Source organism: Anarhichas minor, unplaced genomic scaffold (assembly GCF_050575085.1).
Source record: "Anarhichas minor isolate MPS153535 unplaced genomic scaffold, ASM5057508v1 ptg000030l, whole genome shotgun sequence".
Classification (NCBI taxonomy): domain Eukaryota; kingdom Metazoa; phylum Chordata; class Actinopteri; order Perciformes; family Anarhichadidae; genus Anarhichas; species Anarhichas minor.
In genome coordinates, this window is record NW_027466476.1 from 7,277,186 (window position 1) to 7,379,489 (window position 102,304).

A 102,304-nucleotide genomic window follows, 5' to 3' on the forward strand; every position below is an offset into this window, starting at 1 on the left:
TAGTAACAACCAGTCTTTGTCACTCTCAACAGATGGGCTCTTGTTGGCTAATCAATGCATTACATCATAAAGTGTAATGTTATCAGTACTTTAAAAAGGTTTTAGCCTGATGATGCCATATCTGATAGCAAATGCAGTTCAATGGCACTTGTAAAGTCTGACTTTGACTATAAACGTGAAACAGCTAAAACAATTACTCCAAGTTTTTATTTCTCTTATGCTTTTCCCTATTTACCTTTTTAAGGTAAAGAAATATAAACTGAACCTTTCCCCAAGCTCCAGATCTACATTTGTTGCACCACCACTTAACTGTGATTTTTTTACAGCAGGATAAATGTCTCTTATCTTCTTCTGTTAGAGCGATTGTTATGTGTGAGCCAGGGATGTGACAATCGTGTGATTTTTATAGTGTCTGTAAGTTACTTCCCTGAAATGATGTATGACTCAGTTAAAGCAGAAGTCCCAAAAACACATGTCTGTAGTTTTATCTGACCATCCATCTGTTCATCCATTTACTTTATCTGTGCAATAAAATAAAAACAATAAAACCTCAACCTCTTGATACATTTGGAGTATTTGTAAGTGAAATTATATTTTATATAGGTATTTTTATGATTTACATGCCTATATGCCAGGACTTGGTGAGCTCTGCTTAGTGCTAACCAGTTAATAACAACAAAGCAGATCCTTTAGACATACTGAAGGATCAGGGATCTAAAGGATCTTTAAACAGAATTTCAGATGCGCGGGGTGTAGCTTTTTACCTGTGGCTGTCCAGCAGGGGAGTATGCAGCGTATGGCTGAACCACCTCAGGATCATCTTGGTCCGGTGTATAACTTTTCTCCTTTTCTCTCGCAGTGTACAGCACAGTATCAGAGGAGCTCACTGAAATGAAGAACTCATGGTGAATGCTCTGCCAGGACAGTAAGTGACACTCAGCGGGTCACTGGCAGAATGAAAACCTCCTCAATGTTAGACACCAAACAATGATTAGTTACGGTAAAGTTGGACTAGTTATGGAATGTAATGTTATTTTAAAAAATAAATATATATATATATATTTTTTTTTCCAGAAAATTTAAATTTCTCCACTCTGTGATGTCACACATTATATGCAGTGCAATACACACCCATTATAAACTCTGAAAATATCTGAAAACGGCATGTAAATGTAAACTGTGATAACGCAAATACTCTAGTTATCAAAAAGCTGACTAATATTTGAATAGTTCAAAGTCTTGTAACCCGTTTGAATAAAGTCTGTAGCTGAAAGTATGCACGAGGATTAACATTTCAAAATAGATTTGCATTGAAAAGCTTTTTAAAATAAGAGGAAGAAACTAATGAAGGTGAATGTTTTGATGTTTTAATGACTCACCTACAGTGACCTTGTTGGGGTTCTTGGGGTCAGGGAAAGACAGGTAGACCATGTACTCCTCTCTCCAGGCCTGGTCCAGACCCGTTTCGGGGTCCTGCCATCTCTTCAGCATAAACTGCACAGTCTGCTCGTCTCCAGCTGTGGTGGCCATATGGGGCACTTTGGTCAACTCCCTGTGGTGGTGGATGAACATAAAGAAAGGTTTGCTCCTGTAATGTTTTGGATAATTCACTGTCTAAAACCTAAAAGGACCATGAGAAACTTCAAGTTGTTCCTTGGGGAAACCACAAAGGGATCAAATGACCTGTTGTTCCTTAAGAAACCTTTTAGGAATATGCTAAAGCATTGTATAGGGAAAAACGTCCTGATGCTAAATCAATCCCAGGACCTCAAGAATGTCTGAGTCTTCAGGTTTTTTTTAGACTGAATTTCAACGTGAAAACCAAATAGCAAAAGCTGCTTGAATACAGGTTGAAATCGTTTTATAACCACCTCTTTTTCTTACCCTTTTGTTTTGACTTTCTGTTGACAAAATTTGTATCAATGGGATCATTCACCAACTCACCGGAGGTTTTCCTGAATCTGTTTGTTGTCCACCTCGGACAAAAACTTCTGAATGAGGCTCTCGTCCACATCCTTCGCCACATCATTCACCCAGGACGGTGTGGAGCCGTTGCTCTTCGTGATGCCATAGTGGCCGATTAGGACACCCGCGGTCAGCACGGCAGCACCACACAGAATCCCAATCAACACTTGCTTTATCATTCTCCCCCCTGGAATTAGGTCTCCCTTCTTTGAACCTGAATCTCGTGCCAGACAGTGAGCTTTCTCCAAAGTTCAAGAATATTGTGGTGTTGCTTATGTAAGAAAAAATCCTCGCATCTGACTTCCAAATGATCACTGCAACACCAGAGCAGCTGCTGAAGTGACCTCCCATAAGAAAGGTTGTAAAGTTTACTCATTAATGTTTGCAGATGGGATGGACTTTATCCCTTTGTGGATGTGTGTAAGTACTCTGAGTGTGCTATACATATTTAGATTTGAGTTGATATTCAGCAGTGCATCATTTGTGTTTGAAACTTTAAATCCTCACCAGCTTCTTAAATGAGATTGTGATTTGAAAAGTAACAGATCATATGTATGAAGTTAAATGGTGGAAAATGTATTTCATTTTATATTTTCTTTAAATGTTACAGCACTATGTAAAATGAGTAATGACAATCATCAGTAATCCCAGTTGACTACACATTTGTTAATGTAAGATGTTAGTTTTATTATGAAAGTAGGAAAAGAGTGTCTCACACTCTGGCTCCATATACTTTTGTTTTATTGTGGTGACGATTCGGGCCTCAGAGGTCTTCTTCGAGATCAACAATGATAAGACACAGGCACTGATTTGTTAAATAAGCCACACCCCAGTCACACCTCTGATGGTGATAAGACAATCCTGTCCCACCACGAGGGTGAGAAACAACAATCAAGACGCCTTCAGTGAGCTGCAGCCAAACAAACAAACTAGTGGTTACAGACGATGGATCCAATAGTGTTCCCTCCTGGAAAGTAAAACATCCAAATGACCTCCTCTTGGGGGGACTGATACCTTCTCAATCCTCCCAGTTTATACAGAGGAAATCAGATGATAAAATTCAACAATATAGGCTGTTACTGGATAGTTCATGGATCTATAGTGCTTCTATATTCAGCAATATAGGTTTTATAGCTTGCTATGTTGTCATGTATTAAAATTTAATTTTGACTGTTAACCTTTTTAACTTTTTAATTTATTGTAAAATTTAATTAAATAGTATTTGTTTTTCACTGTGTCATGATGGGCTTCACCATGTAAATGTAATTCTCAAACGATCCTCTTGTATCTATAATACAAGTTCCATATCCTATGACTTGGCTTTAGGGTTTGAGGAAAGAAAAGAGTCCTTTTAAAGCCGGGGGAGTTGTTTATTTAAAACTTTATCAGTCAGTAAATATGCTTTGGATACAGAGTAGTTAATGCATCATAGTGTGTGTTTCACTGATGTTCACTGACGATAAGTCAAAATGGGAGGGTTAAAGAAAGTATATCTGACAGTTCTGTCAATTCAGCTTAACTCAATTAATTTCAGTCAGTTCCATAAAATGTATTTATATTTGAGGGACGACTATCATCAGACATAAAATTACTGGAAGCCAAAAGAAACAGAAATGACCGTTCATCAAAGCAATGGCACCCTCTGGTGGTGAAAGTGATTATTGCAGACCACAACGACACGGAACTTCCTGTTCACAGAAGACGTTTCCTTCTATTTCCTACTGTAACATATGGTCACTCTTGTTTAGGCACCCTTTAATAACCACGATGGAGTGATACAGTAATGCTACTTTTGCTTGACCGTTGCTTGGTGGCTTACATGGTGAACAGCGGGCCTGTGTATTTTTGACTCGTACTTCCTGGACTGGAAGGAGAATAAGATGAAAAGACGCACTGAAATACAAACATCTCGAATTTAAGCTCGTGTCACCACAGCTGCAGGAAATGATATCGAACTGACAGAGTGGACGTTTCCTGTGGTTTCCTCCCAGAATGCAATTCCGCCACCTGTTTCACTTTCACTCTTGAATTACTTTATACATGCTCGGCTAATACTGCGTGCTGAAGAAGACACGGTAAGTAGACATTTAATGACATACTTTACACAAATAATTAATATTATAAAAGACGATAAAACAGCCCCCGTATTAGTAAAATAACAGGGTTTACTGCAATAGGGACTCGTGGCCTTAAATGAATGGAGGTGTTTGTGATATCGAAAGTATTGCACTTCCAGTCCAGTTAAGGTCGTGCGTACTCATTATTCACTGTTTGTTTGCGTAGTAGCAGTAATATTAACTATACAGCTATCACTGAGTTTTCAGAAAAGTCAGATAGATAATAAGAATGTATGTAATGCTAAATCTGTCAATGGACAGTTAAATCCTGGCCTATCAGTGTCCACAGGTCCTTAGAAAGTAAGATTTGTTATTTAAATGCAATTTGAAAATGCACATTAAAACTGGAGTACCTCTGAACACAACACTGTATACATTTTTATGATATTTGTATTACAGGTGAGAGGATTTCCTGGCCGTCACCATGTTAGCGGCACCTCTCCTGCTGCTGCTGCTGCTGTTCGTTCCCTTTCCTCCCTCCTCAGGAGCACAGCTACCCCATGCCCCCATGGCCACCAACGGCCAGCCATTCCCCTGGGACCGCATGAGGCTTCCTAAAACCATCTACCCCTTCCACTATGACCTGAGCATCCACCCCAACCTGACCACCCTCGACTTCACAGGAGTTGTTCGCATCCAGCTGGATGTGCAGGAGGACACCAGCACCATCGTTCTCCACGCCAAGCAGATGCAGATATCCAATGTGTGGCTCCTTGCACCTGAAGGCGCGAGGCCTCTCCAGGTGTTGGAGTGTCCTCACTTCCATCAGCTCGCCCTGCTGTCGGACTCAGTGCTGAGCAAAGGTAGGAGGTATGAAGTTCAGCTGGAGTTTGCTGCCAACTTTTCTGACAGCTTCCATGGTTTCTACAAGAGCAGCTACCGCACCAGCAGTGGGGAAGTCCGGTAAGAGCATGAATAACTTGTTTTTCTACGTCACTATTAAAGGAGCCGTACGTAGCATTTTAACATCGCTGAATCAGCAGCACATTCATTTGGGATATAAAAGTAAACACAACAAATCAAGACCATAAGTGACCGCACGATTGGCAGCGTTTACTGGATATTACGGGATACTGCTGATGGGATGAAGCAGTTTGTCCAGACAGATATGCAACTGGAAACACAAGGGTTGATGGGAAATGTAGTCTTTGAGAATTGAGAAATGGCACTAACAGTATCACTAGTATGAGACAGAGGTTATCAGTAATGTTACTGAAGGTAATTCTGCCAAAGTACAAACAAATGTGCCAATGATGAATTAATTGATTTAAGAAATGTTACATACAGCAGCTTTAATAATCTTTTAATCTTCTTAAAGCATGCAATAACATATGTTTATTTACATTATTAGGGTTGTGGCATCCACGCAATTTGAAGCCACCTTTGCTCGTGCAGCCTTCCCCTGTTTTGATGAGCCCGCCTTCAAAGCCAACTTCACCATACAGATTGTACGAGAGCCCCGCCACATAGCCATATCCAACATGCCCAAGGTACACATCAATCATTTAGATTTAAGAACAATGATTCCAAATAAGAACTGGTTGACAGAATTGAGTTGTAAAGAAGCATTACAATTTAGAAAAATATACGTATTCACTGTACTGTCTTCAATTGACCGCTTGACTTCTTCTTTCTCTTCTCCATTTCTATCTCTACAAACCGGTGTTTCTCAGGTAAAGACTGTGGAGTTGCCGGGCGGTTTGCTCGAGGATCACTTCGACACCACTGTAAAAATGAGTACTTACCTGGTGGCCTACATTGTGTCTGACTTCCTGTCTGTGAGCAAGACCACCCAGCATGGTGTCAAGGTGAGGCGGATGAAGGCCATCATTAGGTTCTCTCACTCAGAAAATTCATGTCGAAGTATTTGTAACCTTTTTAAATTTGCAGTATTTTGGAGAGACATGTTCATACACATTTTAAAATATCTTGTAACAAACGTTCTGTGACTACCATTAGATCTCTGTCTACGCTGTACCTGAGAAGATTGACCAGACGGCCTTTGCGCTGGATGCTGCTGTGAAGCTGTTGGACTTCTACGACGACTATTTTGATATTCCTTACCCACTTCCCAAACAGGGTCAGTATTTACTTTGTAAAAAAACAAGTTGCCTGTTTTGACTTTCTTTTTATGTTGTACTTATTTAGTAGAATCAGCTTAAATGACTCTCTGTTCACCATTGAAAACAGTAACAGTGTGTCAAAAGAAGATGTCTGTGTCTGTTTGTGATCTCTCATTTGTCCGTGGAAATCGGTTGTTTGCACAGTGGCACGGTTTGCCCTTTGTACAGACATCCAGATTCACATCTTATCTCATGTTTGGTGTGAGGTCCCTTTAACTAAACATCCCTTACATTTTGGCATTTAGCAGTTCAAGGGCTCTGCGCCCTGAGCAGATAAAACATGTGTCCGCTCTTGAATCAACTAAGAAGATGAAGGAAAGTACACATATTTCATTAGACTATACTGACTTTTTAGGAGGGGGGCTTAAAGAGACAGGCGCAAAATTGGAGCACTTCTGACAGAGAGTTAATGCAAGTATATTCAGACAGACAGTATGAGAAAAATGTGTTCTTTGAACATTTAAGCATATAAATACGTTCTTGTAGGAATCGCAAATACAAGTATGAATCTGAAAATGAGCATATGTCCCCTTTAAAACAGCGATATGTAAAAAAGAAGAGTTAATTCTAAAAAAATGATTTGTGTTCGTACATATTTCAGAAGATAATTGAAGAGAAACAGACATGTGACGTGAATGTACCATATGTAGTTGCTATTATGTGCTTGATGTTGTACCCTGCAGACCTGGCTGCTATCCCTGACTTCCAGTCAGGTGCGATGGAGAACTGGGGGCTGACCACCTACAGAGAGACGGGCCTCCTCTTTGACCCTGACAAGTCCTCCGCTTCAGATAAACTGGGTATCACCAAGGTCATCGCCCATGAGCTTGCCCACCAGGTAGCTGGCCTGCAGTAACTAACTGGTTCATCATTCACAGTTCATCATTCTGTACAAAGCTGCCAACGTTGGGAAGTTACACAGAAAAATTGCCTCGCTTTCCTAAGGGCGCGATTGCTGTTTGGAAGCCGCTGTGTCATGCTACGAGACTCGGCGTGTTCAGTAGTTACACGTCTAAAAGTAAAGATGCATTTGTCTGTTTTAATACCGGTGCTGCACATGAAATTGATACATGTTGTTCCTCCTGTCCAGTGGTTTGGTAACCTGGTGACGATGGAGTGGTGGAATGACCTGTGGCTCAATGAGGGTTTCGCCAAGTTCATGGAGTTTATTTCCCTCGACATCACCTACCCAGAGCTGCAAGTGGTGAGAGCCGAGGGAACTGACTCGTGTCTTACTTTTTAATTGTCCTGTCTGTTATGCAGTACAGTGTATCTTTCTTTTTCATATCGCTCTATTTCTGTCTCTTCAAGTTATATTCCTAAAGGAAGATATTGATTGAACAGTGTACTCTAAAAGTATAGTACTGTGCATTCGCTGAATAACTCTCATGTCATCAGATTTTTGATGGATATGGCTACGACATTCGTGGAGTGTTTTTAAGATTTTGTCCCAAGTCTGACCTGAACTTATTTTTAACTCCGATTAATCTCCTCCCTCCACTCTCACATTTTCTCTCTCCTCTCTTTCTTCCAGAGCGACGTCTTCTTAGGGAAATGTTTTGAGGCCATGGAGGTCGACTCCCTCAGCTCATCCCACCCAGTCTCCACCGACGTGGAAAACCCCACTCAGATCCAGGAGATGTTCGACGACGTTTCATATGACAAGGTCAGCCTCATTCGGTCAGAGGACCAACCATATTGGAACTGTGCAAACAATTATCCAGGCATACAATCATAACTTGCATAAATAAGTTATCCCCAAACTGTGCAGTCGAAACAAAAACATAAATATTCAGGTATAATAACATCTAAGTTATTAAGTTGGCACTAAGTTAAAAGTACTTAATCACACAATAGAAAGTATTTGAATTGTTAATTTGTAGCATGTATGTTTTTTTTTTTTTCTTTTCCAGGGAGCATGTATTCTGAATATGCTGCGGGACTTCCTGACTCCTGAGGCTTTTGAGGTTGGCATCATCCGATACCTCAAGCGCTACAGCTACCAAAACACAGTCAACAGCAACCTGTGGGAGAGCCTGACTAATGTGAGTGATGTGTGTGTGTGTGTGTGTGTATATATATATATATATATATATATATATATATATATATATATATATATATATATATGAGTATACTATGGGTAAGTAGTTGAGGGATGCATTTACATTAGAGCTTAAAATAAGTGTTGTTGCATGTCTTTCAGCTCTCCATACAAATATTTTTGGGGTACAAATTAGCCATCCGTTATTCCTGCTCATGTAACCCTGCAGTATCGGTAGTATTATTGTAGACGTGTCATTTGGGACCTGGTGTGTTTGGGATTGGATGCTGAATGTGTGTGCCCGTGTTGGCACTGTTATGACTCTCTGCTAAAGCTTTCTGCTCTTCCCCATCAGATCTGCAACTCAGACGTTCTGGACGAAGGCCGAATTAAACACAAAGAATTCTGCTCCAAGCGCGACCTCCAGTCTGGAGCTTCTGTAAGTTTTCATGCTTTGTAGCAAGAACCAGGTTCAACAAAGCACTCTTACTGAGCAAACAGATTCTGTAATTATAATTACATTAAGCTCAGCAAGCATTATTATTCAAAGTGGAATTTCACGCATACAATGTTTATGGTTCTCAGCAGAAATCTTTTTTTATATTCAACATACATGAGACTTTGCTACTGACTACACATATTTTTCTGTATTTCAAAAATGTTTCTATAGTACTCTTGTAGCTGTTCCATAAATCTGTCACTGTTTAAGATGTTCAGTCATTTATTGTGTATCTACATGTGTGTGTGTGCAGAAATGGTACTCCGGTGATGAGCTGGATGTCAAGGCCATCATGGACACCTGGACGCTGCAGGAGGGCTTCCCTCTGGTCACTGTGGAGGTCAGAGGACGGGAGGTCAGGCTCAGTCAGGAGCGCTACCTGAAGTCAGACGACCACTCCCTCACTGAAGGGTAAAATGTCCAACTAGTCAAAATTAAGATTAAGAGTGCTGTGGTAGATAACACCAGTGCACAGCATCAGTCAAGCTTCTCTTCCTGCGTTAATAGTATATTTTACAGCCACTGTGTCTTTCTCTATGCTACCACCAGATTGTGACGAAGAAAGGACTTTTCAAACAGTTCAAATGCAAAAATCCATCAATTTGTTGCCGAATTGCGATATCATGGAACTATTGACTTCCAAAAAAGCAAACTGTTTTTTGGAAAGAGCGATGTAGCATAATCGTGATGCAGTTTTCGAAGCGTGCAATGAAGTGAAGTGTGTCATCTTTACCCCTATATATTTTCAGTAATTGTTACATTTTATTCAAAATTGTTCTAAAATGATCATTGTGTGTTGCTAGATTCCTGTGGCAGATCCCACTGACCTACATGACCAGCGCCTCCAACACCATCCACCGCTTCCTGCTTAAGACAAAGGCCGGTGAGTCGTGTGTTGTGATGACCCTGATTTTCATATTGCTATATTTCTATCCAAATATTGTTCATAGCATGTTAATGCTACAAGTCCTCTTCACTTCAAAGCTTGTCTTTACTCCTCCTCCATGCAGATGTCCTGTACCTGCCGGAGGAGGTGGACTGGGTGAAGTTCAATGTGGACATGAGCGGCTACTACATGGTCCACTACGCAGGCGAAGGGTGGAACTCCCTTATCAAACTGCTGCTGCACAATCACACAGCCCTGAGCAGCAACGATCGCGCCAGCCTCATCCACAATGTCTTCCAGCTGGTCAGGTCTGTTTAAAGATCGGATAATAACCGCTGAACCTGCGGTTTATCCTTCATCGTGTGAATTTAGTCATAACCTAAAATTGAACGTTTTCCAAAATGGACAAAACTGAAGCCTTTCCTGTGTGTTTGCAGTATAGGGAAGGTGAGGCTGGACACGGCTCTGGAGCTGTCTCTGTACCTGTCCAATGAGACTGAGATCATGGCTGTGACTGAGGGCTTCAGAGAGCTCGTACCTCTCTACAAACTGATGGAGAAGAGGGACATGGCTGCCGTGGAGAACCAGATGAAGGTTAGTAAAGGCAGCAGTGATGAATCCAAAATGTCAATTAAAACTCCCCCTAGAGCAAGGCAGTAAGTAAGCCTCGAGGTCAGAAAGATCTAGACAAAGAAATGTCTTCCATTTAAAGATGGCCTGTGGAGTTTTCTTATAAACAAACAAAAGTTATGTTTACATTCGGTGTTACTCATTAAAACTCAGTGTGTGTGTCCTTGAGGTCTAACGAACATGTTGAATGTATTTCAGTCCTCATATAACTTGCAAAGCTAACTCTTTTTAGGTATTTTAAATACTGTATTGTTTGCAGTTTTCTTCTTTATTGCCTTTGCTGGTAAATTGCTGCGTTTCTTAGCGCATTACCGCTACCTGTGGAATAGTTTGAAAGCATTGGCAGGAATGTGCATGTGGGTCCTCATGCACGAGACAAACAAAAAAAGGGACCCACTCATGAACAAACTGCTCCATATTGCTACTAGAGGTCAAAAACTCCACAAGGAACCTTTTAAACTTCCAGTGCTTCTGTGTAGCTAGAAAATGATACACACTGAGTCATGGTTCCTTGCATAAGCACTAGAAAAGCCTGAAAAACAAAGGACTGTGCACAGAGTGCTCCTTGTAACTCCTGGGAGTTCAAACAAAGTGAATTTCCTCCCACAATGCAACACAAGTCCAAGAAACATACAGTTGAAACTGAAGTTATTTTCTCTTTAAGTTTTTATAGTTTGCCTTTTAATATAAAATGTTTAAGAACTGATGTAGGGCTGAATCTGACATTTGCTTCCATCATATCTTTGATTAATTCATCAATCATTTTGTTTGTAACATGTCCTAAATACAGTGCCCATCACGAGTTAACAGATCTTAAACTTATGTCCTCGTGGTACTTGATTGGTCTAGCCCACAGTCAAATACAACCAAATGTATCCAATTTGTGATTCATAAATGCCATAATCAATATTGAATATAGACAGATTTATATACTGACTGCATGTGTTTCTCAGGACTACATTATTGATCTGTTCCGGGGGCTGATTGATCGCCAGGAGTGGACTGACTCAGGAACAGTGTCTGAGCGAGTGCAGAGGAGCTACCTGCTGCTGTTTGCCTGCGTCAGGAACTACGCTCCTTGTGTGACAAAGGCAACCCAGCTCTTCAACAGGTGGAGGGACTCTAACGGCACCATGAGGTGAGTGGTCATGAAATAGCACATCAACTGTTTCCTTTAGATATTTGTTTACGATTCTTCCTAACAAATACTGACTCTGTTCCGAGCTGAGCTTTTAACATTTATAAGCACTTGTATGTAGAGATTGAAAGTTTTCGGTTTGTTGTTACTGAACTGGACGTCTTCCCTGTTTTAGCCTCCCTGTTGACATCACCATGGCTGTGTTTTTGATTGGAGCTCGAACACCAGAGGGGTGGGACTTCCTGTTTGAGCAGTACCGCCGTTCGCTGCAAGTGTCTGTAAAGAGCCGCATGAAGTCTGCAATGACCATCAGCTCACTGCAGGACAAGCTCAAGTGGTGCGTGCATTATATCACACTTTTGCGATTTTGTTTCCCTTTCTTTTTATACTCGGACCCTCTTCCTCTCTGCTCCCTCCCGCTGTTTCTATGTCTTACAGTTTGACCTTCCTTTACCCTTATTTCTGTCCACAGGATGATGGAGCAGAGCCTCCACGGTGAGGTGATGAAGACTCATGACCTCCCGGGCGTGGTCGTCTCTATCAGCAAGAACCCCCGTGGCTACAAACTGGCCTGGGACTTCCTCCGAGCCAACTGGCACACTTTGATCAAGAAGTCAGTCAGCCCATCATGCGTACACTATACATGCCTCTCTAAGCTCTGCAACTATGTGTAATCTAAGAATATTAGTCAAAGAATTCGTAAAGCTGCAGTTTAAAATTACTTGGTGTAGATATTTAAATTTAAATGTAAGTATTTTTGGCTGACGGTTTAGTGTTTTTGCTAGCCTGTCATTTTACATGCTATAAATAGAGTCAATACATTTTTTTTATTTTTTAAACTCCATATTTTGTCTTTTGTTAGTATTGTCGTTTAAATCTGTAGAGCCTTAGAATACATTGTTTTTGTTTGTCTTATAGTTGTGTTTTCTGAACTTTGAACTCTGTCTCTGTTTGCTTCGATGCCGTAGATTTGACTTGGGCTCTAGCACCATATCCCACATGGTGATTGAAGTGACCAACCAGTATTCTACCAGGGAGATGTTAGATGAGGTAAGGAAGGCTGTGATACTTATATCTGTCTAAAGAAAGTGTGTGCTGTTGCCCCAATAACCTGGCTTTTTTTCTTGGGTTCATGTCCCACATGCTTTCTTTGTCTTCTTCTTTTGTTTGCTGTAACTTTGTTCCTAATTTAACAAGAAATTAAAAGAAAGTCTTAGTAGCCATGAAAAGCACTTTGTAAGCTGACCTGTTCAGCAATGGTTGTAAGATAAAATTGTTTTGTATTTAACATTGTGGCTACTTTCAACAGTAAAGGAGCGTTATAATGTGATTACAGTCTGACTCGACTAACTTTGGTGCTCTAGGCTTCATTAGATGAATGCAGATTCTTCAAAGTGTTGTGTTTTTAAGTCTAGCTACTCTGTGCTCAGGTGAGAAGCTTCTTTGGCTCTCTGACTGAGGAGTCGGGCTCAGAGATGAGATGTATCCGGCAGGCCTACGAGACCATCGAGGAGAACATCCGCTGGATGGACACCAACCTTCCTGTGCTGCAGGCCTGGCTGAACAAACACAGCCACAGAGCCGTGCATGAAGATTTATAGCTCCAGAGGAAACAAAAAAAGTCTAGGCTGCACAATTATGTTGCTAAAGGCGGAAATAACAAGAAGTGTGGATGCAACTCGCGAGATTGAATCACAAATTTCAACGTTGATTTTAACACCAGTGACTCCAGACGTAGCCTCCCCAAATTTAAAGATAAAAAACAAACCGTTGGATGTTGTGTAATCTTAGTACATTTTCTAAATTACCCCAAACCTGACTAACCTGACTTGGCACTTATGTGTCAACAATTAGGACTTATTTGTGACTTGCAAAACAATTACATTCTGCCACCTCTGTAAACTACAACCTAAAAGTGTTGTTCAATGGGAGGGTGTTCCTCAGGTTAAAAAGATCTAAGTTATTGCAGATTTCCTTAAAGAAGCCCCATGTGGTAAAGGTTTTAGGGGGTGACATCACTTAGGGAGAAAGGCACAATGAATGCGCTCTGCAAGAGTCATGACACCTGAACATTTGTGTTCAGAGTTGTGTGTGTGTTTGTTTGTTGGGGGGGGGGGGGGGGGGGGGTTTGTATGCAGTGGGGAGGTGGGCAAGTTTTTACCTGAAATTCTAAGATGCTCAAAGATGAATTTAGTGTTTCCTGTGTAAAGTCTCGGTTTTTCCATTTCTGCTGCATTATCATTGCAGAAAGCAACAACTTAATATTGTTCAATGTTGTACAAAAAGTAAATGTTGCACAAAAGAAATGCACTGAACATTGGATTTTTTTCCCCTCAAATATTTAGGTACCACACCACTCCTTTTTATTTTATTGTTTTGCAACGCTTTTAACTTTTCAAAATTCTCAAACGACAAAAGAAAGTGCTTGATAAGGAATGTGTTGTTACAAAAAAGTTTCAAATTTGGTTTATTTAACATCATTTCATGCCTTATTTTGATAAAACTGTCAAATCTTCTGTAGAACAGGATTCATAGCTATTTTGTAAGGACGTGTTAATTAAATTAAATATTGTACAGATATTGTATTCCATTGTTTTTTTGTATCTTTATAATACTTGTATTACTTGCATGTTAAGAGTTATGTGGCTGTAACCTTTGCACCTCTGATCAGCAGGTCAAACACAAGATTACATTTCGAGGTTTGTTTTACACCCGTGTCTCTACTCAGTCACACAAACACTCACACAATACAAAACCTAACTTGAGCAGGTGGCTGAACAACTTGAGGAGTATTTGTCTTTCAAACGAAACTCCACTCATTTTAAAGCATCGACATCACTTAACTTGTCAAGGGGAGTAAGTACTCTTCGACCTGTGACAACTGTTGCATAATGTGCCTTGTTGCTCAGGAGAAGTCACTGAAAATATCTTCTGATGATGTCATCAGGGGTTATCTCGGTTTGGGTTGGAAGACTTCAATTTTTTTACAGAGTCTGTTTGACAAACGGGTGGAGTTTGTAAGACATGGGTGTGAAGTTGAATTAAGGTAAATGTATGAAAAAAAAGGGTTAACTCAGGATATCTTAGTTTTGTTAATACTTTTACGCCTCTGCCTCAGGCTTTAGCAAGTGTCCCAACTTCACGCACACACGGCTCAAACTCCTGTTTCTAAGGTAACTTACCTCTCAGCTGAGGCCTTGTGGCGAAAGGTAGCTGTTACTTTAAATCGTCTAATGCTGCCATAAATTCTTCTGATGGACCTTTAGCACAAACTAATAAAACACACCGTCAAACGAATGAAGTAAATGGAATATATTCATATATATGAGCATATATTCATACACATAACACTTGTGTATAAGCTTAAACATATTGTTGATATAACAAAGACTGCTTTAATTTCTGAGGGTGTTTCAGGGGCTGATATACTGTACATGCTGGGCTTTGCACTCACTCCAGTGCATGTACACACACACACACACACACACACACACACACACTCCGCCCCCTCATCAAACTGCACTCCGCTCCAGTGAGTTTTCCCTCCCAGTCGTACACCTGAGGAGAGCCTTCTCTGGACTGGAGGTAAGACTTTGTCTTTCTACTTCTGCTTCCCGTTTATGGAATCCACAGCTCAATGACTGAAAACGAATCAAATTGAGTCATTATTTTAAATGAAGATATTAGGAGCCGTTTTATTTGTTTAGCCAGTAGCCTATTTACAGACTTGGCCCCTGTTCCAGTGTGCTCACTGATCGTGTGTTGTGAATTTTGACCTCACCTACCTCTGGTGATTTTTGTGGTCTTTTGTTTGCTTGGTTTGGATTAATAATCTACTCGGCATATAAAAGTGGTAATGTTAGACCACCTGAATTATGTATGATTTTCGTTTCCCTATAAGTACAGATTCAACATCCTGTTGAGGACTTAATCCACATTAACAGTTTAGTTGAAAAAAGGTGAAAGTTCAGTCAATTTAGTTTAAAATGGGTCTCTTTCTCTGTGCTAATGGTAGCAAATATTATCAATAATAATGATAATATCAAAACCTGTGATAGACTTTAACCTGTGAGCCACACAGCTCCGTATTAGTTCCACTTCACTTGAGAGGAAATCTACAGAGTGCCAGTAGTTACAAGTTGTTATTAGTGACTTGGTTGAACTGTAGTGGTATCTGAGGCAGACCCGCTTAAATGTAGTGTCAGAGTCAGACTCATAGGGACACATACAAACTGTGTCTGGAACACGTTTTGAGGTGTGGGTCTGATAAATATCATGCACAGTGATTGACTGTGATTCATGGGTGTGCTAAGATCTGATGACTAATATGATGTGACAGCATAATGCCACTGATTGTCAGCCAGACATCAGTATAATTTCTTTGCTGTCCTTTGAAAACAATACATCTGTTTGACATCAACATTTCATGACCCAAGAACAGCCCTCTTTTCAGCTTGTGACAATACATTATACACCAATCCAATGGGGCTTTAAATGGTCTATGTAGCTAAAGGAGAGGAGAATCTTCTCAAGTCAGCTTATCTGAGGTTTTCTGCCAAATTAAAATGAGATCACATATTATACTTTGATACTGATGCCTCTGGCCTTCTCATACCTCAATATTCCTGTTGATCACCTGACAGGTTTCCAAGCAAATTGGAACAAATGTGATCATCTGATCTTTGCGTGATGATACCAACCAGCGCAGGGAGGACGATTGTAAACTGTATGCGGGGACTGCAGGTTCAAACTGTTTTCCAGTGAAAGATGCCCTTCTATCAATGTATTATCTCTCCACCTAGGCAAGGCAATAAAATAGCCGTGGCTCATGGTGTCGTAGACAAAACATTTATGGGTCTTAAGTTCAAAGTATATTTTTCTGTTGACCCAGCAAGAGAAAAACAAGACAAGCATGTTTAAAGTCTATAAAGTTAGGCAGCTACAGAAAGAATACATTTTATATAAACAAACGTGAATTCGTAATAGCTATGACCACGTTCGTGAGTGCTTCCACATGCGCATACATGGTCCATGAGTTGTGGAAGAGGACGTGGCTTAAGTAAAGAGGGCAGGGCTTACACACACCAATGACAGTTGGCAGTGGTGAATCCATTTAGAAGTTATGTGCCTTTATGTTATCGGCCACTCTCACTGCCAGACCCCCTTTTTGCCAATGGGCATGAACACAAACACACCTCCACACACACACACACACACACACACACACACACTTGACCTCCATGCCAAAACTCAGCGTCCTAGGGCGGAAATTGTAGCCACTAAAAGGTGGGGACGTTTTTGTAGACCAACCGAATGACTGACTGACTAACAAGTGTGTAATTGATGGCAAAATCAATATGCAATGTTTTGCCTGTCTCCTATTCAGGTTCGTAGTGTATTTTTCTGACTCCGTTTCCATTTTGGTCCATCAGGAGTTTATCCAGAGAGCTCTAATAATGCCATTTGACAGCATTCCCATTCTGGAGTAAGACACAATTCCTTTTCTCTATACGTTTCTTTGGTGATTAATTCAACCCTTATTTTGTTGACATTGGCTTTACTTCTTCATCTGATGGTCCCAAAGACCCCAAATCTGTAAGATATATATTTGAAAAATCTAAATAAAAATCTTGTCTTTTTTATCTTATCTTCTTACTTCTTTAAAACAGAAATGTAGTGTGCTAACTCTGCTCTTTATCACAAACTGAGCTTGCCCAATCGATGAAGATGAAAACATTTGGAAATGAGCATAAAGCCTTGTATTTAGCCTTGGGTCTCTGAGATCCCAATATATACCGTTTGTCTGTGTGACACTGGTACAAACAGACCCTTCATTTCCCTTTCTCTCCCCCTCCCTCTGTCCTGCACGCATCTCCCGGTTTTCATCCTCCTCTCACCCATCTCCTCCTCCTCCTCCTCTTCCTCTTCAAGGATCTTCCTGAGCATCCTGGGCTTCGGCCTCTCCATCATGTTCTGCACGACCTTCTGCAGGGCGTGCAGTCGCTTAAGAGAGGAGCAGATAGACAGGGAGGCGTGGAGACGCAGTGAGCAGGAAACGCGCCCTCCTCCGATATATTTCATCCCCTTCCATGGAAGCATGTCACAGCAGGACAGCGAAGACCACCCCAGGGTGCCTCGATACAGCCAGGAGCTCCACACACCACCACGATATAGCAATGCCGCCTTCTGTGGGCCCCCACCTTCCTATAATGAGGTGATTCTAAAACAAAAGCACTCAATGACAAAAAAAAGTGTGTCCCATTTTGATTGTGCCTTTAGCACTTCCTGTCTCCGAGACCCTAAATTCACTGCAAAAGTAATGCCTAACATCGACTTCAATGTGAATGTATTTAACTTTGCATTTCTTTCTGTGTATTTCAGGTGGGATTGAAGCCTGACGATCTCCCCCCTGCTTACACAGAGGACAACGCTCCGGTGTATCCCATCACACCTCCACCTCACACAGACATGGTTCAGCCAGGACCATCACACTGTGCCTCTACCGACTTTATGAACAGTCTCGATTATTGAACTGCCTCATGGACTTGAGTGAGCTGGCACTGGAGTAAACAATGTTTCAAAGATTATTTTTATTGTGAGCTTTTTTTTTTTGTGATAATGAATGTGATGATGGCACAGACGGGATACAAGCTGCAGAAATGGCACCAGGTTTAAAGCTACAATTCAATGAGGACAGCACATTCTCTGAGCCACTAGAACAGATTTTACTCCAGTGGTTGTTAAAATGAGATCGGTGTGCATCGTTTCCTTGTTTCCACTTGTTATCATCACCAACAAGGAGGTTATGCTTTTGGTCCTGCTTGTTTGCATGTCTGTCTGTTTCTTTTTAATCAGCAGGATCTCAAAAATCACTTTAAAAGTATTAATGAATAAGTGTAAATTCAGGTGTAAATGTGAATCCAATGGGGCCACTGTGTGGCCATTTATAAAAAACTTTGTTTTGGCTCATGTCTCCTGAATCATGAGGAGTGCCGTGTTTCCTCCTGGATTCCGTTTTCCAACATGTAATACTAACTGCACAGAGTTTCTAAAATGTTTCACTACTTCTACCACTTTTTCCAATCTTTACAAAGATTATTATATATTTGGATGCAATGCAAATGCAGAACCAGTTGTCGACATCCTGTTGTTGTGGCCTATTTGACAATTTAAAATGATATACATATAATATATATATATATATATATATATATATATGATTAATAAGTATTAATATCTTTCTGTGCAATCCTATGAAATCTGATAGCATTTTGACGACAGGTGGCCCAAAAACATGATCAAATTGAAATGGCCATAACTCAGTGTTCATGAGTCACTTGATTTTTTTGGCACAATTTGTACCAAACTCAAATATTCATAGAGAGAATTCATACATCATGAACACTATCATCTATTCAGGATTAATGTCTATTTCTATGTGTATTTTAATGCAGATCTTGATCCACATGTTGATTAAAAAAACATCTAAATATTTTCTTGCATCAAAATTACAACTTGAGAAGATTGTTCAGTCTTGGGGAGATGCTCTCCGAGTTCTTTGTAGTTTATATGTTGTGTGTTTACAATACTGAACTGAGAAGCAGCCTTGAGACAAAACCAGAGACCCTCTGGATGAATGAATTCTTTTTACATATAGCAATTCTTTTCAGTGACTGAATGAGGCATTCAAATCAAATAGGAACAACTTTCAGAACGACTTGATGGTCCAAAGCAACAGCTTGTTATGAGGTAATCAAAATTGACTTGAAGTTGGCTGTAGATATTAATATGATTATGTCATCAATGCATGTTAAAAGTTATGTTAAGGGTATTTACCTGAAAACTAAAAGCAGTATTTTTAGGTCAGAGGTATGCTGTATATCTTCAGTCTTTCCCAAATGACAGGTACTGATGAGAAACTACTGAGCTCTGAAAACAAGGGAGCTGCGCCTTTTGTGACATTTCTGGAGACTTTGCTCAAAGGCCCGAATTAATCAATGACTATACTGTAAATGAATTGTGCTAATCAGCAAATGGCAAATAAGAAATGTTTAAATCTCAGGACCACATGTGAATTATAGAAATATAGTAGCTGGTCTACCAACAGATCCTTGAATAAAATGACAAAACATTTGTGTCACTCCAAAGACATGTCTGTAATATCAAAGAAAAATGAATTAGATATATTGGCTGATTAAATCTACCTTTGTGTCTATATATTTAATGTTATACCATATGTAAATATAAACTGTTCATAATGATATTATCGTTTATGTTTTATGTCAACATCCTTACATCTATGTGCATTTTTTGTCTTCATTATGCACCCACAATCTTTATATACTGCTAAAAGTTACAAGGAAAAGCCTTTAAACTAGTAGTTGGGGATAATAAATCTGAGATATACTAGAACAGACATTTTTTCTTACTTACTGCATTCAAAGACATCATTAATGCCACTGAGATGGTTGGAACACTTTCCGTTTTGCAAACACACATTTATAGGTTTGCGATAACTCCAAACCTCATGTAGTTTCAAAGTTATGGCTCAAATGTATTCGCTAACTAATCTAGCTATCAAATTCTGGAAATCCACTCATAAACTTTCATATATTAAGAGTATTTTCTTTGACAGAGCCAACGTGCAGCAGTGGTTCAGTGAATCACACAGGATGGCCAGATGTCTACAATCACTGACACCAGTCTGGACAGGCTGACATACAGCCACACATGGCCCAATGTGTATCACAGACATGTCACAACTGTAATCCTATATATGTCAAGAGGGCTTAAACCATGGACTGTATATAGGCTTAAACGAGATCTTTTCTCTCTGTTTTACAGCAACTGGATGTGGTGTCGTATTCCAGCCTCCATAAGGGAAAACCCTCTCGTCTTAGATCTCCTTACTACGCTATGCTATCTCTCACCCGGCGCAGGGGGCATACATACATGCATGTGTAAGTCTGTGTGGATGCAGAAGCTTCAATCCCAGAATAGCATTCTTCCTGTTCTCATTTTAAAGTCAAGAGTGTCATTTTATGACAACAACTGCATAGCCATAGGCCTGCAAGAGTATAAGGTACCGTTGTATGGTGCAAATGAAACACTAGAGGGCAGTGCAACTGTGTAGTCTCGTGTCACTGTTTGTTGTTATATTAATTGTAGGTAGTTCTAGCCACACAATTCACAACCAAACTAAAGCTGATAGGTAAAAATAGAGCATTTTGCCAAACCACACTTCCTGGGCCAGTCTGTGATTACCGTCCGTCAAAAGCTCATCATGCTGTCTCATGTGTTGACGGAAACAATATTCCACTATGCATGTCTATATAACAGGAATGCTTATAGCCTCCACTATTCCATTCTTTGTATTTCACGGCTTCTAGAGTCATTTAACAGCTTGGTGATTTCAATACCAAAAGGTGTTTTTGGAAATATGTGAGAAGTTATCAGTGGGAAAATATGATTCAGAGAGTTAATGGTGCACGTAAGTAATATAAGCTTAATTGAGGGGAGGAAGCCCAAGGTTCAATTGAATCAGAATAAATAAGATGTTTATTGCCAAGTAGGTTTAAACTCATGCAAGGAATTTGTCTTCATGTTTGGTGCATAGAATACAAATTAACAATCAAAACATGATATATGAATATAAAATACTATACGAAGTATGTGCCAACTTTAACCTGTATGCTAGACCTCTTTTGATCATTTTTTTAATTAGCTGTTTTCCCCATTTTTTTGAATAAGTGTAATGTTTGTATTTTGAAATATCTGCAAGTTAAAGAGTACAAACCGAAGAGTCATCTCATGTTTCTAAAGCAACAAACAGGAGGGCAGCAGGTCGCCATCCTATTGGACAACGGCGTCATTCTCTGTAATCAAAGCTTTCATCTGTATCACCTGATGCTTCACCTGCGTACCCTCTCTCTCTCGTTGGTGGACCATCCTGTGGTCCTCTAAAGTACAACTTTAGAGTCTTTACAATCTCAAGTGTTTTACACCAGAAGTATTGTGGAATGCATGGACATGTCCTAAATCAAACGGGCTTAGTTCATAAGACAACATCTGAGCTCTTTGCTGATATGTGGTGATAATTGATCAAAAACAATAAATTCAGATTATTTTGTTCATGGCCATTTACTCTGTATATGCTTTGAAAGCCGACAGAATGCGTTGAACAGCTTTTATAGTTCCCAGCAAGATCTTGTCTTTTGAATTAGTAGCAGACAGATATGTGCATGAAGGGGGACATCTTTTGGTTTCTGCAACAAAAACTCTAGTGTTAAACCATGGCCTCCTCACCTCTCTCTCGTCCCCCTTCTCCATCTGGCTCCGTCTATTCTTATTTCCTCCACTCATTCTCACTCAGTACCCTCTTTCATGAGGTTTATTTTCTGGCTCCGTCTCATTTTCTCATCCTCTCTTTAATCTCTCTCCTGACACTTGCATCAATTCTTCCCCCATCTCCTCCGTCAGTCCCCCCTCCGTGTGCGCAGGTGAAGGAGCCAAATCGGTTAAATGTATAGAAGGAATCAAGTTACTATCCAGATTATTCTGTTCTCCTTAGACAGCATTTCACAGTCTGATGGTTAAAGCCAAAATGAAACAGCTGATATTCCTTAACTCCCCTCAAATGATCCCTAAAGTCATCTGCTTGCTCCGAAGGACCCTTTCAAAATTCTGGGTCATTCTGACAGTTTAGTTAACCACTCAAACAAAATGAATTACTTGGAATCACATTTGAACTTTTCTGTCATTTGGCAGGATTTGTTATGGTCTCTGATCTGGACTACAATTTTAAACGTTTTGATAATACATGGCCAGTTTGTACATTTGTATAAATGACCATGAACATGTGGGCAGTTTAAGCAGTCAGTCTGTCCACTAAACTACAAAAAAATAAAATCTGGTCATCAGTGTTTATTCAACTAAAAGTTTATTTTGGATGTGGCGATCTTGAGAAAAGTTATTGTCTGAGTAAGTGAGTCTGGATCGTGCTGCTCTGGAAGAGACAAGGGTGGATCCTGGAATAGATTTAGAGGAAGAAAACCCCCTGAGGGCAGCACATGCAGAGAGAAGCAGAGACAATATAAAAAGGAATGGATGGGATGTTTGTTTGTGTCTGTGCATGGGAGCATGTCGGTCAAAGAAAAGAGAGCTTGCTAAAGGTATGTGTTTGCATGTCTGTTGTCTGCGGAGTGATTAGCTGAGCACAGTTGCTTTTATTACCAGGATGACCCATCTCTCTGCCTACCTTCCTCCCATTCTCTTAATCCAACCCTCCCCCACCGCTCTGCGATATGAATACATACTGGTGAGCCCCTGGCATTCCTTTGTCCAATGACGTTCTCTCAGAGTCTTTCCCTGCACTGCTATCTTTGTCTGGCCTTCATCACCACTGGCCACGGGCTGTGAATCTTTATTAACAAACTCTAAAACATCTGTACACGCGTGGTCTTTCAGTATATCTGTTTGGCTAAACCACAAATGTGTCAGGGAAAAAATCACATGCGAATGTGACGGGGCCTTAGGATGGGGAAAATGAGGGAGAACCAACAACGCCACCTGGAGAATTACACCCCAGGAAATACAAGCTTAAGACCCAGAAGATATTGTTTTGAGAATTGTTAAGGCACACAGATTTTTTACTAATATGAAACATAAGTGTTCCGCGAAAAGGTTTTATCTGGAATCAAAGAAAATAATCCAATTTGCAGGGACGGGAAGGTCAGGGGAGGTAAGAATATGAATTGACAAATGAAAATGACTGGAACCAAGAAGGGATTTTAGATAAGTCTTTAACATGTCAACCTAAAAAGACTTTACTAAAAACTATATCACAACCTAATATTCTAAAATGTCTTATCCAACATAAACTAAGCAAAATGGTGGGATTTAAGTTGAAGCCACTGGAGAGGCTGACTACACTGAGGAGAGCCCAGGGGTGCTACCGGTAACTCACCTCAGGTGGAACACAGCAATCCTCGCAACAGAAAAGGTCTAGTCTACAGTCTTATCCCAGTGTTTGTGCATACTGTGTCGGGACCTCACCACGGATGCTTAGCCTCCCAACAATGGCACTCTACTTCACCTTAAGAAAAAGTGAACTAATACCAAAAAGAATCAAGACAAACAAAACAAACCCAGTTGGTTGAACAATGTAAATGAATCAAAAGATTGAGGCAAAACAGCAGCAGGTGAACCTACAAATAAAAAACAAGGGGTTAACAGCACTCACCATGCTGCAAAATAATAGAAATCAAGATTTACTTACCACCTCATATATGGGGTAGTAACATATCCAGTCACCCATCAAAGGCAGAACAATGATAGTGTTTCTAAAACAATTTCCAGATTTGTCAGTCCAGAGTTAATAAAGGCGGCCATATTTTCATAAGGGTTGGCATGCTAACTGATCACATTAAATAGATACAGGTATGTATTTAGTGTAAACTTTGTTTGTGTGTGTGTGGTGTTTTCCATGTTACAGGTCTGTAACATGGAAAACACCACGAGCCACCACAGAGGACAGGGGCCAAAAAGGAGTGAGGCCATGCAAACGTGTGCCTTCTTCTTCTTCTTCTTTTTTTTGAGGTTCATTGGCGGTTGGCACACAATTCATTGGCGCATTACCTCCACCAACTGGTATAGAGTGTGGCTCAAGAAAAAAACAACGGGAAAAAAACAACGGGCTCATATTCTCTTGATAATATTAGTTAGTCTAAGATATTGAAATAATACTTGATAACATTCACGTTTTGAGTTCTTTTGCAGAATATCCACTACATCAAAACAGACCTCCATCTTGCCGAGGTCTCTAATCAGCTGCCCTCTTTCTTGCTCATAATTCTGACATTGTACACTAACGTGTTCTATTGTTTCCTCTTGCCCACAATAATCACATTTTCATGTTTTTCTATTTTTTTTAAGCAACTGTTTAGGCCAGTGTGTCCAAATCTTCCTTCCTGCACATCTCATTTCTCCCACTTTCCTCTGAACTCGGTAAAAACATCGTCCTTTCCTGTCTTCTTCCCATTGCTTCTGCCACCTTTCCTTCAACCTCTGTTTAATAATACTTTTGGTTTCTGGTTTACTGAAGCTGACTTCATTAGTGCAGCTATTTTTTGTGGCCTCTTTTGCAGCTTTATCTGCCATTTCATTACCTTTGACCCCAATATGTGCTGGTACCCATAGGAATACCAACAGGTGCCTTGTTCAACCTGATAATTATCATTAACAGATGTTATGTGATGATAAAGTCTTGGCAGAGTCTTTGGTCTTTGGACTCTGCAGGGAGATTTGTAATCGAGGGGTTTATGCCCTGAGCAGCAGCAAGATAAATCTAATCATATTTAAAAGAGACAGCAGCAGGATGATAGGCTAACGATGTAATTGTTTTGTTGTGCTATTGGATAGAGGAGACCAGCTGATCTCAATCGCTGATATCATGATTGACAGCCTCGAGCAATAACAGCAAGGAAATTATGAGTGAGCATGCGTGAGAGGAGTGGATGGCAGATTTTTGAGAAATAAACTACAAGCATGCAAGAGTATAGTCTTCCTGACTGAACTTACGCTAGATTTACAGGAGGCTGTTTATGCTTTTACAGTTTATATAAATTGTTATATGGCTTTGCAGGAGGGAAAGGATTCAGGATTCAGGCAGGATTCAGGAATGTCAGGAGTCCCCAGGAGTTCCTCTGTCAGTAGGTCAGAGGTCAATCGATCTCATCTTACAAGGGTCTATAAAGCAGGGTCACAGATCTCAGAAGGGAAGTACCGTTATGTGAATTATTATCATTATAATAAGTTTGCTGAATTCCTTTTCCAAGTGAAACCCATCTTTACAGTGTAGACTGCTTCAAAAATATGCTCCTGATTGAGATATTTTCCTCAAACAGCAACAATGCTTACAGAATTATGCCTAGATATATTTGCAATGAACAATATATAACATATAATAATAACTTGAAGTATTAAACTTGAAGTAGTAGCCTTGAAGTAGTAAAGTTCATGTTATTTATTCTTCCTCAAGTACTCTCTATTCTAACTCCTGTTTCTAAAAGTTATACGTAAATTAGGTTTGCTTGCTGGCGTGTTAATGGTATTTGCTTACCTGCACAGCTAAACTTTGAGACAATATGTACTCCCCTCTGGCCTCAGCCAAAAAATACCAATTGAGAACAAAATAAATCCCCAAATTTATCATAAAAAGATTGAAAAATATCAGAAAGAACACCAAATAAAAGTGAGCATATTCATCCCCACTGACTGAAAACACATAAGAGCATCTTTTCTCTAGTGTGTACAAACTGTGTTAAAAGTATCTATAAACATGTAAATATGTATGTATTGATGTATAGTCTGCCTAGTAGTGGTTAAATGCATCTTTAAGGAAAATATGTCTGAAAACCCCAAACCGGAAAATAGTTATTAAGGTAGTATTTGTTTGACTGTGTGTGTGTGTGTTTGCACTGATGGGCCAGTGTTGGTAACCATGGAGCTGACCTGGGGAGGGGTGTTTGTTGACGAACAACATTCCTGTGTGTGTGTGTGTGTGTGTGTGTGTGTGTGTGTGTGTGTGTGTGTGTGTGTGTGTGTGTGTGTGTGTGAAAACCCAGTTCAGCACAGGTAAACATCATGCGTCCATTTAAAGTCGATGATTCTTCACTGACCAGCTGATGGACAAAGTTTCTGAGCGTTTGCTGTGTTGCCAGCAGTCTTCAGGAGAAGACTCCTCTTATTCTGCCTGGATACTACACAGAACGTCCCAGAGGACACATACATTTTTGAGTAACATCTTATGTCTGACGCTGGAACAAAAGGAGAGATATGTTCTTCTTTTCCTGCATATTTGAAAAAATAAAATAAAATTCAAATCAATTCACCAGGACCTGACCGTCTATACTGTTATTTGCAAGATATGTGCGGCCATTAAATAATGTAATCGCAAACAACGTAATTATGCATATCTATGCCGACTGGGTGTGCCTTGCCTGTTTTTTTTTACGTGAAACCAAAACAAGTTGAAAGCTGGGGGAGGGGAGGTTTGTCCATAGGAGCACATCTTCATCATCACCCAGAAGATGATATCAGATGGTTGACTGAGTTTAACTCCGGCACCGGTGGGGCATTCGTCCAAACACAATTAACTCAGTTTCACTTCTTCCCTCAGTGACAACACTGCTTTGTACTCAGAGTCACAGTCGATTGTGATGTGGCTCACCCTCTCTTAAACGTTAAAACACTAAAGCCTCCTGCGCGCTCCAAAGATCGGTAAACGTTGCTCAACTGAATGTGTTTGAATAAACAGCAAACCCTTCGGCTATGACCTGACAAACCAGCTTAGCCCACTCTGCTCAGCAGCAACACATTCTTACGTGACACATTTGCTTAAGGTGCAGAAACATATAGCCAATGTCTTGAAGTCGGACCTGAACTAAACACTGAAAACACACGGTTGGTATTTACAGATTTTAGCCACATTTCAACTCTTTCAATATTCAGAGATTTTACTTGATGAAACCTTTTGAAAACATACAGAATTATCTGAATATAAACTTAATTGTTTCTTCTCATTTCTTAACAGAACAGTTACAGTGATAATGTGCTGCAAACTTCTACCATCCGAACTCACAATAAATGATTTCATCTCGTTTTAGTATCGCAACTATTTCTGCATTGCCCCGGCTGATTAAATCGGAAGAATTACAGCCATTCAAGAAATACCACACTGGTGAGACATCAACGGTTGGAGAGGCGAAGCTGCCATGATATTACAGATAGTTAGAATACCTCTCTGATAGACCTATTTTTGGCCAATGAGTTCACTGATAATAGCTGATGACAGTGCTCTGTTGAAAATGTATCTAATTAGTAAAATGCATCCCACCACTTACCATCAACATTTGAAAGTAAAAAAAGACCAATATTTCCACTGTTTCTTGTTGGTTTTCTCTCAGGAAATTGAGTGGCAGTGTGGTGGCTTAACAGTATGTTCTGTATTTTACAAAGCTGAAACAAAAACAGAGAATAAAAGAATTTAAAAAAAGATGAATTGCCATGTGTTTCAAACGTCACAAATTCCAAATGGTCCAACACTTTTACTTAACATACCTCAAAAACTAATGACCACATTTCCATTAGCATGACAGCATGTGGAAATGCTATGTTAGCACTGAGCTCACAAAGTCCAGCCAAGACTGATTGTGCCCTAAAAAACCTCAACCCATATGATTTAGGTGAGATCACAGCTCATCCTTCGCCACAACCAGCAGGCCATTTTGTTGTTGCGACTAGTGGTATCCAAAAGGCAACTGAGATTGAACTCTCTCCATACAATATTAACTTTTCATCCACCCAACCGTTTTGTCGTTGCTTTACATGTGTGCTAAAATGGCAACAGACTTTTTAATCTTGTTATCAACAACCATAATGAAAAGACGAATCCCTAAAGCCATTAACCAACTCAAACCAACTGTACGACATCTCTAAATCCCCAATAAGCGACTGTAATGATCCCAGTAACACTTGATAAATCAACATTATTTCAAGATTCGCTGTCTGGTGACATAGTGGTCACAGTGACTGTAGGGTAGCTGAAAGGTCACACTGATACCATCCCTGCAGCAGCTGTAATCTGCTCAAGTTTTCCGGAGCTATAGTGACTATAATGGAAAGGTCAACGGTTCAACATGGAGGTGCTGTGACACTGTATGTATGTAATCCATCTGCACTCACAAACTGTCGAGGAGTAAATCAAGTTGCGAGCCTTCAGGCCGGACAGCCATGTTGTAGAGAATCAACTCTATTTATATCTCATCAGCTCCCTCCCTTACACCTTCCCTTCGCTACAATATATGCGATGCATAGAAACCTGTTACGTAAGTTCAATGTTTCCTTTACACTTTCAGAACAATAAATGTCACAATAAAGCACAAGTTATTCAGGGTACAGTTGCTCCCAGACAATTGGTGCTCACAGCTCGTGCAGTGCATGGGGGGGGGGGGGGGGGGGGGGGGGCGGTGGGCGTTAACGCGGTGGGCGTTAACGCATGTAGGCTTCATGCTTTCTTTCTCTTTATTCCCCAGAGAAGACACATACAATGAAAACTATTCTCTGGCTTCAGGGTTTTAATGAATTCAAAAAAAGTTGACAGAAGCATGTTGTTTTGTGTGGAAGAGTAGCTCTTTGTGTGTTTTCCTCTTTGTTTGTTTTCTCTCAAGAATATGATTTAAATGGACGTGTAGCATGCTTTATGACTTTTATGTTAACAAACTGACTCTGTGATACTCTCAGAGGGGACAAAAAGTAGATAGCAAACATGCATTTTAGAGCATGTGCGTCGTTGTTGCCATGTGCTCGAGGCAAAACGTAATTCTGGTCCAGGAAAGGGGGCGTGGCGCTCTGCAAGCCCACGGACCACTCTCTCCCTCTCTTTGCTGGAATGCTTTCATAACATCGAGCCAGTATAGCCCTACTCCGATTCAGTCATCTCACTGAGCTGTCGTGCACGTGCATGTGTGTGACGTGGGGGTGTGTATGCCTCGCTCTCTGTCTCTCCACGCCCCCCATCTTTCATCCCAGTCCTCCCATAGGTTCGATGCAAAGGTAACAGAGAGACCGGGGGCTCTATAAAGATCCACTTTGTCCTCGCGGTCTCTCTGCTTTTTACATTTTTTTCGGTCTCTCTTGTTTTCACCAGCACGCACCAAAATGCCCAGCAAGAGAAAGAAGAACCAGCGTCGCATGAGGAGGGTGGTAAGTGGTGGCAGGCGTACTTTCTTCACTAAGTTTTTATTCTCATCACGATAAAATCCAAAATTGTATTGATTGGAAAATTAACTCAAATCAGTTAGTGGCAGCGTTCCTCTAGAAAAATGTTGACAAAAATGGACTTTTGTAGACTAATGTTTCCGAATTTAGTAGTTATTTTAATTCTGCCTTCTTTATTATTATTGTTTCCTCCCAAAAGACCACTGAAGATATTGCTGGTACGTAGAAACGCGTGTTTTGGACCTGTGATCAAATTTAGTGTCTAACTTGCACATCGAAATATCAAGAGAAAAGTGACAGAAGTTTTCTTTTCACACGATGTAGTTGCGTTTCTGGAGACGCTCTGAACTCCGAGTGGCGCTCCCATCTTTGTGCGTAAAATCTGACTGAAGGCTGCGCCACAAATATAGAGAACAGATTTAATCGAAATCGCTTTCAGTAGCCCGACACCTCAGACGCTTCTGGCTCCGCAATAAGGTACTATGAAAAGGATAATTGTACACGTCTTGGCTTTACACTCGAGCGCCACGTGCGCTCCCAGTGCGCTCTGGATAGAATGGTAAATGATGGGATGGGTATTGCAGGTTAATATATTCCGGTGGGTTATTGTTATTAAACATGAATCGTTTTATATTATACGGTTATAACATATATTGTGTTAAAAAAAAAAAAATCTGTTTGCGAGCATAAAGAAGCCCCCGCCCCCCATCTCCCATGTACACAGTACACACTGTACAGTACATACAGTACTTCACCTGATGAAGATACACTGCTATACATAATATCAATAATGATAATTCACAATGTGCCAAAGCAGCAGGCCAATGGCATGACAAATGGCAAATCTGACTCCTAACCCCCTCCCCACTGCCATGGGAGACATTTTACTTCTGAACATCAAAGAGAAGGAGCACTGTTCTCTATCTTCTTTTCCAATGAAAATGATAGTTTGCATCTAATTTCACCTTTAGAAACTAAATGCTCACTTGAGGCCTAGTCCTCACACTGGGAAGACTTCTAGGTATGTGTGTATGAGTTTGTGGCCTTCATACTCAGCCCCTCCCCCCCTCCTTTAAAACCTCTCTCTGGCACAACTGTATTTGGTAGTGTGTTGACGAGAGGAATGTCTTGCATTAGTTTTGCCAGAATGGAGTCTGCACAATCTCCCTGATTCGCTGAGAGTCTGTCGGTGACACTCGGATCAAAGCCCCTGAAGTCACTTACAGCTCGACATTATCACCAACTCCAGAGATATCAGCGCACAGGAAGGGAAGTAGCAGCCTCAAGATGTACAGCTGAATGCTCCCCTCACAAACCTCTTTGTATGTAAGCAAGTGGCTGGGCCTCCTAGACAAAGCCTGAGAAACCCAATTAACAACCTTGATTGATTTAAAGCTATACATCACTCAGTTAGTGAGGTTTGGGGCAAGCGATTTGAGGGCGAAGATAAAGGAGGGGTTGTTTTGACGGTGGCTAGCTGGACAGTCACAGACCTAGGCACAAACTGGCTGCCACTCTAACAAAAGCATTTTCGGGGAGTGATTGTAACGTGATTATAACGTGATTATAATGTGATTAGGCCCACTGTCTGGCCTGCGGGGCACCCATCAGGGCTGCTGACTCGCACGGTTTTCATCCCCGCTTCACCAGACCTGTCAGGACGGCTCTGATTCAACTAATTAGCCCCCATTATCTAACTAGCTTTGCTGGGCCTACTCCCATTTACCCGGCCCCTCCCGCCAGCGGTGCGGACTCCTAAAATCTCTATTAAAGCCTGAGGGGGTTTTGTCCGGAGCCGAAAAAACATGTCGGATGGCATGCCTGGTATTCATGCAGACAGAATTGTGCTAGAATGGCCCGCTGACTGACTATAACACCAGTATCTGAACACGACGAGGGCCTCTGTAGCATTCAGACCCCTAAACTCCCATTTGCTTCAGTTTCTTAACCTTTTCGTAAATTTGGTATCACTTAAGTGTCAGTGTTCAACACTCTTTGACTTACAAATATCAAGTTACCCTAAACATATTAAATTGTATAAATATCATGTAAAATACCAATTGAATGCATGAAAACCTTTTCCCACTGTTATGACAAGACAATAATCATTAACCCAAATGTTTTTGTGTGTTTTCCCTCTTGCAGCAGGCCCAGAGGAGAGCCCTTGAAGAGGAGCATGCAAACGACCCGCCAGCCAAAGCGAGTCCTGGGATTGCAGTTAGTGCGCCCCCTGCAGCAATCTCAAAGAAAGCAGCCAAAACTCCAGCACCAGTAAAGATCCCAGTGGCAGTTCCGATTGTTGTTCCCACTGTGAAGATCCCCATCGTTAAACCAGAACCAGTTGTGAAAGAGCCGGTCTCGGTGCCTGTCGCAGAGCCTGTCCCGGTCCCGGTGCCTGTGGAGGAGCCGGTCTCGGTGCCTGTCACAGAGCCCATCGCAGTTGAGGTAGTGGTGCCAGAGACGGAAGCTGTGGTGTTGGAACAGACTCCAGCAGAGGTCGAGGTTGAAGTCCCAGCCCCGGTCACTGAAGAACCACCAGTTGTTGAGGCTACACCTGCAGAGCCCCCCATAGTTGAAGCCGCGATAGTGCAAGAGGCTGAACCTATCATTCCTGAATCAGAACCAGTGACGGAGGTAAGAACTGCTTTGTATCATACACATGCAGACATTTCACTATTTATTTATTTTTTCTTCCCATAGTCAGTAAAAATCTTTCTTTAACTTGTCGTAGCAGTAAAACTTCCAAACTAACTAACCAATAAGTACCTGAATCACCCTCATTACAAAACGTCTATATATTTGCTGTACGTTCAGGTTATGGAGCTACTTTTTCAGTGATTATTAAATGGATTTTTTCTTTGGATATCCTTTTGGATATTAAAATAGAAAGAGCTGTAAGCACATTAACGTCAGTCTGGCTTCTTCGTGCATTAACCTACGAATGTCCAGCCCCTGTAGTGTTGGGCAACAAAACCGCTTGGTTAGGTTTTAGTAAACGCAGCTCTCTGCGTGACTCTACAGCGCATGACAGCGTTAAAGGGAGCAATCCACCATCAACATGCAATATGTTGTTGTACATTACAATGAACAGAAATTTAGAATTTTGCATGCCATCTAAAATGACCAATATTCATACACTGTGGCTGTTTAGATGCTGTAAGCTCGCGTAGTATGTGCTGTGGCTTTGTTCTGTGAGAAGGGAGGGGGTGGGGGTTGGAAGACAGAGGGTACAACATGTTCCATTTAGCGAAGAGGTGGAAAGCGGAGCCAGTTCAGCAGTCATTATCACCTACATAAGAACATGACTGTATCATCAAGCATGCCTTTATTATTAGAAATGTGCCGGGGTTGTAAAATAGGCTGGTTGGATAAGATTGATGGGGAGTTTGTTCTCTAAAATCTAGTCATTTATAGTGACGTTCATTTTTATTATTGTGCTGCAAGAAAAGTGGTCCAAATTTGATCTGCTACATCTGATATGACCCGTTTTTTGTTCTGTTTGCGCTCAATGAAGTTGGTTTGAGATTTAAAGTCAAGGAAGTTACTGAGTAAGATGCAAAAGCTTGGCGTCTGTCTTCTGTATTTAAAGAAATGCATGGTGTTTGGCTATTTCTTTGCACAAACTCCATATCGTTACTGTACACATGACTTTGTAACATAAGTTATACAACTAAACAATTTCCCAACACCTTTTTTTTTTACCCTCAAAATCTATACATTTTCTTTTCGCAAGTTATGAAATTATAGACTGTTGCTTCATGCAGCCAACATGCACAGCTTTTTGGAACGGAATGTTCTGTTTCAGACTGCAGGCTATGTGAACACACAAGCTGCATACTGTACATGCGTGTGCCTAACCTCAGTGCACATGCACACACATACACACAAACTAAATTCATGGACTGTACTCCCAGTAGCTGAGCCATGACCACATATGGTGCATATGCGTGTGCTGACATGTGTGTCAGCATGCGAGATGTTGCACAGGTTTGGTGTAAGAGGAGACAGGAAGTGTCATTAGCCCTGGTGGCCATTTGCGCCAACTCGGTGTTACACTGTCCTCCAGTAATACTTGGGTCATCTCATTCGCTTTGCATATACATTATGGTTAGTTGTAGGTTTGGATTGTCTACCCACTCAGCAATAAAAGACCAATAAAGAGGTTTCTGTTGGAGGTGGACAGCCCATTTTATACTTAAGCTATGGCTGTATCCACCCCTCCTCCCCTTTATCCCTCCCTTCCTCCCTCCCTCCCCTCCCCTCCCACTTCACCACCCGTCCCCCCTTAGCTTCTCCTCTTGCCTCGCTTCTTCTCTGCTCCCTCACTGCTTGCAGATGTGCCAGATTCAGTTCAGATGCTCACAAACACTCGTGCACTTTTGCGAAACTGAACATTAGTCGATACTGGTGCTTTAATTACAAATGCATACAGCAGCAGTTTTGATGTATGGGGCAAGCAATGTTTTACTTGCTTTGTTTTAATGAGCTTTTTTCAATCTTGACTTCATGACACTTTGCTCACAGACACCTTATACACTTGTGGCCCCAGTACTGCAAGAAAGTGTTCACTCAGTGACACCGCGTGTCAGGCTAGAGTTGGTCACCGTTAGAAGAGTTGGGCAATAGTTGATAGAATCAGAGCGGGCATAAATGGGGCTTGTATTCAGCTGGCTTTGGGACCAAAGAGAGCCGGTCCCTCCGCTTCTGGCTGTCATTACGGAGACTCAGGTGAGTTTAAACCCACCAACAGAACCGAGTGCGTTGCATTTTTCTGTGACCTGAGGCGCCAGGTGCGGCTACTGCTGAGACTGAACATTTTGTACCAGTTGGCTCCCTTCGTGCTCCTGCGGCCCTACCCCCTTCAGTCCCTCACTGCCTCATCACTCTTCCTTCCCTCCCACCACTTGTTCCTCTCTTTCTCCCCTTTCAATACTCCCCCCCCCTCTCCTGGCCTCCCTCTTTCACTTCTTGTCTTTGCCACCCCACTTCCCTCCTATGTGGCCTATGGGCCCCTAATTAACTCGTCTCCCCAGCACTTGCGCACACACAGTTTTGTCCTAGTTTCTTATCATTTGGTCTTTGTTGGGAGGAGACGGGACGGGGAATTGGGACATTGATCACCTGTTGGTGTATGTGTAGTTGTGTGGTTGAGCCTTTTTGTATTTGGTATTTGTCTAGTGAAGGTTTCAGTTTGCTCACAATTATGTAAATTACAGCATGTTTTAAAAATGATTGGTGAGCATGTTTTTTATTTATCACATTTGAGAAAACTGTAGGTGACAAAGATGTGCGAAGTGATACTTTTGACATTTTCAGACATGGTTGAAAAAATGATCACCTTGGGGCAAAGCACGTGGGGACAGCCACCCCTCCTCCCACCAGTGTCCGCACATGGAGGAGCCCTCCCCTCATTTCCTTCCAACTTTTTATGTGTTTGTTTTCTGGGGCTCTATAGGGCTTTGTTAGCTTAACGGTACACTTTTGCAAAGAGAACAGTCAAAACGTTCCCTTTTTGGTTACATTTTTTTGTTTTGCATCTATTTGAGGACTCCTCTTATACTAAGTGTTTGACCATTTATTTTTTTCTATATTTGTAGTCCAGGTACACTATGTCCTCTGTGGTAAAATGATCTGTATGAAAGGTGGCTGTTTCTAGATCGGCTTTGGTTTGAGCTGGATTTGTTTCTTAGTAGGACCGTTGAGGCAGGATCTGTGTGTAGATCAGTTTGGTACAAAGTGTTCTGGGACTGGGGTAGACTGGGGGTGTGTGTGTGTTAGCTTTATATGTGTGATTTCCTGTTGAGCAAAGGAAGGTCTATAGTCCCCCTCTCTCCCTCCTCCTCTCCCCTATACCGCCCCTCCCAGGCTATAGCTGGAGTATATATTTACTCCTCTCAACTATGCGCACATTTTTGCCCACTTGGCTTTGGTTCAGAAGTTAATAAAATCCTGGAGAACATAATTTCTCACCTCCCAGTAGTGCAGAGAAAGAGGTGGAGATGGTCAAGTAACTTGAGCGTAACAACAAGCGTTTCAACTGTCTTCTGTGAGAGTTTTCACTCTGTTCTAACTACTGTAGATAAATGGACTTGGTGATGTTGGCCAATGGTTGACTTGCAGTAGCAGCCATCGTGCACCAGACCTGTCCTACATTGAAGACAGGCTGGTACAAGACAGTGTAAATAATTCACTGTTGGTCTATAAAGATTTGCATTATTCATGCACTGCTCCCTGTTCGTGCCACTATGGCTCAACACACTTGGGTGCACAGTGGGGGCCGCCAGTGGCCATTTAGGTTACTGCCAACTGTTCCAGAACAAATCGGTGGCAAGGATTGGAAAATCGCCCTGGCAGCGAAAAATTAGGAAGATATGGGTGCCTTCTGTCATTATCTGGACATGTGTGTATTTCTATAGAAGTAATAATAGTAATGTCGCATTTTTTGAAGTAAAAAAAGATAATAAAATATGTTGTAGTTATAGAGTTGTGTAGGTATTTTGAGGAAGGTAGTTTAATAAGGTGAATGTATATATTTATTTTTTCTTCTGAGCTGGGTTTTATAGAAGGGGCGAGAAATGGGCGTACTTTCTTCCCAATATGCAACTGGTTGTAACATTCCTGTAGGATGTATGCATGTTCCTCCCCCTAAACCCTAAACTCAAATTACACTCTCACTCAAGGCATTTCCTAAGAAGAGTGAAGTATAACTGTTCTGTTGACTTGTGAAGTAAGTTCTCTTTTTTTCCCCTTCCCTTTCATAGGCCATACCCCCAGCTGAGGCTCCAGTAGCAGCCCCTGTTGAGATCGAGGTAAAAACAGTCCCCCCCCCAAACACACACACACACTTCCAAGCCTTTAACTTGCTCAGGCTGTATATCTTTTCTGTTTAAGCCAGAGGCAGATTACACAAGCGTGAACGAGTATGAGTGGCGCACAACTCAACATGCTACATTTCTAGTGAGACCTGTGTTGGTTATTGGAAAAAACGTTTTACAGAGACGTGTTTCACACATAGGGTCGTGTTTCATTTTCCTGGACAGATAAGATTCGCTGTCTGCATGTTGAGGTGTCCTTTAGTGAGACACTGAACCCCAAGTTGCTTCTTGGTTGCTGCTTAGTAAGGGTTAAATGCAGAGTTGTACTTGAGCCTATGTTCAGAAGTTCTTTTTTATTTTTTAGGCCATTTAAGCTAAGCATGCAGCCCCTTCATACAACATAATACAGTGCATTCATCCAGTACAGAAAACACAACTGCCTTTAACACATTTCGGTGCATGTGGTAGCATGTGGTACCTGTGCATATGTCAAACAAAAACAGTTGTGCAGAAGACGCCATACATTAAACCAGAGTGACTCAGAGTTTCCACTCATGTTTTATAAGTTCCTAGGAGCAGTACCTGGACAGGAGACAACTCCTTCAATAGAAAAGTGTTTCTATGACTTAAGCTTCACATCTTATAAATAACAGCCACACTTTCCCCCTAGGGCTCATTCTCTTATATAACACAGCACTCTGATCGCAGTCAGGCTCGCCTTCTCCAGATGTTTTCAGGGAAAGAGAAAAACAAAAACCAACTTGTTTTCACTCATTAATAACATAAATGACTGTATTGATGCTAATCACTGGCCAAAAAAATAACGAAACAACCTAAAATTGCAGTTAATAAAGCTGTTGCAATTGCTGTGAAAGTTGCAATTAAGCAACCACTCCTCAGAAACCCAGCCGAGTATAATCGGTTAGATTTGACTGTTGAAGATTACTTAAGGCTGTAGGTTATATTCAGTGCAGAAAATCTCCATTGTTTGTTAAGTCTGTTAAACGGCCGTTGTCTTGTTGCTTTTATGTTCATGTGTCCATCCATCCATCCATCCATCGACCAATGCATCCATTTGCTTAAGTGTGTTTTTCTATTTCTCATTCTCCAGATTCAGACAAAGGAGAATATAATCGAAACCACAGAGACTGAACAGGTAATACTGATCTTCTTTATGACAGCAAGGCTTCAAATTCACTTGGGAGGTTATCATTTTGTCCAAATTATATTCTTGCCCAGGAGGAAAAACCTTGTTGATCAATTATATGGACGAAGTGTTGCCCATTTGATCCCCTGTTGCATGTTGCATGGTGTTTCAATGTGTGCCGTGTTGATTTTGCAGGTGCAGACGTATGATGTCTGCGAGCCAGAGACCGTCGAGACCGAGGTGGCTATCACAGAGGATATCGCCACACCAGAGCCCGTAACTGAAACAACTGAAGAACCAGCGGCTGAAGCACCTACATGTGACCAAGTTCCTGCTGAGGAAGTGGTTACAGAAACACTGGTGCAATCAGTGGAGGAGGTTGTTGCAGAGACACATGAGCCAGAACAGGAGACTGAAGCTGTCGCCAGTCCTGCAGCCCCAGCTGAGGATGAAGATGATGAAGCTGAAATAGAAGTCCTCGCTGAGCCTGTTGCTCTCACAGAGGTGCCACGTTGATACAAATTACTTTCCTCGTCTCTCAAACCTTTTTTCTTCTCTTTTATCTGCCAAGAACAAAATGCAGAAGTGCATTTTGACTTATGTCGTTTTTACATTTCTAGTGTGTGATGGTGTGTTACATGTGTGTAGCATGTGGTTCAAACAGTTGTGGTTGTGTGAAAGCTTATCATCCTTAATAATCTGTAGTACTGCTGTAAATCCTTTCCAAAAGATCTTTTCACTGGTTAGGTTTTCAAGCGGGTAGAACGGCTTCTTCAACGGCTACATCTGTTTTCTGGCTCGGTTCTTCATTAATATAATTTATTTTAAACTTAACACCAAAGACTAATGGCATATTGTGTCCTGCTATTTCTTATTACAGGATGCTCCTGCCCCATGTGTGGAAATCCCAGTGGTGAGTAGTTTTTCTAAGAGGCATTTCTTGCTAGAGGCTTTGTTTTGGAGTTTTTGATTAACAAGTTGTCTTTTGTGTAAATAGTAATACAGAAGTAGAAATTTGGAATTTCTGCTGAATATTGACATGGCGGTATCTGTTGTGTCCGCAGGTGCCAGACACCGTCCCCGAGGCTCCGATAGAAGAGGCTGAAGCCCTCGTAACTGAAGTCAAAGAGGTAAAAGCTAAACACTCAAACTATTTGATTCCACATGTTATATGACCACTTTTTGGTAGACTGCATTCATGGTGATCACCCTGAAGTCGGAAGTTTATGGGTTATGCTATAAAATAATGTGCAAACTGTAATGTGTCACAATTAGGATCTCTTATACGTATTTCATTGGATACTAATTCAACATCCCTATCTTAAATATGTGACATTGTTGCAAATACACTCTGCTTTAAGCAATTTAAAATAACTAGTTCAGAGGCTTCAGTTGCCTTTTTCTCCTGGGATGCTTGCTAATTAATTCCCCTCATTAAATTAAGTCTATGGCGTGTGTGTGTGTGTGTGCTGGTATGTTGAAAATCCTAAAATGATCTTATCTTGTTCTCTACATCTCTCCACACAGAGCTTTGCTGACACCATGGTTGATGACTTTGTTGTCACAGAATCTCTCTCAGCAGCGGATGTCGCCATTGCAGAGTCTGCTGCTGTCCAGCCGGTAAGATACCGCAGACAGGAATTAATCATTAGTTGCTGTAATTGTTACTAATATTAAGCAAACATCTTTCAAGAAAATTGACATTTCATATAAAACCTGCCTCTATGATCAGAGTAGTTTCCTGTTAAAACGGCAAAGCTAACATGAGCTGTTGCTCCAGATGTTATTGCCATGTTTATTGCATATTATCCATTTGTGAAACTTTTGTGTTTAGCTTTTTTAACAGGCACCTCTCTCTGCTTGCTATATCTAGGAAATTGTGGAAGTGAGTAACACCGAATCAGAATCTATGGATGTGATGCCCGCTGCTGAGCCTGTTGCTGAGCCTGTTGCAGAGCCTGTTGCAGAGGCTGTTGCAGAGCCTGTTGCAGAGCCTGTTGCTGAGCCTGTTGCAGAGCCTGTTGCTGAGCCTGTTGCAGAGCCTGTTGCAGAGCCTGTTGCTGAGCCTGTTGCAGAGCCTGTTGCTGAGGCTGTTGCAGAGCCTGTTGCTGAGGCTGTTGCTGCCCCTGCAGAGGAAATTGTGAGTTACTGTATACAGACAGCATTACTTAAAAATAAACAAACGCATGATATTAAACCATTATATGAAAATATTGTGAAAGTCTTCCTGTGTTACTTACTTAATTTATTCTGATTATCCAAAGAGTATGTGGGACGCTCTAACCACCTCTCTCTCCCCTCTTTTCCTTTCCAGGACACCGGTGCTGAGCAGATATGTTTGGAGGTGCTGTCAGAAGAGCCTAAGCTAGAAATCTGCCACCTACCATGTCAGATGCAGCTCGCTGTGGAGTCTGTGCAACTCAGCTCAATTGTAAGAGGCACGCTTAAATAGAAACGTCACTATTGCTGTCATACATCAGATGTTTGTTTATCAATGTTGGGAATTCCCAGCGCACTAACTTCATCTAATGTCTGTTTTGCTGCTCAGGAGATGTCAGTGGAGGCGTCGCTGAATGGACACATTGCTCCAGAGGTCTCCATTGAGGGCTAGATTCACATCATACAACTCGGAAGATCTTTTTTGTCTTTGTAAGTTTCTCACAATATTGAATCAGTCCATTATCCCATAGATTTGATTTGATTTCTTCTTTTTGTTTTTCTCTGACCTTCTGCCAACCCTTTTTTTTTTTTAAATACAGTTCAAACCACTTCCAGCAGCCAATAACCAGGCCTATGTCTTCTTCGTGTCTTTCAGATTCCCCTTTGGCCATTTGGAGGACTCAAAGCTTTACAGCTGATCTTGTTCATTTTTTAGGGCTTAAGCATGGAAATCTAAAAAGGACATCCACACTTTGAAGTGCCTTTCTGGTCCCGGTTCCTGTCTTAACACCAAACCAGATGCCAAAACCCAGCTGCATTCAAGGCAGCAGAACGGGCTGTTGTCACGTGTGCAGTAATGTTAACAAACACATTGTGGCTACTTTTTTTTAAAATCTGTATTCTTCCCCAAAAACGCTTACAGTGAATTTGCATTAAGAGTGGAAGCAGCCGTCCTTGAGAGATGGAGATTCCAAAAACAAGATAAATGGCAGCGCCTGATATCTCTCCAGTACTTCGGCTTCAACACTGCATACACTCAATACAGGTGAAAACTGTGGCGTCCATGAATGTGGCTATAGTTGTACTTGGGCCTATGTTCATATGGTGGGAGGGACTACTTGTTTTTGTTCACATTTTAAAGGCTCTTTTAACCCTCAAAGACACTCCCACAAACCTCTACATAGCCCCCATTTATGTCCCTTTCTCTGTCCCCCAGTTCTCCTCTCTGCCTCAACTAAGTGCCAATGCTAAGATTAGTGTGATGCTAGAGTTTTAGGTTTTATGGCCACTGGAACGTGGCAGTCTGAGGGGATGAGCTAAGGTTTTTTTTTTTTCTCCTACACTTTTTTAATTCATTTTGTATAGACCATATAATGTGCTACAGTCTTGTGTTCAAAATCTGTGCTCTGGAGGGGAAATGTAATGTGATCTGGTGAAAAGGATTACTATTAAACTGATGTTGGTCCAACTTTTAAATAAAGCTGTAACTCAATGTGATGCACGAGTCGACTACTTATTTTACTTACTATTTCACACACACACACACACACACACAAAATGAAATGCAGCAATCTTAAACTTACAGATATAAAATGCAACATCAACTCTATAAAAGACTATTGTTTGGATACGCAACAACTGCAATACTGTTTTCCATCACAAATGATTGGTAAAATAACATTTGCACAGGTAGCATAAGATTTAGGTATATTATTTCAAGCTTGGTTTTCGGGTGTGATGAATGGCGGGTATACTTGTGTTGAAATGTCTAATCACTAACGGGATGTGGACAATGAACTGGGCTTGCTACTAAATGACTCTTTACCATTAAGTACATTTTAATGTTTTTTTCACCGCTGATGGTAATCGCTAGTTGCACCTCCGCTTGGCTCAGTCTCCAAAAAAAGTTCAGTTATTTTTAAATACATTCTTAAGACAACCGTTGTCTAATTTATCTCAGTAGGTAATAAAGATGCGACTGTGAAGCCACTTTGAATCCTTGAAAAATAAAGACGACACTAAAATATCTGCCTCAAATCAAAAGGTTTTTAATCATTTGTTTTTTTCATTGAAATACATTCATATTAGTATGATGTAATTTGGTGCAGTAAACACTGCTGATGTGTGGTTTTGCAATCCTCCCTCTTTATACGATGATACTGTCAGAGGATTTCAAGCATCGGTTTATTTTTTTCTTACTTCGGTTTACTGGCCCCTCATGTTGGAATTTTAACAAAATGCAAAACAGAAGCAAGAGGAAAAAGAAACAAAAAGACAGATTGAAAAGACGAACAACGCCTAACAACCGAGAGGATATATATGTGTGTAAAAGCAAATCCGTAATAATAAATGCTTTGGAATGAAAACAGCAACAAAGAGGCTCACTGTGATCAACCAACAACTTGCACTCAAAACTTTCCTCTTATATATTATCTGAAGATTTTCACTTGTGCCATCAATATGCATGAATACATGTCATCATAACCCACAACACTCCCCCCAAAAACCATAATAAATAAGAAAACAGGTGATTTGATTGGTCCATGAGGTAAAATACAAAATAAAGGGAAATGCAAAAGTTGGAAAGATCAGTTATAAGTGTGGAAGAGTCTGAAAAGAATTAAATTAAGAAAGAAAAGATTGTGATTGCAGACAAGAAAGCATGATGTCCAACAAGGTTTCATTATCTTCGCCCAAAGAAACACACGTACACACACATTCACACAGTCAAGCATGAGGGTCGAGAACATCAATTGCCCAGGCAGTAATCTTAACAAAGCCACTTGATGGATGATAATATTGTATATTTACACTGAAGTGATGATTCACTGACAAAAGCGCAAAGTTCAGAATGAACCCCACAAAAAAAAACAACCACAAGAGTAAAACTAAGAGCAACCAGATTAATTCAACCATATTCTCTTTTCATTCCTTCACTTTGTGATCTCCTCCTATGCACTGACAAAAAAAAAAAAAAAAGTCCACTGAACTAGGTGCTGGCGGAGGGCGGGGCTTACAGAGACAAAGGGAAGGGGTTAATGACAGTGATACTCAAAAGCAACGAGCAGTGCGAGCGCTGCCACCCGGCGTAATCAGGCCGGTGGACTCTTTCTGCTTCTGCTACAAGGAAACAAAAAAAAAAAAAAAAAAAAGAGCACTTCAATAAAAGAGTCCCCCCCCCCCCCGGCTGTTCGGACTACCCTGGTTTGAAATCAGACACACCTACCTCCTGTTGTTTAGAGGTTTGGTGTGGGACAGCATGCAGTTAGCTACACAGTATAGCCTGAGTGGGTGGAATTAAAAGAGCACTTCAAAAACAACAGACTGCCCGCTTAGGTTTATATGGGGCTCCAAAACAAGTTCAGCTCCTTTGTCAGAAGCTCGGGATGCAGGTTTCAACATCAATCTGAGGAGTGTGTGTGTGTGTGTGTGTGTGTGTAGCAGGAACTGTAACGGTAGAAGCAGCAATAGTAGTGTTCAGCAGGCAATAGTCTTGTCTTTCCGAAGAGGAAATGGCTCAACAACAAACCCAACCGACTGTTGACCCCAAAAAGGTGCAGCAGTAGCACTTCAAAGAATGAATGGGTATCATCAACAGATCTATCTTCAAAATCATTGAGATTTTAATCCTGCTTCTGCATTAGCGGCAGGGTAGAAGTTTATTTCTTATTTTTTTTTGTCCATTGGTTGCTGTGGCTGGTTTGTTCTATGATTCATCTGCAACGTTCACTATTCTTCGAGGCAACAAAGCTTAAAAACAATACTTCCAGATCGTCTGGCATGCTGAAAAATGTACAGCCAATGTTCCGGTCAGCAAAATGACTGGTTGTTTGCAAAAGTGCCAGACACAAAATGACAAACTTACCAGCCACAGACTAAATTTACCAGCATTATATTAGTGTGGGGTCATTACATCTTCTTATCTGAATACCACTGTTAAGATAATCAGCTTGTGTTATCTGATTTATTTTCCATTCTGTCTTCTTCGTGTGATTGTCACCCATTCTTCCCTCCAGATGTTTGCAGCATCACCAACTCAGGCAGACGTACAGGTAGGCAGTGAGTTAAAGAACTATCACAATGTTTATTCTACTGGCTGTTTATGAACCAGTGAGGACATTTTCCCTACAGCCGGACATGAGGCAAAAAGGTCTTTTTCCTTGGCTGTAGAAACAGAAGAAAGTAAAGAAGGGAGTGAAGGGAATGGTAGAGAGGACACCTCTCAGAGGCTCTGCGCCCCCTAAGGCCCAATGTGGGCTCAGTCCTGTCCAATCTGGCTCAGTCTTGTTTGGTTAGGCCGAATCCAGTCCAGTCCAGTCTGGTCTAGCTGGGATCCAGACCAGGGTTTTAGAAGAGTGCTTTGGAACCCTGGTTCTCGAACTCTGACCAGGCGTCGTTCAATTCCATGAAGATCATCTTAGCGTAATGTTCATAAGGCTGGCCTGTTGCCTGCAGAGAGAGAGCGAGAGCGAGAGAGAGAGCGAGAGCGAGAAGAGTTTGCCAATGAATAAATAATAAAAGGACAGTTAAGATGAAGGGTTGCAATAACTGTAATTGTTATACTGTACCTTATCCGGGTGGACAATCAGCACAGCCTTCCTGTAGAACTTCTTCACCTGGTCAGGTGTCACCAAGTCAGCCATGCCCACAGGCCTCCAGCGGGTCTCACCTTCCCACAGCACAGTGTTTAGAGTTGACAGCAGCGCTCGGATGTTTCGCTCCTTCCCCTCAATCCAGTCCAAGATCTGCAGCACGACAATGAAATAAACCGTTACCACTTTCACCATGAAGAAAAGGCACAAACACTGATCAGCACTTGGAGGCTACAGTCAGCTCCGAGTATCACTGGCCAAAAGGTGCCATGTTGGTCTATCTAATCAGCTCTTTTGGCGAGAGACAGGACAGACGGATAAGGGGACTCAGTGGTGGTAATGCCAGACAGGCAAGGACTGCTTTCACTTTTCATATTTCATCCACTGAAGAATGTGTTTCTCAGCGTGTAAAATGTCCTTTGTATTATGCATTTGGTTTGTTACCTGTAATTTAAGTGGATCAATGTCTTTCGTGATCTCCTGTCTCCTCATTTCAGCGATGGTCCTTGGTCCCTTTCTATCAGGCCGAGAGGCAAAACCCTGAGTTGACAGCAGGTCCTCAAAATCGTCCTCCTTTACCTTCGGCTTGGCGCCTGCGTCACAACACGGCACACAGAAATTAAATCTTTATGGAGAACTTTGGCTCAATTCCCAAGAAGAGTTTGCACCAAAATACAGAACAAAGAATACAATACTGTACATAAATATGACAAACTAATCACATTTATTCATTTCTATAAGTTGTATTTCAGTGATCACTAGAAAATCAAACATAGATATGATCCCAACTCCTGAAACAAATCCTTCCCCCTCGACTCTATGTCGCTTACCGAAACTCGGCCCACGAACTCCTCTGTCCTCTCTCCCACCGATGACACTGGTGAAGTTGAGGTTGTAGTTGGGTTTGAGGGCCTGCGTGCCTGCAGACTGAGAGGCAGATGATGCTTTAGGTGCCGTCCCAGGTCCTGATCCGGACATCCAAGGCTTTTTCTGGGCTGAGGCGGGTCTTCCAGACTGCCAGGGCTGGGCTTGAGGTTTAGCAGAGGAGGATGTAGCTTTTGCGCTAAAAGAAGGCTCCGAAAAATTACTGCTGGAGGAACCTGCAAAAACATGGAGGATAGTTAACTTGAGATTCATTTATAGATTTACGAGTTCATCAGTTTATATGTTTCTATTTGTTTCGCCACAACAGGTGGTTGGATATGGGACCAGGCCTCTTACCTGGTAAACTGGAACCCAGGTTTCCCAGGTCGGCAAAAGGATCAAAGGTCTGAGACTTGGCCTTCGACATAGACGCAATGCCAGAAGCTACAGACACAGAAAAAAAAATATGCGAGTACAAAACTGACCACTCATATTTTCAGTCAGCCACAAACCCCTACATTTCAGTTCCTTCACTCACCTGTGTTGGTGTAGCTGGGTTTGCTGGTGGTGGCGCTCATGCCAGCGGTGGTGCCAGCTGCCCAGCTCTCCCACCCACCCAGCAGGTCTGGTTGGCTGGCTGATGATGTCATCTTGGGGGCATCCTTCACTACTTTATCTGTTAGGACAAAAACATCCAGAGTATCACCAAGTACATTTGGTTTGCATATTTCCATAGGAAGTGGAATGTGACACCTAAATTAAGTGTTTATTGAAAAGAGGAAAACGGTTTGTCCAACAAATCTGAGATGACTCGATGGTGCTGTAGGTTTGTTGCTGCTGAGTTGGAGTAAGGTGTGTGTTATCACTCATACCTCCTCAAAGCAGACCGAGACATAACGCGGAGTGGTGTCACAACAGCTGATGTACTTACTGAGGTTGAAGAGGCTTTTGTTTGGAGCAGGAGTAGGGTCACTGTGAGCTGAACCTTCAGAACTCAACAGGTCTCCAAACAGGTCCGGTCCAGGGGCCTGCCGAGATGAACCCACAGTGGCGCCAACGCCGGAGCCAGACCCCATCCCAAACGGATCAAACAGGTCGCCCATGGCTGCAGATAGAGGGAGAATTATGCATTATGGATAACTGGAAAGTATTTTTTTTGCAACAATGCAGTCAGCATGTATTGAGCCTCTGCGCTTACGTTTTGAGTCTGGTGTGGCCCCGGTGGCTGGCCCACTAAAGAACAAGTCTTCCTGCACTGCTCCTGCCTCACCAGCAGGGGGGGCAAACAGGTCGTTGAGAAGGTCGCTGTTGCTGGATGCAGCTTTCAGTCCTCCCTGGACTCCTTGATGAGGAGCAGAGGAGGAGGTTGAGGACATGGAAGGGTCCGAGTTTAACCCCAGGAGGTCAGCTGTGTCCCCGATAGGCAACTCCTGGGCTGCAGGAGGGGAGCTCTGAAGAGGGAAAGGGACACCAAAAATGAATAAAGTAATTCCTACGTCATAAAACTCAGGGCGCATTATAAAGGAAGTTATAATGTGTTTATATAATCAGCCATCCAAGACTATCCCCACCTGGAAGTCAGCATCAAACAGTGGTTCGCTGGGGTCACGTGACAGCGGCTCCCCACCGGGGGCAGAATAAGAGTAGGACTCTCCTTCTGATTGATCACTTAGGTCCTCCTGGTCATTCATGGATCCCCCTCCTTGACTGTCTGTCGCATCCTGAGGGCCACTCACATCTACAAATGCAAGAAGATGGTCAGTGGAACTTTTAAGGCTCTGGGAAAATGAACGCAGTGAACTAAATGAGTAGCACTGTCCCCTTCTTTAAAATAGAGGACAACAACTAGAACACTAAGGCTGTAACGGGGCAAAATCAATATGATTTTCACGAGTACCTTCCCAATCCAGGGTCTGGAAAAAGTTGTTGGCGTTGCTATCGGTGCTCACAGGAGATTCTGTTTCTGTTGCATTGGAGCCTTCTGGGGTCTGAGCCGGCTGGGGCGACTCCGAGTCGTAAAAAGCGGAGGAACCTGGCTGACGAGGCAGCTCGGGTTTACCTGTAGTGATTAAGGTTCTAAGTTTAGTTTATATGTGAATTAGAAAAAAAAAAAGAAGAAAAACACACATCCAGTGGGCTTGAAGGCAGAAAAGAAGAAAGATGTCTGATATATAAGTGAACTGAGAAGCGTAACACTCCTAACCCCAGAGCCGGGCTTCTATAAAGCAATGCCACCTACCAAATTTGCTGAGGATCTCCTGCTGCTCATCACGAGAGGAGAAAAGGATTTTGGGGTTGAGGCCCTTGGTTTGAAAGCCCTCCCAAGGCGGGGTCTTGGTGCTGGGTCTGTCTCTGGGTTCCACCTCGATGTCCAAGTTGACCTGGAACAAGTCTGGGTACTTCTCCTGGATGTCACAGGCATCCAAGTCATACCTGGCAGGAGAACAGATAGATTGGAAACAAGAACTTATGGAGAGAGTACATTTCAAGAGTTAATTAGAAAATAAAGAAATCTGATGTAGTTGATATTATTGTACAGGCGATAAGAAATTTGAAGCTTTGACAATGATCTTGTTCAGTTAAAACCATTGCATTTCCAAAAATGGTGTACATACTTGGCAAACTTGACCGTGGTCGCATTTCTGGGGACAAAGCCTGTGTGGAACTGGATCTGAAACATCTTCATGGATGCCATCTGGAACACAACATAGAGTTTAACATAAGCTTCTATTTCTAAAGAATGTGCCGACAGTTGATGCGTGTTGATATGTGTGTACCTTGGCCTGTAGACGTCCTCCCAGTGTAGATCTTGCGTGGTAGATCACCACCAGTACGTCTCCTTGGACCGTCACATTGAGGGGAATCTCCGCTCTTCCGTCCTCCAGCTTGAAATCCCTGGACGGAGCAAAAGAGCGAGACAAACGATGATGAACAGGAACATTGTTTTTACTTCTTCTATTGAGGGAAAGCTGAACTTCATTCTTGAGCATACATAAACGTACTTCATCTTGTCGTACTCCTGTGATGTGGTGAGGACTCGCTCGTCTCCAACATAAACCTCGCAGAACGGCCTGCACCCACTGCGCTGCTTGTTGAACAGCGGCACGGGGGTCATGGCGATGGAGTGAATCATTATGGGCTTGCTGTGGGGGACGATGGGCTCCTCTGCCATCATGTCGCACATATACTCTATATACCTGCAACGATCAAAAGCAAGATCAGGCTCCTGTATTCTCAGCTTTGTTTTTTTGGTAACCAGAGAAGTTTTGGGGTTGTTGAGGATCTCTTCCGTGATTCTACCTCTTGTGTGAGGGTGCGATGCCAGGCGGGCAGCGTTTCATTGAGAACATGTAGACAGCGGCCTCAGCTGTGGTGAAAAGGCGACAGAAACACAGGAAGGAGCAAACTGCCACCGCCGACGCTGCCCTGCCGTCCTACAGAGACGAAAAGATGGAGGTAACAGTTAAGGATATTGCACGTGTCGTCCTCCTTATTTTTATCCTCATCATCTACTTGAGTCACGACCTCTCCTCATCTGAGCATACATGAAGGCCTAAGTCCTACTTACCAGACAGTGTACTATACAGATGTTCCTCTGGTCTTGTTTGAGCCATAGATGCATGTTCTTACACACACTGTAGAGACTGCGGAGGTTGGGGGCACGGCGCACTTGCCAGTTACACTCTGAAACCTACAAACACAGACACACAATGACACACCCCTGAATACAACAGGAACCTTGTTCAGCTGCACACAAGTGAAAGGATAACCCTACTTTAACAAAAGCAATTACTGTGGCAATAATAAACCCATGTATCATAGTAAACAAACAATCCACTCACAGCAATGACTGCCATACCCAAGGGAGTTTGGTAATGTCACACAGATATGTATCTACCCACCATATAGGTGCTTGCACAAACACTCATGCACTCACACACACTTCATACCCTGTTGTGGAATCGAGAAGGCCTGTAGGATCGTTTGGAGAGGTTGTAGACAGCATAGTGGCCAGCGTGACGTGAATCCAGGAACAGACGGACGTCCTCAATGTTGTTCTTTATCGCTGACTCCACCCCCTCTGCTGGGAAGGACATGACTACACGCACACACACAAATACACACACACACACACACACACACACACACACAGAAACATGTGTAACTATTACATCAAAGGTTTATCCCTTTCTGAAAATGTTAATTTAAGACATTATATCACAGCACGTCACTTAAGCCATGTCTGAATGGAATCACGTTGTGAAGTAAGAGAGGGTTAAACATCAGGTATTATGCCTACCTGCTATTCTGGAGGTGATGTATGAAATATCTAGGTCCCCTTTGGCGTAGCTGTAAGAGGAAATTACAAGCGCACTTATGAAAGGAGTAGATACAGGGAGGAAAAACACAATTCACCACAAGAAATAAACAGTTTGACGATGTCTGGGAGACAAATATAGCCAATTAACAAAGCTTGATAACGCAAACTGGTTCGGAAACAAGAAAGCTTTGTATTATTTATGATGTACTGACTCTGTTGCAGGATGGAGATGTTCCTAACCGACGCCTGAATGGGGAAACTCTGCCAGGGTTACCACACAGATTTTCAACCTGTTTTAATGAAGGCTGTCCCACAATCATGCAAATTTGACTTAAGAAAGTTTTAAGTTTTCGTTATCTCAGTTTTTAAATGTAGCACATGCATCTGGCAGATGCTTGCTGTTGCATGGGAATACCTCTAGGAGGATCATTACTGCCAATAGCTCTTTGGTGGTAAATATTATTGGCAGTTAATTGATGTGGAAAGTAGGCGACATTGGATTTAACAGCAAAATTAATCATATTGGATAAAAACAACACAAAATGATTCCCAATAACTATTAAAATTGAGTACACACAAACAACCTGTAGGCCAAGCAATGAGATTAATCTATCTATGCTGATGACACATTTTATCTGTATGGTGTCAGGACAGACAGGCGATGCTGGTTTAGACACATATAGCGGAAAATGGTGATTTAGTTAGCAGTGGAGTCATATTAAATTGAACTACCACTCAATCATTCATTCAGTCATTCATATAGGAACGTGATTCTCAACCAGAGACACATCTGGAGTTGCTTGGAGGTACAAAAAAAGAATGATGAACAACAAATAACACAACGTTCAGGTGTTTAAACTTTAACATCCGACAGTCATGTGGTGCCAATGCATGAAAAGTTAGAAAGCGATCAGAGACGTGAAGAAATGGTTAAAATAGATACCTACAACTAGGATTCAAATTGTTAGCTCAAATGATTGGATACATGGTTAAAACAGGTAGTGCAGTTAGCTTAAAGTAACAGATTAATGTTGAATTTGACATGGCTCAAAGAAATGTATGAACAGTTGAAAATAGTTAGCTTACAGTAATGGAATGGCGGTATCGAGGATGTGCTTGAGTTTACCTGACAGGGCACGGGGTTACATCTTATATCCAAAAAGGTTGGGAACCATCAAATTAGGCTATGGATGATGCTGTCTGCTTCAAACAGCTAAAAGTGGCAAAAACACTTTTGTCGTTACAAATTATCTGATCGATATGACAAGGGCTACTAAAATAAGCTTTTTAACAGACCACAACACTTTGAGGGATGTTGCATTTGCACTGCTTTCTGCTATTTAACTTCATAAAGAATCGTCTCAAGCAGTTCGGTATAATGCACCTTTCAAACAAGGGTCATCATTGCTACACCAAAACCAGCTCTTTAATGTGCACCGTGTTACCGACGGGCCCATTCATTTCCTGTACCATGGATAGAGAATATGTTTCACTTGCTTCGTCATTGACCGATATCACTGTCCAATCATCTGGAGCCGTCATTCACTCTTAAAATGATACTCAACTGTCCCATTCACATCCCGCTCTGCATTCATTCAACTGAATTACTGAATGTGTGATGTTAGGATCAGCAAGCTGTGATGGCGGACACGGCACAGCAAAAAAGGCTTAGTAGGGTTTCTCTTCCTCTAAATCAAACACAGACTACAGGAGCACACAGAGCGACGCACGAGTTGACGCAGTTCACCGACCCATATTTACCTCGGGTTGCTAGGTGATGGACACATAGTGGGACCATGAGGGATTGGGACAGAGAAAAGAAACAACAAAAAAAAATAAACAAAACGACCAAACAAATGGAACAAACCGATGATAGAATAGCCAAATGAAACATCAAACTTTAAAGGATATGGATAGAGAGGCTGTTAAAGGAACACTTTGCTTATTCTCAACTCTTTTATACATATCGGTCACTAGAGGTGTCCCGTCTCTAACATCAACAATCATTCTCAATGATGATGATGATGAAGTGTACCTAGATTATTCCCACACTTCACTGACTTACTCATATGCCAGTGGTTGGTCAAAGACAGCTAAGAAGCAAAATGTTCCTTTTGAAAAGGTAAATCTGGGGGCAGGGTAGGTATGAGTATGATTGCTTACGTAGACAATTTGCAGGTGTACAATCATCTACATTTACTTCAGGTTAATGCAACTGTGATGCAACGTAATGACTGATAATTGGCCAACAGTAATGTTTAGAAAAATGTTATGCCATTTGGTGGATGTCGATATAATAATTCCAGACCATGAGTGCATATTTTAAATACGCGGTGGTGGGATTTCTTTTGGGTTAAATAAGTAACAAATATACGTATGTGACGTTAAAGTAGCCAGAGTAAAATGTGAAAAGTTTAACCGAGTGTTCGGTCAACTCCGAAGGTAACATAAACACAATGTGAACCATGAGATCAATTCAGCAACACATGTGAGGTTATGTGAAAAAAACAAACCCACAGTGAGTGCCAACTGATCTGTAATGACGATAAAGATTAAATGAAAGATTAAGACCGCAAACGGAAAAATACAACAATGATAATCACGATAACAAGGTTGGAGCACCTTACCTGGCTACTGACTGGATGACCTTAGAGGAAGTGTCCTTTATGTTGGTCAGGAACCGCTCCGTTCCTCCCCTTAAGATGTCCAAGATCCCGCTGCCCGACTGATCAGGATCGTATATGCCTAAAGGCATCGTGGGGGAAAAGAGAGAGAATGCTGAAATTATAGATGTCCAGATGTTGTCAGAACACGGACATTAGGAAATCAGGATCAAAGTTTAATAACCAACAATGACATCAAAAACATTCATGCAATCTTTGCATGAAACAGTGGGCAAAATGTGTATATTTGTATTTTTTATTTACCACCTAATGAATTGACCTGAAAACATCTGTTTATGAAGCTACAATAAATGACTGATTAGAAAAGCATAACCAAAAAGAAGTTATTAAAAAGTAAAATGCATATTCTATGATTTTAGATGTGGGTATATAGGCACATTCCCACACTCATGATAAACACAATCACTCACATACAGACACTTAATGGCATTAAGAAGTGGTTCAACAAATCCTCTTTAACTTTGAGGTCAATGGATGGGATTCAATCTTTTGCTTTCAGCTGTGGTGGAGCTGCCAGATGTTGAGATACAACGACAGGCAGATGACTCAACATTATGTATTGGCCAGATCTGATAAGTGTGGATGGACAGGAGGACTGGAGCCACTCCTCAAGGGAAAGAGCAAACATATTCTGCCCTTAAGACAGATGGTTGACTGGCCGTGCAGAAATCCTCTTAATGTGCAGTCACAGTACGCAGCCTGCATGTGTGTATGTAGAGTTGGTTGTGTATGTAGAAAATACCATTATGCTCATTTAGATAGAAGTAGAGATTTAAAAAGAACAGAAATATTATTATTATTTTCTCACCAGTTACCTTCAGCGTGTGCTCTTAATTTTTATTCAGATATCCAAATAACAGAAGAATTATCAATTTACAGAGCTTGCATACTTTGCTTTAGACATACTGTAGGGTTGGAAATCACCAACAGTCACCACAATTTGGAACATGTATGAGGATCATGACCTACTGACTGCTGGTCTTGATCCCCCTTGGTCTAAGGAGGAGGAGCTTCTTTGGTTTGGGTTGTTATAGGTGAACTAACCTGATTACTTATTACCACGTGTAACACTCATGAGATACGGGGGATATCTGGGGTGTGTGGATATGTGTGTGTTAGAATGTTTTCCAGCCCGATTAGAAATTTGGAGTTATAAAAAACAAAACAAAGAGCAGTTTAGTGAAATTAAGTGTTTTGCTCAGCCACACCTCAGAAGAACAATTTAAAAACCAGCTGCATGGCTGTTCCTAAGTAATAAAATGTAGTTATTTTTGCCAGTTTGTTAGATTGCAGCATGTGGATATGCCAAAGGGTCCTTATGGATTTATACAGCAAATCAATGAGTTGCTGAATTTCACTTTTAGAAACACTGATATAACACCACTGCTCTGTTTCATAGAGGTTTTAACTTCACTCTCCCCACACGAAACAATGAACACTCGAAACAAACACCGTCCCAAACCCAAAGAGAGCATGATTTTGTCATCCAAACAATCCTGTACCTGAATTGTTCTGGACGTTGTGGATCTGCATGGGCGGCTGGGCTCCGTTGTTGCCAAAACCTCCGTTCTGCTCCAGCAGCTGCAGACATTCATAGCCGTCATACACGGGGCGCCAACAGTGGTACGTGCTCAACATTGTAGCAGGTAAGTCAACACAATGAAGACTACGTTGACCAAAAGAAACAGCCAGCACTCGAAGATGTTCAAGACAAATCTTCCTTAGAAATGCAAAAAATTGCCATCTTAAAAAAAATGGGATAAAATACCAAAAATACAAAATTACATTCCAGCAAAGAACAGAAATAGATTCTAGTCAGAGGACGAATAGAGGAACAGAAAAAGAGCATCAATCAAATCCTGAGTGTGAAGCAACAGGTCCCAAAATGCAAAATCACCACTTCAAAAAAAGAATCCCATAAAGATATTTTTACATATAAAAAAAAAGAATTGTTAGTGTCAGAATGCTGCATAAAATAATTGTCAGATGTGAACGAGACTGCGTTAAAGCAGCCAGACGGACTCTGCGTCTCGCTTCCCCTCAGAAGTCTTCCGTATTTCCCTCTCAATATTTCACTTCCATGTCTGCTCCCTTCCTTCACACGTTTTCTGCTCTATCTTACAGTCTGCCTCTCCATATGTCTGTGCTGAGAAGCAGCAGAGAGGAGGAGGAGGAGGAGGAGAAGAAGAAGGTAGAGGATGATAATCTCCTTATGTCCGGCAGGGAAACCACTTCTTAACCCTAATCAGATCAGCGATCGCCAAATCTGCCTTCACTCTGCACACGTTTACCAACCTCATCAGGACTCAGTTTGGTAAGAAATGAGTTGGGATACAGAAGAACTCAGTTTGAACAAATATGTGTATGATTTCCAGAAAAGAATACCAAGTACTATAAGTATTCATAGTTTTACTATAGTATACACTTGCTCAGCTATATAATCAGTCATGTGTACACTACACACCAGAAAGCTGTTGGAATATAGGAGAATCACCGTAAACCTAGAGCTTTTTTGACACCGAAATCAGCTTTTAATACTGTTAAATCACAACTGTGGCTACGGATTTTGCGTTAAGTACCAGGATTTTGTGTTTAGGAATCATTAGAGGCTGTGGCTGCTTAGTCTGTGATGACCGGCCACCATGCTTTTCTATTGCAAAACCTTGGCTGTAATCTTAAATCTGATTATGCTGAATTAGCTACTGAGGGTGTTAGATGAAAAAAAAAAATTTTTTTGCCTTTACAGTCACTCTGCCACCCAAAATACTGCTATATTACTGAAGTGTTGGTATGACTTTATGCTTCTTTCTAATTTCAGTTACACCGATTTTCCGCCTCTATGTCTCTCTGTCTCGTTGGGCCATGCCAGCTGGGAAGAGAGGAGCCTGGGAAAGAGAATACAGACTCCTTTGAGCCCGCCACCGTGTGCGCGCGTTGGTCGCATGCGAGACTGAGCAAGAGCAGCCGCAACAGCACTTTCAGAGTGCATGAGTGTGCATGCATGTGCGCACACACACACTGCGGAAGAACCCGTGTGGTTCGGCCTGTCAATAGCCTCTTCACAAGCTGAGATTGTGTCTCAGCCAATCAACTTGTTTACTCTGAAATGCACTTGGTGAAAGTTGTCACCTCCTCAAGACTGATACCTGACGCTGAAGCCACTAGTAGACAGTTGGAGATTAGGATAGCACCTTCAAATGCATTCTCCCTCGTCTCCTGGCTGGGAGAACAGACTAATTCAGCAGCCACTGCCACAACTTTGCTCCATTTCAGTGGCGATCATTTCTGAAAATCTGCTCTCTGTTGGCTTTAACCTCAATCGAGAAACCAATGACCAATGTGCTAGTAATAGGATAACAACTTGAGATTTTACTGTAGTATCACTTCTTGAATCTAGTGCGCCGCAACAGCACCGGACACAATCATGAGCACACCTACCTCGGTAATGGGGGACTTGGGGTTGACGTTGCGTGCTGCTGCTATCTCCTGGAGCTGGTTGACCAACTCTGTAATGGACAGACGCTCCTCTGGGTTCACCTTCAACATGGAACCTGGACAGAAGGAAGAGGAGGAAGAGGAGGAGAAGGGTTCAGTGGAAAAAGAAGGAAATGTTAAAAATCTGAGGAGACAGTTAATGAGGATGACAATAACATGTAGATGCATAAAGGAAGACCACAGTTTAGTTTACTTAAATATATTGAGATCAAGGAGGTATATGACTAATTATTATTTTTTAAATGTCATTAATCACACACAGCAATCAATGTGAATAATGAAAATTGTAAAGACTCACTACTTTTGTGCCACTGTTTGCAGGAAATACACATATTTACCTTTTCCACCAGGTGGAGCTGTTTAGTCTACTTGGATTAGCTGTAACAAGTTACTGGTGGTGCTGCCAATATTCAACTTGACATGGCATTTCTCTCTACTGCGTCTATATGAACGTTACGTTTAACGGTGCAATCCCAAACTGTGACTTGTGGGCAAGACGAGCAGAGAGAAATAGAGGGATGGAAGAATAAAAAGGGACAGGCAGGCGGAAACTAGAAGACACAGACTGAAAGTACATACGTATGAGGTTGTGATACACAGTGTACTTGACATCGTTCTGAGGGATGGAGTATTTTCCGTTGACGATTTGCAGCTTGGCCCCCTCCTCGAATGGGTGCTGCTTAAAACACAACAGGTAGAGAATGCATCCCAGGGCCTGCATGGAAACGATACAGACAAAAACAAACTCTCAAGCCACCATTATGAATGAATGTCCGTAAAAGTCCCGACAAAATAAGTTAGCGTTGAGCTGTTTTTTTCAACCGAACAGAAAACGGTATGTTTTGATCTTTGATCGTCTTGGGTTAGCTGTGACATTGGGCGACACAAAATTAAAAAAAAGGTACAAGCTCTGACCCAGATGTCCTGTTTGTCATTGATGGGGAAGTTGGAGTAGAGATCGATCATCTCTGGCGTTCGGTACGCAGGAGTGGTGTTCCTCGTGATCTACACACAGACAGAAAAAACAACAACCATACTAAACACAGCTGTTGGACCACTGTGGAGTCTTTCAGGAGATAGAACCAGAGCCAAGTATCCAGCTATGCTCACATCTTGGTAAATCTAGCTTCTATCTCAGGCATCACTTTTTTGTCTGAGAAAAATCTGTAAAATCAAGAAAATGCTTTGGGAAAAACCTTCATCTGATTATTTTTTTTATGAAAAAGACAAACCGTCATGTGTTCCCACACAGACAGCTAAGCATGCTTTCTACAAACAAATTGTTCAAATCTAAACCAAAGATTGTGCCACTAGCCTGAAAACAGGTGCCGGATAGACACGCAGATTATTTCATTTAGAAACCGAGATCTCCGGGGTCCTGCATACTGAGGTCATCTGAGGCAAAGCTCCTGTGTGTGTGTGTGTGTGTGTGGTTATGGTATAAATATAATTAACCTGATTGATCGGTGCTTCCTGAACGTCGAGCTGTTAATTCAATCAAACGTTTCTGGTTTCTGTCAGTGTTGTCACTGATCCAATGTAAATAATGAATCAGTTTTTTCCCCTTTCAATTTAAGAACTGACGTTCACAGACAAATTAGAGCAAATATTATGCACTCCAACAAAACTGGCTTTGTTTTTGACAAATTTAAAACTACGAGTGTCTCAAATAAAATTGTTTGTGTTGTGTGAAATGCAATTAATAAACCTTTTGTCTGTGAAGCATATATATTCTCAAAACATGTATAAACAACACCTGGTATGACAAATAATCTACACAGAGAGTACAGGGGATGAAGAATATATTTCTTTTTGTGATAATGTAGTTCAAAACAACTTCAGAAATATGTTTGGTCGATGTATGTAAAAACTATACTAAAGATTATTTCGATATCATACGAAAGAACAAGACTCTTTTGGATAAGAAGTGCCCTGTTGAGATGAACCGTAGCTGATGTTCAAGTGTGCGCGTGCGTACCTCATCCTCCACCATGGACCTCTTCTGTGCCGACCAGCTGTAGTCGGGGTAATGTGACACTGTGGTGGAGCTGCCAAAGTCACACAGCTTGATGGTGCCCTGGTTACTAATCAAGAGGTTCTCAATCTGCAATAGATAAAGTAAGCAGAGGGCTTGCATGTTAATCAATACACATTTAATTACCAATTAGGAATCACAATAGCCCCGAATTTAGCCGCTAATAGCCCCTAATTATAGTAAATTCAGCATAAAATCCGTTTCCCTCGATACAAACTGTTGTCAAACTGAGTCGTTGTATTTAATTCATCTGTGCTGCATGTTATGGATACCTCATCATTTGAGACATCCTTCATTCATCCGACTAGGAAGGAACAACGAACCTTGAGGTCCCTGTGTATGATCGGAGGCTTCTGTTTGTGCATGTGCTGCACGGCGCGGCACGACTGGTAGAAGATTTTCAGCACGGTGTCACATGACAGGAGAGCCCTCTGCTCTACCCGCTTTATGAAGTCCACCAGCTGACCTGAGGCACAAGAGACACAAAACAAATGACTGAATGAAAAAGCCACCAGACAAAGGGGGAAAGCAACACCTGTCACAACACAGAAGCCTTTCTTCTTTTGTCAGTCGATTGTAAGTTAGTTAAAATATATGGGACACTGTGGATAAAAGTGTTGTATCATGCATTAAAAAAGTTAATCAAATAGAGAAACAGTGCTTCACACACATCCAATAAATGAATGGATAGTGTTAAAACCTTTTTCATGGGTAAGTAAGGTTGCTTACAAAGCTGGAATATATGAATGACAACACAGTCTGTTGTAAACGAACAGTCAGACTGATTAGAAAGGAAGTAAAGCAGGAAGTAGAAAGGCCGCAGACAGGAAACCGTTTCATCACGCCTTTTCAGAGTTACTAGGGAATGGAGCCAACGGGTCCTGGACCTGGTTTGATGTGTGAATTAGTACTAGTAGTGAGGAAAGATGAATGTGAAGTTACCTTTACACAACTCGGTGAGGATCAAGAACTCGGCCTGTCCGGTGTCGGACTCTTCCTTACTGATGGAGGCAGCAGAGCAGAACTGAACCATGTTGGGGTGACCCGACAGCTTTTTCTATAGCGCAAGCAGGTCAAGGAACAGAACACTACTGTGATATCAAGCCTGGCTTCAGGCCAGTCCAGAATCTACCATCCACTTTGGATGCTGTTGTGCAAGATAAAAATCAAAGTGTCTAATTAAACGGTTTAATCTGTCATCATGGCCGTTGATATCTCCAACAATTTAAATTGACCTACTCTGCCATCCACTTTGATGTACAGCCAAGCCTCAAAGGAGCTGTTGTTTTCTAAAACAGCACTGTAGGTCGCTGGTCAACCAGTGAAAACAAGGAGGAGATTATGGTTGGTGACTTTCGACCTCTCTTTTTCTGCCTCATCAGCATCGGCGACATTAAACATTATGCAAATAATTATGTCCTAAAAACACAAAATGTTGCAATGGTACAGGGAACACAGTGCTTCGTTTACCAAAAGGCCTGCGCCTTCACAATGTGCTACACAGCAGAAAACAGCTATTGTGCAACAGCTCAAGAGACGTCCCAGCCTTTTAGCTGCTGTGCTGGCCAAAAGGTTCTTTTTAGTTCCCTTCACTGACTGAGTGATCTCATTGATTAAAAAACTGTAACTCTATCAAATAAATCCCCTCCAGAGACATTGACAGAAAGTGGATGCTTCAGTGGTTTGACATTTAGTTGCAAAAAGGTATCTTTAAACCTGGAAACCACAGAATTTTTCCTTATGTCCTGTTTATCACTTCCTCTCAAACAATGAACACATGGCGAGCTTTTAAGCACAGAATCCAACACTACATGGCAGTCTGTGTTCATGAAACCACACTGTTATTATAAAGTTTGACACTGTAAATATTAGTTCCTGTGTTGCGCATTCTGACATTGTGTGGTGTTGCCAGTAAACTACAAGCGATCTAGTAATGACAGTATGCAACGCTGGAGATGCTTTGCACTCCTGTGAAGTGAGAAGTTACAGATTAACTCGCCTCTGTCACATGTTGCTCTCTGCTATGTGTCAAAACAGAAAGACATCATAAGAAAAACACCAGTGTCTTTTCACCGTGGTCTGGAAATGATAAAGGATACCATGAAGCAGACTTCCTGTATGATTTCCTTGTTCTTCTCTTCCTCGTTGGACAGCAGTCTCTGAAAAACACACACACACACACACACACACACACACACACACACACACACACACACACACACACACACACACACACACACACACACACACACACACACACACACACACACACACACACACACACACACACACACACACACACACACACACACACACACACACACACACACACACACACACACTTTTTTTTGGAGGAATGCACCGATACAAATGTCAGGCCAGTGACAATGGGGCCGATCTGTTCAGTTGAATTATACGAGTTTATACATTATATACTGGAAAGTTAATTCATATTCAAGTTTTGATTTGTTTCTGCATTTAAAGGGTTTAAACTTCGATTGTAATTCCTGTTCATTTTGAAGATGTTTTACCAAGTTGCTGGTGTACGATTTGAAAACAATGAAGTAAATGTACATCCATGTATTAAGTTCAGTGAAGTTAGGAAAGCAAGCAATGTTTAAGTCAAGCCTGATACATAAATGACTGTAAGGCATACAGCTTATTAACTAAACACTGGTATCAGTACAAGTACCAATATCTTAAGACCAGCTATCGCTATCGGGGCTGAAAAAGTCGGTGCATTTGTTTGTTGTTGTTCTGTGATGAGGAGATCTTTTAATAAGACAAACACCTCCATCTTACCTTGAGGGCATAGTCTTTACCACTGCTCATGTCCTGGGCTTCATACACAAAGGCAAATCCACCTGAGAAAAACAAAACAGAGGGCAGCCAGGAAGTCAATACTCTTAATTACATCTACATGAATAGTACACACACCCCTCAGCTCTTAAAATGAGCAATGTAACTCTTCTGATTTGTTCTGGTATAATTGGTGTACTCTAACGTGTGCGAGTTCACTTCATGTGAATGTTTGGTATTTTATGTCACTGCTCTGTGACATCATGAAGGGCAGTTAATAAACACAAAGGCACCAAAAATAAAGGGAACATATCCATTAGCTGATTTTTAACTGTGCTTGAGTGCTCAGTTAATGGCCCATTATTGCACCTTAAGTTATGTCACATGAGTCAGTTGTAAGTGGGTTGAGTGATGATAATAAAAAAAAAAAAAAAAAAAATCAGATGTAAGTGGCGATAACACCGGCATGATACCACAGGGTGCTGGATCATTTAGATGTACCTTATGACTGCAGAGAGCACTAAATCCTCCAGCAACGCTCCGATTCACACGCTCATAAACAGTGAAACATGGAAGCCGCCAAGTATAACCTCACGCTCATCTGTTGGCCATTGAGCAGCCACAGTGGAGTAAGTTGGCGCTTAAGTGCCTTGCTCAAGGACAAGACAACACAAGCAACCTCTCTGTCACAAGCTCACTTCTCTAACCTGCGGGCCACCGCTGAGCCATGACACCGTTTCACTGAAGGTGTGACAGTGACATTTTCAAATGTAACTGCAGGGAAAACACAGGTGTAATTAATAACATTAATTATGGTTCCGTTCCATTTAGACGGGCCAGGGTTTTGGTATTGTGCGTGCTGTCTCAATGGAAGGGCATGTTAGGGAGGTAGCAGAATCAGTTGGGCCTGCTAGGGCGCTCTCTGACCTTTCATAATGAACCAGACAGCTGGAGAGACTGTTCTCGATTGGACACACTTTCTTTTTATGAAACGGCACCAAATTGCTGTAATTACAATGGAATTGATGGAACAAATCGGTGCTACGGAGAACCCAGTCACTTAAAATTGACCATTGGTCATAGTTTAGTTAAGTAACAATCTGTACACTGCCTCAATATTCAAAGTATGACACTATGAATACATAATCATAACAATTTTATACATCTGTACGTCACAATTTATTTCTCGTGATGGCTCATCTTTTACTTCAGGATTTAAAAGCCACTGGGCTAGTGGACGAGAACCTTTGGTTTCCTAACTTTTTTTTTAAAATCAAGTGTGTCTGTGTATGTCTATGTATTTAAGCAAGTCACAGTCCAAACAGGGCAAGGGGGGAGGTTTCCATAGTGAAGAGTAAATCAACTACCAAGCTTTGTTTTGGTTTGCGAAAACTTAAATGGGCACGCTGAAGATTATAATCTTTAAAGCTGTATTTACAGAGGGAAGATTCTTCAGGCGAGTCCACTGGCGTTTATTTTGACAGTCTTGATTTTTTTTAACCTCATCTGGGATTCAAACCGGCAAACTTGATGCTCATGCTCCCTTATTTCTTCAGCATTAAGGGACAACACTGGTTTTATTGCATGACCTCACTCTAGCTCATTACAAACACTCAACACAAAGCGTAACCAGAACATAATTTGTTGTCCGTTTCAGCAACATTTACGTGCCATGCCAGCGACTTGGCTGTGAGAATGCACAGCCGTCCCCGGTGTGGGGATCACATGTCTTCCTCTGTCTTGTGCTCGCATTGGGGAGGGACTGAAAACTAAAAAGGATCCATTTCCTTTGCTCTTATCCACTCCAACAAAGTACTGAAATGTTAAAAAAAAAACATTCCATCACACCCAAACGTATTAAATCTTGCCAGGGCAAATTCTTTGTAGTTGTGTGAAATAATTACAGGAATACATGAGGAATGAAGCACAGCATATCCACTCTAGCTCTGAATAAAGAGACCTCGTCTACTGTTTCACCTGCACAGAGGAGGACATAGACGCCAACAGAGGAGAGGCCCGTAAGGTGCCACTGTTCCAAAATAACCTGTTTAGTTATGTGAAGATAATAATCTCTGCCTCACTAACCTGAAGAATACAGAGAATGTGTTTTCTCTTTACAACAATGACGATAACTACAACTTGTGCGGTGACTTTTTTTCCCCCCCATCAGCAACACATCTTAAATGTACCCAACAGCATTATGGGGCTGCACAAACAGATTCTTTGAAGTGGGTGTGGCCTATCTGCCCAAGTGGCTGATTCAGGAGACAGACAAACTAGTCATGGTCGTAAGAAATAGAACCATCTGGTAACAGCCGGCCATTGTATTCTCTCTCCAAAGATCTAGTTGTGGAAAAACAACAAAAGACACCTTTCACAGAGCAGGACGAGCGTTTGAAAAGAGTGATAGTTTAGTGTAAAATGATTGTGGAGTTTTACAATCTGCTTTGATTTCAAAACTCTTGTGTGTGTCTCCTTTAACCTCTCTTCAACCAGCTATCATAGCCGAGGATGGTCAATCACAACACAGAGACTATACTGTTGATCAGAGTGGAATTAGTGCTGAAACTATTATCTGATGGCATTTATCAATTTTATCAAGCAAAAATGTAAAGCATTAACTTGTGCTTCATAATTGCAAACCTCTTTGTTTACATAATTGTAAGTTGAACGATGTGATCGTGGGAATTTCACACTATTTTCTCACATTTTAAAGACTTCAAAAATCCACCCGTTAATCGATGTTTTTGCAGCCTTTAATGTGATATTTTTTTCAATCCGCTGTTGTGGTTTTTCTACCATAAACATAACTATATCTAAAAGAAAGGCATTGTTTTCTACACATACATTTAGACTGCAGTTGGGACTGAATACCTCAGAATGAGTCAGAGAGTTGCAAAAAGTGGACATGGAAGTGGGTACTTTGAATTACAAAGGAAAAACAGTTTCTCACAAAAACGGTTTCCTTGCACTGGTAATGAGGCAATCTGTCGGAATTAGTCAGCAAGTTCCAAGTAAGGTGGACAGAGACAGTTCACACACCAAAGAGACTTCTTTAATGTCAACCTGATTGTTGTTTTCCTCCAACTACATTTTCAAATTTCAAGGTAATAAATTACATTCAAAGTGGAGCAAGTTTACCTGCTGAAGCCACACCGTGGACGAGTTAAACTCTGACCTACTGGGCTGACCATGCTGAAAGCTCTAATGACTCTTAACAATAACTTACTTATTTTCAGCCTAACTGATCCCACTGCATTTTAAAAAGAAGATTGTAAAAATAAATGTGGCTAAATCAATTACCATTTGAAGTTTAATCTGATTTAGCCTGTATCTTTTTAACAGACTACACCAAAAAATACAGATTAGTGTTACACATTTACCGTCTGCTCTACCAGCCACTATTGCAAGTAACTAAACATGCATGATAGTAGTGTAGAAAGATTGTCATGCCACTTCGCAATGAGGGCAAGAATCCCTGTTCCCACAAAGAAACCCGATCTTTGGTATATACAAACAAACACACTGTTATTTCAGATTCAAACAATGGTATTTTTGTGGTTAATTTTATATAATATATAATACAATACATCTTCAACTTGCTAGAGTAAATATACTAATAATAATAAATCCTTTTTTTTTTTCTTTTTTTTTTTGAGATGGCTTTTAACTGACAAACTACTCAAACTTCAAAAGCATCACGTAAACAAAAAGTTTGCAGATGCAGACCTTCCAGAACCCTCAAGAACCACATTATAAATGAGGTTTCATCATCAACACATTTCATCTGCTGCAGCCTTGCAGCCAGAAACACGTGAAGGAAAGATAAAAACGGAGCATTCAGGGAAGTACGAGCACTGGCTCCCAACCAATCTCTCCCTTGATGTCACAAGAAAGAACTCAGCAAAGCTCTGCAGGTGCTTAGATGTGTCTGTTTTTTGACTATAGGTACTAGTTATGAAAGCACACACACACACACACACACACACACCATTGTATTGCCCCCCCCACAAATAGAGACTTCACATTGAACAAAATATCAACATACACATTACCCAGAAATCATCATTGCATATCTGTAGGCTATATGACAAAAATATCAAAGAAATAATTCCTACGATTGCAGAATAACAAAAACAATTTTGTTATAGATTGCTACAGACTATCCCCCCCCCCCCAAAAAAAAAGTGAAAACCATGACTGAGGTGAAGTTTCCTTTTTGTGGGAATATATCAAAAAGGCTTTCAACAAGTCAGATAAGTCCTTCGAATAAACATGGTGAGTAGAAAAAACAATGTTCACTATATTGCTGTTGTTTTTATCCACACACACACACACACACACACTGCGCTGTCCATATTGAGGTAGCTGCAGGAATGTAGTTTTGGTAACAACATTGTCATCACAGGTATTTTATTAACTCTACCACGACATGCCTCTCTGCCCCCCCAACTCCGGTATCTATCTTGAGTCAGACATGTATTGCTGCCTGACGATAAGGTCTGAGGAGGGCTATGAAACGTTAGTCAACTATGGGGTTGGGAGTTGGTGGACAAGTGAAATGCAGCTTGTCTGTAGCTGCAGTTATTATCATGATTTAGAGCTCATCGAGACCATTCAACACACACACACACACACACACACACACACACACACACACACACACACACACAAAAAATGTATTTACTGCTTGTTAGACACACGCGAAACCAACTGATCAACTGGTGTTTGCTGAGTGACGCATAGCTCTGCAGTTGTGCAAACGCTATTGTCATTGACTACCAGTAGAAGTATGTCACTAGTGCTAGCCTTGTTAGCTCGTTCAGCTAGCTAGCGTGCCTAGCCGCTCAAGACGTTATCAACGTTTTTCTCGCAGTGGTACGAGCTCACCTTCCGCGATCACCCTCTTGATCCGCAGTTTCATGTCACCGAGCTCCACAACTTGTCCGACGAAGTCGTTCTGGTCCCGGCCGGCCGCTCCGGACAAGCCGGGCCCGGCTAGGAAATCCAGTGCCGACTGGAACAGGGACATTTTATCACCAGCGACCCTGCTTCAGACTCACAGAGGCCCGGGTCCGGGTGAGGGAACGCGCCGTCTAATCCCAGCAAAAAACCCCGATGATGGTTCAGTCTGTTATAAAGGCTTTAAATCAGGTGATATTAGTATTTCACTGAAAGCAAACATCCTCTTCCTGCTGCTAGGCTGATGAGGCCGCCACTGCTGACTTCCGTGAAGGGTGATGACGTTGTGGCACGATTAAGTCATGTGATGTAAGGGGAAACGTGTATGAAACAAAAAAGGATGCTCGTCTCTTACAGTGTATACGTTTGCATGTCGCAACGTTTGCAAGTCCACGCTAACGTCAATATGTAACTAAACTGTATGAAAAAAGGTAATTTTCGGTTAGCAATGAAAGTATTTAGAAACCCTAATTCATCAGGAAGCATTTTGTACAGATGGATTATGACATTTCTGGCATATATTATTCAATGTGTGTTCAAATACAGTATATTTTTTAAAATGCAGACAAATTGTGAATTGCTGAGGGTTTTGCTGAGGGTTTTGGTACAACTATGCAGTTACCATATTTTATTGTAATTTTTCATATCTTCTATTTTTACATTATGGCATACTATTGCACTGTGTTTTACTGTTACGTACCAAATCACCTAGTCAAATTCCTTGTATGTTAACATACTTGACAATAAACAGTTTGTGATTTCTGATTCTGATTATAGCACATTTACTACAACAATGAATTCATGTTTTTTTTTAATAACATACTTTTTGATTTCAACAAATATTGTGGTGTCAAACTTTGTAACATATAACATTCTTCAAATTACAGAAAATAGCTGTAGGGCCTAATCTACAATCATATATTCACACCAGGACAGTATTCTTGCAGTTCACATATTGTGAACAAGTACGCCATCTACTGGATACATAACTGTCATTTATGTATTTGATTTAAGATCCTTCTCCACACACAGTGACATTCAGGTAGTACAGCAGTGAGTGTTTAAATGAGTGAATCACCATGTTAGGATTATGATGATATAAAGCCCAGGCTTGTATCAATGTGGGGTCTCTGCCAAACCCTGTCAAACTTGTTTATTTTATATACAAATTAATTGTGTAGCCTTATCAAGCTTATAATGATATTTTACATCATATCCCCATTGAAAAAATGTATATCTTACCTAAGCTAGAAAAAAAGGGAGGAGAGACAGGAGATGTTGCAGTGGATTGCAGGCAACACAAGATAAGAACAGGTAAGCAAATACGTCAACACACAAGTTCAAGTTCCACACTGGTCTTCAAACCCAAGATGGCAGTTTCCAACTGAAATTATTTTAATAAAAATAAGATTCATCACTTCAGTTTTGTCATTGGCTGCGTTTTTTATTTATTTACTTTTTTGTGTAGACCGTATTAGTCTTCAATCTGTGTGTTTAAGAGATGCTTTACTCTATATGGCTGTGAAGGTTGTTGTGGTTTAGAGTTGTGCCTATGCACTAAAGTAACCAGATATACACACACACACATACACACACAACCATCTTCATCAACATAAGCTTATGTGGAATGCAAATGTTCCATTCTGATAAAACAAATCTTCAAGGTCTCAATGCTGTTGCCACCATAAACTCACATAACAACTCAAGTATATCTCATGTGCACAAACAGTTTTTGAGAGGCAGTCGTTGGCAATGATGTAAATCTTAGATCTAAGGCTCCCTCCAACAATATACATTTAATATGTATAAAACAAAAATCACACAAGTAAAAAAAAGAAAGAAATCCAAGTGATAAAATAGTGCAAAGTAAAAAACAGGGCTAAATACAGCAATATTTGTGGTAGAAAGTAATTGCAAAATGAGTAAACTGTAATGTAAACAGGGATGCAGTAATATGCGTCATGAGTAGTAATACATATATACACAGAGATGTAAACAGGTGTGAAAACAGTATGTAGGCTTTATAAAGGCAAAGGAGCTCAGGAGCGTGTCAAAGGCCTGATACTGAGAAGGCCGATTCATTGTAAAGCTCAAGGTTCAATGTGTGTTGGTCAGTAAGTTAGCATTTAAATCAATAGGAGATATGTATTACTTGTCCTTCATTTGCCAAAGTGTGCTGCAATATACTAAATCACGCTGCAAAATGCAACATATTGCAAAATATAATTTTAGAATGACAGTATGCATGAGTCAGTTACATGTTTATCGTTACAAGGTCCAAAGATCGGGCATTGGGGAAGAATTCCATGATGAAATATAATGACAGATGTTGCTACTGCTTGTTGCAAAATACATTTTTTTTCAACGTCAATGTCAGTCAGAATCAGTCAAATCAGCCACAAAAAGGTTTGTCAGTGAGACTGGAACATTTATTTAGGGGTTTGCAATCGTTTTAAAGAAGGCTGACTTATAATGTCACATAATGTTACAGTCAAGGAGAAAATGAAATGCTTTCCTAGGGAAAAGATGTGACACCCAAACCAATATTAGTTCGTGGGGGAGTTTTTCTTTTGAAAAAAAAGCCTTCAAATGACTTACCTATGATGTCTATGCAAGCTTTGGCTTACTGCTGCAACTAGAAAAGGTCAATGCACTGCTTTGGCATGCAATGCATTTAGAATCCAACACAGCCACTATACAATACAGCACTTACTTATCAGAATGTACTGAGATTTACAGAAAAAGGATGTTGTGGCCAAAGAATGTTTAAAGATGCATCATGCATTCCCACTTTGTTGGTAAGACCCACAAGATGTATACCGGTTGCTGTGCCAGTGTTTGTGGTAAACAGGGAGACCATGAGCAATACTAGCTGCTTCCCTTATTTATTTATTTTAACATTAATTTGAACCTTTCTAAATGGTCCGCATTGTGCACCAGCCATAGAATCAGTTAATTTGTATGTTTGGGCAATACAATGTAAATAATCACATCCACCTATTCATGTCCTACACCCTTTCCTATGTGTTGGCTAATGCTTTAATCAAGGTCTTACCACAGCCCCTTTGATACAAGCATAGTCCAAACATGTGGTTTAGAGGTTGATGCACCTTATTATAATGACTCGGCAAAACTCAGAAGACACAGTGTGATTTCACAGCATGTATCCGACTCACATATTTGCTCATGGATTTCATGGAGTGAGATACGAGGCCACCGTTTTTGCAATCTGGACTCTGGGTCCAAGGCACTGGAGACATTATTCATGAGCACTGTGAATGAAATGTAAATTTAACACTGAATGAGTATTATTATTATTATTGTTCATTGTTATTTGTGTATCATTGAAACAACTACAAAAAATGTCAGATGCTGGGATCACAGAATATCTTTTTGTAACCTCTCTTATCAAGTCAGCATTTTTTAGTATTTCTTTATGCTTTTGTTATCACAAAAGCCTTCACTTATGTTTTATTTGCAGGTGGCATTTTAGGTTCGCCTGATGTCAATGGATATATTTCCAATTGCACTTGGTTGATGACTGAACGATGCAGGGCACTGGGATTGCCATGGTGCCTGAAAGAGACTGTAATGCTAATTTTCACAAATTGTAAAAGCATCACGTTTTGTTTAAAAAAAAGTGTGCAAAAACTTTCGTGTCGTTATTGTGAAATTGCCTCAGGTAAGAGAATTAATTAAGGACATACAGAAATACGAACTAGACAAGACTAGACAGAACATGGCCTAACCAGAAGGATTGGAATCATTGCATCAAAGTTGAGAAGGCCTCACCAGACAGTGAGGGGGGCCGTTCTTCCCTCTCATTGATTGGGCACACCCCTAAACATTCCTGCGTCATTGCTCTCTGATTGGCTCATATGCCTCCTCTGAAGCATCAAATCCAGCTTGCCATTGATCAAGCGACAGGCCAGTCCAACGCTGATGATACGCCCTCAGCATAGACCGATCTCGGCTGATGTGGAACCAGTGTGCTGGGGACCAATCAAAACCCTTCGTTTTGACAGGCAAATTCCCCACGTGAACGAGACTGGTCTGTTGAATTCTATTGCGCGTTCACGTGTGGGTGATGTTCAAGATTTCTATGGAGTCCCACGACGGTGTTATATAAAATCCACGAAATCTACACATGCTCACCGTTAAGAATATGAGATTATTCACTTGCCAGTAGAAATGCATCTGCTTTTTATTGGTAAAATTAATGCCATATTTCAGAGGCATATTTCACAGACAGGCAGGGCGAGGTCGTGGAATAATTTGCATACTTTAGATAACTCAATAGGGAAACTATTTTGGTCACAGTTGTGACAAAAGAGATACAGATCACATCAAGTTAAGTAGAAGTTCCTGAGGTCGCACATTTCACCAATGCATTGTAGTAATACTTGTTTCCTCCAAAAGTATTTCAAATTTCTTTCTAAAGTTTGACTATATAAAACGGTGAAAATATGAAGTTATGAAGTTTAGCAATTTATAATAATATTTTGGCGGGATACAAGTTTTTTTGTATCAAGGGTCTGGAGACACACCGGTGATATTTTACTTTCATTCTAGCAGAACTTTCGAACTGTAATTTGTTTTGCAAATAAGACTACAATATATCACCTCTGGCCAAATAATTTACAAGACTGTAACTGCGTTACTCTGTTGTTTGTTTGTTGTTCAAATCTTTGCACTACTGTTTAGTTAGTTCATTTAATATTATTCTATTTCATTGTATTGTGCATTTTTACATCTAATATTTTTACTCTGTTATTTTTATTGTATATATTGTGCATTTGATATTTGCATTTTATACTTAATATTTTTAGTCTGTTATTATACTTACCTGTACCATAATTGCTGCAGTAGCGAAAAAAATTCCCCTTGTGGGATTAATAATCTATCTCTCTATCTATCTATCTATCTATCTATCTATCTATCTATCTATCTATCTATCTATCTGTCTATCTATCTATCTATCTAATAACATAGGTACATGTACAAATAATTGTGTGTAACGTTGAACACTTTGCGTTCTTGAACCCAGCTCGCTCTGCTACGTCATGACGCCAGGGCGTGGCCTGTCAGCTTTCCTCGGCAGCCCCACGCTCGCCTTTGACAGAGAGCCCTGGTTAGCTGTCGCGCGCTGTAATTCCCCACCCATTCAAACCAAGCAGCTCGCCGGTGATCTAATTTAACCCCAACACGAGCCCTCAGCTCAGGGACAGTTAGCTTCAGCGAGGCGCTAGCGTCAACCGGTTGTTTGCCAGCGGACAAAAAGGACGGCGACAAAGATGTCTAAAGACACGGAAATGAAGAACGAGAAAATCATGGACATGGAGAGCAAGGTGCTGTGGTACCCGGACTCCAAGAGGAACACACTAATGGACACGTTTAGGAAAGAGGTCAACCGGGACTACGGATTTAATCTCGGTGAGTAGAGACGATGGAGGACGACAGACGAGGACTAAGACAGAGAGATTTAAAGTCGGATTTTATTTATTAAGCTGAATAGAAACACAGTAACAGTGTCTCCCTCTGCTATCTGTCGATATACATATATATATATATATACCTTTTAAATTACCAAGCTATAAAGCTGCTTTGCAGTATTTCAAGCTAGCTTTGGTGTGCAACCATTTGGCTTACTGAAGAGACAGTGATTCCGCATGTTAACACATGTATGCAGGTTCTCATCACTCCTTTTTAATAACAAGTAGCTGTTTAAAAGACTGCAGCTCTGCCTTGCTCTCGTGCTTGGTTTGCTCGCGGCTCCTCACTGAAGTAGTAGAGATGAGAGACAACGACCTGTTTCCGTTGTGTCGTAAATTTAGGCAAACAGGGCTCTGGGGGAATGCTGAACAACCCCGAGAGAGAGTTATGTAATTGGGGAGAGGTTGGAGTCATTATGGACAGCTTCGTGTGTGTGAAATTAAAATAAAATAATTAATAACGTCAGAAATGGAGTTTCACCTCAACACCTGCCTTGATTTTACAAACTGTCTGAACATTAACTTTTAATTCTTTAGGTCCTCGCTGAACCAAAATCTCTCTTCTCTTCTTTTTAACCAGGCGTGTTGATTATTAGTGTTTAATATGTATTGGCATATATTTTCCTTTAAATCAGTAGTTTCAAATTTGGTAGTCAGGATAAATCTTGTTTTGCTTTCGATGTACTTGTACTAATGTCTGACCTGTTCTAGTATTTAGTCATCTGTATCAGCTTGACATCGCATGCTTGAGCTGACAGTCACACCTGTAAACAGATGTTTTTGTTATAAATCAGTAGTAATCCTCGATTCTCTGTCTTCTAGTCAACTACAATGAGCTGTACCAGTGGTCGGTGGACAGTTATTCAGATTTCTGGGCAGAAGTGTGGCGCTTCTGTGGCGTCGTCAGCTCCAAGCCATATGAAGAGGTGAGTCCAGCCTCTGCTGGTGTGTGCTGAAGGAGAATGGTTTCGATTTTAGCCTAAAATTTGAATTGAATATTGCCAACAGATAATGTTTTCGGGGTTTGAAACGTCTGGCAGAGTAGAGAAACTCAGCATAAAGATTCAGTGAATGACCAGCAAAAGTTGTTTTTTTGGTGGTAATTTTCAACAGCATTCGTTGTACATTACCTCATTTATTGTCATACCTCAAACTAACCCCTTTATGTTACACTGTAAAACAAATGATGGGATTAGTTAACATTTTCTCACTGACAAAGTGTTTGCCTGTAAGAACAACATTTTGCTCATGATTATCAATCATGAGCACAAGTTATTATTATGGATTGTGGCACGAAAGGTTGTGTATCCACTGCGTGCATCTATCCTATGAAAGTGTTGTGTCCTGTTGTCCCGCTCAAGCCCCCACCCATAAAAACAATTGTTTCCAATTATGAATCTGACCGTCTGTGCAGGGATTTAAGATAGAAAATAGTGAATGAGGCCCATTGAAGTGTAAATATGACTAAATAACTTCATTGTTGTGCTACGAGTTGGTGAGAAGTCTTCCTTCGTCATTACTTTCTATGGAAATAATCTGTTAGGATTCATCCTTAATGAGAAGATAAAATGTACAACATGTGACACATTTATTTTTGCAGATAGTTTGTGAACGTTTCCCGCCCTGTCTAAACTCAAAGACTGCACGGCTTATGGTGGCATTTGCAACCATTTGTTGACATTAGAATTGCACTTATTTTTAACAAGGCTGCATTAAAGGGCCCGTTGGAAAAAGGAGGTATCACTGATTTTCAAATAATCTTAATTTTTGTGTTTATTATTGCATTTACTATCTAATGTGTAAAGATAAAGCCACTCCGGTGTGTATGTGTGAGGTAGTAAGTGGTGTCTAAGGTTAAGATGCTGTGCCATGTTGTTAACACACCTCATTTGTACACATAGATAACACGTCACATATTATACATATATACATATACACATATGACCCTTTCGTAGGTTTGCAGTCCCAGCAGACATTGGATGGGAGACAATCAAACATTTTGTAGCAATAATGCACAGTGGGCTCGGCTATGAAATCCCAGTGTTGCAATGCATTCTTATGACATGTACAATAACAATAACACAAGCAGCTGTTACCATGGCAGAGGCAAAGGGCTTGATAAATATGTAAAGCAGTGGCTTTTATCGTACAGTCCCATTTGTGTACTTAAGTCTCTGCCAGCGTTAAAATGCATGGTCTCCTTGGTCAACGACAATGCTGTGTGTGTTCTATGGGTGTGTACCAGGTTGTGGATTTATCCAAACGGATCTCGGATGTTCCAGAGTGGTTTCAAGGTGCTCGGCTCAACTACGCTGAGAACTTGCTCAAACATGCAGACCAGGACAAAGTAGCTCTCTATGCTGCAAGTAAGTGGAAACAGTATACAATGCTGATTTAAAAAAAACAACTGTGTAATACACAGCAACATATGTGACACAGACGGGCTTTATTGATCTCTAGTATGAATCAAATCCCCAACCAAGGCAGTGTTGATAAAGCAGAAACACCTTTCAATCCAGTTTCTGCAGTCTGATGTGTTTGCAGCTTATTTTTTAACAAGATGTGGGTTTGTCCTCCTGAGTTGCACGAAAGAACAGAGTTCAGGTTGCATTTGGTCGCAGAATCGAGCAAGGCTGCAAACGTGACTTCGTTAATAGATTAACTGCTGCTCCCTCCTCTATCTCTCAGAGCTGTCACATACTAATGGATAGGCACTTCTTTATTGCCCCGACTGTGTGTATAGGAGGGGGAGTGGGCTTTCGCACACTCATGCCCGCACCCATGTACACACACACACACGCACGCACACACACACACACACACACACACACACACACACACACACACTGTAATGCAATTAGGAGAAGGATGTGGCGCCTCTGTGAATGTCAGTAAACTTACTTAGAGAGACACAGAGGACCGTTCCTGTCACACTATCATTCTCTATTTATGTCTCCATCTCTGTCTCCTTGCTTTACTTTCTCTCTGCTTTGGGTTGGAACTTTTATTGGCATTTATATCAACCCATAAATAAATACAATATTCACAAAGTGGTGCACAAAGCCTGAATGTTTAAACCAATCAAAACATGTGGAAGGGTCTGAAGCGTTAACAAGATTTTCATGACATGTACATATTTATCTTTGTTTCCGTGTCTACCAGCGGAGGCCAATGATGAGATTGTGAAGGTGACGTTTGGGGAGCTGAGGCGTGATGTCGCCTTGTTTGCTGCAGCCATGAGGAAGATGGGCCTCCAGACTGGAGACAGGGTCGTAGGTGAGTCTCAAATGTTTTACCGAATGGCATCAACATTTTATATAACTGTTGTTATCAGCCACGTGATGGTTAATTTCCAACCAAAATGAGCTGGTCGATAGATTTATTGCTCTCCTCCTGACTTGTGTCTTTTTCCTTTTGTCTTCTAATCTTCTCCATCCACTCCTTACTTCTTCCTTCTTTCTGATTTGAAACTTGTTGCAACATAAGTTGGACGTGGGCTCTTTTGCTATAGTTCTACCCGTGTTTAAGGAAGGCTTGCTGTCTTGGCACAAGTCGCAGCTTTTTCTGAAAGTGTCCATTTAGTTTTTTCAAAGTTCATATTTGTACAAGGTGGAATGGCTGATTTTAATGTTTTTCTGCTGCTCCTTACTGTACAGTGCATCCATTCAGATTCACACAAGTGTCAAATGCGTTAGTTTATTCTTTTACTTTTGTAGCAAACCGATCTGTTATTCTTTATTTAATATTAGTCATTTACAATAATCGAGTTAGTGTAATGTAATAACAATACCTCACCCACAGCTACTTAACAGATCATTTCAGTGACTTGTATCTTAAAAAAAGGAGCATCTCTGATGTCTGAACCTTTCATTCCGTGAAACAACTTCTGTTTCTGCTCAAGTTAAGCCCCTTTGTTACAAACAATTTGTCTGGATAAAGATGGCAGAGAACAGGCGCACTAGTTCAGAGATTGCTCGGATGCTGAGAAAAAGAAAATTGACAAACATCTGGGTTGTACTGCTAGTCCCTAACCACAACAGCTTTGAACCAGAAATTTGGCAAATAATGAGGGGACGGAAATCTCAAACACTTCTGACCTCTGAAAACAACTGCTACAACTTCAAGTTACCCTTCACGAAATAAGTTCATAGAAGAGAACCCGTGGTGTGTGATTTCTACATTTGTTCAGGAAAGGGGTTGAATGAAGCCAACACTAAGACTGTATTCTGACGTAATCATAAAACCATCAAGGGATCTAAATTATCTGTCCCTCATATGTTCAAAATGTTTCCTGCTTTTGTTTCGAATCAACTGTGTGTGTGTGTGTGTGTGTGTGTGTGTGTGTGAGTGTGTGAGTGTGTGTGTGTGTGTGTGTGTGTGTGTGTGTGTGTGTGTGTGTGTGTGTGTGTGTGTGTGTGTGTGTGTGTGTGTGTGTGTGTGTGTGTGTGTGTGTGTGTGTGTGTGTGTGTGTGTGTGTGTGTGTGTGTGTGTGTGTGTGTGTGTGCTCAGAGGAAAGATGGATATTGCGGTAGGGAAATCCATTAGCTAAATGGCTTAAGCTCTGTGGGAATCTCATTACAAAGACTAGAGGGAGAGGGAGCTAGAGAGAGAGAGAGATTCCAGCTTCCTTATGCCTCTTTTCCCTCCTCCTTTCCCCTTTACATTCCTCACAGGAAGTGTGTGTGTGTGCTCGCTGGTGTGTGTTGGGGACAGAGATGTCCTTGTCCTCAAGTTGTAACTAAAATACCTTGACAGTGTCTGTAATCCTGGAGATGTATAAGCACTTAGCTGATGAAGCCAACCAAGCTTTATAGCAGTAAAAGAGCCGACCCAACACACACACACACACACACACACACACACACACACACACACACACACACACACATGTTTTAATGCTCCCGTTCGTGCACTTCACTTCCATTGCTCTTGCCCTTGGTCTCATCATCTTCACCATCACTCTCCACCTTGATATGAAGCTTGTATCTAGCCTTCACGCCCACTGTTCCTCCTTGATTTCTATTTCACTAAAAACTGCAACCACAGTCTTTTGAATGCAATTTAAAAATAGCAGCATTATCACTTGAAATAAGATGTTATAAACAAATAAAAATGGTTTGATTTATAGAAATTACACCATTGTACATTTAAGCAAAATGAGCTCACACAAACACACACACACACACACGACTATGGATTTTCTGACACACGTTGCCTGTTTAGTGTGGCCATGTGTTATTCCAAATGTGGCCACGCTAGCCATTCAGATCCTGATTTTCCTGATATTCTTCTTTACTATCAATAGAAGCTGCTTTTGAAAGACAGAACCTAAACTAACTCCACCCGTAGTTTTCCAGATGACTAAGAAGTTTGTACCGACCACAAGCACTCTATCACTTTATACCGGAACATCTCAGTGCTGAGCTTGGACTAGGTAACTGTTATCAACAAAGCAGCCCAGTGTCTGTAACGTGAGAGTCTGGCCAATCCATCGTTTTCTTTTAGTAGTTTAGTTCAACCTTTGCCATTGACATCAGGCATCTCAGATTGATTGTAAGCCAATGATGCATATATGCACATTTTGTATATATACATATATATTTATACTTGTGTAGTTCTGTACGTTTAGCTAAAACCATCTTAATACTCTCTTTTTAAAGTCTACATACATCTATAGCCGTTTAAGATGAAATCAATCATATGGATTGCTGCTTGAACATAATGTTTCCCTCCTCTCTCCCCCTCAGGCTACCTGCCCAATGGTATCCATGCAGTGGAGGCCATGTTGGCAGCAGCCAGCATTGGAGCCATTTGGAGCTCCACGTCAGTCGACTTTGGAGTCAACGTAAGGACACTATTATACTGTTTGGAGCTTGTATGTCTTTCTTTACATATGTTTGAGTTTTTTTATTCCATTGCATCATCAACACTCATACAGAAATACAGAAATACAGAATCAGATCCGTCGGGCAACATGTCGTGTGCGAGTGAGCAAGTGTGTAGAGTGTAGTTAAATTCATCCTTCAGCAACTTCTTCCACAGTGGTCTTTTTTTTTGTCATCTTGGTGTCTGCTTCTTATTTCTGGTGTGCTACTGCCCCGTGTGGCAGGTCAGAGAACTACACTTAGAATAAAAATGTCTTCAGCCCAAAAAATAAGTTATTTGATTGACCATATATGTTTTGTCCTGTTAACTCTTTAAGTAGTTTGTAACGCTGTACAACATATTCAATAATTAATGATTTTATTTTGCTGAGGCTTTCCTGTCTGCTTACTCCAGTGTTCTCCTTTTTGGTTTTAACCTTCTCGCTCTCTCTCTCTCTCGTTTTTGTCTCAGGGTGTCCTTGACAGGTTTTCTCAAATCCAGCCCAAGTTGCTCTTCTCTGTTGCTGCTGTGGTTTACAACGGGAAAACACATGACCACATGGACAAGCTGATCAGTGTCGTCAAAGGTTTGACTACCATCAATTCATTATAGAGACTCCCAAATACATTCGGCTTCTTCAGCGAGCTGGTGGTAAATCCTGCTGAAGTGACTGTACAGAGACTTCATTCATTCAAGACTTGGAGGGAATTTCTGCTAACAAGTAGACTGAGCCATTTAAGGGTTAATGCCAGTAGAGTCGAATAAAAACTCGACTCCAAATTAAACAGTTGGAGGAATGAATGCATGACAGATACTTGATAGATGTAAAGGATGAAGTAGGATTTCTTCATCTACCTCTGGAGTGTCCAGAGAATTACTAAGCATCTTTGAGCCCCTCACTGAAGACAATCCTCTTCCGTAAAGAACCAAAATGTGTTACATGTTCATGGATCTCCTCTCGGATCCCGTCTTTGCTTTTCATAAGGTTGTGTGAAGCATCCGACTCTCTCCGTCTCTCTGTAGGTCTGCCTGACCTGAAGAGAGTCGTGGTGATTCCCTACGCTCGCTCCAAACAAGAGACGGACCTCTCCAAGATACCCAACAGGTGTGTGTCTGTGGAAACAACTAGACTCAAGTGTTGAAACTGAGAAACTGAATACTTTTGTTAGACTGAGAGCAGGTCTGAGATATACTCTCTTGCCCATATATTGTATCAATTTTTGTCTTTAATTTCTTCTTTGTCTCATTTCTTTTCGCTCTGTTTTTCTTCTTCTGCAGTGTATTTATCGATGATTTCTTGGCGTCTGGTCGTGGCGAGGCTGACCAGTTTCCTCAGCTGGAGTTTGAGCAGCTTCCATTCAGTCATCCTCTGTTCATCATGTACTCTTCTGGCACCACAGGAGCTCCGAAATGCATGGTCCACTCTGCTGGGGTAAGAAAAACATTGTCTTGCATTATCCCCTAAATCATAAATATGGATCACTCCCCCTCTCTTTGTTGAGCGGACACTAAAACGGCAACAAAGTGACACTTCTGTTGCCAGTTTTGTGACTGCTCCATCAGGGTTATATGGATCGCAGCTGTCTCTTTCTCTCTCTCTCTCTCTCTCACACACACACACACACACATATTAGCACATGCTGCTCGCGTCTGTTTACAGAGCTCTCCTGGTTTGGCCCACATGTACAGTTTGAAATAGGCAATTTAGTAACAGGATCTTGATTCATATTGCTAGTTTGGCAGTTTGACCAGAATTCACGAGCAGTGATTGAAAGCTGCTTTAGCGACCCCCTCGGCTCTGATTGGTTGTTTTCCATCGGGCGTTTGGAAAAGGGCAGCTGAGCTGACGCGATGAACCATCTGTTAATCAAAGTCTTCCCAAAAGTCTTCCCAAAAGCTTCAAGTAATGGTTCGGACACATTACTTGAAGCCTAAAAAGATGGATTATTGTGTGATATGTGATTCCACGATTCTCGCGTGATCTCGTGATAATGCGAGTATCCAGCTGTCGTGCTATGTAACTAAAAGGAGGCAGATTATCTGTCTCATGTGCTACTGACAGAATATAGTGGCAGATTGAGCAAATATATTGTGAGATTACAACTGTAGCTTTAAGAGCTAAGTTTTAAAGTTAACTCTTGGCCTTGGAAATGGCAGTTAAAAATAACTTGGGTCCATTTCGTAGCTGGTCTGGAGCTTTTGATAATTAAAATATGATCTTATGAAATAATATCTAGTTATGTTACACAAGCTTGGTTGGCACATAAAGAGCAAAAGCACTGCTGAGAAATATGTTAATGACGTAGGGACGATTGTGGGTGTCCTCAGTCATGCCTTCAGATTACATCATCTTTCAGTACTTTTTTTCAGACAAAAGAATCTTATTAATCAAATTAAAACAAAATATGAGTCGCTCGTGGCGAGCTTCACAGTAGAAGTAACTGTATGCCTGTCATTTATTGGTTTATATTACATTTTCCACCACAAGATGGCAGCAAACATCCATCATCAGATCTTCCAAAGGTTATCTGCTCTCAGGAGCATGAATATCACTTTTTCCTGCTGCATTCCACATCTGAGTGAAGGAGAGCGTCGGATGAATGTGTGATTTCAAAAGCGCCACTGCACTTTGAAGTCTGAAACACTCAACATGCAGAACGGTTTAACACACTCGAACAAATGCATTCACACATTTTCACAAAATGTTCTCTCTCTCTCCCTCTCCGATACACTCCCGCCGTCTTTCACATTGGCTTTTCTATCCTTAACTTTCATGCATTGTCTAATTTTTTTCCACTGAGCCCTCCTCTACAGGGTTGCTCTTTAGTTTTTTTCCCCCTGATTTACATCTTCTGTCTTCTAGCTCCATTTTTTCTGTTATGTATCCTCTCGATCTCTTTCCTTTGTGCCCCCTCCTTCTACCCCATGCCACCGATAATTGGACCCTACTGCGTTGGTGAAAACATTTCGTATTGCGACGCTGGCAGTCCTCTCTGGCTCCACCAATTAGCCCCGGCACTGTTGCGCTCTCTGCTTTGTTACAGCTCTGTTAACATGCTGTCAGTAGCAAGATGGCACGCACCAAAGGACTGGCATGGCAGCTGAGTTCTGCCAAAGACCACACACACACACACACACACACACACTCACACAGAGCACCTGTTTATGGGACCAGGAACGTACACATTATTATATCTAACTATAAAGCAAGGAATCGCTGTCTGGCTATATGTATGTGTGTATGTCCTTTTCATATCTCGACAACCCTTCATCCGATCTACTTCACACATGCCGTGTGTATTGCTGGGGACACAAGGATGTGTCAAACTTGCTGCACTTTGGCCAGATGGGGGAGCTACAACAACAGACTTTACATTCTGGTTGTGTAGCTGTTCAACCATAAGTCTCAGTAACGGAAATATTTTTTTCTCCTCGATTCTGTGGGTCCAGAAGAATCTATCCATACAAGTCACACTACGTCTAGATCTAATGTCCAAATCAATTATTTCCCCTGCTACTCTATCAAATTCTGAGGACTCCTCATTACATTTGCTACAGAACATCTCTGGACCAAGCCAGAAAAAGTTACATTATGATGTTTCATTCAGTTTTGCTTTTGCTGGCCCTCAAAGTTTGTTCAAATTTTGTGGGCTGGGCTCATATTACAAATAAGAAGTCCCCTGAATGCTTTGTGCTATTGCAACCACGTGTGTGTGTGTGTGTGTGTGTGTGTGTGTGTGTGTGTGTGTGTGTGTGTGTGTGTGTGTGTGTGTGTGTGTGTGTGTGTGTGTGTGTGTGTGTGTGTGTGTGTGTGTGTGTGTGTGTGTGTGTGTGTGTGTGTGTGTGTGTGTGTGTGTGTGTGTGTCGGACATTCAGTGTAAATTTGGTGGACACGCAGCATGTTCAACATCAATAAACAAGCAACAGCGCTCTGTTCAGCAGCGGGGTCGGGGCTGTAGGGCTCTGCGGACTGGGTTGAGCACGTCTTCCGCAGCAAACCTTTAAAGGCCGCGGCTCATTGACTGCAGTTCATTTTTGCTGTTGGATGCTGGATGTACTAACGACACCACCGAACTCTTCTTCGCTTCCCTGCAGTCAACGAGCGATGAACAGTTCTTGACAACGCTGCAAGCATGAAATGGGAACTGCAGTAGTTGATGTAATTTGAACATAGAGTATTTTTTTTTATTACAGCCTCTAATAAGCAGGTGTCTTTGTGCCTTCTGTATGTCAAATGTACGTGTCAGCTCATATCAGCACTGTTACCTTTGTTAATAAACAATATCCAGACAGGGGTAGCGATCATCAAAGTCATGAACAAAAACCTGATGACAAGTCATTATCCCTCTCTCTTTCTCACTTCTGTAGGGCACGCTCATCCAACACTTGAAAGAACACATTCTCCATGGCAATATGACCAGCAGTGATGTCATCATTTACTACACCACGGTAGGTCTGTGAACCTTTCACAATACATATGACATGCTCATATGACCGCTCCCTTGTTGCTTCATCTCAGTTACCAGCAGAGAAGAATTTTGGACTGTTTTTAATCATGAGCTTGGTGTCACACACACACACACACACACACACACACACACACACACACACACACACACACACACACACACACACACATTGATCTTGTCTAATGAGCAGCATTGAGTGTTGAAGGTCAGAGCTGTGCATCATTTGTAGTTGTTCCTAGAAGATTCTTGCTCCTTTTGATGATAAACACAGAGAGACATTGTTTTTTGGATCAATCGGTGCATCTCGACCAGTATTACATTGTCAATGATATAAAATAGAGAGCAGCTGCAAGTCCTCACATTTCAGAAGCGGGATCCAGGTAACATTTGGCATTTTTGCTTGATAAATGACCTCAATGATTTATTGATTATCAGAAATGTTTCTACATTTTTTTTTTTGTCAATCGTCTTATTGATTAACTGACTAATCATTTCACTAACTGGAATTGTATAAGTGCCTCACACAGTGTACACTGTACATACTGTATTTGCTCCGCAAACAATTGTCTGTCGAGCTAACGTTACAATCAATATGCAAAAGTATTGGGGACGATGCCGAAGCAGTAGCTCAGCATGCAGAAATAAAGAGAAACACAATTATGTGAACCACAGATGCATAACTCACAGTCTGCATGAGTTTTCAATTTTGCTACCCATTTATCCATGTTGATGAGAAAGGATTGCTTATGCCAGATAAACTGACCACTGTGTGTGTGTGTGTGTGTGTGTGTGTGCTGTGCTTAGACCGGCTGGATGATGTGGAACTGGCTGGTGTCTGCTCTGGCAGTGGGAGCCTCTGTGGTTTTATATGACGGTTCACCACTAATGCCCACACCCAATGTACTGTGGAACCTGACAGACCAGCTGGGGTGAGTTAGCCACACACACACCTACACACACACCTACACAAACAGAAAAAGGTGAGGATGACAAAACAGACTGACAATGACTGTTTTTTGCTTTCTGTTGGAAGAACATTTTTTATTTTAAACCCAAAATTAAAATTGCCCTTTGAAAACATACTTTTGTCATGAAGGGGATAATTGTCTATGAAACATCTGAAAAACATGAAAACACACAAATCTCTACAGATTCTAACCAACGCCTACTGTAGCCTCAATTGCAGTGCAGTGCAGCCTTACCCATGTTGCATTTTCAACACAAATAGTGCAACTGACAGAAGACCAAGCAGAGAGAGGTTTTGTTTTTCCTTTTAATATAATATTTAGTGTAATGAAGAGCAGACAGACGGACATAGAGAGTACAGACAAAAACCAGACAATCAAAGGAGAGAGAGGGATTCGGACACACAGCCAGAGTGAGAAAGAGCACGAGGCAAAGGGTAAGCTTTTCCTTGGAGGTTTTGTTTTCAACCACAGAATTGATTATGTGTTTGCCTAATTGACAACTTGTGCACACACTCGCACAAGAGTAGACCCATGAATAAAGATTTCTGCTGTTTTATAATGTGCATCGTGAAGGGAGACCCTCCGCAGCCGATCGTACAATAAACATTCATTATTTACTTACTAATTTATTACTCCTTATTTAAATGAGAGAAGAGAAGGGGAAAAGGATGTCTTGGTTGTAAACAAAACAAAAAGGAAAGAGGGGAAATGGTGTATACAGTAGACAAAGATCATCATAATTTTGTTTCATTTAATCCATAGATAAGCAAGGTTATTATTTGGTGTATAGTTGGAAATAAACCCAATGGAAAATAAGAACAAGCTTCTCAAAAGAACGTAATTTTATGCAGTTTCACCTAACTTTAAAAAGAAATCAGCCTCAAAGTTCAAACATACACAACACTCCAACTTCCTTATTGATTTGCACAGATGAGCGGCCTCTCTGTCATCCTGAAATTGCACTGATGTGTTGTACTCAGCTGAACAGGCTACTTTAAGTCAGCAGGTCAGCCATCCCTTGAGCGTGTCCTTATTGAGATTGATGGTGATGCTGCAGATTTGGAGGACCCGGGTCAAACTACAAGACAGCCGAGACGGCTGAAAGCTAAAGTTTACCACCGGGTCCAGCGACTGTTCACACTATACGAAGGCACAATGTGGATGTCGCATGTGAAAACGAGGCATTACATGTTGTCTGATTACACCTTTAAAAGATTATTTTGTGGTAACACAGTTGCAGCGAAAACAATGGGTTTGATCAATGTTGAGAAAAGATTAGGAGGTGAGTCTGGTCCTGTGATACTAGGAATATATATAAACCCACACCCACCACCTGCCTTACTGTTAATTCAAAACATATTTTCCAAAGTAGCACGGAGGGTATTGACAGCACATCATCTTGGTAAATGTCCTGATACCGTCTCTCGCCACCATAAGCAGCAGATAATAAAACCCAGTATTGATCTTCTATTGTTTTTTGGATGTTGCATTGAAAAAGAGGTCAAAGAATATATTATGTGTGCAGACGGGGCATTAATTGCCTCAAATTTAATGTGTTCCATTGTTTACTGCTGTGTACATCCGAGGAAGTTATAACGGTAAGTGTTAGAGCTCTGCCCCGAGGAAGTCAATTATTTTCCTTAGTTATTTCATTTAGATTAAGCCCTTATGCTGCTTTACATTTAGCCTTTCAATTAATTCACTCAGTCATAAATTTGTGTCATCTGCAAACAAGTTTGACATTTTACAAATCTCTCACGCCTAATGCCCGCTTTAAAACTAAAAACGGATGTTTTTGAGCAACCTTGCCACTAGAGCAACTCGGTCAACCTGTGGTTAAAGAGTGAAAATAATACACTGGTCAGCAAAAGTGAGAGGCAGTGATACCTCAGACACATCTATAGTGCAGCAGGGATGGCATATTGCCTTCAGCAAGGAAGGAAAAAATTGACACAGATGGGGAGTAGTGGGAATTATAGAGCCAGAATGCCTCGTAAAAGTACTTCTACTGCAGAATCTAGATCCAAAAGCTAACAAGCTTCTTTCACAACTAGCCATTTTGAATTATCATTGTATTAAGATCTTCATATGTTGATTGTCGCCCTGGTAAAATAACTATTGGAGTGTGCTCATTTCTAATGCTGTATAGTTGGTTGACGTCAACAGTATTGTTTGTATTGTGTCGTAGCGTTTTGCTGACATACTGTAAATGTTATAGTCTTTCAACCTCAATGCTTGTTTGCCCAAAAATAATTTAAATGAGGAGAATAGATAGAACAAGGTTAGGATAGTGTTGGCAAAATTATCCACAAAGAGGAATTCATTGCAGGGCTGTCAGTATGACGGATTAACACATGGAACCTTTTCAACTGTGAGAGGGTTTTTGAACCAATTAAGTGCTGATGTTGCCACCTCCGACACATTCTGCAGATCCTAACGCTATGCCAAAAACCCCTCTGGGAGAGGCTGACGTGACAGTTTTTACACCTTCGTCTTTTGAATTGAGGTTGGACATTTTAATCGGGGCTAAATCTGTCGGAGCCTTGGAGGGTCTTAAACTCACATTGAGGCCTCTTCTGTAGTTGTGACTTTTGTTGGTTAGTTGTGAAATTGTAATAACTACCTCTGCTGCTGCATCACGCTTAACAATTGACATTTCCAGTTTTAAATCTCTTCATAGATTGGTTTTGAAAGATTACACTTTCAATGATGAGAAAGCAGTGGTACTGTAATTTTGCACATCAAACCTTCTGCTTTGCTATAATGGATTATTGCAGATTTGCTGCTTTTGAGAAAAGGAGAATGTGAGGGGAGAGTCCCAAAATTGGTTTATTGTTAGTTCTGCAGTAGTTTTCTGTGCTTCACAACATATTGAGGATCTGCTTGAAAGAGACACTGTAGAGGTTCTTTATGTATGTTATTTCCAGAAAGACCTTTCTTTCGAGAAAATAAGTCACAAACTGTTTTAAGAGGTCGTACTTGATGATGTTACCAGTAACATGGACGTCATTGTCACTAAATATATTATAGATGGAGGCTGCGATCTTCACAAGTTATCTCACAACTTCCCCTGCCTGTGTCATGTCGGAAAGAGAGATTTATTGAGGCGGCCGTAGTGAAAACTAAAGCAGCAGCATTCCTGCTTTAAAGCAAGCAAAAGGTTACAACATTTATACCCGTGACAGGTTCCATGTATTAACAGGCCTCTGTTTTCTCTGAGGATCTTCTTGCCTCGTCCATCTTTTGTCCATTCTGTGTTGAGCTGAGATGTCAGATAAAGGATCCCTGCTGTACTTTTATACCAACTATAGGAATGTTGTCCCTTGCCAATGCAAAACTCTCAGTTGTCCTCTTTGGAGGAGATGACTACAGAAATGGTTTAGCAGATTGCATCTCGCCTGCTCAGTTACAGATTTAGAAATGTGGGCATAATCCTTTAAATAACCTCTTGTCTTCTAGCTGCGTCTGAATGTTGTAACCTGGAGACTCAACTCATTTATCGAAGCTTTTTACAAAGATTATTTATTCACAAACTAAACAGCATCCATACTTGCAGCATATCGAAAAACAAAAATATTTGTGCTTTCATTCTCTGCTCTGCCTTTGTGATTGGCTGCCGCCGGGTTAGATCGTAGCACTAAAGGAGAATGCTTTATGGAACAAAACAGAAAGAGCTTCACACTTCTAGATTACAGAAAGAGGGAAGTGCTGATGGAAAAGTCATGTTTAACATGAGATGAAATTGCATTCCTGGAGGGGGGGGGGGGGCTCAGTATCAGCATCCTGTTCGCGAGAGGAAGGGGTCATAACAAATTAATTTAATTTAAAAACACTAAAAATATGGTTGACAGGATATGGAGGCTGTTCTCTTGTATACACGGCAATGAATTTGGTATTTATTGATTTTCGAAAATGATGTAGTGCTTCACACTTTTAATATTGAGGTCATTAGGATTCATGCTTGCAATTAACAACTGAAGAGAAGCAGAATTTACATAATTTATATTTACAAATCAGTAAACAATTACACCATCAAACAAGTGGTTTCAAATTGCTCCTCGTGGCGCCCGACACCTGAGAGGAGAGCGAAGGTCCACTTTTTATATCACAATTCTTTCCAGGGTGGGAGGATAAGTGCGAGAGTAGTTTAGAAAACATGCACACACGCATAGAGACACATTAACGCCGGAGCTGCTCGGAGGCGCTCCTGTGTCTGATTGGCTTAAAGTGTCTCTCATTGGCTCAGTAGCTTCCAGCAACATGTCTCCTCTGAAACAGACACACGTGCATTAACGCAGGCCGACATTCACAAACAGAGACTCGCAGCTACTCCTCCATCCTAAACATCCAATTAGCAGCCACACCTGGCCACCTGCCTCCAATCAGAATACACTGACCCCTTTCCATGGTAGCCAGCAACGAAACGGCTCCAGATGCGAATGGGGGGGGGGGGGGGGGGGGGGGTCAGAGCTGATGGATAGAACGGAGACGGACTGTGTGCGCGGGCAGATGATAAATGGTTTTGTGTTTGAGTTCATGTGTGTCATCTGCCTTATCCGATGGCTGTAATGTGAAAGTAGAGAACAGGAATAGACAATATTTATCCAGCCTTACCAAATAAACTCATACCGTGTGTGTATATATACCTTCTTAATACATAAAAAACAATGTTTACTGTACACAGGACAATCTAAGTTCCTTACTTGTGAAGATGAAGGAATTCGATGCCTAAAAGAAAAGTATGTAGAAGTAGATCTGATAGATTTAATTTTTAGTAATATGGATGATCAAGCAAATTGAGAAATTGGTAATTTCATTGACTTAACTATAAATTCAATTCATTGTTTTTTGTTTGTTAGTGCTGACATGTACTTATTACCTTTTTTGTATGTGATCTTTTTCTTGCAACTGAAGCAAAAATGTAAGAAGGTAAGAAGGCAAGTAACCGTGCAATGGAAGCCATTGCAAATTACATTGTGTACTTTTGCAATAAAGTATAGAAAATATTATAAAATGATATAGACGGAATATAAGATAAGTAAAGCAGCACTGCAGTATGTTATAATATTCAAACAGTTTGAACCCTCATAGATAAAAGGGTAGGCCAACCGATGATATAACCGTGAAATGATAGACATTTGTCAACCCTCACAGATTTTGGCATGAGGTCATTACCACAGTGTCCATCCCTTTAATATCTCGAGGTGTATTAGGCCATTGTCGATCAATGAGTGGGCCAAAAAGCAGACATTCATGTCTGGTTGGTCCACAGTGTCCATTAACTGTCTTTCAATACATCGAGATTTGGATTCACAGTGAATCGGATTAGATCTTGTTTGTAAAATGACATAATCTATGATATAGGATTTCAACATATGAAATTCAAGCAGGCAGAATGGGAACAAAGTGTGTGTGTGTGCGCACGCACGCATTAGGCCAGTGCACGTATCATTGAAATCATTCCTTTTTGAGATATTACTTCTTTGGACCTTTCACCTTATCTAACCCCCCCCCCCCCCCCCCCTCACATTCCATCCTTCAGCCTATTAATTTGTGATTTTGGGCTATACAAAAATAAATTGAATTGAATTGAATTAAATTAACAGTCATCGATTTGAACATGTGACAACAAATGACATCTTTCGGTGCAAAGCAATTCTTGGTTTTTGACCAGTCGAGCAAAAGACCGTTAAAAATTATTTTTATCTATCTATCTATCTATCTATCTATCTATCTATAGAGATATATATCTCTATATATATCTCTATATATATCTCTATATATATATCTCTTTTGTGATTGACAGACATGGTTACCGTAGTGATGGGAGGCAGTTTGATTGATTTGATGTCAACAAAAATAACTTGGGAAGACACAGACGGAGACAGAAACACGGCCATTGACGGAGGCAGACTTTAAAAGGCCCTTTGTTTTAGAATTAAGACTGCAGGGGAACACAGAAGTGACGTTTTGTCACTTCTTGCTTTCCACATGTTGTCCAACTGTTGTCAGCTGTCAGGATGACTTCCATTCACACAGAAGAAAGCAACTTTCCAACAACATTGCATTCGAGGGTTGTTGTGTGCAAACATCCTGTCAATATAGTCTCCTCTGAACTAATCCCTTGTAGAACATTTACAAAGAAGACATCTTGTCCTCTTATGCTAGACTGACCATTATTGTCTGACTGGTTTGTTCAGTTGAAAGTCAATTCCCAATCAGTTGTTCTTCTTCATTTTTCTTGTCTATCCATGAAGGCTTGACTGAGCACACAAGCTCTGTTTCAGCATCACCTTGCTTTTCATCTGCACAGTGACACACTCTCTTCTCCTGGGAGCTTCTCAGTACAACCGAGCGACTGAGCAGCTCCACTGGAGCAGATGGGATTAAGGGCAAACTGTTCAACTGTTGGCCTTTTAAAAAAATATATATATATATATATATTTTTCACATTCAGCACACAGACATTGAAATGATGCCTCGCCATGCATAGATTCAGGGCAACAAATGGAGCATAGTCAGTTCAGGCTGAACATCGATGTCATGCTTGCTTCAGTCCATTCATTCATGCTTCCCCACCAGTGCCTCATTCAGCAGCTGAAAAGTAACCATCCAATCGTATTTATACAGTTGTATAAACCCTTTATAACACTCTCCCTTCTCAGTATTTCTCTGCCAATACAGCCAAGTTGCTGTCTCAGCTCGCTCCACCACCCAACTTCCTTCCAAAATGGGAGTGACCTTTTTGTATTGTCAACTTAACTGAAATCTGAAATCTCCGGGGTCAAATTCTTCACTTTTACTGCCACTTAAGAATCAAAGCTATATTTCAAAAATGGAGTATAGGCTCTAATGTCACATCCCATCCTATGTCACAGTGCAGTGTGTAAGTGCCAGATGACATATTGTCTCACCTGTATATGGTCAGTGCTGTGCAACCGTGGCAAAGCTGTGGCATTCTAGCGGACGCTCAAACACTACCACTGTATTTGCCTGCATTTTTAATTTTGATGGGCTCAATCTAGAGCTGTGATAAAGGATGGTGACGTCACACAGTTCGTCAGCCCGTCTGTCTGTCCGTCTGCTTATCTGTCCAACACTTTGGTCTTGAGCAAGATATCTCAAAAATGAGCAGCCAGATTGCCATGAAATTTAGCAATAATATTCTGCCCACCCTAGAGGATGATTCATAATGTTTGCTAATTTAGTTCTGTTGTTAAAAGTTTCTGCTGTCACAATGCAGAATACATTACATGCATGTGGGAGGGCTTTTGCAATGGCTGTCATTGTTGGCAGCGCTGACGCAAATTATCCTTTTCTCCAAAATAATAAACTGGGTTTTCTTTTTTATGTTGGAAAAAGAATGCTTCGCTGATCCTTCACATTGGTATGCTTGAAAAAAATAATTTCCGTCTCTTTTCTTCTGGCTTTGTCCATCTTCTTCTCTTCTCCAGCATCACTATTTTAGGTACCGGCGCCAAGTGGCTGTCTGTGCTGCAGGAGAGGAACCTGAAACCCGGTGAGTTGTGGTCCCAGACACAAACGTGTACACACCTACATGAGCATGCACACAGACATCCAGAGACACACATGGACGCACACAGATAACAAGCAGAAATCCAGAGAGAAATGCATTCACTGACACACACACACACACACATCTACTATCTGAGAATGGAATGTGGAACAATAAGAGCAGATGGACACAATAGTCATTATACTAGTGCTGTTTGACTCAAAATGTCCTTTATGCCGTTTGCTGCTTAAATCAACAGTTTGCCCTTTGTTCTGGTGTTTGACACTGAATTGAATGGATAAAAGTGCTGTTGTGATAATTCATACGAGTCATGGATAAGACCAACTAATTGCTTTTAGTGTCACTGCTCTCCAGAGAGAGAACCAGGTCTCCACATATAATCAGAGTTGTGCCCGTGCTTATTAGCCTCCCTGCTAACCTTCATACAGGCTGTTCTCTCTTCGCTATTTCTGTGACAAATAATGTCCCTTTAGGAGTGCATGCTAAAATCATTGCTGCTTTGCTATCCTCTTTTGTAAAGGTACTCACGGTATTGTAATAGAACAAAGCTTTTTTTTTAATGATTGTAAATTGTGATGATATTTCAACTTTTATACCTGGTTCACACTAATGACAATGCAGCTCTTTTTGTCTTTGTAAAAGACAAAGAAATGCCACTTATATTGAATTACATAAGCTGGCTTTTGGTTTACATAATTATATATCAAACCTTTTGCTCTTCTGTTTCTCATCTTCTTTGTGTGCTCTTCTTCATCCCTTCATCTAAATGCTCAAATTATCCTCCTGTTCTCCTCATCTTCATTTAAATGACCACTTATAACTAATTCAAAAGGCTTAGCTGTTAACTACTTCTCCTTACATTTCCTTACTTTCTACATTCTCTGTCTTTCCCATTTCTCCTCCTCTCTCCTCTCCTAAATTAAATTAGCACTTACAACCGATGTTTATTGCATAAACAGTTGCTGTGTGTTTCAGTTCCCAGTGCGCTGTTATAATCACCACAAATCTTTATTCATGGCGCCTGCTTTGTGGGTCTGTGTGTCTGCAACTTGTAAATTAACGACACGCATTCCCAATTTTGTGGCTAAACAGGAAGGCACGAAAAACAAAATCTCTCTCTCTCTATCTCTCTGTGTCTCTGTGTGCTCCATCCCCTTCAGTCAGCCAGCCACTTGATCCATTTGGCACTGTGTGTGTGTATGTTTGGATGCTTATTAGAGAAAGTGTGTGTGTGTGTGTGTGTGTGTGTGTGTGTGTGTGTGTGTGTGTGTGTGTGTGTGTGTGTGTGTGTGTGTGTGTGTGTGTGTGTGTGTGTGTGTGTGTGTGTGTGTGTGTGTGTGTGTGTGTGTGTGTGTGTGTGTGTGTGTGTGTGTGTGCATGCAAGCAAGCATGCCTCCAGTGGGCTGGGAAGGGTAGGGGGAGCTTCTTCACTAGCTGCCCCAGCGGAGGGGCCCTTTTCCCTGGGCTGACATTTGGACCGGACACCTGGAGGCACGGTGGGGGGTAGCAAGAGTTCCCACTGTGTTTGTGTGTGTGTGTGTTTTTATGGGGTGAGGGTCGGTTGCTGGAAGCTTATTAGTTTGCAGGGTGCTATTGGCTTGTGGATTGGGCATATGTGTGTGACAGAGCGCATGCACGCATGGACCTTCGGGACGGATGCTAAAGGTGTGTGTGTGCTGTGTCACATCAGGGTGGCAAACAGCTTTAACACAACATGAGGAGTGCATGAAGCCACAGCTGTGCACAGGTCGAAATTGTGTGTGTGGATTATTCATTTAAATTAAAAACTGAATTAAAAAACTGACAATGCCAACTGTACTTGACAATTTTGGTATGAACTCAAAAAGTGCTAAAATGTTTTCAAATAAGCAGTCAATCATACCATTTTTGATTAATCATTTGTCCCTTTTTTCTCTGTCTGCCCCAGCGGAATCGCACAACCTCCAGTCTCTCCACACCATCCTGTCAACTGGATCTCCTCTCAAACCTCAGAGCTACGACTACGTCTACCGCTGCATCAAGAGCAACGTGCTGCTGGGCTCCATCTCAGGTGACTGATAAAGACTCTGCAGGGACACATTCTATCATTATGTATTAAGATATATGGGTACAAATAGCAGCAGCTTTTCCAAATGCTGTTAGTGTGTACTACATTACCAATGGCAGCTACACACAGAAATGCAAAATAAAGCAGCAAAGCATATGCGACACAAAAGGACTGACGGATACAAAGGAAATTCGAGCAAAATAAATTGCATAGAGCTGTACATTTTCCTCACCACCCACAATGCCACCACACACACAAACACAGGCCCTCTCAGCCCATTGTTATGTTGACAGGACAGTAGAATGCTATCCGTCTCTCTATGCGAGTCCTGAAACGTTTAACATTTAGCACAGCCTGGGTGATGGACGTATTATGCACGCACACACACACACACACACACACACACACACACACACACACATATACATTGAGAAGCAGCTTGGAGTGTCACAGATGCACGGACTAACGGCAGCTATGCACCCACACCCCCGCTGAGAATGACAACCATGGTGGGTAAAGCATAAGGCCACTGATGCATACATACACAAACACACACTTACACACAATGACATGCAGCCAGAAGGATGGTACTCAATAGCGTCCACTGAAATGTCACCGACAAGAAACACAAAAAGAGGAGGACAGTACGAGCTGAGTGACTAAGTCATTTACAGCTATGTATTTGTTTTCATGTTATGCATTTTGTTTTTAAATGTCTCCACTTGTCTCTGCACAGAATTTGTACTTGCATGTCATTTTATACGCAGACAACCTTTGTAGAAATCAATTGGTTATGTCAATAGTAATGACCGATGTGTCTTATCGCTTCCTCATTCTCTACATATTAAACACTCGATATTTCCCTCTTTAATGAACCAAAACAGCGATTTCAGACAATCATCCTCACTTTGCATCATCACCGAGCGGTACAGTCGGTTAAAAGGAAGCCACGCCCTAAAGCACATCCTTAATCATCTATTTTCTCTAAATGGGACCATCGTTTACGAAATCAACATCCTGCTGTATTAAAGAGGACATGGAACGAGCAATTGAGAGCATAAACTCATGTTTACAATGTTTACTGAGGTAATAACTCAAGAGAGAAGTAGAATCATTTTCTCATAGACTTCTACAAAATCAGTTTTCTTTTTGCAACATGAGGAGTTGCCCCCGCTATTCCATTAGCATTAATACAGGTTTAAGGCACTTTAAGGTTGCCTCCTGCTTGTAAACATTGATCACAGTTTGCAGACTGACCTTCTGGTTTAGATTTAAATCTACTTACCATCCACAGTTTGGGTACGGTTACTTTCAATTTTACCTCCAAATGAAGTGGTGTAGGTTTTCTGTTTCTCATTTCACATCATCAGACTTTGTTGTAGCAATGTCTAGTGCACCCGGATCTCAGCAGTTACTTTTGATGAGTACAGTGTTATCATTACGATAGAAAGTAGACTATAAAATTGAGACCCAACAGCCAGGCTCCAACTCTGTTGGTTGCCAACCGACCTAACCTTGACCTCCTAAGTCAACACTCTGTGTGTGTGTGTGTGTGTGTGTGTGTGTGTGTGTGTGTGTGTGTGTGTGTGTGTGTGTGTGTGTGTGTGTGTGTGTGTGTGTGTGTGTGTGTGTGTGTGTGTGTGTGTGTGTGTGTGTGTGTGTGTGTGTGTGTGTGTGTGTGTGTGTGTGTGTGTGTGTGTGTGTGTTCTTAGGATTTATCACAGCATATGGGACTGACTGGTGGTCACGGTGGCATATGTTATAGGCCCCTTTGCCGATTTCACCCTGCGGGACTGTGTGTGTGTCTGCAAACGTGTGTGAGTTGATGCGTTTCTTTTTATACAGTGTATTAATTATTTTTTTTCCTTCTAGTGTGTGTGTGTGTGTGTGTGTTATCCTGTCAGCAGGGATGTCAGACCCCCGTCGCGCCTCGTTGGGGGACTTTAACACTTTCACTGCTGGATTTCCGCCATCCTAATATACCTCCGTCTGACAGCCCATATGTCACTCCTCTACTCCTTTTTGTTTCTCTCTCTTCCCTTCTCTCCTCTCCTCAGTAAGAGAAGGAAAGGTTGAATACCCCTCATCTTTGGTTTTTAATTCATGCTGTGTGGTTGAGTTTACTGTGCTTGCGTGTGCATGCGTGTCTGCACAAATATTGAATTTGTGTTTGTGAAGTCTTCCCGTGACTTTCATTATGTGTATTCTTTTGAGAATTCCTTTTTTCAATTTATGAATCCAATGCGTTGGTTAACTGGTTGTTTTTTCTGTCTCAGGTTTTGTGTGACTCAAAACTGTGCCAGAGGATGTTCAAAGTGCTCTTACCTACAAAAATGAAAGCAGACTTGAACACACACACACACACACATGCACACAAATATATACACTCAAAGTGGGTAGTTCAAAAAAATCTTTTTCTTCACTGTTCAGAGTAGTCGGTTCTGTTAGAAACATGAGATCAGTGTGACAAGTTACCCTCTTGTGTATGCACACACAATGCACACACACTCCCACTAAATAGCTGATGATGGAAGGCTCCCTAAGAAAGCTGTAATGGCTTTTGATTTAAAATATACTTGTGTGGGAACCCACCCATTAAAATGAGTGTAATAATAAAATAATTGCATGTCTTCCCACTTTAAGTTCCACTTCCTCCTGGGAACCAATTAAAGCCCAATAAAGAACCTGGCAGAGAGAGAGAGAGAGACAAAAAGAGGGAACAAGTGTAAAGAACAGAAAGAAAAACAAGAGAGCGGGAAGGAGTAGAAGAAGGGCAGAGAGCAGTTGGGAGGAAGCAAACAAGATGGATGGATGTAGTCTATGATACAGAGAGGGAACGAAACAGGGAGGTAGAGTTGAAACAATTGGAAGAGAGATGAATAGAACGTGTCAGAAATAGTAGATGATTGGAAGGTAAAAAGAGACAAATGGATGGTGCGCCAGAGGAAGAGAGAAAGTGTGTGTGTGTATTTGTGTTCATGTTCTGCAACAGTGTAGAACTCCTATATAGGTCAAAGGAGGTGGAGCAGGGCACTAACACTGCCAGTTTGTGTTGTCGTAATGCAAGATTGATACCAATACTAAGTTTAGTAATGTCTCAGGCGGGTGGTCACTGTGATGCTTTACGTCGGTATACAGGCTGATAAGCAAACTATAACATTTGTACCGGATTTCTTTAGAAGTAGATTGTTATAACGTCAGCTTTATTCAACTTTAACTGACATTTTTTGCCACTACGGTACAGAATAACCCCACAGCCAACATATAATTACCGTATTAGTGCGAAAATTACTCGTTATTTAGTTATTAGATTAATAATTTATGTAATTTATTGAACTAATTTGCCAAACATTTGCTGGTTACAGCCTTTAAAATGTGATAACAATTTTTTTTTCATCCATTGATTAAAGGGTCGGTGGTTGTAAATCCAAAACAATCAGCTAAAAGAGACCAAAAAGCTTTGCAACGGTGTAGAGTTCTCTGTGAGTGACATGTTTCATTTCAGACTATCCACCAACTAAATCTCTTCTCTCTGTGTCTGTGTTTCTCTCTCATCTCTCGGCTCAGGCGGCACTGACATAGTGTCCTGTTTCATGGGTCAGAACCCAACAGTTCCAGTGTATCGGGGTGAGATCCAAACAAGAAATCTCGGCATTGCTGTGGAAGCCTGGGGCCTTGATGGTAAGAGGTGTGTGTGTGTGTGTGTGTGTGTGTGTGTGTGTGTGTGTGTGTGTGTGTGTGTGTGTGTGTGTGTGTGTGTGTGTGTGTGTGTGTGTGTGTGTGTGTGTGTGTGTGTGTGTGTGTGTGTGTGTGTGTGTGTGTGTGTGTGTGTGTGTTTCGAAGCCTCTAACTTTATTTTTTGTTCTTGTGAAATGTGTGTGTGGACAGGTAAGCCCGTATGGGGAGAGAGCGGGGAGCTTGTCTGCTTGAAACCAATCCCCTGCCAGCCAACACGCTTCTGGAACGACGAGAACGGGAGCAAATACCACAAAGCGTACTTCTCTACATATCCTGGTAAGCACAGAAACATCTTATGGAAATAAAAACTTACATACTGTATACATATATACAAAGAACCTAGAACATATTGTATATATTTATACTGAATACAATACTTGACTTTTTTTCCTCATCAGCTGTTTTTGTTTTTTCCTTGCATGTTTTTTATTGTGGTTTAATGGTTTTACATTTGATTTTAACGTGTGTTTACCACGTTCTTTTTCTCTAGGGGTGTGGGCTCACGGAGATTACTGCAAAATCAACCCAAAGACGGGAGGCATTGTGATGCTGGGCAGAAGGTCAGCGATTAACGGTTCTACTCAGAGGAGAGCTACTGAATTATGACCTGTATTGGCTCTTAAAGGTGCAGTGTGTAGCATTTAGGGGGATCTACTGGCAGAAATGGAAAATAATATTAAGTGTGTTTTTGTTGTGTTTTTGTTACCTGAGAATGAATTTATATCAACATAGGGAGCGGGTCCTCTTCACAGAGCCGGCCGCCATGTTTCTACAGTAGCCTGGAACGGACAAACAAAACTCTGGACCTAGATAGATCCATTCGCGTTATTGTGTTTTTGCATCGGCCACCATAGTTCTCCTACACACTTTGGCACACAGGAGACGTTTCAGTTGGTTGCAATCTGAAACCTTACTGCTGGATGCCACCAAATCCTACACACTTGACCTTTAAGCTCCTTTATGGCAAATTGTGAAATTGCTTTATGTCAAAAAACACCAAAAGAGGATTCAATTATTTCTGGGTAAATGGAGATAAACTAAAAATACATGGAACTATTCATGAAAGGAAACCAAACATATACTGTAGTTTTCATATTGCATATGTATAAAGAAAGAATCTCGCGCTTACAGAAACTGAAATTGTCTCTGTATGCTGGTAGATTTTTTTTATTTTCTCCATGTGTGGCAACACAGCTTCTCAATGACAGAAGCTAGAGTTTTGGATCTTGAACTTGTGTTTGTTCTGCAGTGACGGCACATTGAACCCCAACGGAGTCCGATTTGGCAGCTCGGAGATCTACAACATCGGTGAGTCTTGAACGCTACAGCTGGAGGTGCAGGCTGTGGGTGTAAGAAAGGATGAAAGGAAATGGAAAGGAATAGCATTTTAGATTGAGACATGGTCCTCTTTATGTTGGTGGAAACATAAAGATTTATGTTTGGAAGTTGTAAGTGGTGTCCATCTTTTCCTCCTCTTTGCTCCCTCACTCCCTTCACCTCTTCTCTCCTTGCCTCTCATTTGCTCTCCTCGTTTCTCTTTCGTCTCCCTGTCCTCTACTCTGCCCTTTCCGTTCCTCTCCTCTTTGCAGTGGAGGCGTTCGAGGAGGTGACAGACAGTCTTTGCGTTCCTCAGTACAATGCCGATGGAGAAGAGCGAGTTATTTTGTTCTTAAAGATGGCACCTGGTAGGCCCTTCTGTCCGGAGTTGGTGGCGAAGATAAAAGGAGCCATTAGAAAAGCTCTGTCTGCCAAACACATCCCATCTCTGCTGATGGAGACCAGAGACATTCCAGTAAGAGAAATCTGAATATCAATCAGACATGAATACACCTGTCAGATTATCCTGCCACAATGGTTACAACTGTGAAAGTCAGCTCTGGCTTGACTGACAGCCCTTTTCTTCCTCCCTCTGCAGTACACCATCAGCGGTAAGAAGGTGGAGGTGGCTGTGAAACAGGTGATTGCTGGACGGGAAGTGGCGCAAAGAGGAGCTTTCTCCAACCCTGATTCGCTGGAGCTCTACAAGAACATTCCTGAACTGCAAAACTATTAGAGAGGAGGCTTCACTGAGCTGGAGAGGACCTGCAAAAGAGAACCAGCTGACAAGACTTCAGCTTAGTTTTTAATGGACTTAATTCAGATTTACAGGAACAGGGAGATATGCACTGGGATAGTTTACAGAGGCACTTTCAGCTTTGTACGTGGCATAAAAACGTCAAAATCAAACAAGAAATGGTACAAATAGTATGTAAAAATGAGCGCTGTACTGCTCCATTGGCTAGCTTTCAATCAAGTGATTAAGCAGCTGCTACCAAGTTGTTCAAGTAAATGTGGGGTGATGTATTCAGCTTTGGATATAATATGATGTGGACAGCACCACTTGTTTATAAGCTCATGCTCTGAAGCCACCAATAATAGGGAAGTGTAACTTATCGTCGCTTTGCTCTGGCTTCACATTGTGCTGTCAGCCAGTGAAGAACCATATCTCTCTGTGTCCCCGGCGTTAACCCCAGTGATGGTTCTGAGTGGGTCCCAGACTGAAAACACATTGAAGTGTGCAGATCAACACACACACACACACACACACCTGGGATTAACACCTCAGCTCATATCACCATATCATTGCTATGTGGTGCATATTGCTTTATCAAATGTATGTATATATGAATATATATATTTTGTGAAATTCAGATAACATTATAATTATGCTTTTGAAGATAGTGACCCAAACCTGTTGACCAAAGTGAGTCTCAGCTTTAGAGGGTCGTAACACGTCAGGAGATGTAGTTTAAATCAATAAACTAGAGGTTTCCAGATAAAACTTACTGAACTTTTCCCCAACCTTTATAAAGTTATTGATCTCTGAGGTATTACATGTGCAAATCCTATCAATGATTTGACTTTGTAACAATTGTTTTATTCCGCCCAAAACGTAAAGACATGTATTGATGAAGCCGAGGTCAAGTGCGATCTGAAAGTCAGCAAAGGTTTATTTCACCACAAAAGCCTCTATTTATTCGTAGCGTATCGATGTTCCATGTTTGTCATAACTAAGAAAAAGGTGTTTTCCTAATAACTACAGTGCAGCCTGTTTTTGCTTTGTACATGGGGAATCTGAATTGTTTATACGAAAAGTCCTCATGCTGTGTGGCAAAGCCTAAAAGTGAATTCATGCTATTAAAGGTGAACTGCAGTGGTTTTGGGTACTAGTAGCACGACTGAGCGTACGATAACAAAAATCACTTGGGTTCCCATTTCCTGTTGGGAGCATTTGATCTTTGGAGGAAGCATTTTGTACTCCTACAGAGGTAACATTTCTAACTGAAATTTTTTTTTTATTATTTGACTTTTAATTCAGTCTTGTTGCCGGATTATTTGAAACATATTTAAAGGTACGGATTTAAATAAATCAACTGGAAAAGTCTGCAGTTTATCTTTAATGTTATATTCACTGATTTAATGAATGTCCTCTTTAAAGGCACCCTGTGGTCTTTTTGGCCACTTGCAACTCTGTGATGCAGCGTTTTGATGATTGGGTCCCTGTTAAGTTTTGTATCTTTTGCATGAGTGTGCAGGTGACGGGATACATATTCCTTCCAATGGTGTCACACTGCTCCACTGATTGGCAGGTGGCAGTAATGTAAATCAGCTTTTCTAATGCTGACATTTTTTTTTATAGGCCTCAAGGATGCAGAAGACGAATATAAAGTCCCAAAGATGCATAGGCTCTTTCTTATAGAGACGGGGATCATACTGTTCACTTAGCACTTTAGTACTGTATGTGGTCATAATGACATCTGGGTAAAATGGCAGATCTACCGTTTCGTTCTGAAGTATGCATGCAGGTTAGGCAGTTCTTCTTGTGAGAGTTTGCAAACATGATGCTGGGTGTGTCACATGTAAACTTAATTGTACTTGGTTGTTTCATGTCTGCCTTTAGGAAATCTACAATGTAATTTGTACTTATTTTGGTGTTGCGATATAAAGTGTATTGAATCAGATGTGACGGTGTCGTTCTACAGTCGATTTATTTGCTCTTTTTCACAACATCAGGACAATGGTCATTGACAGTCATGAATAGATGTGAACTCTTCTTGTTTGCACACCGTGGCTATGTTCAGTCGGAGTTGTTTTAGGGGAATATTTGCATAAGACACCACTGAAGTGTATTAAGGGAGATTGTGTTGCGTGCATGGATGCGTTTCCTGGTTGCCTACTGTCAGCTATACCCAATGAAGCCAGTCTGAGAGCAAAAGCTCAAACAAACAATTTTGTGTTCCAAAACTCACGCGATATGAATCCTCATTGTTTTCTTAAGATGAGCTGGGAGACCCTTTATCCCATGCTTCTTGCACACAGCACACATATAAGGTGTACACCGGAGACAACGTCAACATTTATGAGCTTAACTGAAATATTTACTTCAAAAAAAGTCTTCAAAAGTAACCATTAACATAGTGTCACTAAATCATTTGTGTTTGAGAAATTGTGTGTGTGTGTGTGTCTGTCTGTCTGTCATTTTGACAGACATCTACTTTGAGAATAAACTTGGCAGTTTTAAAACTCCCTGTAACCTTTATAAGTGTGAACGCTCAGACCTGACAGTCAGCCAAACTTCAAAACATAACCGTGAGGAAAATATTAAAATAGAAAAAGGAAGACTTGGTTAAGGTCAAGTTCCTCAGTGTAGAATGTCTCACTAATCTAGTGTGTGCAAGTGTTTTATTTATTCCTACCTTCAGTCATTCAAACATGAGAAAATGTTTTGTTGGCACGCTGTCAGTTTGCAGAAGCGAAAGGAGGGCGAGGAGAGAGAGAGAGAGAGGAGAGCTGCAGAAATTAGCGGTGTGGGTTGAATGTAGGAATGTTGTCAAATGAAAAGCTGACGTGTTTACCAAATTCACAAATAATAACCATCTGATGAACATGAATGGTAAGTGCCGCGCAGTCCCCCAGAGAGGCTGTCTGTTGTTGTATGATTCATCCCAGTAGTCTCATAACAGAGCACATCACAAAATAGAAAATTACTTTGAAAAGGTCTTGATTGTACACTCTGTACTTACAGGGGTTGACGGTTAATTCACTCTTGGTGCAATCAATTCAAAATGTAAATTGAAACGGCACAGACTAATGATGGACTGTTTATTCTCAGTTATTATGTGATAAACTGACCTGTGGTGTTTATGTTCGTGTTTTTCTTCCATACTGAGGAAAATGAAATGCATAAACCGACTGGATTGGAAGGTGATTGACTGTGACCACAGGTGAATTATGTAGAAAGTACCAGTTAGCGACTTCATTAGCAATTAGAAACACGGCGCCATTACAAGCATGCTAGTTTGGATGGATTACACACACTCTCAATTATTGTTTCGATCAATCGATTATTAATTTAGCCTATAAAATGTGTGAAAAATGGCCATCACAATTCCCCAAAGCGGAAGTTGATGTCTTCAAATGTCCAATGACATGTATCGGGGAGATTACATTGACTTTTTTTGGTTCACAATTATTTCATCGGGTTCCTCAAGAAAATGTCTTACAGTAGGTTCATCCACGGCTATAAGATGAAGATTTCCAAAAATATCGGTTATATCCCATTTCGAGAGTGTAAAGCATATACAAATATATCATGGCTCACTTTGAGCTCTGGTGGATTCAGCTCCTCCTGTCTCACAAGTTGGAAACCCTCCAACGTCCTAGATGTGTAGAATGTGTTATCGTTGCTCACCCCTCCCTGTCCCCCCCATAGGAGACTTGTTATTTCTAAATTGGTTCCCAAAGAGACTTTCTCCTGAAAGGTTGATCACAACATTAATGAAGAGTTCAGTTCCATTATTTTACTGATAAACACATAATGAGATGTCCCAAGAAGTGATACCCTTGAGGGTCATTTTTCTCCAATGCCAAAGCGAAGGATGCCCTGTCACAGTTCAACACTAATCTGTAAACATGTTAAGAGCACATTGCTATCAACACCTGAAAACCTCCGACATTCTTTTAGTTTCATTTAGAAAGACATTTCAGGGCATCTGAACAATAACTTGTTCTCCCTGTCACCTGACAGTGGCGGAGAAAAGTATTCGATTTAAGTACAAAACATCAACGTATCCCGGCTCTCAAGCGAACACTGTCAGACTTCCTGATGCTTCACTACAGTTTTCAAGAGTTTATATTCAGCTCTCTGAAGATGCGACGGGTGGAGGAAGCTTGCATCACTTTTAGTTATTCTAGTTGCATGTGGAACAGTGTTATTATTCTGGGGTTTCTGCAGTTGTTCTCTGTCACTTTTAGCACCACCCACTCCACGCTTGTTGTCGTGTTTTGTGCAAATTACCAATTCCTAATGCTCTGGTATAAAATAAGTCACATTTCAACTTGCTTGCCTGTATGAAAACCTCCCGGAGAACTGAAAAAGTCTGCATCAGTCTGACCTACTTCCTTCCCCAACTGAATCAACCTTCAGCAATTTGTTCCATTAAATAAATGATGTTCAGTGCATGATTTAAAGTAAACTCGTAACTGCCCCTTTAGCTCAGGTCTTCATGATGATTCTTATCACCTCTGGCTTTAGGTATCATTTAGAAATGATACTCAAATAAATCCCAAATTAATTTAAATTGTGTTCTCCTTTTTATTTTTTCAAGAAATACTTTGGTTGAGTCACAACTCTGCACTTTTAAGTTTAAATTGCACATGGAGACAGCACCATCTGATGTACTTAAATTCTCCATCTCTGTTTCAGTTTGCTTTCCTCAAACTGCCGCAGAGAGAGCGAGAGAGAGAGAGAGAGAGAGAGAGAGAGAGAGTAGTTTGAAGGACTAGTCTACTCTAGCAACACTTTTTGAAGCAGTTTTAATTCATTGCTAAAAACAAGCTTTTCTTCATTTACGTAACAAAATGAAGTTAACTTTATTGCAAATATATTTTTTACATACATTAAAGCAGTTTATAAAACGACTAGTCTTGTTTGATCTTCCTAATGATACAGTATGATGCAAAAGCTGCCTTATTTTCAAGTAGATCAAGCAGGATATTTTTATCGGTGTAACAAACAATTTTAACGAGAGGGGAAGCAAGATGGCGCAGCTGAGAAGACAAAAAGGCGAACCAAATAAAGAGAAGGGAGAGAAA

At 41.1% G+C, this 102,304-nt stretch overlaps 4 protein-coding genes across 5 annotated transcripts; 3 read left to right on the top strand and 1 right to left on the bottom strand.

Moving 5' to 3' along the window:
* Nucleotides 1-3,759: 3,759 nt before the first annotated feature.
* On the top strand, nucleotides 3,760-13,980 carry LOC142964312 (endoplasmic reticulum aminopeptidase 1-like). The gene is made up of 19 exons (XM_076104581.1): nucleotides 3,760-4,040; nucleotides 4,482-4,985; nucleotides 5,434-5,572; nucleotides 5,756-5,890; nucleotides 6,042-6,162; nucleotides 6,889-7,043; nucleotides 7,296-7,409; nucleotides 7,740-7,871; nucleotides 8,119-8,250; nucleotides 8,605-8,688; nucleotides 9,002-9,159; nucleotides 9,552-9,631; nucleotides 9,759-9,942; nucleotides 10,072-10,228; nucleotides 11,218-11,402; nucleotides 11,578-11,739; nucleotides 11,875-12,015; nucleotides 12,371-12,452; nucleotides 12,833-13,980. Exons 2-19 carry the CDS (start codon nucleotides 4,507-4,509, stop codon nucleotides 13,001-13,003), a joined length of 2,811 nt encoding a protein of 936 aa, XP_075960696.1. The 5' UTR covers nucleotides 3,760-4,040; nucleotides 4,482-4,506; the 3' UTR covers nucleotides 13,004-13,980.
* A 15,140-nt stretch (nucleotides 13,981-29,120) lies between these two features.
* On the top strand, nucleotides 29,121-41,144 carry LOC142964611 (uncharacterized). Its single transcript, XM_076105010.1, has 12 exons — nucleotides 29,121-29,165; nucleotides 31,326-31,814; nucleotides 35,942-35,989; nucleotides 37,107-37,151; nucleotides 37,344-37,646; nucleotides 38,023-38,055; nucleotides 38,207-38,272; nucleotides 38,670-38,762; nucleotides 39,016-39,069; nucleotides 39,256-39,282; nucleotides 39,457-39,573; nucleotides 39,691-41,144. The coding sequence occupies exons 1-12, from the start codon at nucleotides 29,121-29,123 to the stop codon at nucleotides 39,751-39,753; spliced, it is 1,383 nt and encodes a 460-aa protein (XP_075961125.1). The 3' UTR covers nucleotides 39,754-41,144.
* A 190-nt stretch (nucleotides 41,145-41,334) lies between these two features.
* Nucleotides 41,335-65,350, bottom strand: gak (cyclin G associated kinase). 2 transcript variants are annotated; one of them, XM_076104257.1, is made up of 30 exons: nucleotides 64,983-65,350; nucleotides 60,096-60,157; nucleotides 59,393-59,452; nucleotides 58,236-58,350; nucleotides 57,617-57,759; nucleotides 57,237-57,362; nucleotides 56,174-56,263; nucleotides 55,838-55,973; nucleotides 55,202-55,314; nucleotides 53,266-53,344; nucleotides 51,707-51,824; nucleotides 50,841-50,849; nucleotides 49,059-49,108; nucleotides 48,709-48,857; nucleotides 48,327-48,449; nucleotides 48,059-48,192; nucleotides 47,761-47,955; nucleotides 47,536-47,653; nucleotides 47,374-47,453; nucleotides 46,998-47,191; nucleotides 46,656-46,817; nucleotides 46,330-46,496; nucleotides 45,957-46,209; nucleotides 45,690-45,863; nucleotides 45,297-45,434; nucleotides 45,116-45,202; nucleotides 44,725-44,994; nucleotides 44,339-44,487; nucleotides 43,871-44,047; nucleotides 41,335-43,751 (listed from the first exon to the last, which is right to left on the bottom strand). In XM_076104257.1, the coding sequence occupies exons 1-30, from the start codon at nucleotides 65,122-65,124 to the stop codon at nucleotides 43,650-43,652; spliced, it is 3,915 nt and encodes a 1,304-aa protein (XP_075960372.1). In that variant the 5' UTR covers nucleotides 65,125-65,350; the 3' UTR covers nucleotides 41,335-43,649. The 2 variants fall into 2 exon arrangements, with proteins under 2 accessions (XP_075960372.1, XP_075960373.1); XM_076104258.1 differs by lacking the exon at nucleotides 50,841-50,849.
* Nucleotides 65,351-70,182: 4,832 nt separating this feature from the next.
* aacs (acetoacetyl-CoA synthetase) lies at nucleotides 70,183-99,171 on the top strand. Its single transcript, XM_076104541.1, has 18 exons — nucleotides 70,183-70,487; nucleotides 71,369-71,472; nucleotides 72,792-72,912; nucleotides 73,709-73,822; nucleotides 76,294-76,391; nucleotides 76,883-76,997; nucleotides 77,435-77,516; nucleotides 77,690-77,843; nucleotides 80,780-80,860; nucleotides 81,685-81,809; nucleotides 89,303-89,367; nucleotides 91,313-91,435; nucleotides 95,000-95,113; nucleotides 95,321-95,446; nucleotides 95,661-95,730; nucleotides 96,420-96,478; nucleotides 96,760-96,962; nucleotides 97,086-99,171. Exons 1-18 carry the CDS (start codon nucleotides 70,349-70,351, stop codon nucleotides 97,221-97,223), a joined length of 2,031 nt encoding a protein of 676 aa, XP_075960656.1. The 5' UTR covers nucleotides 70,183-70,348; the 3' UTR covers nucleotides 97,224-99,171.
* Nucleotides 99,172-102,304: the final 3,133 nt, after the last annotated feature.

Coding starts and splice junctions, on each gene's coding strand:
- LOC142964312 (XM_076104581.1), top strand. CDS start 4,507: ATGTTAGCGGCACCTCTCCTGCTGCTGCTGCTGCTGTTCGTTCCCTTT. Junction 11,403..11,577: donor GACTCTAACGGCACCATGAG/GTGAGTGGTCAT, acceptor TCCCTGTTTTAG/CCTCCCTGTTGACATCACCA. Junction 11,740..11,874: donor CTGCAGGACAAGCTCAAGTG/GTGCGTGCATTA, acceptor TTCTGTCCACAG/GATGATGGAGCAGAGCCTCC.
- LOC142964611 (XM_076105010.1), top strand. CDS start 29,121: ATGCCCAGCAAGAGAAAGAAGAACCAGCGTCGCATGAGGAGGGTG. Junction 38,273..38,669: donor TCGTAACTGAAGTCAAAGAG/GTAAAAGCTAAA, acceptor CTCTCCACACAG/AGCTTTGCTGACACCATGGT. Junction 39,283..39,456: donor CTGCCCCTGCAGAGGAAATT/GTGAGTTACTGT, acceptor TTTCCTTTCCAG/GACACCGGTGCTGAGCAGAT.
- gak (XM_076104257.1), bottom strand. CDS start 65,124: ATGTCCCTGTTCCAGTCGGCACTGGATTTCCTAGCCGGGCCCGGCTTG. Junction 47,192..47,373: donor ACCACGGTCAAGTTTGCCAA/GTATGTACACCA, acceptor TTCTCCTGCCAG/GTATGACTTGGATGCCTGTG. Junction 44,488..44,724: donor AGTTCGTGGGCCGAGTTTCG/GTAAGCGACATA, acceptor GTTGTGACGCAG/GCGCCAAGCCGAAGGTAAAG.
- aacs (XM_076104541.1), top strand. CDS start 70,349: ATGTCTAAAGACACGGAAATGAAGAACGAGAAAATCATGGACATGGAG. Junction 76,998..77,434: donor GCTGATCAGTGTCGTCAAAG/GTTTGACTACCA, acceptor GTCTCTCTGTAG/GTCTGCCTGACCTGAAGAGA. Junction 77,844..80,779: donor GCATGGTCCACTCTGCTGGG/GTAAGAAAAACA, acceptor TCACTTCTGTAG/GGCACGCTCATCCAACACTT.